Source organism: Trichosurus vulpecula, chromosome 9 (genome assembly GCF_011100635.1).
Source record: "Trichosurus vulpecula isolate mTriVul1 chromosome 9, mTriVul1.pri, whole genome shotgun sequence".
NCBI lineage: Eukaryota > Metazoa > Chordata > Mammalia > Diprotodontia > Phalangeridae > Trichosurus > Trichosurus vulpecula.
In genome coordinates this window covers 71,317,864-71,460,176 of record NC_050581.1, presented here as the reverse complement: position 1 = coordinate 71,460,176, position 142,313 = coordinate 71,317,864, and the positions used below count along the sequence as shown (strand labels likewise).

The 142,313-nt window shown below is 42.9% G+C and overlaps 2 protein-coding genes across 2 annotated transcripts; one reads left to right on the top strand and one right to left on the bottom strand.

Annotated features, from left to right (window-relative positions):
• Positions 1 to 19,625: 19,625 nt before the first annotated feature.
• Positions 19,626 to 20,330, bottom strand: LOC118831814 (60S ribosomal protein L29-like). Its single transcript, XM_036739261.1, has one exon. The coding sequence runs from the start codon at positions 20,328 to 20,330 to the stop codon at positions 19,626 to 19,628; it is 705 nt and encodes a 234-aa protein (XP_036595156.1).
• Positions 20,331 to 98,468: 78,138 nt separating this feature from the next.
• On the top strand, positions 98,469 to 131,989 carry LOC118832148 (mesothelin-like). Its single transcript, XM_036739568.1, is given in 22 exon segments — positions 98,469 to 98,505; positions 99,081 to 99,202; positions 99,859 to 100,065; positions 102,895 to 103,065; positions 104,004 to 104,138; positions 106,483 to 106,532; positions 107,787 to 107,907; positions 108,834 to 108,902; positions 108,904 to 108,920; positions 109,926 to 109,956; positions 109,958 to 110,056; positions 110,201 to 110,382; positions 110,846 to 110,941; positions 114,867 to 114,979; positions 116,973 to 117,163; positions 118,091 to 118,243; positions 120,777 to 120,803; positions 120,805 to 120,911; positions 123,568 to 123,704; positions 128,228 to 128,322; positions 128,734 to 128,923; positions 131,985 to 131,989. Coding segments are annotated over 22 exon segments (2,355 nt in total).
• The last annotated feature ends 10,324 nt before the right edge of the window (positions 131,990 to 142,313 follow it).

Here is a 142,313-nt window from a genome sequence, read left to right as displayed (position 1 = left end):
TATGTAGAGTCGTATGAGGACATGAATTTCCATGAACAAAAATGAACACACATATACCTTTTTGGGAGCACTCTCCCCTTAACACATATGTGAGCTTCCCTGAAATTCAATTTGTTCCACCTGTTCCTCTCCTCTCAGACCTATGTGATCCTGGCTTAGTCATTTCCTCTCTGTAGACCTCAGTTTCCCAATTTGACCACTATCAACTTGGCATATTCAGAGCACGGTCCCCTTCTTCTCCCCTTCCTCCCCCTCCCAATTTGTTTTTCTTGGGTTTATGTCTAAAGATTATTTTTATCTATATTTAATCTTGTAATAATTTAACATTTTGTTGCTGTTTTGTCATTTTCACTTGTGTCTGACTCCTTGTGACCCCATCTCAGGTTTTCTTGGCAAAAATCCTGGGGTGTTTTGCCATTTCCTTCTCCAGCTCATTTTATAGATGAGAAAACTGAGGCAAATAGGGTTAAATGACTTGCCCAGGGTCACACAGCTTAGTAAGTGTCTGGGGCCATATTTAAATTTGGGAAGATGAGTCTTCCTGACTCCAGGCTCCGCTGTCTATCCAATGCTCCACCTTGTCTTTATTCTCAGAGATTTTCAATCCCTTTCCTAACTTTTCATGAACTGAAAGAATCCATCATCTGCATATAGAAAGAGAAAATGAAATGAACTATATTGGTTTTAAAATTCCTGAGTTGTGGAATACTATTGTGCTATAAGAAATGATGAACAGGAGAACTTCAGAAAAACCTGGAAAGATTTATATGGACGGATGCTGAGTGAAGTGAGCAGAACCAGGAGAACACTGTACATAGTAACAGCCACAGTGGGCTATGACTGACTTTGATAGACTTAGCTCTTCTCAGCAATGCAAGGGCCTACTGTTGTAGGTCCAAAAGACTCATGATGGAAAATGCCATCTACATCCAGAGAAAGAAATATGGAGTCTGAATGCAAAGTGAAGCAGACTATTTTCTTTTTTTTGTTTGTTTTGGTTTTGGTTTTTTCTTTCTCATAGTTCCTCCCGTTCATTCTAATTCTTCTATACAACATGACTAATGTGAAAATATGTTTAATAGGAATGTATGTGTATATCAGATTGCATGCCATCTTGGGGAGGGGAGAGGGGAAGGAAGGGGAGAAAATTTAAAACTTACGAAAGTCAGTGTTGAAAACTAAAAATAAATAAATTAACTTAAAAATAAAAAGAAAAGAAAAATAAAATTTCTGAGGTGTGGCAACTTACTGTTTCCAGTAAGATCTAAAATGTCAACTTCTCCCATCCAGGCTTGCTGTTAATATGCTATCAATGCCTGCCCTCATGGGCATTTAGGTCTGTATTGTAAAGGATGGAGGCATTCCATTTGGACTCATCACATTAACCCCCCACTCTGTGTGCTCCTATACCACCCTTTGCTCTTTGCATTCATAGGGTCTTCAGAGCTTCTAACCAGCAGCAAGATAAAGCATTCCTGGCTGCTTCGCAAACTGGTCTCCAGAGGGCCCAAGGTCTGGGCCCATCTCCTTTCCAAAACCTCTAGATTGATACTCATGTGTCCTCTTCTGACATCTTTTCAAACTCGCCTGTCATAGTGGGACATTAGAACAATCTGTGGCAGTTGTTTTTAATATAAATGCTCCAGGCAACCATTTCCACACTTTTCATTTTCTTCTGTCACCTAAGGGTGGTCCAAGGAAAATGCCAAGGGAGGAAAAAGCCCTGGCCAAGGGGAGGTGTCCCTAAACTGGCACAGCCTGAAGTTGGCACTATCTCTCTTACCTCCTTCCCTCTCCCTGCTTCCTCTCATCTATAGCAGATCAGATATCTCCAAGGGGCCCTGACAGTGTCTATCCCATCCTGCCTACTGGACTCCTGGATGAAGGCATGTGGGGAAAATATACAGACCATTGAGTATTTTTCAGGGGAAGATACGGGTAGATTTGGACTCCACTTCCTCCATTCCAGGGAAATAGACTCACTGAGGAATAACCCATCAACATGGATGTGCCAAGCTTAGAGGAAAAGGGGATGGCAGCATGGAAAAAATTACCCAATAAGGAGTCAGGTGACCAGGGTTCTCAGAGCAGGATTCTGCTCTTGCACAGATGTTCTGTGTGACTTTAGGCAACTCTCTCTGCCCTTTCTGGAATGCAGTTTCCTCATCTTTATAAGGAAGAAATTGGACTAGAGGATCGATAAAGTGCCTTCCCACTCTGACATGATATGGTTACTCACAGATTTTTGTTGAGGTCTATGATGTGTTATTATTGGCCATCGACTAAAAGTTCAGGACCATGTTTTTATATCGTTGAAGGAAATGTTAAATTTCAGTGAGAGGTTAGTGAAAATTAAAATGTCATTCCCCCCCCCCCCATTCAAGTTCATAGACCCCCTGAAATCTAAAGTCTGCGGACCCTAGATTTAAAAAATCCTGTTATGGAAGACTGTTCAATATAAAACTGTTTATCATAAAAGAAGCCTTTGCCAGATGGGTTTCTCTGGGTGAGGAGGGTGGGGTTGAAGAGAGGGAGCTCTGGTTTTGTGAAATACGTGGAGGGATATGCTGGAGAGGCCATTATTCGATTTTTAGTGTGAGCATTTACACTTTGGGAATCAGCAAATCTACAAATTTACTGTTTTGTTGATTGTCTAGGTTTAAGAAAGTACAAAAAATGTCAATAATTCAGATTAAACTCAAGAGAGTGCTGTGAGTACTTTTTTTTTCATGGAAAGCTGGTTATTAAACATTTACCAGTGCACCCCTGGATAGAAGGGACTATGCTTTATTTATTACAACAAGCTGACTTCTTCGATCATAGCATCATAGATTTAGAAAGAGTTACCAGTCAGTCAGGCATGGTTGAGTGTTCAGTTCTGTACTGGGTAGGTGGCATTTGGGATACTCCTTAGTGACTGCAGAGGGCAGCAGACCCACGAGGGATGGATAGCAGTAGCCTGGGAAGCTTGAGGTTCCATAAGGGAAAATCATCATATGTCAGAAGTAAAAGGGATCTCAGAAATCATCTAGTTCAGCTCCAGAGTAAACTAAGCAAAGCAGTGTCTTTCCAAAGTTCTTGGAGAGAATTGTGTTAGTAGCCAAGCCAGGCCTGGTTCTCAGGAGCCCTGACACCCCCTCCAGGAGTCTTTCTAAGAGGATTAGAAGCATGTCTGCATCTACACAATCTGACAGATGAGAATTTTTTAAAAAGCTAGAATGCACGAGTTGGTAGAGATGTAGGGGCCAAGGCAAGTCCACGGGATGTAGGAGCATGAAGTTAGATCGAAGGAGGGGCATTCTGAATGGAACGTCTGATGCCAATCTCTTAAGCAGGGTTACGTCTTATTTTCTTATGCATCTTTATAGTATAGCTTTGTTGTTGGGTCCTTCAGTCATGTCCAATTCTTCATGACCCCATGGACCATATAGTCCATGAGGTTTTCTTGGCAAAAACACTGGAGTGGCTTGTCATTTACTTTTCCAGTAGATTAAGGCAAACGGGTTAAGTGACTTGCTTAGGGTCACACCACTAGTAAGTGTCTGAGGCCAGATTTGAACTCAGGTCTTCCCTACTCCAATCCTAGAATTCTATCCACTGAGCCACCCAGCTGCCTCCTAGAGCAACATAGTGTAAATGGTTGAAGGGAGAAATCCCCAGGACTTTATTTTCCATGATTTTCTTGGGGCACAGAGAATATCCATCAAGATTGTTTCTCAGGAGTCTACAGGTCTGGAGGTAGAGCGGTTGAGTCTCAAAAGAAGGACTCTGATGGATGACGAGTCTTCTGAGAGTTGGGAATTTTTGAAAGTGGAGTGACTGGTTTAAATGAGATGGCAGAGATAGAGGAGAGAAGGCAGGTTGTAGTCAGAGGGAGAAGAAAAAAGAAGAGCCAAGTGGAATGACACTGCCCTGGTATCCTTGAAACCAGGATTACTGGCAGAATCAGGGATGTGCTGGAGCCAGCTGGGACTGGCTCAGATAAAAGCCAATTGTTAAAAATGTTCAGTTTGAACATCTATACCTCAGAAATCTGCAAATGCTACAAATCAGGGCTTGATTTATTGTTATGTTATTGTTTATGTATTATTATTTATTGTTAATTATCTAGATTTAAGAAAGTGATGGGAAAAAATTTAAGTGTGCTGTGAGTACTTTTTTTCCCTTCAGAGAGCTGGTTGTTAAACATTTACCTACAGAATCCTAATGAATCTAAACCAGTAGAAAGCAAATACCTCTTCCAAGAGGCTTCAGCAGTTTCTGTACTGAAACCCCAGTTTTTTTCCACATCAGACATGTGAGTTTTGGAGGCAGTTATTTCCCTCCCCCCCCCCACATGAGGGATTAGGAGAGATTAAGGAAAGCTTAGAGTATAATCTCTTGGGAGCCTTTAAAGGATCACACCTAATTTTTTTTAAAATTTATTTATTTAACATATTTAGTTTTCAGCATTGATTTTCACAAGAGTTTGGATTACAAATTTTCTCCCCATTTCTACCCTCCCCCCCCCACTCCAAGAGGCGTATGTTCTGGTTGCCCTGTTCCCCAGTCGGCCCTCCCCTCTGTCACCCCACTCCCCTCCCATCCCCTTTTCCTTTCCTTTCTTGTAGGGCAAGATAAATTTCTACACCCCATTGCCTGTGTATCTTATTTTACACCTAATTTTTTTAAAATTGCATTTGGTGACTTATTTTTTGGAGCATAGACATTTCCTCATCTTTGTTTTAAGAGAGGTATAATAAAGAAAAACAGGTAAGCAGAACGCCCGGCTAACAAAAGGACCATCTCCAATGGTACATGGACATGTTTCTCTACATTTCTGATAGTCATCATGTCTTAGAAAGAAACAGTATAATGCTACGTTTATTTATCACAATTGGTTTAGCCCAGGGGTGGGGAACCTACCATTACCTTACTGATTTATAGTTTTCTGCACCACAAAAAGTGCTGCTAGGAATATTTGGGAATAGGTAGAACTTTTTTGTCTTTGGGTTGTATTATGCCCAATAGTGGTTTAGTGACTTTTCTTGGTAGTATTCATCTGCATAATGAGAGTTGAGAAGGATTCTACCTGTTGATTTTCCCTTATTATAAAACCTTGCTATTCTGTCTCAAGTATTTTTTTAATTTGATTTGGAGTTCTTTCCTAGGTAAAGTATTCATTGGAATGTGAGGACTCAAGCCACATATTTGCACAATCATAATACCCAAAACACCCCACATGGAATCCCTATCTCTCAGAAGACTCCTCATCAATCAGAGTCTTCCTGTTGAGACCCAACCACTCCACCTCCAGACCTGCAGACTCCTGAGAAACATAGTCCTGGAAATTTTTCACAGTATTTCAGAGTGAGATGGGGTTACCTGTAATATTTTTAGTAATAAAGACAATAATAACAGCAATTCACATTTCCATTGTGACTTTAAGGTTTAAAAAAGACATTCCCCACAACAACCCTGTGAGGGAAGCAGTACAAGTATTCCCATTTTACAGACGGAGAAGCTGAGTCTCCAAAAGGTTAAAATGAGCTGCTTGGTCATATAGCTTATAAGTGTAGGAGCTCAGATTCAAACTCAGTTTTCTTAAATCTAAATCCAACATCCTTTCCAGCATATCACACCGCTTCTCCCAAAAGGAACACCCAACGCAATACTGGCCATATAGCGTGATCAATACATAGTTATTGAGTATCTGCTGCATTTTCTCTTCCTCCTTCACTTTCCTTAGACTCTACCTCCCTTCTCCTTTCTTTCCTAAGTTTTTTTCTCCTTCTCTTTTCTAGTTTCCTCCTTAGACCTCCTTTCCCCTTCAGCTCCTTGAAGGACTTTTTTTTTTTGCCTTTGTCTCCCTAGCACCTCACATATTGTAGGAGCTAAATGAATCTTTATTGAATTCCAATTAATTTAATCTGTACAATGAAGGTGTTGGTCCTTTATCTAAGATCCCTTTCTGGCTCTGACATTCTTTGTTCTAAGCTCCAAGACAGAGTTCCAGATTTTTCTCCCTCCCTCTCTTCCCTCCCACCTCCCCAAGGCAGTGTGCAATCTGATATAGGCCATATGTGTATAATCATGTTAAACATATTTCCACATTAGGCATGTTGTGAAAGAAGGATCAGAACAAAAGAGAAAAACCACAAGAAAGAAAAAAACAAAAAACCAAAAAAAGTGAAAATAGTATGCTTCGGTCCGCATTCAGACTCCCTAGTTCTTTCTCTGGATGTAGGTAGCATTTTCCATCCTGTTTCCTTTCTGCCACTTCACCCACCTCCCCTTCACCAAACAGAGCTCAGTTGAGGGGACCCTCGGGGGTATGGAATATACTGACCCCTGAACAGACCAGAATGAAAGAGGGTTCCCTTACTAGGGCCTATTCCCAGGGGTGAGAGAACCAAGCCAGATCTTCCAGGCAGAACACAGATTGAGAACAGATTCTAAGTAGGGGCAGGGTCAAAGGCTTTCCAAGCACATGGGTGTCTAGTTCTGTAGATTTCCTGTCTTGGTGCTAACTCCCCATTCGTATTGCTGAGATTTCCAGGGATGGTGTATTTGACCTGACTTCTCCCTGCTCCTTGCTGAGACCAGAGAACCGGAGGGGCCCATGAACAAGAGCAGAGGGTCATCAGGTGCTACTTACTGTCATGGGGAAGGAGAGGTGGGGAGAGTAGAAGGAGAAACCTATTAGCTTGATTCACTCCGCACCTCCTTTCCCACCTCCTCTGCCAGCTTCTCCACTCTTTTTTACTTCTGTTGAGGCATTGCGCTTCTTACATTTTTGAGCCCTTGAACTTTTACACATTGAGCATGTGTTTTACACAGAGCGGCTGTCACCCTGCCCTAATGACAAGTCTGTTCTTTTTTTTAATAGTCAAAATTTTGATCTGCCTTTCCTGGTGCATCTGCCAGTCTTTTTACCTTCCACTACCTTTGCTTGCCATGTTCTCTCCCACCCCCCTTCTCTGCTCCCTGTCTTCGGTGCCTCCAGGATTGTCCCTGGATCCTCCAGGACAGATTTTACAACTGGCCACACTCAAGGATCTCACTATCTCCTCTGCTTTCCTGTTATCTAATGGAAGTTATTGTCATTTAGTTGTTTCAGTCAAGTCCGACTCTTTGTGACCCCATTTGGTGTTCTCTTGGAAAAGATACTGGAGTGGTTTGCCATTTTCTTCTGCAGCTCATTTTACAGATGAGGAAACTGAGGCAAGTGACTTATCCAGCGCCACACAGCTAGTAAGTGTCTGAGGCCAGATTTGAACTGGGGTCTTCCTGAGTCCAGCACCAGCACTCTCTCTACTTTGCTACCTATCTGCCCAATTTAATGGAAGGCCTGGAATACAAATCAGGCAAGCTCCCTTATCAGAATGTCTTCCTCATAAGACCACGGCTCTGGGGGTTCTGAGGGCAAGAAATAGGCCCTATTTAGTCCTTTTTTAATAGGGTGATGATGAAGATGGACTAGTGGCCTAAAATCAAAACAATAAGACAGTTGATCAGTCAATAAGCATTTATCAAGAACCTACTTTGTAGCCGGCACTGTGCTAAGTGTTAGGGGAAGAAAGAAAGAAAGACAGAAAGAAAGGAAGGAAGAAAGAAAGAAAGAGGAAGAGAGAAAGAAAGAGAAAGAGAAAGAAAAAAGAAGAAAGGAAAGAGAGAAAGAAGGAAAGAAAGAAGGAGAGAGAGAAAGAGAGAGGAAGGAAGGGAGGAAGGAAGGAAGGAAGGAAGGGAAAGCAGTCTCTCAGGGGGCAAACATTCTAATGAGAGATAATATGTAAATAATTAGGTGTAGAAAATATACAAGCGAAGAGGAAAGGCGTAGACATGGGGTGGTGGGGCAGACAGGGAAAGGCTTCTTGCAGCAGGTGGTGTTTGAGTAGAGTCTTAAAGGAAGCCTGGGAAACCAAAAGGCAGAGGTGAGGAAGGAAAACTTTCTAGTCATATGGGACAGCCACGACAAATATATGGAGCTAAGCAATAGAGTGTTGTATTCAATGAACAAACAGGCCATTATAGTTGGATTATAGGAAAGGAAATAGCATAAGAAGGAAGAGGCCAGATTTGAAAGACTTGGGTGTTTTGTTTTCAAAATAAGTTTTTACTGATGTCAGCTGTTTTTTCCATCATCATAGTTTTCCCCAATACCCTTCTTCCCCTCCCTCCCAGAAAGTCATGCCATATAACAAATAGTGTCTTTATCAAAGAGTTTTAATTGCCAAATAGAGGAGGACTTTAATATTGGATCCTGGAGGTAATTAGGAGCCCTTGGAGCTCAGTGAGCAGTGGGGTGATGTGGTCAGACCTCCAGTTTAGAAAAATCAACTTGGCACCTGAGTGGAGAAAGAGACAAGGCAGGAAGACCAGTTTGAACACTGTGGCAATAGTTCAGAAAAGGGGCAATGAGGGCCTGAACCAGGACTGTGTATCCATAAAGAGAAGATACATGTGTGAGATGTTCTGAAGCCAAAAAGGACAAGATCTGGAAATAAATTGGATATGTAGTGGAGAATGAGGAGTTGAGGATGAGACTGAGGCGTGAATCTGAGTGATTGCTGTTCATCCTTCGCTCTGGAAGAGGACCAATGACATACCAAGGGTGATGTCTTCACTTTTGAATGAATTGGATTTAAATGAAGCAGAGCTTTGAAAAGCCCGAATGACTGGAAGGATGGGGGCGTTCTTCATAGGAAGAGGAAATTTCAGAATCAGAGTGTCTTTGTGGAAAGGGAACGAGCTTTGTTTTGAACATATTGAACTTGAAAAGCCTACAAGACACCCAGTTTGCCATGTCCAAGAGGTAATTGGAGATGCATGACTGAGAGAGGGAGGCTGGTTATAGAGATCTGAAAATCATCTCCATAAGGATGATAATCAAACCCTCGGGAGCTGATGAGATCACCAAGTAAGATAGTGTAGAGTCCAGGGGTGGGGAACCTGAAGCCTTGAGGCCACATATAGCCTTCTAGGACCCGGGGGATGGCCTTTCGACTGAATCCAAGTTTTACAGAATAAATTCTTTTATGAAGGAGATTTGTCCCGTGAAGTTTGGATTCAGTCAAAAGGCCACACTTGAGGACCTAGAGGACCACATGTGGACTCAAGGCTGTAGGTTCCCCCCTAAACCAAAAAGAGAAGGGAGCCCTAGACAGAACCTTATAACACACCTGCAATTAGTGGGAATGCCATGGCTGGACAGATAAGAGGAGCTCCACAAGAGAACAAAACCCCAGAGAGATCCTATGTATTTTTGGCATTGCCCCAAACACAGGGTCTTCCTGCATCACTACGATATCTAGTTTTTTAACTAAGGAGGCATTTCTCCTTAGTGCCTACCCACGTCCAGATAGCGTGAACTGTTTTATTAACTTTGATTACCAAGTGATGCTTCATTATATTAAAAAAAGAAGGTGGATCAAGTTTTAAAGGAGACAAAGTACATTCTCATATCATCTCATAGATTAAACGAGATAATATTTGTAAAGCACTTAGCACAGTGCCTGGTGTTTCATAGGTGCTCTATAAATGTTTATTCCTTCCCCCCCCCCCAACCCTCCCTTACAAACTATTAGATTTTGGCCTAAAGCAATAAACATCCTCCTTCTTCTTTAAAAAAAATTTTTTTTTGGCCTAGACCTGTGATTTCATTAGGGAACTCCCAGTAAAAAAATTTCTTCTGTCAATGCATATAGGCAAAAATAGTTGAAGGTCTCAAGGGAGTCCTTCCTACATGATATTCATTCTAAAAATCATTGCATGGTTTATGGAGTTGCTAGACTCTTTCATGGAAAATATTCTGAGAGTAGCAGTAAGGGTACTTTGCAAACTCAACTAGGACAAGGAAGCAGCTGAAGGTATTGGAACAGAAGGGGTTACTTGCTGCTCCTTTGACAGAATTACTTAATTGCAGAGAGGAGAGTGTGGGAGCCCATGCAGTCACTGAGTGGTTCCAAGTAGCTGAAGACTGGTCATGGGATTACAAGAAACATCTTTCTGTTGAACCAACCAATTCCTTCTTCAGAACTAACAAATGACTTCTAATCTTGAACGTGATATTAGTGACCAGGATGATCCTAGCTATTGTTCCACCCTGGTGGTTCTAGCCTAGGTGCCTTGGGTATAGACCCCATAATGAAACAACGAATGTGTGGCAACCACCACCCTGGCACTGAATACTCAATGTCCAGATCTTGGATGTGCCCATGAGGTTATTGATGGATAAGGAGTTGCCTTCAGGTAACAGGAATCAGTCAGCCTGGTTCAATCCTGGCTTGTAAATTGTGCTTTAGTTGCGTTGACTGAATAAACCTACATTGTGGTTGGCTCCTTGAGCTGGTGAGAGGGCTTGAAGAGAGGGTTAGGGTCTCAGAAGGGGCCTGATAGACAGAGGGACAAATTGAATTGACTCTGGAAATAACTGAAGAGAACTTTTTGTGTTCTAGTTCTTCTTATTTGAATTAGTAACAAGGCAAAGAAATTTGGGAAGTGACTCAAGAAATGAAGAATGTACAAGAAAAGATCACTAAGATTGAAGCTATCAAACTCTAGCTTTTTATTAAATTTTTTTAAATGTCTGAATTTGCTTACTTTGAAAGTAGCTATTTTTTAAGTAACTGAGTTTTTAAAGTCTCTTGTAGTGGTAAGTTGTAATGAGTACTGCTATAGCAATTTCTAATATTAAAGGATCAAGATATGGTACAGAACACTAATTCATAATCATTCTGTATTTAACATCATCCTTGATAAAGCATTTTAAGTTTCTCTTACTTTATTAAGAAAATAAAATTTTATTTGAAAGACTCTTGTGCATTTGTTTTTTTTTCTATCTCTCCCCACTCACAAGGAAGGAAGGAAGGAAGGAAGGAAGGAAGGAAGGAAGGAAGGAAGGAAGAAAGGAAGGCTTCTCTACTAGATTGACATCAGCCCCCAGCTTCCTCTACCTATTCAATAATGGGGGTGATACTTCTGTAAAAACAAGCCAGAAATACAAAATCCAGAATCTATGAGTTTATACCAGGATCTGTGCAAACTCTAAGGTTTTATCGGAAATGTTCTAGCTGCCCTTGCTCCAAGCACTTCGGCTAATTAGAGTCAGTACCCTGCCCAGTTCTGTTTCCCTTCCTGAGGCAACAGCAGCTTCTTCTTCAGCTGCATAGGAAAAATTTTTTATGGAGGTGGGAGAGAGGGGGAGATGGGGAAAGTTCTTTTTTAATGTGGCTTGTTTGTACAATTGGAGAAATGTATTAATCGAATTGCACTAATTGCCTTAAGCCGCAGATGCTACCAGTCTCTTCAGTGAGACTCACAGTCAATCAAAAAAGATTGGGTTAACAATGAACACAGGAAAAACCAAATGGATGAAGAATGCTTATTTCCTAGATTGTGACATGCAATTGGATGTATAACCTATTAGTTCATTTATATTGGACAGGCACTGCTGATGGACGATGAACCAGGCCCCAAATTGAATAGAAACAAATCGATTGATCAATCAACAAGGATATATTAAGCCCCTACTATGTACCAGGCAAGGTGGCCTGGCATGGTGGAAAGAGACTATCTTGAAATTGGGAAAGACTGGATGCAAGTTCCAATTCTGACATATATGAGCTAGATGACATGGGACAATGAGAGAGCACTGGATCTGAAATCAGGAAGACTTGGGTTCAAATTCTGCCTCAGGCACTTACTGGTATTGTAACCCTCAGCAAGTCACTTAACCCACTTAGGTCTCATTTTTTCACATCTGGAAAATGGGGATAATAATAGCACCTATCTCCCAGGCTTGTTGAGAGGATAAAATGAGCTGACATTTATAAAGCACTTTGCAAATCTTTTTTTTCAATTTTTTATACTTTATTTTAATTTACTTTTAGTTTTCAACATTCATTTATACAAGATTTTGAGTTACAAATTTTCTCCCCATCTCTACCCTCCATCCCCACCCCAAGATGGTATGTATTCTGATTGCCCCTTTCCCCAGTCTGCCCTCCCTTCTATCACCCCACTCCTCCCCCACATCCCCATTCCCCTTACTTTCTTGTAGGGCAAGATAGATTTCTGTACCCCATTGCTTGTATATCTTATTTCCCAGTTGCATGTAAAAACAATTTTTTAAACATTTGTTATATATATATATATATATAAATACAGATAGATGGTAGATGGATGGATAGATAAATGGATAGAGAGGTGGAAAATGATGTTTGAAGGTGGGACTAACAACTAGAAAATTAATAAAGGCCTCTTGAAGAAAGTGACTTTTGAGCTGACCCTTGAAGGGACCCAAGGTTGCAGGAGGTATAGGCAGGCTAGCTTTTGGAAAATTGTGTAATACTTTCAGTGATCTCAAGCTGTTTCAGAGTGCCAAAACTCATCTTTTCAACATCAGAAATCTTCTGGTGATTCTGGATGATTGTGAATCATAGAAACATAATAATCTCTAGAGAACCAGATTTGTGAGTGATGCAAAGGGCAATGGAGAAAGCTATGGAAGACTTAAACAGACAAAGGAGAACAAGGATATTTATTCAAAAGGTATAGAAGAAGTTATCTGGGGAAATGTTCAAAAAAAAGAGGTGAGCAGGCCCAGGAGCAATCACGAGAAGTGACAGATGGATTTCTTTACTGGTTCCCAGGGAGATGTTAAAAGATTTAGAGGAAAAGTTCTGCAATTTTGGCTAATCCTCTGTGGGAAATTTACAGAAGGACATGAATGAAAAGGCTGATAAGGTGTGGATGGGGTACAATCTGCACCCAGTGAGGCACATGAGTGAAATTATAGATCATATAAGGTGACATATTCAATGCAGGCATTAGTGTTTGGGCTTTGGATTTAAAAGCCAGGGTTCCAAGATGCAGGATATAAAATAAACCCACATAAATCATCAGTATTCCTGTATATTACTACCAAAACATGGCAAGAAGAGAAAAATAAAGTTATTCCATTTAAAATAATTGCAGACAATATAAAACACTCAGGGGTCTGTCTGCTAAGACAAACTCAGCTACTAGATGAACACAATTACGAAACACTTTTCACAAAAATAAAGATAGATTTAAACAACTGGAAAATATTAATTGTTCATGAACAGGGCAAGTCAATATAACAAAAATGACAATTATACCTTAATTAATTGACTTATTCAGTCCCATACCAATCAAATTACTAAAGAAATATTTTATAGAGCTAGATAAAATAATAGCAAAATTCATCTGGAAGAACAAAAGGTCAGGAATATCAAGGGAATCAGTGAAAAAAATATGAAGGAAGATGGCCTAGCAGTACCAAATTACAAACAATATTATGAAGTGGTAATCATCAAAATGACTTGGGACTGGCCAAGAAATAGAGTGGGTGGATCAATAGAATAGATTAGGTACACAGTATATAGTGGGAAATTGCCATTGTAATCTAGTGTTTGGTAAACCCAAAGATCCTAGCTTTGAGGGCAAGAACTCAACATTTGACAAAAATTATTGGGAAAACTGGAAGGCAATTTGGCAAAAACTAGTCATAGACTGACATCTCACAGTATGCCAAGATAAGGTCAAAATGGGTTCATGATTTATAGGTAAATGGTAATATCATAAGCAAATCAGGGGAGCAAGGAAAATTTTACCTGTCAGATATATGGATAATAGGGGGCAGCTAGGTGGCACAGTGAGTAGAGCACCTGCCCTGGAGTGAGGAGGACCTGAGTTCAAATCTGGCCTCAGACACGTGACACATGTACTAGCTGTGTGACCTTGGGCAAGTCACTTAAGCCCAATTGCCCTGTCAAAAAACAAACAAAAAAACCAAACAGATATATAGATAACAGAATAGTTTATGACCAAAGCAATAAAGAGGATCGTGGAAAATAAAATGGATAATTTTAATTAAATTAATGAGATTAAAAAGGTTTTGCATAAACAAAACCAAAACTGCCAAAATTAGAAGAAAAGCAGGAAACTAGGGAAAAAATTTTACAGCAAGTTTCTCTAATAAAAGCCTCATTTCTCAAATATATAGGGAATCGAGTTAAATTTATAAAAATAAGAGCCATTCTCCAATTGACAAATGGCCAAAGGACATGAACAGGCAGTTTTCCAAAAAAAAAAGATATCAAAACTATCTATAGTCACATGAAAAATACCTTAAATTATGATTGATTAGAGAAATGCAAATCAAAACAACTCTGAGATTGGCTAACATGACAAAACAGGAAAATGATAAATGCTGGAGAGGATGTGGGAAAATTGGAACATTGTTACATTGTTGGTAGAATTGCGAACTGATCCAGCCATTCTGGAGAGCAATTTGGAACTATGACCAAAGGGCTATAGAAATGCATACCCTTTGACCCACTTTTAGGGCTATATCCCAAAGAGATCACACAAGTGGGAAGTGCACCAGTATGTACAAAAAATATTTATAGCAGCTCTTTTTGTAGTGGCAAAGAATTGGAAATCAAGGGGATGCCCATCAATCGGGGAATGGCTAAATGAAATGTGGTATATGAATGTAGTGGAATACTATTGTGCTATAAAAAGTGAGGAGCAGATGGACTTCATTATAAATCTGGAATGACCTATATGAACTGATGCTGAGTGAGGGGAGCAGAACCAGTAGATAATTATACACGATTACAGACACATGGTATCTGTAAGGACTAACTTTGATAGACTTGACTCCTCTCATCAATGCAAGGTTCAAAGACAGCTCCAAAAGACTCATGATGGAAAAAGCTATGCTCATCCAGAGAAAGAATTATGGAGTCTGAATGTAGATTGAGGCAAACTATTCGCTCTCTTTTTTTGTTTTTTCTTTTACTTCTTTTTGGTTTCATTTCTCCTTTTTCATGATTCATTCCATTGGTTATAATTCTCCTTTAAATAAGTTCAATGTGAAGGTATATGTAGAACCTACATTGGATTACATGCCATCTTGGGGGGTAGGGAGGAGGAGAGGGAGGGAGAGGAAATTTGGAACCCCAAAACTTGTGGAACTGAGTGTTGTAAACTAAAAATTAAAAATAAATTTATAAAAAAATACTCTGAGGTACTATGTCATACCTATCAGACTGGCTAACATGACAGAAAAGGAAAATGACAAATAGTGGAGAGGATTTGGAAAAAGAGGGACACTAAAGCTTTGTTGGTTAAATTGTGAACTGATCCAACCATTCTGGAGAAAAATTTGAAACTATACACAAAGGGCTATAAAACTGTACATACCCTTTCACCCAGCCATACCACTACTAAATCTATATCAAAAAGAGATCAAAGAAAAGGGAAAAGGACCTGTATGTATAAAAATATTTATAGCAGCTCTTTTTGTGGTAGCAAAGAATTGGGGGGATGAACATTAATTAGGGAATGGTTGAATAAGTTGTGGTTTATGATTGTGATGGAGTACTACTGTGCTGTAAGAAATGATAAGCAGGATGGTTTCAGAAAAACCTGGGACGACATATATAAATTGATACAGAGTGAAGTGAGCAGAACCAAGAGATACACAGTAACAGCAATATTGTAATGATGATCAGTTGAAAGACTTGACTGCTCTGATCAATACAATGATCCAAGATAATTCCAAAAGAATCATGATGAAAAATGCTATTTAGTCCCAGAGAGAGAACTGATGGACTCTGCATACAAATTGTAGTGTAATAGTTTCCACTTTAATTTTTTTTTGCTTTTTTTTTCAATATAGCTAATATAAAAATATATTTTGCATGGTTTCACATGTATTGTTTTTTCTTGCCTTCTCAATGGATAGGGAAGAGACTGATGGGAGGAAGAGAATTTGTAACTCAAAAGTTTTTAAATGACTATTAAAATTAAATAATGATTTTTTTAAAAAAAAAAGCCAGGGTACCCTAATATACCAGGTTGACTTAGCTTCAGGGAACCAAATACATTCATCTTTCCGCATGTGGTCTTAGTACAGGCCACTGACCAATCTTCTAGAATTCTGTTTTAGATCATCAAAGGGCTGAAGACTCCAGGAAACAGAAACCATTGGCTTTTCTTCTATGAAAATAACCCCAGATTAGCAGAGAATGCATGCATGCATTGGGAGTTGTGTTTCCAGCAGTGAAGGTGAGCAGCACTGAGTCATCCACACTTCCTTGTCCAGTTCAATTGGGGAATGACTGAATAAATTGTGGTATAAATATATTTGCACATGTTTTGTTTTTCTTGCTTTCTCAATGGGTGGGGATGGAGTGGGGGAAGAAGAGACCCTGGAACTAAAAATACAACAAAATTGAACTAGAACTAAAAATACAATAAAATTGAATTGAAAATATAAAATTTTTAAAACAGTTTAAAAATAATTTGTAGTATGTTCATGTGAAATATACTATATAATAATACTATTGTTTCATAAGAATGACAAAGGGGAATGTTTCAGAGAAACCTGTGAAGAAAGACTAGTATGAACTAATAAAAAGTGAAGCCAGCAGAACCAGGAGAACAATTTATACAAAGATGCCAACTTTGTCACTCATCTGGCTTGCAGCCCTGTTTCATTATACATCATCTAAGCTTTGTACCTCTTTTAACATACCTACGACACTCAGTTCACATTCTACCTCCTCCAGGAGTTCTTTCCTGATCCCCGCAGCTGCTAGTGCTGTATCTTTTAAAGCTACTTTCTATATACTCTGTATTTATCTTGCATACTCTGGTTTATAAATGCTGCCTTCCCCATTAGAATGTAAGCTACTGAAGGACAGAAGTGATTTTTGCTTTTTCTTTTCATCTCCAGTGCTTAGCCCAGGGTCTGGCACACAGAAAGTGCTTAATAAATGTGTGCTGATTGATTTTTCTTAGTTCATTGGTTTTCTTACTTTCAATTTTATTACTCTCTCCTTTTATTTTCAGGATTTTCAATTTGGTGTTTAATTGGGGATTTTTAATTTTTCTTTTTATAGTTTTTTTATGTTGCATGCCCAATTTGTCGATCTTCTCTTTCCCCATTTTATTGATGTAAGTGTTTAGAGATATAAAATTTCCCCTAAGTACTGCTTTGGCTATGTCACGTAAATTTTGGTATGTTGTCTCATTGTTGTCATTCTCTTTTAATGAAATTATTGTTTCTATGATTTATTCTTTTACTCACTCATTCTTTAGGACTGATTATTTAGTTTCCAATTAATTTTTATTCTCTTTCCACAATCCTTTATTGAATCTAATTTTTATTGAATTATGATCTGAAAAGGAGGCATTTAATATTCCTGCTTTTCTGCATTGGGTTGTGAGAGTTTTATGCCCTAATACACAGTCAATTTTTGTGTAGGTGCCATGTACCACTGAAAAAAAGAGGCATATTCTTTCTATTCCTCTTCAATTTTCTCCAGAGTTCTATCATATCCGCCTTTTCTAAAATTCTGTTCTTAGCTTCTTTCTTGTTTTATTTTGTTTTGTTTTTTGGTTATGTTTATCTAGTTCTGAGAGGGGAAAATTGAGTTCCCCCACTAGGATAGTTTTACTGTCTATTTCCTCTGTAACTCATTTAAATTTTCCTTTAAGAATTTTGATGCTATACTATTTAGTGCATGTATATTTGGCATTGATATTATTTTATTGTCTATGGTATCTTTTAGCAAAATGTTGTTTCCTTGCTTATCTCTTTTAATTAGATCTATTTTTTATTTTGCTTTGTCTGAGATCATGATTGTTACCCCTGCTTTTTTTTACTTCAGCAGAAGCATAATAGATTATTCTCTGGCCCTTTACCTTTACTCTGTGTGTGTCTCTCTGCTTCAGATGTGTTTCTTGTAAACAACATATTGTAGGATTACGGTTTTTGATGCACTATGCTTCCATTTTATGGGTGAATTCATCCCATTCACATTAACAGTTATGATTATTAATTGTATTTCCTTCCATTCTATTTTCCCCATTTATCCTTCTCTCTGTCTCTCCTTTCACCATGTCCCACTTCACAAGTGTTTTACTTCTGACCACTGCCTCCCCCAGTATACTCTCCCTTCTATTATTCCCCCTCTCTTCCTACTTCCGTATAGGGTAAGATAGATTTCTATATCCAACTGAGTATGTATGTCCTCTTCGAGCCAGTTCTAATGAGAGTAAATTTCAAGGGTTGCCCACCACCCCCATTCATCTTCTCCTCCACTGTAAAAGCTCTTTTGCCTTCTTTTATGTGAGGTAATTTACCCCATTCTACCTCTCCCTTCCCCCAGTACATCCCTCTTTCTCATCCCTCAATTTTTCTTTTTTGGATATCATGATATTATAGTCAACTCACACCTGTGCCCTCTGTCTATATATACTCTTTCTAACTATCCTAATAATGATAAAGTATCATTTTTACATTCCTACATGGGAATTCATGTTCTATCCTGACTGTGGCTCCATGATGTCTGAATTGTTTCTTTCTGGATGCTTGCAATATTTTCTCCTTGACCTGGGAGCTCTGGATTTTGGCTGTAATTTTCCTGGGAGTTTTCATTTTAGGATCTCTCTCAGGAGGTGATGAGTGGATTCTTTCAAATTCTATTTTGCCCTCTGATTCTAGGATATCAGGGAAATTTTCCTTGATAATTTCTTGAAAGATGAAGTCTAGGCTATTTTTTTCTTTTTTTCTTTTCTTTTTTAATTAAGATTTTTTGTTTTTTAGTTTACAACACTCAGTTCCGCATGATTTTGAGTTCCAGATTTTCTTTCCTCCCCCTTCCCCCTCCCTCTCCAAGATGGCATGGAATCCAATATATCTTTACATATAACTTCACATTAAATGTATTTACACAATAGTCAAGTTGTAATGAAGAATTATGAATCATGGGAAAGAAACAAAACCAAAAAAAAAAAAAGAGAGAGGAAAGGGGAGCAAATAGTTTGTCTCAATCAGCATTGAGACTCCATAATTCTTTCTCCGGATATAGATAGCTCTCTCCATCATGAGTCCTTTGGAATTGAACCATGTATTGCTGAGAAGAGCAAAGTTTATCAAGGTTAGTATCACAGAATCCATGTATCTGTGGTTGTGTATAATGTTCTCCTAGTTCTGCTCCACTCACAGCATTATATCATGTAGATTTTTCCAGGTTATTATGAAGTCCGTATCTTCCCCATTTCTTACAGCACAATAGTGTTCCATTACATTTATATACCACAACTTGTTCAGCCATTCCCCAATTGATGGACATGCCCTTGATTTCCAATTATTTGCTACTACAAAAAGAGCCGCTATAAATATTTTTGTACGTATGGGTCCCTTTCCCACTTGTGTGATCTCTTTGGTATACAGCCCTAGAAGTGGTATTGCTGGGTCAAAGGGTATGAACATTTTATAGCCCTTTGGGAATAGTTCCAAATTGTTTTCCAGAATAGCTGGATCAGTTCACAACTCCACCAGCAATGTAACAATGTTCCAATTTTCCCACATCCTCTCCAGCATTTATCATTTTCCTGTTTTGTCATTTTAGCCAATCTGACAGGAGACATGTGGTATCTAAGAGTTGTTTTGATTTGCATTTCTCTAATCAGTAGTGATTTAGAGCATTTTTTTTCTTATGATTCACCATTTCCTTTATTTGTACAAAATAGTGAATAATCATACCCTGGCTAGGAAAAATCGGTGGTTTGGGGTTTAAATAAGTCCTTCTGTCCTGAAGCATCTACTTTGAAGGCTTGGGACTAGCAGCTTTAGCCCCAGCATCTTTGGGTTTGGACTCGGTGGCCTTGGGATCAGTAGGCTTAGCAGCCTTGGAATCACTGGGCTTTGGGGCCTTAGAATCAGACTTGGCTACCTTGGGACCGGACTTGGAGGCCTTAGCATCAGATTTGGTGGCCTCAGCATCAGATTTGGTGGCCTCGGGGCCAGATTTGGTAGCCTTAGGATCAGACTTACTGACCTTGGTGGCAGACTTGGTGGCCTTGGGGTCAGTGGACTTGGCGGCCTTGGGGTAAGTGGGCCTGGCACCCTTGGGTTCAGTGGTTCTGGCAATCTTAGAGTCAGGCTTTGTGATCCTGGAGCCTGGACGTTTGATGCCGACCCTAGGACCCGGACGCTTGCTGGCCATCTCGTGGCCAGCACGCAGGGCACTGGCTTTGGGGATCTTGGGCCTGAGGAGCTTGGCCTTGGAGGCCTTGGTGCTCAGGGCCTTGATGGCCTCTGCTCTGGCCTTGATGGCTTTGGTGTTGTTGGCCTGCATCTTCTTCAGCCCCTTCTTGTTGTGTTTCTTGGCAAAGCGCATGTTTCTCAGAAACTTGGGGTCAACCCCTTTCAGAGACTCGTATCTCTGTGACCTAGGCTTCTTGATGCCATTTCTGTGCCATTTACTTGATTGGTTGCGAGTGGTATGGTTCTTAGACTTAGCCATTTCTACACCGCAGCCTGCGCTAACAGGCGCTCCACCGACCGGAAGAGGCCAAAGCGAGAGAGAGAGAAAGAAGGCAGCATTTTTTCATATACCTATAGATACCTTTAATTTCTTCCTCTGAAAATGTATGCTATTTTTTTTTTGATCATGGCCTTCAGGTAGTCCAATAATTCTTCAATTATCCCCCCTCAATCTATTTTCCACATCAGCATTCCATTCCATATCCAATGAGATAGTTCATGTTTTCTTCTATTCTTTTACTCTTTTTATTTTGTTTTGTTGTTTCTTGATGTCTTACGGAGTCATTAGCTTCTACTTGCCCAAGTTTATTATAGCTGTGTGACCCTGGGCAAGTCATTTAACCCTGTTTGCCTCAGTTCCTCATCTGTAAAATAAGCTGGAGAAAGAAATTGCAAACCACTCTGGTATCTCTGCCAAGAAAACCCCAGATGGAATCATGAAGAATTGGACATGACTAAACAACAATAATTCCTTATTTGAAAGAAACAGGAAAGGGAAAAAGGATTGTGTGCAGTTAGTCAATGAACATTTATTAAGTGCCTACTGTATACTAGGCACTGTTCAAAGTACTTGGGATAGAAAGAAAGATAAAAGACAGCCCCATCTTTTAAGGAGCTCACAATCTAATGGAGGCAATTATATGCAAATAACTATGTACAAATAAGCTATATATAGGATAATTTGGACATAATCAACAGAGAGAAGGCACTGAAATTAAGAGATTGAGAAAGACTTCCTATAGAAGGTGGCATTTTAGCTGGGACTTGAAAGATGTCAGGGAAGCCAGGAGGCGGAGATGAGGAAGGAGAGCATTCCAGGCATGGGGGAAATATAATGAAAATACCAAAATATATTCTGGTAGGGAGATAGAGTGTCTTGTCTGAGAAACATCAAGGAGGACAGTGCCATTGGATGACAAAATATATGGTAGGGCATGAGATGTGAAGAAACTGGGAAAGTAGGGGAGGTGGGGTAAGGGAAGTTATAAAGGGCTTTGAATGCCAGAGGGTTTTATAGTTGATCCTGGAGGTGATAGGGAATATATTGAATAGGGTAGTTAATACGGTCATGATAGCATTGCATATTGAGAAGATCTACTCATGTCAGTCAATCTAGGAACTAGACAGAGGAAGTATGATGGAGAATATTTGAGTAAAGGTCATTGGAGACAAAAAACAGAAGGAATATTATCATCAGAATATACAACAGATCATCTGAATGCAAAGACAAAATAGGTGAAAATGTTGGGAAATGAATCACAAGCCTGGCACAGAATCATGAGAAAGTAGTGATGGGGGCTACAATGATCTCAACATCTCCTTGAACTTTCTATGCCAAAAACAGAATAGTTGATATTTTTGTTTATTTTTTTCGCTTACCTCCTTGAAACATTTGTCCTTCAAAAGGTGAGGAGCCAACAAGAGGAAATTATATTCTGTATCTGATTCTCACCAACAGGAAGGAACTGGCTTCTGAGGTGGAAGGAATGGAAGTCTTGGAGGGAAGTGATCATTCTATCTTGTAATTTGTGATAGAGAAGGAGGTAAATCTGGGAATTGTCTGATGTGCCCCCTAGATTTGGGGAGAACATATTTCAAAAGGTTCAGAGAAAGAATAAGTAGGAGCCCATGGAACAAAATTCCATAAGGGATGTATGCCCAAAACAGATCTGAAGATACAAAGGGAAATAATTCTAATAAGGAAGAAAAAGTGGAATAATCTAAAGAGCCTGATGTGGATTCACCAAGAACTTCCCAATTAACTTAAATGTGAAAAAGATGTGTAGAAGATGGAAGCAAGGTCAGGTAGGAGGATGAATACAAAAGTGTGTCAAAGTTCCATAAGAAATATCAGAAGAACATGAAGGATGAAGAGGAGGAGGGTGTGGAAAGAGGAGAAGAAGAAGGAAGAAGAGAAGGAGGAGGAGGAGAAGAAGAAGAAGAAGAAGAAGAAGAAGAAGAAGAAGAAGAAGAAGAAGAAGGAGGAGGAGGAGGAGGAGGAGGAGGAGGAGGAGGAGGAGGAGGAGGAGGAGGAGGAGGAGGAGGAGGAGGAGAAGGAGGAGGAGGAGGAGGAGGAGGAGGAGGAGGAGGAGGAGGAGAAGAAGAAGAAGAAGAAGAAGAAGAAGAAGAAGAAGAAGAAGAAGAAGAAGAAGAAGAAGAAGGAGGAGGAGGAGGAGGAGGAGGAGGAGGAGGAGGAGGAGGAGGAGGAGGAGGAGGAGGGAGGAGGAGGAGGAGGAGGAGGGAGAGGAGGAGAAGAAGAAGAAGAAGAAGAAGAAGAAGAAGAAGAAGAGAAGAAGAAGAAGAAGAAGAAGAAGAGAAGAAGGAGGAGGAGAAGGAGGAGGAGGAGGAGGGAGGAGGAGGAGGAGGAGGAGGAGGAGGAGGAGGAGGAGAAGAGAAGAAGAAGAAGAAGAAGAAGAAGAAGAAGAAGAAGAAGAAGAAGAAGAAGAAGAAGAAGAAGAAGAAGAAGAAGAAGAAGAAAGAGGAGAAGGAGAAGAAGAAGGAGGAGGAGGAGAACTAGCATTTTAAATTCATTTTATCCTCACAACAACCCTGAGAAGGAAAGCTAAGGACAGTAAGAATTGCTTTTTCTTAAATTACATTGGGACCAAAAAGGAGGTCTAATTCTCTTCTAATCCTAATCCTTCTCTAATGAAGGTATAGGACCGATGTTTGGAGTATATGGATTACAATAACTGAGGACTGAGTGAAGGAAGAGCTGTTCAGGTCTTACAATGCATTTGTTTCCCTACCAAAGATAATTATTTGGGAACTGGAAAAGACAGAACAAATAATGACCAAATGAGAGTCAATACCTAACATAAATAAGTACCTAGATGCTCTATTGATGAATTCAAGTCACCTGGCCCAGAGAAACAACATGCTAAGAGAAGGACTGGTTGTGATTGTAGAACCACTCCTGTGATTTCTGAAAGATTGTGGAGAAAGACAAGGGTACTATAGGATTAGATTTGGACAAATAACTCTGAAAGGAAGATACTGGAGCCTGTAAATTATAGGCTACTGAGTTTGACTTTGATTCCTGGCAAAATTCTAAATAGTATTATTAATGAATACCTCGAAAAGGAAGCATGGCATCCATCAAAGTTAAGTCGTGCTGGACAAACATTATTTCTTTTTTTTTGTCAAGGTTACTAAACTGGTAGATCAGGAAAATGATAGTTAGCCTAGATTTAATAAAGCATTTGAAAATGTCTCATGCTATTTCGTGGAAATGATGAAGAGAAATGGGCTATATATTTCTACAATTAGACAAATTGCTACTTTTTGCTTCACTTTCAGAATTACAACATGGAATCCTTGGGCACTCCAATTTATAATTAGCAGTTATAGAATGCTTTAAGGTTTGCCATAGAGGAGTGGGAAACCTGCAGCCTAGCGGTCATATGTGACCCTCTAGGTCCTTAAGTGTGGCCCTTTGACCAAATCCAAACTTCACAGAACAAATCCCCTTAATAAAAGGATTTGTTCTGTAAAACTTGGGCACAGCTAAGGACGTAGAAGGCCACCTGTGGCCTCAAGGCTGCGGGGTCCCCACCCCTGGCAAGAGCATTACAAATGTTGTCTCATTTGACTCTCCCAACAGCTCTGAGAGGTGGTATTATTATCATCTCCATTTATAGATGAGGAAAGGGAGGCAGACAGAGTTAAGTGACTTTTCTGGGATCACACAACTAGTAAGTGTCTGAGGCCAGTTTTGAATTCAGGTCCTCCTGGCTCCAGGTCCAGAGCTTTATCCACTGCTGGGGGAGGGGGGAAGTGTTGGTTCAGTCTATGGTTAAATGTGCAGCCTTAAAGAGCAGTCATTAACGATTCATGTAAACGTTAAAGGAAGTCTCCAATGCACTTTCCCAGGCATTTTATACTAGGATGACTTGGATAAAGGCATAAATAGCATGCTTAGCAAATTTGTTGCCTACACCCAACTGGGAGGTATAGCTAACAAACTAGATGACAAAATCAGGATTCAGAAAGATCTTAGTAGGGCAGAACTGTGGACTGGATCTAAAAAGATGAAATCTCATAGGAATAAATGTAACGTCTTATGCTTGGGTTCAAAAAGCCAACTTCACTAATACAAGATTCACCAGCATGGGTATGGCTAGACTGTAGCTTATCTGAAAAGATTAGATGGTTTTAGGGGACTACAAACTCAATCAGTATGTCAACAAGGCAACATCGTAGCCAAGAAAGCTAAGAAGCATATCTTTCAGGAAGAGGGCAGCTAGGTGGCACAGTGGATAGAACACTGGGCTTGGAATTAGGAAGACTCATCTTCATGAATTCAAATCCAGCCTCAGATGCTCAAGCTCTGTGATCCCTGGCAAATCATTTTTTTGCTGCGGTTTGTTGTGTGTAAAATGAGCTGGAGAAGGAAATGGCAAATCACTCCAGTATCTTTGCCAAGAAAACCCCAAATGGGGTCACTGAAGAGTCAGACACGACTGAAAAACAACTAAATTGATCATGAGTTCTGATGTACATCATCCAGATCATGCCACATCTGGACTACTACAATCAATTCTGTGAGCCACATTTTTGGAAGGATACTGATAAGCCAGAGAGTATTCAAAGGAGCGAAACCAAAGTGGTGAAGGTTCTCTAGACAAAGCCACCTCCATAGTCTCTGAGAAGTGAGACCATGCCATATGAGGATCATTGAAAGGAAATAGGGATTCCCAACAATTAGTCAGTCAACAAACATTTATTAAGCAACTACTATGTGCCAACCACTGTGCTAAATTCTGGGGATACAAAGAAAGACAAGAGACATCCCTGCCCTCAAGAAGATCACAATTTAATTAGGGAGACGCCAAGCAAACAAGTCTGTACAAATAAGCTACATATAGAATAAATAGGAAATAATTAACAGAGGGAAGGCACTGGAATTAAGAGGGAACTTAGTGACTTAGAAAAGCATAGAACACCCTCTCTGTTCCGGGTAGCTGGAGGACAACAGAAAGGAGACAGAGTTTGGGACCTGGGTGTTTCCAAAGATTGTCCATCACACCTTCCTTCTCAGCCTCCCTACCCAGCCCTGTAGTCAAGAATTCAAACCATCCAGAGGTGTTTGACAAGGGATTGTGCCGAACCCAAAGTCCTGACCCTAGTCCTGAGGTATTGAAGAATGATTGAAAATGAAGTCAGACCAGATTTCCTGCCAACCCCAGGGCGGGGCAGAGGTGAAAAGGGGGCAGAATTTGGGTCTCAGACTCAAATGAATATTCAGGTACTCTTCATTATCCCATGCTAATGGTGGGGGTGGGGGAGGTTAAGGAGGGAAGAGATGACATGAATGACCCAAAAAGACTAGATAATGGGTAATATAAAATTATTTCTATTTGAAAGGCATACTACAAGTATCCCATCTTGATTAGACTTGGATTAGTTACTCTCCTTAAAAGGATTAATTTATCTTGCCCAAGGAGGTGGGTGGGAAAGGAGTCAAATGAAGGCCACCACCAAGGAATTTTTGAGAGACATCTCCAACATCCTGGTAACACACTGTTGCTAATGTTCCCAGCCACCCTATCCTGACTTTGTCACAATGATGATCTCCAAGCACTTATTAGCCATCAGGATGGGTGGGAGAGAAGAAGTTGTTTGTTTGAGGATATAGTTCCCATTGTACAGATAGCAAAACTAAGAGATAGGGAAGTGGCCAGCTGGAGGTGTCTCTTCCCCACTACCTGTGTTTTCTTTGAGGATCATCTTGTCACTCCCTCTGTAGGTGTGCGTGCCTGTTCTGTGGCTTACTCTGTCACAGTCAGTGGGTATCAGTTGCAGCCTAATCCATTTCTTGCCAGGAAAAAAAACTGGGTATTCAGCATTTCTGAAAGACATTGAAACAAGTATCATTCCAATTACCTATGGCCTTTATGATCCATCTCCTGTCTCTATGATTTTTCACAAGGCTGTCCCCCATACCTGGAAAAATCTCTCTCCTCACCTCCTTAGCTTCCTTCAAGGCTTAGTTCAGGTGCTACCTCCTCCATGAAGTCTTTCCTGATTTCCCTAGTTGTGTTTTCTTTCTCTCAAATTATTTTGGGTTTACTTACCTCTTCATGTGTTGGTTTCCCAGTAGAATGAAAGCTTCTTGAGGATAGGGACCCTTTTCTCCTCTTTCGCCTTTGTATCCCCAATGCCAAGCACTTTGCTGCAGAGTTGTCATAGTTGTTGTTTGGTTGTTTGGTTGTTTTCAGTCATGTCCAACTCTTCATGACTCCATTTGGGGTTTTCTTGGCAAGAGTAGGTGCTATGTAAAAGCTTTATTTTATTGAAATGGAATTAACTTGCCCAAGGTCACATAGTGAATTAGAGGCAGAACCTAGGTTTTCCTACTCCCAGATCAGTGGTCTTTCTACCTTGCAACACTGTTACACAAGGCTTTGTGGCAGTCCTTTGGGAAGAGGGGAAGAGAGGCCTAGGAGCTGTAGGGTGACCAGAAACCTCCCAGAGAGGAGGACAGTCCCCTTTCTCTTGCTACAAGAAGATAGTTCTCTGTACCTTGGAGAATGGGGACACCTTTATGGAACCCAAGCTCACTTCAGGAAAGGGGATCCCAGCTCTGGAGTCCCTGGTTGGCTTCAGAGCCTGATCCAGTTCTAAAGGCATCCCTACCTCCTAAGGACAAAAGGTTAGCCAGCCCACCTTGGGTCTGAGACAAATGAGAGGTGGGCCCACTTAGTGCAACCCAAAGTGAAGGGAAAGGGTTGAAGATGATATAGCCCCTTCTCTTTTATCCACAGTAATGCTTCCTCTGTGTAATATTTCCTGAGCTCCCCAGTTGATAGTGTTTAATCTCTCCTCAATTGTCTTGGGTCATCATAGTCCTCTGAGGTGCCCAATACTCTGTCCCAAGATGCCAGAGAGGGCCCTGAAGATCGAGGGCTCTGAACCTCAAAGATCTGGGGCAGGGCTACTAACCCCAGGCAGCAGATGTCAGCACAAAAACCTAGGGAACCAAGGTTTAGCCTCAGTGTCATAGGCAAGTGAGGGAACACAGTGGATGGTGTTGAGCTTGGCCTCAAGAAGAGTTGGGTTCAAATCCTTTCTCAAGTTAGTAGGTAGGGATGGGGTGGAAAGAGGAAAATCTGTTCTTTGGATAAGGAACAGCAAAGATGTCAGGCTACAGGAGGACAGGGTGAGAGCAGGGAACAATTCAAAGCCCAGTTTGGCTAGATCATAAAGTAAGAGGGATGAGGTTGGAAAGGTGTGTTGGTACCATGCTGTCATGACTACGAGGCCTAAGCAGGGAGATTTCAGACTAGGTTGCTCTGCACCTTGTGGTCATAGTCCAATTTTCACAATTGGAAGCCCCAAAGAACCATTACTTCTCTCTGGCTTTGAACACCACACTAAGGGGTTTGTTTTTCAATCCTAGGCAGCATGGTACTACTTATGTAGAACTTCTTGAAGGGTTTTGAGCATGGGAATGATGTCATCAGACCTGTGCATTAGAAATGTTACTTTGACAGTCTGTGAAGGAAAGTTTAGAGCAGGGAGAGACTAGAAGCAGGGAGATAAGGTAGGAGGCTATTGAAATAGAAAGAATGAAGACCAGAATTAGGTGATTTCAGGGAAAGTAGAAAGGTGGGGATGAATGGGAAAGTTTTAGATTTAGAATTAATCAAGGAAGGGCCTGGTAATGAATTAGATAAGGAGTGGGAAGATGGAGAGCAAAGGCAATGTGAAGGAGAGGGAGGAGCTGAGGTCTCTGTATTTTCAAGCTTGGGGGACCATAATGGTAATATAAATTTGAAGATCTTTCCCACCCATTAATAGGCCCATGTGACCTGCTTATGTCATACTCACAATTATCATCAATGTTGTGTTTATTGCCTTGCTAATACAGGGACTAAGAGAATTGCCAGCAATAGAAAAAAGGAAGCCCCCATCAGGTGTAGTAGGGTGGAAGCTCTGGGACCCAGGGCTCCAAACCTCAGTTATTCCTGCCCCTCTACAAATCACAAGGAAATTCACACCAGGAAAGGGCAAGGCTTTGACTACTGTCCCAGTACCCTCATAGCAGCACCCTTCCCCAGTTAGCTGTGAATTTCCTCATAGCAGGCAGGGGCTGTCACCTTTAATTCCCTAAGGACATGTGACATGGGCATGTGTGAGCTGATTCCAACATCTATAACAGAATAGCTAGTGAGAAAAATGCAAAATGGTCCCCTTTCCTCAGGCCAGGCAACCATAGGCCAGGGCCTCTTAACCTGAGGTCTGCTTCGTGGATAGATTTCAGATGGGCCTTGAAAGAAACAGTTATAGCTTCAGCCTCCTTCTATTCCTTTCTTTCCCACAGTGCATCTGAGTACATGGAAGGACTCAGGTTAGCCTTGCCAAGTGACGAATTGACCCTTTGGGCAAGTCATTCATCCTCCATTATAGATAGAGATAAGGGGAAGATCACTAAGTGACACACATCAGATAGGAGACATCACCAGGTTTAGGGTCACTGTCAATTTCAGCATGCTTACCCCTGCTTCACCCAGTAGGGGCTATAATAAACATCTTTAAAAATGGATTGAATTTTCAGCTTATGAAATGATTTCACTCCTGAGCCTCACAACAGCTTATGAGGAAGACAGGGCAAGGATTATTATCTCCACTTTACAGACCAGGAAACTGAGGCCCAGAGAGAGAAAAAAGGGATTTGTTCACAATTGCAGGATTGCTAAGTGGCAGTGCCAGGAACAGAACTTAGGTCTTCCGGCTCTTTGAAGTGAATGAGAAGAGCTCCGGACTGGCACCCAGGAGAACTTGGGGTTGAGTGTTGTCTTGCTCATGGGATCTTGGACAACTACAATTTTTTCCAGGGGGCATAGGGTCTGGACCTATGATATCATCAGCATAGGGAGCTCCAGGAAAAGAAACTCCCTTTATCCATGCAGTTCACCCAACCATTGCACCATTTATAATCTTGGCAAAGTTGCCTGGGGATGCTGATAGGTGTGTTGGTAACCAAAAATGGGCTCCTTAGCACTTAGTCAACAAGTGCCCTTGACTAGTTTGGCTTTTTCCCCCGAACTGAATGCTGTTTGTATGTTGGATTGGAGTAAGTTTGTAGGCCCCTTCACCTTGCTTCCCTTGCTTAAGCTGATCTAAAGAACCTGTGCTTTCCCCGGTGTACCTTACACCCCCGCAGAAGCCGGATGGTTAAAAAACAGCTTCCATTGGAGCCAGAGGCTGCCATAGCTACAGCCACACCTGAAGCTGAAGCAGGAGCTGCCGGTAGCAGAGCTGACCTACGGGAGGAAGCTGAACAAGGACTTGAGGCCAGTGGGTAATCTTTTTACCATAGAGGGGAAGCATGTATATGATTTTGCTGTACACCATCATGTTTCTCTGTGGCCTCCTGGTTACTCTTGCGAGGCGTACTTATTGGGCCTGGAAGCTTTTGATCAATATGTCAAAATGGGGATGCTGGTTCATGGATTGGTTACTGTGGAGCCTAAATATATGCTTTGATTCTTCTGCCTCCTACTTTGAGAGTTTCTTATATCCAGCGGTTCTGAACCTTTCAGACATATATATGATCCTCTTTGAAATTATAAACTCTGCCCTCCTACTACAATAGGTCAAATCAACAGCAAGCATTTGGAATTGGAATTGGAAATGTAAATAGAAGTAAAAAGGTAGTCCTAAACCCTCAAAGAACTTATACTCCAATGAAGGAAGGCAACACTTAAAAAGAAGCTGAGGGAGAAGGAGGTACAATAGAAGGAGTGTGGTAAAGAAAAAAAGTCTGGAGGAGTCAGGAGCAGGTCCAGAGAGATATGGAAGAGTAAATGTGGCTGGCCTGGACCCTTCCTGAAAACGGGGGTTCCAGGAGAAACTGACCAATCAGAGGAACGACAGTCATTGAGGAATCTTCCAGGGTGAAAAGGCTGCTGGGGTATGGTAAAGAAAGGAGGTTAAGTGACTTGCCCAAAGTATGTGTCAAAGGTGAGACTTGAACCTAGGTCTCCTCGTGTCTGAGGTCAGCTCAGAAATAGCTATGCCATACTGTCTCTGTCTGAAAAATAAGGTCCATAACGCTTTCATCCATGTATCAAAAAAAGCCATCAAACCTGAAATCTGAACCTCTCCCATGCCACATTTCCAAGTTTTGAAATTCTACTCATTTTTAAGACTCAGCTTAAATGCTCCCTCCCCTCATAGGACTCTTTTGGACTTTATACATTCTGTCTCGTATTTTGGTTATATTTAATTTAGTAATGGGGATAATCTTGGGTGCCCCCGATCTTCTGGATCACATGGTAATTGTCTGAGGCCACATTTGAACTCAGGTCCTCCTGACTGTAGGTCCAGTGCTCTATCCACTGAGACATTCAGCTGCAAACTCAGTGTCAATATGGTGCTAGGACTATGAGAGAACTAAAGATGACACACTGTCTTCCTGTCTAGCCCTTTTTGGTGGGTCAGTGGGTTCTGGAAAAGCACACAAAGACTTGTACTTTACCATAATATAGTAATTTCATATTGGTTCCTAAGGACTTATGCTTTGCAAATATGAGGGCCACCCCAGGAAGCATGCATAACGGCCATGCTCTGGACCTTTGATAAAGGACATGTAGAGGTTTCCCATTGGTCCTTTGGTCCTAGGACAGGTATAGACATAATGATCCAGGGAATGTGAGACTACTCTCTTTGAGGAACAGGCTCTCCCAAAACTGAACCCAGTGTGCTTGAATCCAGAGCTGGTGGGGAGGGGGAAGGATACGATATACTTGCCTGGCTGTCCATGACAGATATGCACCTTGATTGTTTTGGGTTAGGGCAAGTTCTTTTAAGCTAGAGAAAGAGGAAGTCACCAGAAAAAGAATCCATCTTCAAGCCATGTAGAAGAAGTAGGCTAGGGGTTAGAGAGATACACCCTGCTCTAGGCGCCCTCTCCTCCAGCCCCCTGGCCTCCTTGACAAAATCTCTTAAATAGGGCTTAGATATGGCTCACGTCTAGGGTCTGCTCAAAAGGAATGAACATCAGATGTCCCTTTTAGAAAAGTCACTCAATATACGAAGTAATAGATATCAGATATAGGACAGCTATATATTTCTCCACCACAAATTAAAAGTGGAAAACACAAAAGACTCATAGATACACATTGACTAATATTTTAAACAGGAAATAATAATCCATCACAAAGGGTTAACAGGAACCCTTAAACAGGTACAGAAAGTACATAAGGCTTTCAAAGGATTCATAAAAACCATACTTAAACACTACAGAAACATATGTTGCTCATTATGTCTGTTATAATGACCCATGAGGTAAAGACTCTCAGGGAATCTGTGGGACTGCTAAATAGATTTCATCTCTACTTTAACCTGTACTGTCCAAGTATCAATTCCAGGTCCAGGTTTTTGGCCAGCTAGGTCATGGCTTAAGTTTTTGGATTCTAGAATGGTCCCATCCACGGTCATCTCCTCCTCTAAGTAGTGTTGCAGTTGAAAGAAACATCTTCCAAACTTTTCTTAGCTCCTAAACTTCTGAGCTCAGCTCTAGTCAACATGGCTAGAAAGATCCATCGAAGAATCACTGTTCAGCCACTTGTGCTCAGAAAAGGGAACAAAGTGCTCTAAGAAAATTGGAGGAGGGAAAGACTGCTAATAATTGGGAGGATCACAGGAGGCCTTTAATAAATGTGTGTTGAATTGAACCTACTGAAAGGGCTTCAGTCCAATGCAATGCAATAAACATTTATTAAATGCCTACTGTATGCTAACCCTGGGGATACAAAGACAAAACCATTCCTGCCCTCAAGGAGCTTATATTCTCCTAGGGGAAAACAACATATAAGCAAATAAGTCGATGTAAAATATATAGAAAATAAATACAAAGCAGAGAATATAAAATAATTGAGGGGAGAGGGTACAATCAACTAAAGGAACCTGAAAAGAGGTAGCACTTGAGCTAAGTCTTGAAGAGAGCTAGGAACTCAATTCAGTTCAGTTTAATAAATATTTAGCAAACATCTACTATGTCCCTGGCACTGTGCTAAGGCCTGGGGACACAAAAAGAAGCAAAAGGCAGCCCCTGCCCTCAAGAAGCTTACAATATAATCTAATTCTGAGAGATGGCAATGGGGAGGGAGAGTATTCCAGGAATGGAGAAAACCCTCTGCAGAGGCAAAGAGATGGAATGTTGGGTACACGGAATAGCAAGTACACAAGTTTGACTGGAATCTATAATGTATGAGGAGAAATAATGTGAAATCAGTCTAGACAGATAAGACAGGGTAGAGCCAGATCTTGAAGGATTTTTAAGGCCAAACCAAGAGTTTGTGATGTCGTCTGGAGGTAAATAGGGAGTTCTGAAACTTCTTCAACAAGGGAGTTGACATGGTCAGGCCTATGCTTTAAGAATATCAATTTGGAAACCATGTGGGGAATAACGTATTGGAGTAATATTGAAGAAGAACTTAACTCTACAAATAAGAAGACAAGATTGTTGACTGGGCCCTCAGCCGCTGTGATGCCCATGACAAATTGTAGTCATCAGTTCAAAGTCACTTTTGTTACCCCAGGCAATGGTGAGGGTATATACCTTGGGGGAATCATGGAATCATGGAACCTTAGAATGTCAGACTTTGACAAGGATTTAGGGGTCATCTGGTTTATCCTCTACCTGAAGCAAGGCCATCTCTCAGGAGGGAAGCCCCCTGGAGGTCACAAAAGCCTATAGAACCAGTGGCATGGCTGAGTGTCTCTGGATAGGAAAAGAGATGACACTATCAGCCCCAGAAAGCATAGTGTGCCCAAGCCCTGGGCATGGCTGCCTGGCCTGGTTCTTCCCCAGTTTCTTTCCTCTTGAAAAGAACCCTCCCAGGCAAGTGATGCCAAGAGAGACTAGGAGAACCAGTTCCCCCTGGAGGAAAAAGTGTTGCTGACCTCTCTCTGAGCCCAAGGTCAAGTTTGGTTCTCATCACACTTCTAGGAAGGGGCCCTTCAGCCAGGTATACTTCTCCCCCCCCCCCCCCCCCCCCCCCCCCCCCGCCCTCCCCCACTTCCATCCCCAAGTTTACCATGTGACCAAAGACATTCCTCTCTTAGTTTTTTGTTTGTTTGTTTGTTTGTTTGTTTGTTTTTTTGCTGCTACAATCCAATGGTGTTAATGAAAACTTTTTTATCTTATGGGGGTATTAAGATAACAACCTGGGTTATATCCTGGAGGTTGACAATGAGACACTGACTCTAAGACATTACCGATCCAGTTCCCACACCCACCCCCAGGCTCCCAATACACACACACACACACACACACACACACACACACACACATACACACACACACCCTAGGAAGCTAGAGAAAGTACTTGATCCTGGGGGTAGGGAAGGTGATGTTATCAAGGGGACTTGGGATTTAACTCAGATTTTGCCTCTAGCTAGCCATGTGACCTTGAATAAATCACTTCTCTATATCTCAGTTTCCCCATCTGATCCTCCCTGAGCCTAAATGGAGAACTCCAGACCCACACCACTGCAGACACTGACAGTCACTCTTCTCTTCTCAAGGGCCAGCAGGGTGACAAATCACAAAAGCCCAGGCCCAGGGATGGGAATAGACAACTAGGGCCCAGCTGGGCTGACTCTCTCAAGGCCCATCCAGGAGAAATAAACCCAGGATGCGTCCAGAATATTTCTAGTGTGGCCTGGAATTCTAAAATTAGTGCTTCACTCATAGACTGTTCAATTCAGCATTTCTGGGAGTCTTTCTCCAAGACTGTGATGTTAATGGCAGTTCAGACTTTCCGGTCCTGGGTCAAAAGGCAGATACCTCACTCCAGAAGAGGAAATGGCTAAGTTATCACCAGCCACTTACACTCCAGAAGAGGAAATGGCTAAGTTATCACCAGCCACTTACACCTTCTCAGCCCAGATTAGTTGACAGTAAGGTAAGATGGTAGCTATCAAGGGCCCAAGATGCATGGGAGAGGGAGGGGAGAGGTGGGAAACTTCCCTTCCATCGTTTCTGTGGAGGCTGAGGGTATACCTGAAGGTCAAAGTTGGGGCCTCTTTATTCCCACTGAATACTCTGTCATCCCTCTTTCTTTCTCCAGAATCATCTTCTCTGCTCTGTCTCTAACATCTGACTCTTCTCCCCTACCTGAGCCTTAGGCCTACCATCCCCCAAACCATCTACCTCCCAAGGAATGTGCAAGTAGAAGAAACCACCAACCCTTTCTATAAACAAACAGGAAGTGATTCTGCCCCAGTAGAGTCCCATACGGATGGGATGACCCCTTCTGATTTTTGTTCTGCTGCAAGGTGGGGCACCAGGTCAAGGCTGGGCAGGGGGAGGAGCTGCTCATACATGACCACATTCCTCCTTCCTGGGCATAAAAGGTGCTGCGACTTTGGCCAAGGACCTACCCGGCTTACAAGGAACCCAGGAGGAGGTGTCCAGACCTGCCTTCAGCTCCAACAGCCAGACAGGTTGGTGGTGTGGTATTGTCCGCAGAGGGAGGTAGCTTTCTTGGGTGAATGATGGTACTTGGAAGAATGATGGGGGAAATCTTTTTCCAGACTTATGGATGTTCTAGTTACCCATCAAACAGGTTTTAACTTATCCTTTGTGTATTTGGTCTTTCTCTGGGCACTGTAGGAAAGACAAGAGGGTACCCTCAGGGATCTCTTGTGGCATGAAGAAAATCAACTAGAGTTCAGTTCCAGGCTAAGCTGTATGATACTAGTAGGGTGTCAGGTCCTGGAAATACTCTGAATACAGCCTTGGAGGATGAGAAACTCTCATACAGCCTTCCATGAACTACTATATCTCTGTGTTAAGCAAGTCACTTAATCTCTCTGGGCCTCTGTTTCACTCATCTGAAAAATAAGGCTGGACTCAATGACCTCTACATCCCTTTCCACTTATACTTCTATGATTCTGGGATTTAAACAGAAGGTGGATGGAAGGCATTCCAGGAAAAAGTACGTAGAAAGTCAGAGTTGATGAGGAAGGGTGTATATCCAATGTCACAAATTGGGAAGGAGAGAGAATTGGAAACTCCTGAGACCCTGGAGGTTAGTTCTAGGGAGCAAGGCTGGGTGATCTGAGCCAACTCCTCATGGGTTAGGTCCTCATCTTTCTTTAGGCTCATAGGCCAGCCTGTGAGAGGCAGCACTGGGAAGTCTGTCCCTGGCAATCCCCTAACCCCACTTCCTCATTCAGGACCCCCTTGTCCCTAAGGATTCTGTTTTTAATTGGCTATCACTTAATCCATGCTAAGAAAGTTTCCTCCTCCTCCCAGGAGGACTTGAATTCATAAGAGATTCTGAAAAGACTGAATAGTCTTTATGTTTCAAAGAAAAGTCTCCTCTAATGGTGGAATTTTAGACACTGTGGTAGGTGACTAGGAGAGCAATACCTCTCACATCACATCTTATGGGCACAATTCTCTGGCTCAGGTACCACTCATCAAAGCTCTGGACTAGAGTTAAGGGCTATAGAGGTGTCACTAGATGGGCTACTTCCTTTTGCTAGATGGTATTTGGCTAGGGGATAAGGCAGTTAGCCCAGGAGGAGTGTGCCAGGGGCCTGGCCAAAGGGAAGGGGGAATGAATAAAGGAAACGTAGAGAGGCAGTGTTTTGTAGTGGAAACAGTTCTAGCTGGGACATCAGAAGAACTGTGGTCTGCCCCTGACTTGCTGTGTGACCTTCCTCTCTCTGGGCTTGTCTTTTTACAAACTGAGGGGTCTGGTCTAACTGATCCCTAAAACCCTTTCACTTGTAATATTCTATATAAAAGACAATCATTTGAAGGGATGGTGATCGTGGAGGGGACTAGTCTCCTGTATCTTCTCTGTCACCCCCTGAGACTGACAACATCTGGAGGCTCCTCTTCCTTTGTTGACTCAGTTCTATCTTCTGACCTTCTAAATGGGACTGTTGCCCCAAGTTCTAGATGCCTTGAGTTTCTCTTCTTTTTATATGCTCTCCTTTGGTGATCTCATCCATAGTCATTGAGTGTCCAAGTCGAATGATTTGACTTCCTCAGAATTACATCTATTCTCCTTTTCTCCTCCCACACAGGAATTGTGGGTGCAAGGCTAATAGGCTTGAGAGAATAACCAAGGGACACATCACCAAGAGATGATATTTGAGTCCCCTTCTTGGAAGAGGTTTACCAAAAAAAGGGAGAAAGGGCTCTGCTGGGGAGGGCCGCAGGCAGAGGAATGGACCAAATCAGTAATGAGACTCTCAAAGCACTAGGGACACAATATTGGGGCCACATTTTCTATTTCTCTGTAGGAGTAGCATGGTTTATAACATCAGGATACCATCCTTATAAATTTGGGGTCATTCTACAAATTATCTCCTGGTTTTTGCATTATCTGTTGTTCTGAATTACCTACTATGGAGAGTTGCTCAGTCTCTGCAGAATGCCCCCTCTAAAAGACTTAACTCTGGGCTATTATATCTGAGGAATTGGACATACTCCCTCCAGAAGAAATAGGGGGGAATGGAATAAGCATTTACATGTCTCCTACTGTATACCAGGTGCTGTGCTAAGTGATTTGATCCTCATAACAACCCTGCAAGATAGGTATTGTTATTGTCCCCCCACCCCCTTTACAGTTGAGAAATCCAAGGCAAACGGAGGTTAAGTGACCACCCAGGCTCATCTAAGATCACCTAAGTGCCTGAGGCCAGACTTGAACTTGAGTCTTCCTGACTTCAAACTCAGTGCTCTATCCATTGCATCATCTGGCTGCCTGAAAAAAAGCTCACAGATCAAGATACCCCCAAGGTTCTCCATAATCTCTTGATGAAAACTTCACCGTAACCAGGGCCATAGAGGTCTGAAAAATGGAAAACCACGGATGATCCAAAGGAAACCTGTTGAGTCAGGACCCTCCCTAACCCAACAGGCTTTCACCTGTGAGGCCAGCAAAACTAGGAGTTTCCTTTTCTCTTCTGCTCCCACCCCACAGAAAGGAAAGCTGGTCATGACTAAGAAGAAAAATCCCAAAGGGTCTGGATAATTCACAAAACCATCTCCAGCTGGCAGGGACCATGTGCTGGACTGTGGATAGAAATGAGTTTCTCCTAATATTCTTCCAGGTGCTGAGGCCCAGATACCATGTGGGAGATGAAGGGGTCCTTGTTGGCCTTGGTTTCTATGACCACGTGGCTCCTTGGGGGTGAGTCCTGAAGACATTGGAGGGTGGGAAGTGAATATGGGACAGCTGGGAGAATATGTGGATGTAGAGAGGGTAAAATCCCCCATTTCTGATCCCATCCTTCCTCTGTTCTCCTTGATTCCTCCGTAGGTCCCCCAGGAGCAGAGGCCCTGAATTCGGTAGGTTTGTTTATTCCTTCATCCCTTGCATTATCCCAGATGTTTGAATAGATGTGAGCCAGGTGGGGCTGACAATATCAGAATAGAGCCTGGGAAACAGGGCTGCTGGTTAATATCACTAGGAATAGGGCTGGAGCCAGCAAGGCAGAGAGCTGCCTCTGATACCTGACCAGGTAAATACCCTTGTGCCTTCTTTATGATAGAAAGAACCCTGAAGCAGGGAATCGTGGAACCTGGTTTTCTGAGCCTGGTCCCACCCCTGGCTAAGGGCTGGTCTTGTGCATCCCAGAACTGATCACTTAATGTTAGAGATAAAGAAATCATTGACTGACTCTCCTTCGCAAGTCTTAATAATGGAGAATCGATGATATTCCAGATGAAAGAAGATTTAGGCATTCATCCATTCAATCAATCATCACGTTTTTATTGAGCAACCATAGACTTTTATACTGGATCCTTTCTAAAAATGGGGATGGCTTGTCAGGGGTCTCAAGTAGCTTTCTTTCCATGGCTTACTGCTCTCTCTAAATCATGTGAAAGTTAAGCCTGAGGGACAATGTTGCCTCCTCACTCCTTTTCTAACACCCATTTTTCTCTCTCCTTTCTCCCCCAGTGCCCCGCTCACCCCATATGTAAGTCAACCTTGTATTGAGTGGGAGGACTCATGGGGTTGTGAATCCCTTCCTTCCCCCAGTCCCCAGGGACCAAGCCTCCAAGAACCTGGGCTAGAAGCTGCTGGGAAGGGGGTGGGAAGGAATGGGGTCAGAGGGGTTTGAAGACAAGGGAAAATGAACACCAAGTGGGGTGGGGACCAGTAAATATGCCTTGGGAATATACTTTCTCCTGCACTACTGCTTCCCCAATCTTCAACCACTCCTATCCAATCCTATACCAATCCCAGCCTCCCAGGCTCCTTCACTGATGCTTTAAGGTCTGTTTCTCCTGCAGCTCCAACCTACTGTGCACCAGTGAACAGGTAAGAGATAGAACCCTTGAGGGTTCAGGGGAGGGCAAAAATTATCTCTCTGGGAAAGAGAAACCCTTATAGCCCAAGGCTATGCCCATACTCCACTGCCCAAAGGTTGGGATGTCCTTTTTGCCTTGGGAGCCTCTGGGAACAGGATGCTCCAGGAGACAGGTACAGAGCACAGGGAACACACAGGCAGAGACTGCCCTCTCTCAATCTCCTGTGATAATGGTGCCTGTTTCCTTGCAGTGCTAATGTGACTGTGCCCTCTGACCAAGCAGCCCTGTGTACAGCCTTTACATTGCCCCAGTACGCCTGTGCGAAGGTACAGGGACCCTAGACTGTAATGACAGGTTGGGGGAGGTGTAAATTTCCATCTTAAACTTCCTATTTTCATTCACTCACTCATTCCTTTGCTTATTCATTCATCCATTCATTCAATAAACACTCCCTGATGCCTATTGTGTGGGAAAGTCTATACTCATCTATTCTATAGAGGAAATAGATGAATAAGTCAGGGCCCTTGTCCTAAGTGAACTTACTATCTACCATATGAATAAAATATGCACCCAAATAACTAGAGTACAAGAGAGGATGTGAGAAATTCAAGAAGGAGGAACCTAACAGGAAACATTTCATGGAGGAAGGGGCACCTGGGGGGAGACTTGGAAGCTAGATAGGATTTCCATAGGCAAAGGAAGGAGGAGGGAGGAGAAAATAGTTAACCATCCTAAGTTCGTCATTCAATAGCATGGGCAAAGATTCCAGGGTGGGAAAGATCTCTGGGTATGGTTAGGAAACAATCCCCAGCTGTGGGTGCCTACTAACCCTGTAATAATGTCCATTCTCACCAGAGCACCAATCTGACCTCGAGCCAGCTTGCTGCAATCCTGAGCTGCCACATCACGGGGCCAGCTATGGCCCTGGACCAGAATGCCTTCCTGCTACTCTTCCACCAGGTCAGCGTGGAGACCCTCCGCCTTGCCCTGAATCACATCAGCGTGCAGGTAATGGCCCCTCCCCCTCAGTCCTGAGCACAGCAACCTCTTGAGACCTTGTAACTTCAGTTCCTCTTGCCAGGGTCTCCAAGGATAGGGGGCAAAGGATCCCCCCATCTCATCTATCCCATCTATATTTTCCTTGAGCATTCCCTACTCAAGTTCTTTGGTTTATACAGATTGACAGTGCCCAGATTCCTATAGACACAAAGCAGCTCATCCTGACAGCAGCATGGGATGTGGCCAAGGCTGACTCTCAGGCAATGAATGCAGGCTTCTTGGCTTTCTGGTTTGGGGAGACGCTCCATGCCTACCTCCCAACCATAGACCTTGGCATCCTGGAGTGCCTGAGCCAGCTGCCCATACAGTGTGATGGACTGGCTGCCATGTAAGTGTTAGCCCTCCCAACCTGGTCCCCCCCCACCTCATCCCAGTCCAGAGATTCCCAGTCTTATTCCTTTCCCCCCCAACCCAAGCCAATCTCTACCCCAGACCCCTGTTCCATCCCAGGTTCAACAAGCACCTTCTCACCCTTATCTCTTTCTGCTTTCCTGATACGTTCAGGTCAGACTAAGCCATTTGCTGTGCCTTGTACTCATCCTGCCCCTCCCTTCTCTGTGCTTTCACCCCTGCCCCCCAATCTCGAATGTATCCTCCCCCATCTCTGCCTCTTAATAGCTCACATTTATACAGCCCTTTAAGGTTGGCAAATCACTTTGCCCACAACAGCCTTGTGAAGCAGCCACTGCGAGCATCAATAGTCCTCATTTACAGATGAGAAGGTGGGAGCTTGGAGAGATTAAAAGATTTGCTCATGGCCAGGTGCCTAGCTTGTAAATGCCACAACTGACATCCAAACCCTAATCTCCAGACTCCACTATTAGTGCTCATTTCACATGCTACCTGTTTTTAAAAAATTTTTAATTAATTAATTTTCAATATTCTTTTTTTTAAATGTTGAGTTCCAAATTCTATCCCTCCCTCCAACCCCTCCCCCATCCATTGAGAAGGCAAGACAAAGGATATCCATTATTATAACATGAAGTCATGTACAACATATTTCCACATTAGCCATGTTGCAAATAATAAAGCAAGAAAAATAAAGAAAATGGAGGGAAATGTGCTTCAATCTCATGCTGCCTGCTGAAATCCTTCTCTTCCTTGAAGTTCTCACTTGGCTTCCATGAAGCCTTCCCTGATAGTCCCTCACCCCTTGCCCACCATCCAGGAGCGTAAAATCCGATTTCTCACAGTGTATTGTCTGGGCCTCTCCCACACATTTGTCACCTGTATCCTGTACTAAGGTATTAAATTTCTCTGAGTTTCAGTTTCCTCATCTCTAAAGGGAGGATAACAATAACTCATGTCACCAACTCCAATAGAGAAAGAACTTTGTAAATCCTAAAGCACTTTATATGTTGATTAAAACTATAGTTATCGGGGCAGCTGCTGGGTGGTGCAGTGAGTAGAGCACCAGCCCTGGAGTCAGGAGGACCTGAGTTCAAATCCGGCCTCAGACACTTGACACACTTACTAGCTGTGTGACCTTGGGCAAGTCACTTAACCCCAATTGCCTTGCCTTCTCCCCTCCAAATGTCTTATCATCCCCACTAGACTATAAACTCCTCAGGAAGAGTTGAAACTTGGGTCTTAGTTTTATCCTCTATAAAATGAGTGTAATAATCCAAGAATCATAAACTTTCCAAATTGGGAAAAATTTTGGCAAGAGTCCAATCTGACCCCCCCTCATTCTGATGCTACTGAGGCCCTTTTCTGTACACAGAGTCCAGGCCTTGGACAGTGTGTACCCCAGTATGGACAGCAGCAGACAGTGGGCAGTTGCCAGTTGGATCAAACGCTTCCTGACCACTTTTGGTAAGTGATGCAGTCCCCCAAAGAGCCCCATTCTACCAGGCTGAAGAATCAGAACCTGAAATGCACATCTCTTGTGCCTTTTCTCAGAATGCCCCAAGAGCTCCTCCCAGGAGTGGGTCATTGTCAACTGGAGAAGCTTCAGGAACCATGTTTCCTATGCCGAGCTGGTGGGCACCTGGCGAGCCTTTGATGGGGTGAGTCTGCCCTCAGTGTAGGGCTAACATGATTTGGCTTCAGGAAGGAGAGGTTAGAGGGAGGGGGCCTGGATATCCTCACACCTGACATACCTCTGTGCTCTATGTCCCCCACCCCAGGCAGATGCTCTGAGTGCCTTGACTGGTCCACAGCTGGCAGAGTTCACTACCAGCCAGGATGCCTTGGCCAATGCCACGCTCGCTCCTCATCTTCTCCAGCTTCTGAACCACAGTGACATCCGCTTCACAGAGGCCTTCCTGGAAGCCCTTCCTGGTCCCCTCCAAAATGCTTCAGAGTCCAAAGCCTTGCTGGAGACCCTGCTGCATAAGCTGGCCCACAACCTCCTTGATCTCTGCTCACCCACCCTGAAGCGCTGGTTCCAAGAGCTACTGACTGGTCTTCTGCCTGCTTTTGATGTGGAATTGCTCAAGTTGCTGCCCACCCAGGTGGGCTGCACAGATTTCCAGGCCATGTGAGTTCCTCTCCACCCTCACCTCCTTACCACCACCAGTGGCAATACTTTCCTTTTCCTGTGGGGAGTGGGAGGGAGAACTTATTACTGCTAGGGAAACTGAGGCTCAGAAGGACTTAGTCACTCATCAGCAGTCTCAATGAATCAGTGGCACTGGTCTAGTCAAGCCATCCAACCTTTCCTGGGATCCCCTGCATGCCTGGGGCACAGATAAGACATGGCCACTATGTTCCCAGTCTGGGGAGACAGAGGAAGAGCAGAGCTGGACCTTACCCTCAGGTTGCTTGTAGTATTGGGGTGAGGGGGAGACAGAGATAGAACAGACCTGAGTGCTTCCCTCAGAGAACTCACAGTCTGGAAAGACAGAAGAGAAGTAGACCTGGGCCTTGCCTGGGAAAACCCAAGGGAGAACAGACCTGAGCCCTGACTTTGGGGAGCTCTTAGCCTGGAACGTTAAAGAGAAGAGACAGACCTGAGCCTTGCCTTCCTCTCCTCTGCCTTTGGGCCTTCTGAGAGTCCTACCCTGCCATGTTCTCTGTGCCAAAAGCCAATCTCTCACCTCAGGTACAAGGGCCTTGACCTTGTGCATGCTGTACTGGCCCCACCTACCCAGGAGGCAGTGTTTCAGGCCAGGAAGAACTATCTGAAACAACAAGCTTCCAAAGAAGGTGATGGGGGGGCTGGGCACCAAGGGATTCTCTCTGTTGGGTGTAGGGGTGGTGAGTTAGGGTGCTCTCTTTCTGACAATGTCACCACTGATATTTTCACTAGTTCTTCTCCCTTTGGTTTCTACCCATCTAGTTCTTCTCCCTATTTCTGTTTTTTGTCCTTTGAATCTCTCTCTCTCTCCTCTATCTCCCCTTCTCTCTCTCTCTCTCTCTCTCTCTCTCTCTCTCTCTCTCTCTCTCTCTCTCTCACTGAGACCTCCCTAAGTATCTTTTCTATTGGTTCTCATCCTCTAATTGTCTTGCCTCTGACTCTCCTTTTTAAATCTCTTACTGCTAAATCTCCCCTCAAATCCTTCTCTTCTCATTCCTTCCCTTATTCCTCTCCCTTCTAAATCTCCTCTTAACTCTCCCATATATGCCAGTGACTTCTCTCTACATTCCTTCTACCCACAGGGTCTGCATGTACATTCTCTGCTGCCAATAGTCGCATCTGGCTCCAAGACAACTTTGGCCTCTCCAGTGTGTTTGCCAACTACAGTGACTTCCTACAGCTGAACCCAGGCTTCAAAGGGGTGAGCAAAGAGAATGGTCCAGATTGGGGGCTATAATATACTTCCACACACACACACCTATGATGAAGATGGCAAGCTAGGACGTAAATAGACAAAGGGACTCAGTCTGCTTGTGTTCACTCCTTATGTACCATGGTTTATCAAGGATTATTGCCATCACTTAAATAAACCATTAATTAATTAGAGGATAGAGGTGCTGAAATGAGTACAATCTTCCAATTGGATGAGCCTCTGGTCTGAAGTTGGAGTCATGCCTCCTACTATCAGAGTGGAAGCTCTCTGAAGAGCTTCTTCTTCCCATCCACCAAATACAGACCCTGTAGACACTGCCTCACTGTGACTAACTGAGCTTTCAACTGCCCTTTCCCTGCCTCTAGTTTGAGGTGACAGACCTGCTCACAGCCACCCAACTCGGGGAACTACTGATCTCCTCCAACATCCTCATGGACACCACCAAGGCGGATGCAGAATCAAATGCCCTCAAAGTGGTTGAAACCTTCCAGCAGAGGAATATTTCAGAGTTGCAAATCTTCCTTCGGGCTGTGACCTCTTTGGCTACTCAGGTGAACCCCTGAAGCTTGTCTAAGTAGTTGTTGCTAGGGGCAGGAAGACAGTCAGACCTTAATACTTTTGTCTCTATGATCTTGGAATCCAAGATTGTTCTTTTTTTGTTTTTTTAAAAAAAATTATTGATAATTTTGTTGTTAAGCACTTTCACTTCCAAATATATCACCCTCTCTCTGTTCTGGGAGTCATCCTTTGTAACAAAACAAAATAAAAAAAAAACTAAGAAGAAAGAAGAAAGGATAAAACAGTTCAGCAGAACTAACCAACACATCAATCAAGGCTGACAATGGGTCCAGATCCATAGTTCCCTCACCTCTAAAAAGTTAAGAAGGAGCTTCATTTTCTCATCTCTTCTTCAGGGTCAAGCTTGGTCATTATAATTCCACAATAATCAGTTTCTTTCTTTCTTTTTTTTTGTTCTTTCATTTACATTGTTGTAGTCATGTTTCTTCATCTTCTTCTTCTACTTTGCATCAGTTCATTTAAGTTTTCTCAGGTTTCTCTATATTCTTCACATTCATTGTTTCTTATAGCACCATAAAGTAGTATTACCACATTATGTATCCTGAGTTTAGCCAGTCCCTGTCAATGGGCATCTACTTCACAGATAGATCTACTTAGGATAATTCATAGGATCTTAGATTTAGAGTTGGTAGGGTCTTTGGGGGTCATCTGGCTAATCCCCTTATTTAAAAAATGAAAGAACTGAGGCTTAGGAAAGTTAAGTAACTTGCCCAAGTTCCCACACATCGAAGGTGGGATTTGAACCTCTGTCATCTGACTTGGGAGTCATACAAGCGTATATGAAGTTTACCTTTATATCCCGTCTTCAAAATAGGCTTTATGAGATAATCATGTTCTATGACAATGTGATTAACATTCCCATCTTATGACTAATTTTTAATATAACTATTATTGTCATTAATAGCAACCCATACTTGTAGTTTATAAAGTACTTTCTTCATAAAAGCTCTATTAGGTAGGTAGTACAAGCAGACAGATGGAGAAACCAAGTCTCAGAGAGAGGATATGACTGGTACGCAATAACCCAGCTACTAAATGATATAGCCGGACTTGAATCTATGTTGTCTGACTCCAAGTCCTATGTGTCCTTTCTATTCCACCACACTGCTATTCCAACAAAATTTCAGGGTGTATGTTTAAGTGAACGAGAGAAGACAATGCACTTAAGCATCATGTTTTCTCAAATCCTTTTTGATTTTTCTTTCTCCTTTAAAAAATGTTATTAATGCATTTCATTTTACATCACAGATCCATTTATGTCACTAAGTATATCCATTCTCTCTTTCCCACACTCTGGAAAGCTTTCCTTTGTAACAAAGGTTAAGGAAACAGAATGGAAAAACAAGACAGTTCAGCAAAAACCAACCAACATATCAACTAAATCCGATAGTATCTACAACATTCCATGCCCATAGTCCCCAACCTCTACTACACAGAGAAGAAATATGTTTTCTCAACTCTTCTCTGTGGCCAAGTGTGGTCACTATACCTAGCTAGAATTGAGTTTCGTTTCCCTGTTCGTCTTTAATTGCATTGTCGTAGTCACAGCATATTTAATTTTTGCTGGTTCTTCTTACTTCACTCTGTAACAGTTCATATGAGTCTTACCATGCTTCTCTGTATTCTCTATATACATTATGTCTTACAGTACACTAATATTCCATTACATTCATGTATCATAATTTGTTTAAGCAGTCAATAGGCAACTATTTTGTTTCTAGTTTTTTTTCTTTTGCTATTGCAAAAAGTGCCACCATGACTATTTTGGCACATATGGGGTCTATTTTTCCTGTTTTTGACTTCCATATGCTTGACAGTAGGATCTTTGGGTCAAAATAAATTAATATTTTAATCACTATTTTATGATAATTCTAAATTGCTTTCCCAAATGGCTGGACTAATTCACAGCTCTACTAACATTACATCAATGTACCGGTCTTTCCACAGTTCCTCCAACACAATTTCCCCCTTTCGTCAACTTTGTCAGTTTGTTGGGTATCAAGTAAAACCTCAGTGCTTTAATTTGCATTTCTTTTATTAGTGACTTGGAGAAAGCTTTCAAACGGTTGTTAATAGTTTGCCATCCTTCTTCTTAAAACTTGATTCATATCCTTTGATCACTTATCCATGTTTTCCTTCCTTTTTTTATAGAGAAACATCGCATCCATCACCAATGCTAGGGTCAGCAGAGCAATCCTCACAGGCATCTTCCAGGTCCTGAGGACAGAATTACCCTCCATGAGCCCAGCCAATATTGAAGATTGGTTTAGTGGACATTTGACCTTGTACCTAGCATACATTACTTCCAGAGAATTGACCATCCTTTCCCCTGTTGCCAGCTGTCAACAGCTGCAGGCCATGTGAGTGATCTTCCCTCTTTCTCTCTTCTGTATCCTCTGTGCTTGAGGACCCCCAGGGCCAGGGCTTGATACTAAATACTGAGAGAGATTGGAGTTTCACATCTGTAACATATCAGAAGGAACAGAGAGGGGAACTAGCCATTCTCCCCCAAATTCTAGATATTATTCAACCACTATGCATTTATTACATACCAAACAAAAATGAATTAGAGTTTGGCCTTGAGGAGAGGGCCCCTGGGAGATGGATACAAGGGGAGTTTCCATTTATACACACAGGCCCATATAGATACATACATTTTACACGAGACACATGAATAAATCTCATATACACAGCATATACCTACTTCTCTGTATGCACTGACTCGCCTCCGCCTTTGTCTTCCTCCCATAGTGTCAAAGGCATAGATCTAGCCTTTGACCAGATGGGCACAGATACCAGAAGTGATGTGGCCCGATGGGTGGTAGGAGTCATCCCGAGCCTTGGTGAGTGTCTTTCCCACCCAATGGGCACTTCGCTGAGTACTATTTCTTCCCAGGCCAGAGTATTTTAGTAAGTCTTTGGTCAGGCACTGATTTGGATACCACAGATGGGCGTTGAACAAGGAACTGCTCTTCCTCTGGGCACAAGCTATGTGGAGATGGGACCTCAGGAGAGAGATCCATGTATTAATCAGAGGCTCAGTTCCTGAAGTCCAACAAGATTATCCCTTTTCCCCCTGCCAGCTTTCAGGCTTCCCTGAATGTGCAGGTTCTATGGCCTTGCATAGATCACTCCTTTCCTCTAGTCCCTGATTGCCTAACCTGTGATGTGTGTATGTGTATTTGTGTGTCGTGTGTGGTGGTTGTTGTTTTGGAGAGGAAAACAAAATGATTTTTGAGTTCCTTCTTAGCACTAAAATTCTTTAAATCCTTAGCTCTTGTCCCTGCCATGGGCATTGCCTATTGCCTCAGCCCTCAAAGCAAATGTTGAACCAATAGTGGGGAAACTAACTCAATATACTATTGCTCAGTCCGTCAGTCCTACCTGAGCCTGCCAAGTGCATATCTGCTGTGGAACAGTCTGCCATGAAGGGAAAGGCAGACTTATTTTTGCCTACATGTTGCTAACATCTCATCTGACCAGGCAAGTGAGGGAAATTAAATGCTGGAGGAAGTAACATTGGTTTGCCATGGAATAGAGAGAAGAGATGGGGGACTATGGGCAGAATATGAAATCTTCTGTTTGGCAGACAGAGGCTATGTGAAGACTTGAAGGTGATAGAGTTGGAACTGCTTGCCAGAGAGGGCAAAGGACTGTTCCTGACACCAAAGGAAAAGGATAATTGGGAGGTTCTTTTGGCTTTGGGAAAGAAGCATAGCACCACACAGCATTTCTTTGCCCTGGAGCTTCTAACTCTTTTCCCTGAGATCTTCTCGTGGACCATTGGTCCTTCTCATTGGTTCTAGGATGCAGCATCTCAGGAGATGGACTGGACAACACCTTCTGGAGGTTCAAGACTGTTGTAAACATCACTGACCTTGTAGCTATTGATCAGAACTTTGATGTGGTAAGGATGGACCCCTAGACTTGTAGGGGGCCAGGCCAATTCCTCAAAATCAGATCTAAGGAAGAAATCTCCTCCCCTAGCCCACCTAACACATATTACCAATATTAAAATTTAATAAAAGTTCTTCAGCCCCAAATATTTCTCCCCCATACCTATATGCCTATAATATGCCATTGCTCATCCCTTTGGAGGAAGCACTGATTTCTTTAGAGACTTCCCTTTTTAAATGCAAACACTCCTTGGTGTTATATATGTAGCATATAGGTACCCAGATTTAAGTGTCATTTACTATGATATGGGCAGGTTGTTTCCCTTGACTGGACTGTGTTTCCCTATCTGTAACAATGAACCAAGATGTTTTTTAAGGTCTCTTCTAGCTCTGATGTTCTGTGACCAGTAATTCTAAGAGTCCATTAATCCCTCACCACAAATGTGAGGCAAAAGAGTCTGGGCCAGCATTGAGGTACAGGCTAGAAACACCAAAGACCCGGCCTCTGACCCCAGGCCTGGCCATGACCCTTCTCTTTCCTACCCACCTGGTCAATTTCAGATACAGCGAGTGGAAGAGCTGATGCCATTTCAGCTGGGCCAGCTGTGGACTATCCCTGGGTCTGTCTCTGTGACCATTACTCAGAAGGTGTTTGACCGTCTGGCAGCTATTCCTGGAGCCCAGATCTTGGCTGACTTCTGGGATGAGCTCAGCAGCCCCCAGGCAAAGGTGGAGAAAGGGACCAAGGATGGGGAAAGGGACCAGTACACAACTCCAACCCCAGCGTTAGTGCCTCATTCAGAGGTTAATCTCATGCAGGGACCTCTGCTTCCAAGGGTCAGGAAGGCCCTGGGGAGCTAGTCCCCAAGGGCTGGAGTGGGGAGATCCACTAATCATCCTCACAGGGGGCTGTCACACAGAAAACACCTCTCTTTTGAATAAAGGTGGCAATATAATTTTATCTACTAAGTTTATATGGTAGATCCTATCCATTTTGTTGAACAGGAATGTGCAATGTAGGAGAAAGACCACTGAACTGGGAGGTCATTTCTGTGCTTAGGGAAAAAGCACGAGTTTGGGTTGTGGCTTTGCCATGAAGTAGTTGTATGAACTTGGGTGAGACTGATGGGCCTTGACTTCCTTCTCTATAAACTGAGGCAGTTGGACTAGAAGGTCAAGGTTACTTCCGGCTCAGACAATGTTCTGTGATCCTATGAAATCTCTCCAGGGTCCCCATAACTATGTACTCTGAACCCACATTGCCAAAATGCCCTACTAATGGCAGCCCAGAGAAGTTAAGTTATTTCACAGTATGACACAATACCTCCACAGCCCAGGCTTGAGACCTTGCCTTCTGGGGCTGGTTGGGAATGAAGCTTCTAGTCCAAAGGAACTTTCTGAAGGGGAACCGCCCTCTGATTTCCCCTTAGCCCTGGAATGTCTCTGTGGATGTGAAACATACTATGCTGGTCCGGACCCTGGAGCAGCTGGGATCCCGGCTGTCCACCCTGGCTGAATCCGAGGTTCGCCAATGGCTTGAGAAACGCCTGGCATCTGTCTTGGACACCATCGATGCATCTGTGCTCCGTCACATCCCTGTCACCTTGCCTTGTGGTTCCTACAGAGCTCTGTGAGTTGGGACCAACTTGGGATAGGGTTGGCTGGAGAAAGGGGAGAAGTCCATGAAGGAGGAGTCAATGAGTCTCTGAAGCTGCGGTTGATATTGAGAACCAAAGGCAACACATTCCCAATTACTGGGGGCAACTAAAGGTCAGAGATAACTGGTGGCTCATTGGGTAGAGTGCTGGGCCTGGATTCAGGAAAAATCTAGCCTCAGACACTCACTAGCTGTATGACCCTGGGCAAATCACTTAACTCTGTCTGCCTCAGTTTCCTCAACTGTAAAATTGGGATAATAGTAGCACTTACCTGACAATATTGCATTTTCAAAAAGCACTTCTCACAGTGCCTGGCACATAGTAGTAAATGCTTATTCCCTTCCCCTTCATCTTCTTCCGACCCTTATTTGCTATGTGACCATGGGCAAGTGACTTAACCTCTAAGTCTCCCAGACTATTTGTTGCTGATGGGTTGCAATATGCTTCTGTGAAGAGAATTTTTACAACAGGACTTCCCTTTGCTGATGAAATCTCATAGGTTGGGATGAAAAAGTGAAGGACAAGATGAACCTGGATAATAAAAAAAATCACCAATAATCCTTCCTCCCCAAGGTTGTCTCCACTTACAGCTAAGGTTGAGTATCCCTGTAGAGGTGAACTAGTTTGGGGTCTGAGTTTCACCTCAATGAGGTGAGTGAAGGGAGAAGCTCTGATGCCACAAAAAGGGGAATTAAAGTGTCCTAGATAACCTCTGTGCCAGCCCTTAAACAAGTGAAGATCAGAAGTATTTTTATCATTGAGATCCTCCCCACTGGGAAGAACACATGGAAGAGGACATAGAGTGCTGGACTTGACATTAGGATAGACCTGAGTTCAAATCCTGCTTCAGACACTTAGCAGCCATATGACCCTGGGCAAATCGCTTCACCTCTCTGTGCCTCAGTTTCCTTATTTGTAAAATGAGAAGGTGGGACTCAGTGGCTTCTAAGGTCCCTCCCAGCTGTAAATCTATGATCTAGAGTCCTGGAGTCTTTTCAGGGACTTAGATGTTATTTGCTCATTCTTTCTCTCCTTTTCAAATTACTCTTGAAGGCTACCATATGGCCCCTGGTGGAAGAACAGGGTAGGAGGAAAATTGGGCTGAAAGATTTTTTTTAGCCAGCATAGAAGGTTTCCTTAGGCTTTGGTCTAGCTTTTAGAAAGAAGCCAGACATTATCTCCAAATCCAGAGACAATTAAGCACTATAAAATATGCATTTCTATTAAAGTTTGCAAAATATTTTTTTCACAACAACCCAAAGGTGGGTCATGCAGATATTATTATCCGTGTTTTATAGAGGAGGGAACAGGCTTAAAGAAGATTTGCTCATGGTCACACAGTAATTAAGTGCCAAAAATAGGATTCACACTCAGGTTTCCTGGCTCTTTACACTAATCCACATTGCTTCTAGGGAACCATTTGCACAGATTAGGCTAGGGAGCCCACCCAGCCCCAGTTTCAGGAAAGCCCTGCCCCAGGGACAGAGGCCTGAAAGAGATGACCCCACAGGGTCATGGCTTAGCTAACAATAACCTGACCCTTCACCTCTTCCCAGGGTCACAGCCGTCAGCACCAAGTATGATGACCTGGCCCAGTCTCAGAAGATGGATGTGTTTAATTTTCTCACATCATTTTTAACACAGAAGTCGCCGAAAACAGGTAACACCCTTCTCCTCACCCTAACTTCCTCTAGAATCCTTCTCTCCATCCTCCTCCCCTCCATCAGGGGATAGGCCAATGGAGATATACATCTTGTGGACCAGACTCAGCACCTCAGCCCTGAGGGGGCACAGACTGAAGGGGAATAGTAAGGCCAAGGCAAGGAATTGGATTCAACCCGAGGAGGCTTCTTAGTAGAGGTAAAGCAGATGTGTGTGAGTGCCCAATGAATATGGATTAATAGAGAGGACCGGGGAGGATCTTCCTGGAGGGAAAGAGGAGGGCCAAAAGGAAAGGCCATTTTCTCTGGGTCTGAGAAAGCATGGTGTATGTGGTAGAGCAGAAATGTCAGTCACACCGCCCAGAGTGCTGCCCCAACCAGACTAAAATGTAATTGGGAAATATTTAACAAAATTAGTAAAAATACAATAAAACAACGACAGCATTACATTTTAAGGCTAAGATAATATGCATTCCACGGTGTTCCTTATGGAGAAATGAGCAGCCCATTTCTTTTCGGGTTTGATGCCACTGTTGTAGAGCAGGATATTTAGAGACGGAGGCCTGGGTTTAAGCCCTGGGCCTGGCTGGGCAAATCTGTTTCCTCTTCTGTAAAATGAAGATTGTAAACCAGATGATCTCAAAGGTCCCTTTCAGTTTCAACAGTTTATGATTTAATACAGTGGGTGAGGGAGGTGAGATGCTGAGGCCTTGGTGGGAGGTGGGGCAGCGACTCCTCCCTGCGTATCCGCTGCACGTGTTAGGAACATAGCTTATAATAGCTAACATTTATAATTGCTACCACGTATGCCTCAAGGTTTTAGAGCATTTCCTATATATCACCTCATTTCATCTTCACAATAACGCTGAGGGGGAGGCACTGTTATTATTCCCCATTTTACAGAGGGAGAAATGAAGGCCAAGAGAGGTTAAGTAGCTTGTCCACGATCATACAGCCAGTCCATGTCTGAGGGAAGATTTGAACTCAGGCCTTCCTGACTCCAAATCTAGCACTCCCTCCACTATGTCACAAGCTTCCTTGTAACACCAATACCTCTCAGTTCATAAACACGATTCTGAGAGATGGTGATTCTGAAGTTCCATGATTAATCCCTATTTAGATGACATTCCTGCTGTCACCACTTAACCATACCCTTTCCCTTATTCTCCGTTTGGTTCCAAGACACTGTTTGACCCTTCCACAGAGACCAGAGTGAGTGTTCAGTCCCTCAGATGGGAGCTGTCACAGCTCAAGTTCTATAGGGGGAAGAGGACTAGTTCTCAGCTGGCCCTTTGAGGCCTTCCTGATGGGCTTCCGGATGCAACCCCTGAAGTCTTCCTGATGGCTTCCCTATCTGACCCCTGAGGCCTTCCTAATTGGCTTCCTAATCTAATCCCCTGGGCCTAAGGCCTGGCTCACCAGCAGCAGTTTCCAAAAGATTCCACCTCCTTAGAGAAACCTAAGGAGACTTTCTCTTTGGCCCCAGGACTCTCCCCTTTCACTACTTTTTAAGCTTTCCAGATTACTAAAACTCTAGACTTTTGTAGTCCTTGAACTTGTTGGGCCCCCAGGGGTACAGAGATTTACCAGACCTAGCTACTAATTGCCTTGCCCTTTTTATCTGCCACCACAACTGCCTACCCAAGACTGGTATCTGTTCTTTCTTTCCCACCTGATCCCTGTTTGTTATGCCCTCCAGACCCTAAAAGTGACTTTTCTAGATTTACTTAAGAAAAAATGTACTAAAAGAGAATATGTAAATATAAAAGAGACTATACAAATGTACTAAAAGAGAATTATATAACTATATAAATGTCAAGCTACGGTAATTAGCATATCAAAGAAAGTTAGCATATAAAACTACCCAGTTCTATATTGAGTATATACAGGTTACTCTTAACTAGCTCCAGTTCCCTGAGGCTCGTGATTCTCTCAAAGTTCAGCTCCTAACCTCCACCACCCCACAACTCCCAGTTTAGGGAGTGACTTACCTTTGCCAATTGAATCAAACTCGTTTGTCTGTTCTATAATCCTAGGTTCATGATCAACCAATCAGGATCCTGGGTACTGGTGCCCATTTGGTGTTCTATTTTAATTTATAATAACTTAGCTAACTAAGGGTAGGAGATTAATAGTAGCATGTAATAGTTTTTTTTTTTAATTATCCCCTTACTTCAAAAATCTTATACAATTGATGGACAGGCAAAGGTGTGCTGGAGCCAGCTCCATCCAGCCAGAAAGCTGATTGTTAGATTTTCAGTATGAGCATTTATACCTCAGAAACCAGCAAATGCTACAAGTCAGGGCTCAATGTTCTACTGATTGTCTAAACTTAGGAAAATGATGGAGAAACCTTAGTAATGCTGTTTAAGCTTAAAAGTGTGTCATATGTCATAAATACATTTTTTCCAGAGAGCAAATTGTTAAAAATTTATCATCACATGCCTGCTTCAAGTTACCCCCAAAGTTCACAAAAGATAACCCTTTCCTTATAGACTCCACTCTGACCCAGAACTTGCCCAGACCTTATTTCTTGGGGGCTTGTCATGTTGGGTATCTTTACTATAGGTCCTGCTTGTGATCGACAGACCAATACCAGGAACTGGCTCACCAAGTATTTGGGAAGGTTTTCCCAGGAGGCCACATACCTCCAGTTGGTCAGCTACCACCAAAGGTTTGACGTGGTGAGTCTTGTTGTCAGGGAGTGGTCCCATGGTGGAGCTTCCAGAACAGACTAGTAACTGGGGGGTTGAACCTATTCTTTAAGAAGTGGTAGGTATGAGTTTGGGGGCTCCAGAGTGGGAAGAGGGCTGGGGAGGTCCGGAGGAAAGAGGAAAAATAGCCCTGCCCTTAAGGGTTTCAGAGAAAAGTGAATTTCCTGATCTGAGGAGGAGATACAGCCATACTAAGATAGGAGTTGCCATTCTAATGTAAAAGACATGACCCCATCCTCAGGGAACCCTGAGTTGGACACAGGCAGACTTTTGAGAACAGAAGGGGATTAGCAGTACCAAAGTGAGCACGTTGCTCGGATCTCAGAAGGAATTTCAACCAGCCCTTACGCCCCCAGGGAGCTGTGCTGAATATACTAACCAACAACCAGCTGGGGGATGCTCTGGCCTGTTCAGACCTACTGACCACAACCAAGCTGGACCCTCGCTTCATACGGTTCTTCCAGCAAAGCTCTGCAGAGGCCATACACCAGATTCTGACCACATTCACCAGGACTGCCCAATCGGTAGGCTCCAGGGCCAGTCTACCATGCAGGAGAAGGACTGTTCTAAGGTTTCTTCTTTAAAGTCTTTACTTGGATCCATGGCCAGGTCCCACATGAGAGAATGGGTGCCAAAGGGGGGGAGGTATCACCTTCTGAAGACAATTTGGCAGATTTTTTTTCAATGAAATGATTGGTTTACCTGATTTTTTTCCCTCTCCTTCCTCTTTTTCTTAAAAAAATTCTTTATTATAAGGGATGGCTCTCTCAGGAGGTAAGAGGAAGGGATTTAGGGGTAAATCTAGGTGATGTGAAAACAAAAGATATCAATAAAAATCTATTTCTTTTTTTTAAAGATAATCATTTTCCTGCCTCTTAGTAGGGACATTTAAGCCCTCCTGGACAGATGAGTCAATGACTAATTTATTCTTTCATTTTTTTTTATTTGTTCTTTTAAACCCACCTTGATCATCTGTCTCAGTAACAGCCTTCCCCACCCTCATGTCTTTCCTTGGTCCAAATTTTACATCTTTCTCATTTAAGGGCTCCTCTCGGTGCAAAATCAAAGTTCTGCCTCAAGCAGAGCCTGCAAGGTGGCTCCTGACAAGTTTCTTGACCCTCACATCAGTCGAGAGGGAGACCTTCACCGCTGCAGACTGGAATACCACCTTCCAGGAAGAGCTGCTCTTCTTTCTGCCCATGTTCAATGAGTCTACATTGGCTTTGGTTGTCCCTCGGGATGTCCCCTCCCTGGTCACTATGTAAGTCCTGTACTCTGCCTGTGGTTAGTCTTCAGGGAGTATTTATGTCTGTCTGACTGATTGACACCTCCGGCTAGATTGGCCTTCCTTATCCTCAGATTGATGGATGGTACATGGAGACCCTGGCCACCCTCTTTAGCTCCAAAAAATATTGTGCTGAGGAGGTGGAACAGTATTTAGATGGCAGAGGCAGACACTGTTGACCAAAAGATTGGTCCTATCTCTGAATGTCACCATGTCATCATGGCAGCCATGATGCTCTCTCATGGTGCCTGGAGATGACAAGATGACAGATGATGGAATGTAGATAGAATATAAGCTTCTTGAGGGCAAGGATGGTTTCATTTTGGCCTTGTATCCTCAGAACCTGAGAGGCAACATGGTAGGTAATAAAATGATATTGGAGCCAGGTAGGAACCTGGGTTCAAACCCCAACCCTTAACACATGTTGACTGTGTGACCCTGAGCAAATCAACTAACCTCTCAGTGCCCTAGAAACTCTCTAAAACTATAAATTGTAGAACAGTTGCCTGTCTACATAGGAAGAAAAAGCATCCTCACCAGGTATTCCCTATATAAGTAAGATCACAGGTTTAGACTAAGAACTCCTTGAGAAAAGGGACTGGTTTTTTGCCTTTTTTGTACCCCCAGCATTTGGTACAGTCCCTGGCACATAGCAAGAGTATTGTCCAGGACTTGCTTCTTACTCACATCCACCAGGGAGAGCACACCAAGCTACAGAGGGTGCCTAGGCTCAGGGGGGCTGTCCTTTCCTACCTGTTGGAGGCCTAAACTCTCTCATCAAACCCAAAGTTACCATTCTTCTTCCCTGTTTCCCAGTGTTTCAAGCTTGGACACGGTTCACAGCCTCATCCCTGCAGCCTCCCGGAGAGCAGTTGCCCTATGGATCCTGCAGCATCTCAGGACCCTGAATGGTAGGTGATTCCTTGATGACTTCAGGGTTCAGACCACTCTGTTTGATGTGGTTGGGGGATGTACTTGGCCTGACATCTAGATTTAGCTGGATGTCTCACAAAGGCAAGGAGGCCTGGATCTCTTTGGGTCTACCCTCCTTTCCACCAAGCTAAGGGAGATGACCGCCTCCTTCTTTCAGCTATCCCTGTGGAGCCGTTGATTGAGTGGATAAAGAGCGCATGGGGCTCCTTCTTCTCAGAGGTGACGCTGGAGGAAGTGAAGTCTCTCAGTGGAAATTTCAATCCGGTATGTGCGTCTTACTGCCATGTTACAGTGGAGGCCAGGCTGGACACCCCAGTGATTCAGTTCTGGGGTTGTAGGGCCCCAGACCATGAGTTCAGTCGTTAATAGGCTGAGCCCTTAACCCTGGACCCAGGCTGGGCCTCAATCCCAGACCTAACATATACCCAGCCCCAGCCACCGCTATAAGGTCCCTAATCTACGCATCCTTCTTCACAGGCTGATGTTCTCAGCTACTTGGATGTCCGACAGCGGGTGGAGTTTATGGTTAGTCCAGATGTGCTCTCCAATGTCACTGCAGTGAGGACTGTTCTGGAGAGCCTCATGTCCAGCCAGGCTAGGATCCCATTGACCATGATGGGCCAGTTCTTGGCAGAGTTCAACCTGGCTCTCTCCAAGGTGAGCAATTCCACTCTAAAGCCAGTGAATACTAGGGAATAGTTAGTTTCCTGTCTTGGCCTCTAGGCCCTTGCTTGGTCCAAATGAGATGCTTCAGACTCTTGGAATCTATAAATGTGTAGGCTTCAGGACCTATAGATCTCATGGGATGGGACTCCCTGGCAGAGGTAGAATAGTGGAGACAGTATTAGATCCAGAGACCTGGGTTGTAATCTTGGGCTTTGTCATTCATAGGGTTGTGTGAACTAGAAAAATCACTTCCTTTTTCTGGGTTTTGGTTTCCTCATCTTTCAAATAAGGGCTTTGGCCTAGATAATCTTTAATGCCTCTTCTCAAACCTAGCACCCTATGGCAAATGGGCCCTGCCTTGGGACTCTTCCCTAGGGGACAAAGGAACAACAAGGTCTTAAGCCTCTTAGCTTGGTCTTCTTGTGGGTAGGCCCAACAGGCTCAGAGCCAGGGTACTTAATGTGTCATTGAAAATAACAATAAGCCCTTCCGTGTGTTTACAGAGCCCTTTGGGGTATCAGCAAGTGATGTAGGCAGTCTAAGATGGGAGCCTGCAGGCCTGGGTTGGGGTCAGCTCTTCTTATGTGACACTTTAGGCCCCTACCCTGGCCTCATTTTTCTTCTCAGTAAAATGAGGGGGGTGGACTAAATGATCCTTACAATTTCTTCTGGTTCTCCCTGTTTAGTGTTGGAGAGATTTGGGACAGGGGTGGTAAAAGGGAATCCAAGGCATTGGGTAGCAATGGGGGCAGGGGTACATACAAGGGAAGCACACCTGGAGGGATCGCTGAGGAGGGGGGAGTTAGGGAAGGGGGCATGAGAAGGCAGTGCATCCCACAGACCACAGGCTGATACTTCCTACTTCTTCCCCTTAGGCCAAGAGCCCTGCCCTTCCAGCCCATGTGAGACAAAGCATCCTGGATGTACTGCTCCCTAGCCTTGCCTTGCACTTCACTGCCTTCTCTGAGAAGGACTATGAGCTCTGGTTCCACAAGAACCTGCATCTCCTGCTTCCTGGCATTAATGCCCAGGGCCTCAGTCTCCTCCCACTGGACCTCAGCTACTCTTCTTACAGAGCCATGTGAGTCCCTGTGGGGCCTGGGTGCACAAATCCCCAGCTAGGCACAAACTTACATGAACAATGAGGAAACGGAAGAGGTGGTGAATGCATCAGCTCTACCCCCACCAAGCACCAGGCAACAAGACCTGCCAATCACTAAGGCCCCTGTGTAACCAACCCTGTGCTAGGTTAGATGGAGAGAGGGTAGGCAAGGAGTGGTAAACAGAAGGGAAGAGGAGACTAGCGAAGTGTTGCACACAGTAGGTGCTGAACAAAGGAGTGAATGAGGGAGTAAGGGAAGGGAATCAGCACGCTGGGCCTAGTGTCAGGAAGACCTGAATTCAAATCTGACCTCAAACATTTACTAACTGTGTGATTCTGGGCAACACACTTAACCTCTGTTTGCCTCAGTTTCCTCATCTGTAAATCTGGTACATAGTAAGCACTATATAAATGTCAGCTATCATTATTATTACTTACTACATGCCAGGCACTGTGCTAAGTGCTTTATGAATATTATCTCATTTGAGTCTCACAACAACCCTGGGAGGTAGGTGTTATTATAATCCCCACTTTACAGTGGAGGAAACTGTGGAAGAGAGAAGTTTAAATGACTTGCTCAGGGTCACACAGCTAGTAAGTTCCTGGGATTGGATTGGAACTCCAGGCCCAGCATGTCCTGCCTTCCCTTTAGGAGCTCCCAGCCTGGCTGAATCTCAGTCAGATTATACAAATACCTATTAAGTGGCTACTACATTTAAGAGACAGTAGTGGACACTCTAAGGAATACAAAAACAGACAAGAAGCATATAATCCCACAGGTGAGCTTAGAGGGAGGTTTGCCTCTTTTCTGGTACCCTGGGTCAGGCTCTCCCACCTGGATACCATCCTGTTCTCTGATTGGTTCTAACTTGCCTCAAACTCGCTGCCAACATCTGGTCACTATGGCAACTCCATCACTCAATCCTCTCTCACTTCTCCCATCTAGAGAACCATATTAAACTACTCCTCTCCCTCTCTACTCCCTTTCTCCTCCCTCATCACAGTGTTCATGCATTCAGTGATGTCTTCTCTCAGTGTTCCCATCAGACGTCCCAGAATATCTACGGCTTCATCCAAAATGTCCTGAGTCACCAGTTTAGAGTCTCAGGTACCCAATCTAATCCCTGCTTTGCCTGTTGCCCCAATGTTGGGGGTGAATGGGGGTGGGAATCGCATCACATGCTACACAGCAGCATGTCCAGGGCAGGTCCTAAGAACCTTGCCCGATAATAGGGGGAGAGGAGTTGGTGGTGGGGAAGGGGTCATAGAATCATAAAATATCAGAGTTGAAAGGATAATTTCCCACTTCGTGGAAGGAGAAACTGAAGCCCAGAGAGAAGAAAGGTCTTGCCTGGTATCACAAAGCAAAGAAAACAGTGCCAGATTGGATTAGATTAGAGCCTCCTGCACAGGAGTCAGCATCCTTTAAGAAGTGGACTGACTCCTTCCTTCTGGCATACTAGGAACCACAGGAGAAGAAGGGCAAGGAGAAGATGGAGGCTGTGTGGTCTCTGGCAAATACAAACCCAAGCACCAATGTCCTAATCTCAGCTCTGCCACTGATTAGGTGTACTTTCTTAGGTGAGGTGCCTGAGGGAGTGCAGTCGAGGGGAGGAGTGGTAAAATACAGAAGGAGCAGTGAATTTGGAACCTGAAAACCTAGGATCTATCGCCTGTAAGCATCGTGACCGTGGGCTAATTGCTTAACCTCTCTTTGCCTCAGTGTCTCAATCTGTAAAATGGGGATGATAATATCTATACTATTTATCTCATAGGGCTATTGTGAGGATCAACAGAAACAATGAGTATTAAGCACTTTTTTTAAACGTTAAGTTTCTATATAGACATCAGCAATTTTTATTATGAAATTTTTTAGAGATTTAGACATACTGGGTAGAGAGGAAGACCTGAGCTTAAGGACTCCCTCTGACACGGAGGAGCTATGTGACCCTGGGCAATTCTCAGAGAGAATACAGTCTTGGTGGTGCAGGGACTGAGGCTAGTGGATCACTTGAGTTCAGGAATTCTGAGCTGCGGTCAGGTTAAAGCCAATCAGGTGCTTGCGCTAAGTCTGATACTGATATGCAAGGTGGGGGGCTACCAGGCTGTCTTAAGGAAGAGTGAACCCACCCAAGTTAAAAACAGAGCAAGTTAAAGTTTCCTTGCTGATTGGCAGCAAGGTGAGCCCTGTGAGTGGCCATAATACTTCCAGTCTGGGTGAGCTCAGAAGACAGGAAAAAGAAAGAAAGAAAGAAAGAAAGAAAGAAAGAAAGAAAGAAAGAAAGAAAGAAAGAAAGAAAGAAAGAAAGAAAGAAAGAAAGAAAGAGGGAGGAAGGAAGGAAAAAAGAGAGGGAGGGAGGAAGGAAAGGAGGAAAGAAGGAAAGAAAGAAAGAAAGAAAGGAAGGAAGGAAGGAAGGAAGGAAGGAAGGAAGGAAGGAAGGAAGGAAAGAAGAAAGAAAAGACCCTAAGTTACAGATGTGTTGCTAGCTTACACAGTTCCCGCACTGGGAGTCCCCTCTCCTGATAAAATTGTAGGTTCTGACCAAAAACAAAGGTCACTTTTATAGGTTATTGTGATGAAAACAGAATATAAATTGGAAAGGGCTATAGAAATGTGGGCAATCATTATTAATAACTCTTACTGACTTTAGAATAATTGACGGTCATGGTAAAGTATTCCCTTAAAATCATTGGTCTTAGAAGCCTGGATAATGTATAGCTAGGAATATAACCACTGGATAATAGGGAAGTGATGGTACCTTGGTATTAACAGAACCTTCCCTGATCCTGACCATTCTCCTTTCCTCTTATTTCCTGGTGGGGCAGGTTCTGTGTTCCCTGAAGCCTATAACAACAGCCAGAGTTATCTTCAGCTCTTTGGCCAATTTTTAAGCTTTGCCAACTACACTGAACTCCTCACTTTCTACCCGGCATTTAATGGGGTAAGTATGGACCACGTAGTCCTCAAGGCACAGGGGCCCATGGGGCTCAGAGCAGTCTAGATGCCCTGGACTGGACCCTCCAAGCAGCCTTTGCTAGTCATAGACTTCTCTCCCTATCTCCCACCCCATCCCTTGACCTTTGAGAAGACAGTAGTTTCTAGATGCCTTCATTTAGGCCCCAGCAAACTCTACAGTCACATATACTGAGAGAAGACTGACTTGAATCTGGGTTTTGACACTAACTCCCCTTGGCAAGTTTCTTAGTCAATCAATTCACTTTTACTTCCAATTAATTCCAATTTTATTAAGTGCCTATTCTGTGCTGAGCACTGGTGACATAAGTACAAACATTGGAATAATCCCTGCTCTCAGGGATCTTACATTTTACCAGAGGAGACAAGGACTAAATATAAAAAGAATACAAGGTAGTTAGATACAAGTAGTTAAATGCAAAGTTAGCTACAAGCTTGAGAGGCAGGGTGGAAGCAGTTAAAAGAATTGGGGAAAGTCTTCATAGAAAAGGTAAACACCTTTTATATGGCTATTTTACATGTACTTGTTGTCTCCAACATTAGAATTTAAGCTAATTGAGTAGGGATTATTTTGGTTTGAGGTTTTTTTATACTTGTATCCGGTGATGTGCTCGAACCAGCTGGGGAGAGCCGATTATTAAATTTTCAGTGTGAACATTGACACCTTGGAAATAGGCAATCACTACAAATTGGGGTTTGATTTATCATTTTGTTGATTATCTAGACCAGGGGTGGGGAACCTGTGGCCTTCTAGGTCCTTGGGTGAGGCCTTTTGTCTGAGTCCAAGTTTTACAGAACAAATCTTTGTATTAAGTGGATTTGTTCTGCGAAGTTTAGACTCTAGACTTAAGAAACTGAGGTCATCTTCATAGAGATAATAATTAAACCCATGGGACATGATGAGATCACTAAGAGAGAGGATGTAGAAAGAGAAGAGTAGGGGACCTAAAACAGAGTCTTGGGGAACACCCTCACTTGGGAGTTATGACTTGGATAATGAACCAGCAAAGGAGACCAAGAAGGGCCTTTTTACCAGTGCCCTGGGGTACTTAACCACCTTAGGAGACCACTTTCTACTTGGGGACACAACATGTACACAAATAAGTAAATATAAGATATTTTGATGAGGGGCAGAGCCTAAACAACTGGACCAGTAGAAAAGACTCAATGAAAGAGATAGCCCTTAAGCTGAGACCTGAAAGAAGACCAAGATTCTGGACTGAAGTGTAGGACTATTGAGTGGGTGATAGATGATTTGAAAGGAGTAAAGAGAACTGGAGTGGGGCATTGGGGAGTCAGGGGAGGCCTCCTAGAGAAGGTGAACATAGTGCTAAGGCTTGAAAGACAGGACAGGCTTGGATAGAGGGAAAACAATGGCGGGAGAGCATTCCAGTCAGAGGAAAACTGTGTGAGCAAAGAGGTGACAGACTCTAGGTGCAGTTTAATACATGGCAAATGAAGGAATTTGTTTTGTTTGTCTATGCATATTTTTATAAGAGTTTTATTTTTCTTTTTTCTTTCCCCAAATGGGAAGAAGAGGAAGGAAATGGCAGAGAAAATGAGCTTTTCTCTTTAAAAATAATAAATTGTAAAAAGAAAAATAAAGGCACAAATGAATCTAGTTTGTGTAGGAGACAGTAAAAAAAACTGACCGGGGAGATAGTTTCTCTGTACCTGTTTCCTCATTTGTCAAATGGGAATGTCAAATGGGGAATAAAAAAGGCAGCACCTTGATTGGGGAGGTGTGACTTCCAGTGGGTACATGAAGATGTCAATCTGCCTTCTCTCCTCATCATTCATCCTAGTATGAAGTTTTGGAGAGGCTCTCAGCCCAGCAGCTTGGGGAGATGATGCTAGTAGTAGGTGCAATAAGAAGTGAGCGTTCAGCCATCAGAATTCTGGTAGAGATGGAGCGGCGACCCTTCAGGGACATGGCTGAATTCCTGGCCAGATTCAATGCTGTGGCCCAGCTGGTAAGTGCTCCATCCCTCAGAAGGTAGGTCCTTCTCCCCTGGCTCTGTCTCCCAAAACTGGCTTTGCTTTATTGTTAGCAACATCTACCCACTGCCTCATTGGCTGCCCTTTCCCCCTACAGTCTTCCTCTTGCCCTTTAAAGTATGCCTCTCCCAGGCCCACTAGAAGCTTTTGCTTCCCCCTCCAGTAGGATAAATGAATACTAGCTGATGTGCTAACAGCAGAGGGCCAACTCCTAAGAAATGTCATCACTTGAATAGGGGCCTTCGGGAAACAGCAACCCTGCCTTTGCTTTCTGATCCCTTTCAAAAATTGTCAGTTCTCACACCTAGATAGTACTTTGGCCTTTCCATGGTGTGTCCTTTCTTTTTTTTAAAAGATCGGGTCCCAGGCTGTGCCTCTAGGAATGCCTTTCTTATCTTTTTTTTCCCATAGGCCAAAATATTCCCCTAATCATTATACAAAGTCTTGTACATGACACTGTCAATGACAGACACTTAGACAGGTCAGGCACTCAGCAAACTTTTTAATTGACTGACCAATCTCACCCTCTATATGTCACTCCTAAATACAACCTGGTTTTCTATTGATTTGGACTTTTCAAACTATTCTCGACTCACTAGTATGAAATTCCTGGTTTTATGTAGTGTTTTCACCAGGAAAGCCCTTAGAGGGCATCTAGTTTCATTTACATATAAGGAAATTCAGGCCTAGTGGGGCATTGTTTAAGGTCTCAAGCCTACCAAATGCTGTGCCTGCGTGGCTTTTGTCTACTAGCCTGTGTGAAATAAAGATGCAGTGGAGAAGGTACTAGTTTGGGAGTCCAGAGACCTAGGTCCTAGCCCCAGCTTTGGTCATTGGCCAGCTGTGTGACTTTGAGCAGGTCACTCATCTCCGTTCTTCAGTTTCCCTCTCCATAAAATGGGCTGCCCTCTGCTTTGATCCTACAGAGGGGCATCACCATCCTGCCCGATGCCCGTGTCCGGGCCCTTGCCCTAGAGTCCATCTTCCAGCTGCTCCCATTCCGTACCCTCACAGCCCAGGACTACGACCTCTGGTTTGGCCGCCTGATGCCCCTCTTCCTGCCCAGCCTCAATAGCAGGCTCCTGCTGCTGATTCCCCGGGACATCGACTGCCAAGCCCAGCAGAACTTGTGAGCTCCCAGCCCCAGGGTTCCTCTGGGGTCATACATGGATGCTGCTTACCTCTGGCCTCTTAGCCCAGATCCCTTTAGCATATCATATCAATCCACAAAGGCTCCAGTCCAGGACCTGAGAGCTCAGGACTTGGGATCAATATGGTATCCTGGAATTATTCTATTTAAGGTTCTTTACCTCTTCACTTTCTCCTCCCTAGTTCTACCTGCCTCCCTGCCTGTCTCAATCCCATCAATCGTGGGAAGGCAGTATAGCACAGTAGAAAAAACACGGGGCTTGGGATCAGGAGACCTGGATTCAAATTCTGGCTTTGACGCTTATTAGCTGTGTGTTTTCAAGAGACATATAATTTCTCTGAGCCTCAGTTTTCTACATCTGTGAGATGAAAGCAGTAATATTTGAACTATCTATTGGACGGGGCTGTTGTGAGCAAAGTATTCCATAAACCATAAAACTGTTGTATAAATGTTTATTGCTGCTGTTCTTATCCCTACGATGCAGGGTGGCTGCCCTAGATGGCGTGTTTGACCATTTGACAGAAGAGCAAAGGAGACTAGTCCATGGCTGGATCCGAAGCTACCTTGAGGCCCATCTCCAGACACAAGGTCCTCTGTCCTTAGAGCCCACAGAGCCTACCCAGTGCCCTGAGATGAATAAACTGGGGTTTTAGAGAGACAGATGGAATTAGAAGTTAGGGATCAGATGGATGGCAGGCATGGAGTTGAGTCAGGACCGTGTCTGGAATCAGAGACAGATCTGAGTCTGTGACCAGGGTAAGAGAATCAAGCCAGTACTAAGGTTGGAGACACAGCCTGTGGCCACAGGTCAGCCTGGAGTCACTGATCATTCTTTGGGAGGTGCTGACTGCTCAGTTTTTAGCCAGTTGGGGTGGGTGGCATTTATGAACTGACCCACAGGCTCCTCCCTTATAGGCATAACCTGCTCTGCCGATGCTACCAGCAGCCTCTGGATCACCCACAATTACAGGCGTTTCCAGGCTTTTGCCACCGTGGAAGAATTCTCAACCCTCAACCTGAATTTTGACGGGGTAGGTACCATGGCCCCAACCTCCTTACCTTCCCCCTGCAATTGCACCCTCTGATGTGTACACTGGGCAGGAAAGAAGTACAAAAGCTGGGGGCAGTGCCAGCCACACACACACTCAATCATTCCATCCAAAGTATCAGCTCCAAATACCAAAGAGGGAGAGAGGGAAAGAGTGCATTACCTCCTAATTATTCACGCCAATGGGGGAGACGAGATACACGATAGATAACCTAAAAGATTAGGCAAATCAAAATACCAGAGAATGTCCAAACTGCAGAGGGCATATAGCAGAGAGGAAAGAATACCCAACTAGCACCCAGGACACCTGGGCTCAAATCCCATTGGCCTTGTCTACCTGAAGAAGTCACTTTATACTTCTGAGTTTCACTTTTCCTGACACACTCCCAGGACATGGTAAACCTTTAAGCACTAGAGATGTCAGTTGTTTGTCCAAATAATCATTCATATGGTAGGAGGAAAAACAAAACAAAACAGAACAAGAAAAAAGAGCAAACAGTACGCTTCAATCTGGACTCAGATGCCATATTTCTTTCTCTGGATGTGGAATAAGAAAGAAATATGGAGTCTGAATCCAGATCAAAGCACACTATTTGCTCTCTTTTTTTTTTTGGTTTTGTTTTGTTTTGTTTTTTCTTTTTCATGGTTCCTCCCATTCATTCTAATTCCTACATACCACATGACTAATGTGAAAATATGCTTAATTCGAATGTGTATGTAGAGCCTGTATTGGATTGCATGCTGTCTTGGGGAGGGGAGAGGGGAAGGAGGCAGAGAAAATTTGAAACTTATGGAAACGAATGTTGAAAATTAAAACTAAAACTAAATATATATATGTTCAAAAGAACAAACAAAACAAAATGGCAGGATGACCAGTAATCTGAACATCATTTCAGCCGGGTGCTGGAAAGCATCACAGGATGTATTGCCATGGGTTATACTTCCTAAGCTGTTATCCTAATGAATTTGCCTTACTCATGTTGATGAAGAGGTTTCCTAGTCACATATCTGACCACACTGTGTTTTCTACTGGTAGTTTTCAGCCCTGACAGAGCTATCTGCAAGCCAGCTGGCCCAGGTCATTTGGCAGACAGAAATGATAGCTGATGAAGCTACCATCCTGAAAGTCATGGGCCAAATAAATACAACTTCGGACCTGGCACAATTTTTTAACAGCCTCAATGCCCTGTCCCAGGTGAGTATTGGCTCTCAGGCCTCAGTGCCAGGCAGGGTTAGGGAGGAAGCTTCATAGGTTATCCCTGTAAGGGATGAATTTTCCCAAGGGTCTTTGGGATCATTTGCATGTAATTTGCATAGCTACTCTAGGAAATCATTCTAAGAATTATAAAGTCTGGTTTGGTTGTTGGGGTAGTGGTTACTATTGTGAGAATAAGAAAGCAAAAATAATTGGAGGCCTCACAGATGCAGTTAGGGAGTCAAGCCTGGGCAAACCCAGGGCCCGTGAAGCCCTGGTCCTAAGCCTTGGCAAGAAAGCTCTGAACAAGCCATTCTGGGTCTTACAGGCGCAGCTCCAAGGCAGCATCCACACAGGCCTCCTGCTCAGCCTGGCCTTCCAGCACCTATCTCTCCACTTTCCCAAGTTCCAGAGCACAGACTTTGCCTACTGGTTCCAGAGTGGCCTCCAGAATGTACTGCAGGCGGTGAATGAGACCTTTGTTGCCCAGATCCCCCTGACCATCTCATGTGATGCTTACCAGAACATGTAGGTCCTGGAGCTAGCTGGGAGCATCTGCTTGCCTCTATTCCCTGTCCCTGTACCCAGGAGACAAGACCCTTGGCAGAACACTCAGGGGCCTCCTCTTCCTAGGAAAGGAAGCATTATGATGCATCATAGGAGCATAGATTTAGGGCTAGAAGAAACCTAGTGCAATCCCTTCATTTTATAGATAATAAATAAGAAAAGATAGGTAAGAAAACTGATATAAGATGACTGAATCTCAGAGAGGTTAATTTTTTTTCCTACATACTAGTAGGTATCTGAAGTGAGATTCAAATCCAAGACTTCTTGCCTCCAAGCCCAGACCTACCCACTTCCCCATGGCTTTCTTCTATGATCCTTCTAGATCAGGGGTGGGGAACCTGTGGCCTCAAGGTCACATGTGGCCCTCTAGGTCCTCAAGTATGACCCTTTGACTGAATCCAAGCTTCACAGAACAAAGCCTCTTAATAAAAAGATTTGTTCTGTAAAACTTGGACTCAGTCAAATAGACTTGAGGACCTAGAAGGTCACATGTGGCCTTGAGGCCACAGGTGCCCCAATCCTGTTCTAGACTCACATCTAGTTACCTCCCCCCCCACCTGGAAAGGAACTCACAACCAGAACCTGATTTCAGAATGGAGAACTACAGAATAGATACAGATGTAGGAAACCTGTGCCCTCGAGGCCACATGTGACTCTCTAGGTCCTCCAGTATGGCCCTTTGACTGGATCCAAAGGGCCACACGCAGGTTGCCCACCCCTAGAATAGAAGTTTAGTGTCCAGAGCAAGGAAAGTGACTTATTCAATTCATTCAATCAGCATTCATTAAACACCTACCATGCAGAAGGCACAGAGCTACATGCTGGGGATGAAAAGACCAAAACAAAAAAAAAAAATCCTCACCCTCAAGGACTTAACATACTATAGTCCAGAATTAGAGACCACAAGAGGTGGAGGAGACTTTAAATATCTAGAATCATGGTTTTAGAACTGAAAGAGACCTCAGGAATGATCTAGTCCAACCCCACTTAAAGATGAAGAAGCCAAGGCAACAAGTGAAGAAGTGACTTCACCAAGGCCAGGTTTCCTAGCTGTCAAGGGAGTGAGATTTCCACTGCACCACATGGCCCTCTGTCTGACCAGGTCACATCAGGATGTCACATTTTAGGAAGGACCTAGACAAACTGAAGGGTGATCAGATCAGTATGGAGACTAGAATACATGCCATATGAAGAGTGGTTGAAAGAATCAAAGAGGATTAGGCTGGAAAATCCAAGACTTTGAAGGATACCTGATTACCTTCTCCAAATATTTTGGAAGATGGTTTAGGAATGTTCTAGCAAACCTCAGAAGGCAGAAAGAACGAGGAATGATGGGTAGGAGTCACAAAGAGATGCATTTACCTAAGGGAAAACTTTCTGACCATTGGAGAAATCCAAGAGTGGAATGGACTTTACTTCAGAAATGGGGTGCAGGCTCTGTGGCTGGAGATCTTCAGACACAGCTCACTCACTGGCCAGAGACACAGCCCAGGGGGCTTCCCCATCGGGTGAAAGATTGGCATAATTGACTTCTGAACTAGATCCCTTTCAGTTCTGAGATTCTCTAAGGAAACTCACATGGGTGACTGGAGGAGACAGAACTCAGGGACCTGCGTACCGGCTTTGTTACTCGATTACCCAGGTCTGTGCCTACTATCTGTAACCTGTTAGATGGTCTCTTGACACCCAGAGAGAAAGGGATTTTTTTTCCTCTCCTGGGCCTCATTTACTGAAAGGGAGGGACAGAGGCCCCAAGGAACGGGCCAACCTCAAACAAAAACAGGACAGAAATATCCCTTTAAATGTTTTCCAAGAGCCTCATTAGCTACTGCAACTCTTGTTTGTTCCATACATCAGAAAGGTTTTTATTTTTTTTCAAAAACAAAATTGCCACAAGTTGGTTTCAGCTCAGACCAGAAGAATGAATCCCCCTCATCACATTCATTCATTCAACATACGGTTTTAAGCACCTACAGTGTGCAGAGAATTGTGTCAAGCACTAGGGAGGAAACAGAAGTATATAATCCTACCTCTATAACTTACTAGCTGTGTGTCATTGGCCAAGTCTGTGAAAAGTGTGAAAAGAAGTAATTTGAACTAGATGACCTCTCGGGTCCTTTCTAACTCTAAACCTATCATCCTATGATCCTAAGAACTGGTTCCTGCCCTCAAAGAGTTTGCAGTCTAGTGTGGGTATAAGCACTATACACACAGAGCCCTAATACAAAGCAGCGTGATGAGTGCCCGGCTCAGGCTCAGGCTCAGGCTCAGGCTCAGACAATGGGAGAAGGGAAGGAGCTCCAGCTGAGGGAGATAGCTATTGAATAATGTCTCTACAAGGATTGATTTTTTTTCCTAGTTAAGTAAGGTGGGGGGTGGGATTTCTTGTTCCTTCTCTAATCTTTAGAGGACAAAACCATTATGGACAAAAGCCTTAGCTGGTTTTCAGGGGGGGACAAAGGCTCGAGGGTCCTGGACATAGCTGTGGGTGTGGCACACCAAGGCAGGTTAGCACAGTGCCTGGCACATAGTAGGCATTTAATAAATGCTTATTCATTTTTTTGGACACCTGAGGCAAGTCACTCCAACACTCCGGGCTTCAATTGCTCCATCCGTCCCCTGTACGTATCTATGGCTCATCACTTCGCCCTCCATTTCTATGATTGTCCATTTCTGCGTTCTCCTCCCTCACAGAATGAAAGGATTCAATAGTGTGTACCAGCTCATCCCTGCCCCCAATGCCCCCAGTGTATATGGATTGTGCAAAGCCTTCCTCACAGCCAGAGCTCAGTCAGGTATGTGACTATGACCGTAACGCCCATGCCAGTATCTTCACAATAATAGCTATGAATAAGGGTTCCATCCTTCATGGACTTTGTCCCTTGCAGCGGGTATGAGCTGCGCTGCGTCATTCATACTCTCTCTAGGTCCTGCTCTGTAACCAAGGATATGTATTCAAGAGATGGATGCTGGAATTGGGAGGGTGAGGGCGTTCTCAAATCCAGAACTGGGCTGAGCCTGGACAGGGGTAGGGAACCTGTGGTTTCAAGGCCACATGTGGCCTTCTAGTGTCCTTGGGTGCCAAATTTTACAGAACAAATTGTTTCATTAAAGGGATTTGTTTTGTGAAGTTTGGATTCAGTTAAAAGGCTGCACTTGAGGACCTAGAGAACCATGTGTGGCCTCGAGGCCAGAGGTTCCCCACCCCCGGTGTTGGAGTTCTAGCTATAATCAGGGTTAGGGATCAGTCTAGGGCCAAGGTTAGGGGTCAGTCTGAGACTAGGATGGGAGTCAATCTGAAGCTAGGATAGGAGTCAATTTAGCACTAGGTTTAAGGGTCAGGCTGAAGTCAGAGGTAAGGAGTCACCCTGGGACTAAGATTAAGGATCTAGTGATGACAGCTTGTGGATGGTGAATAAAAGTTTTTATTTGACTCAGAAGCAGCTAGTACAATTCTCTGGTCCACATTTGTACTAGCTCACTAGCGGCCGGAGAAATGAAATACACAAATCCCAGGCTTCCCATTCGGGTCACAGCATTCCAGAATCTTAAGTCTTAGCAGTCCTTCCCCAGAAGACTAGGTTTCCAACCCCCGCCCCTGAAGGGAGGTACTCATGAGCAGTGAGGTAGCCAGAGGATGGACAGGGTATACCCAAGGGGAAGAGAATCCCAGGAACCCAGAATGATTACAGCCAGGTCAAAGCCCCTACCCCAGACCTGTACCTTTTAAGGAACTCCCTGTGGGCGTGACATACCCAGTTCTGAGGTGTGGCTGGACACATACCTGGGGAACTTCAGTATCTTCGCTGACTACCAGGACCTGCTGTACTGGAATGGGAAACTCCAAGGGGTGAGTGGTCCTTGCTCGGGTGGGTTGGGCATGAAACCAGTGAGAAGATAGGCTCTCTCTCCCATTCTTCTCAGGGTCCCCAGAAACTATTCCATTGTCTTCTTTCAGATGCTTAAGGTCATATTAAATCTCTCCTCCTTTCCACATGTCTCTACCTCTGGGGTTTTGCCTGAATTATCTGGTTATGCCAGGGTGGGGGTGCTAGGACCACTGGGGCTACTGCTATCATTATTATTGTTCCAAAGGGAGCAGAATGGCATAGAAATTTTTTTTTCAAAAATAAACCAAAAAAAGTTCTTGTTCAACTCTAGAATATAACCACAAGAACTTCAACAAGTTACTCTCTCTGATCCTCAGTTTCCTTATCTGTAAAATGAGGGGGTTGGATGAGATGACTTCTAAGGTCCTTTCCATTATGATCATAAGCCTTTTCACTGGGTTTCTCCTTCTGGTTATCTCTTTTATCAATTAACATTAGAATCTTCATTCTCTGCACTCACATTGTCTTAAGGCCCAAGCAGATATTAGGAAAAGGGGTGGCCTGGGATAAACCATTTATTTCCAATATTCTCCCTAAGAGTAATGCAAAGTTTAGCATAGAGTGGAGGAGTTGACATGGGCTGCAGAACCATCGGGGAGTAAACATTGGCTGCAGATTCCTCAGAGTCCCCTCAGTTCTCAGGCTCAGGATCTTACCTACATAGAGCCTCTGGCTCACTTTGTCCCTTCTTCTGTAGCTCTCTCTGCTGGACAAAATGACTCCCATCCAGTTGGCCTCATTTGCCATACAGTCTGGCACCATCAGCCTTGAAAAAGACATGGATCTGGTCCTTGCCAGGCTCCAGAGCATGCCTGCAGAAGCTGTGGACCAATTCCTGAGCCAGCTCACCGTGGAACTCCAGCTTGTAAGACCTCCACCTGACCCTGAGGTTGAAAGTGACTGGAGTGGGGTGGTTGGTGGCATGGAAAATCCAGGGGTCCCCTGCAGGTTTGGCCTCTTTCCCTTTTCCAGGAATTCCAGTGGCCCAATCCTTCACCTCACCCACTGCTTTGGGCCACTTCTACAGTATGCACCCAAGTATATCTTCCCAGGGCCATATCCATGATTCCAAAATTGCCTTTCTCTCCCCCCAACCCCTATCCAAACTCATATTCCTGAGTGAGGATATCACTGGGAAAATTGACTTGATAAGCTAATTCTTTTTGATATATCAGTGACTGAAAAGATTAGGAAAAGCAGCCCCACCCCCCAGAGGGCTTTGATTCTCAGACCGAGGAAGCCTCTCTTCTCCCATTCCAATCCTCTACCTCCCATTCTCTTCTCACTGTTCCATCAGTCAGCTGGGGCCATCCAAAATGTAGTGGTCAGGAGGAAGATGCTCAAGCAACTGGTGGGCCAGATTCAAGGGGGATTCGTAAGCTGGAGGCCAGAGGACTGGACCCTTTTCCTTTCGACCAGGCTCATGCCTCTCCTTCCCAGCCTGGGTGCTGAGGATGCCCAGCTCCTTTTGTCCTACGTCTCTGGATGTGACAACTTCCAAGCTTTGTGAGTGGTTGTCAAAGGAATCCTAGGCCAAAGCACGCCAGTGGGGAAGGACTTTGGAGGGGGGAAAGATCAGTGATAAAAGTTGACCTTTTCCCCTGATGATAGACCAGTTTGGCCAGCATTTTTTAAATGTCCTCAATGTGCAAGGTTCTATACTAGGCATTGGCATGAGAAAGATTAAAAATAGCAGAGTTTCTGCTCTCAAGACGCTTATGATCTACTACCAATCAACAAGTATTTATTAAGTGCCTACTCTACGCCAGGCATTGTTTATTGCTTAGCATAATACCTGGCACACAGTGGGTGTTTAATAAATGATTGATTGATGGATTGTTCATACAGATACAAAGAATGAAACAATCACTTCTTTCAAGGATCATGTATTCTTATGGAGGAAACATTCGTACAAATAAGCATATTTTGTGGTTCAATCATTTCAGTCCTGTCCAACTCTTTGCAATACCATTTGGGGTTTTCTTGGCAAAGATAATAAAGTGGTTTGCCATTTCCTTCTCCAGCTCATTTTACAGATGAGGAAACTGAGGCAAACAGGGTTAAGTGACTTGCCCAGGGCCACATAGCTACTAAGTGTCTGAGGCCAAATTTAAACTCATGAAGATGAGTCCTCATGACTCTAGGCCTGGCACTCCATCCGCTACACTATGTAGCTGCCCAAATGAGCATATACAGAAGGAATAAAAAAAAGAATAAATACAAATGATACATAATAATTAAATACAGGGTAGTTTGGGAGGGAGGGATCAGGAAAGGCTTCATGTTGAAAGTGGTGCTTGAGCAGAATCTTGAAGGAAACAGGGGTCGGGGGAGGGGAGATGTGATTCTATAATGCAGAAGTAAGGAGGGAGTGCATTCCAGGCAGAAGACATGGCCAGTGCAAATGCATGGAGGTGGGAGATAAATATAAACAGAGTAAAGTGTGATAGGAGCAAAGGAGAGATCTAAAGTACTCTAGGAAAAATCCGAGGAAATAGAGATTACTTTCAACTTGGTAGGAGTGAGGGGAAAGCTCAAGATTCTTAGAGGAACTAATTCTTGAAGAGAAGGATTTCAATGGGTAAGACATTTGGAGGCAGGACATTTCAGGCGTTGGAGCTCAAGAAACTTAAACAGTTTAGAGCTGGAAAGGACCATAGGAAATCATGGGGTCCAACCCTCTTCTTTACTAATGAGAATGAAACCCGTATTATAAGATTCTGTGACATGGCCAAGGTCACACAGATAGAAATAGAAAGTTTTCTTTTTGCTAGAGCTGCTCAAAGGAGTCCTGGTAGTATAAAGAGTCAATCCTTATTAGAAGCCAAGAGTCCTGGCTCCTTCAGTAACTCACTGTGTGACCTTGGGCAAATCACTTCCTTCTCTGGGCTTGAGTGTTCTCATCTTTAATTGAGGGGGTTGGACCAAGTAATTCCTGAGACCTCTTCTAGCTCGCAGATGCTATGATTCTGAGATTCTGCTGAACATGGGAACGGCCAGATGAGCAGGGGTTCTGTGCGACAGCGAGCCTGCCCTGATGCCACCTGGTGCTCTTTCCTCAGAGTGGCATCTTTTGGTGCTGCCTACTCCTCCATAGCACCTGAGAACAGACGAGGTGTGGCCCAGTCCTTGGTGGCTTTTCTTGGAATCCAGGCAAACACTACAGGTAATCCTCGGGACCCAAAAGAGAAGGGGAACAATGGAAGGGAAGTTTTACCCAAAGCTTCCTATGGCAGCCCTGGATAGGAAGGCACCCTGGACTTAATGAAATTGCTTGGAGTTTTGAGTCTGCTTCAGAAAAATCCCCTATCCCCACAGGTTCGGCCTGTGATGGAAGCATGGAAGCCACCATGAGTAGTCAGGCTTGGCTATGGAAGAATTTGGGGCCATTTGTACCTGATGCTGATTATGGAGATTTCATGAAACTGAAGGATGACTTCAATGGTGTGAGTCCCAATACCCCATCACCTGCCGAGAAATAGTCAACCTGCAACAAATAATCAACCTTTCACCAAGGGTTTTCTGAGCTGCCAGTGTGGGCCCATGGGGTAGTCAGGAGAAGGAGGAAATCCAGGCTTTGGGTTCAGTCATTTAACGAGTAACCCAACCTCTTTGAGACTCAGTTTCCTCATTTTTTAAAATGAGGGGATGGGATTGAGTGGCCTGCAAGGCTCTAAGACATGATCCTGTGAATAGTGTAAGCAGATTGCCCCTGGTCTGTGCTGAGTCTTTCCCCTAGCAAGGCCACTATAGCCTGACAGTCAGCTTACTGGAAAGGTAAAGTACTTCAAACTTCCTTTTCATATGCATTCTATCAGCCAGTGAGAGGAGCCAGACTTGTTGGTTTTTTTCCCTTCTGGCTCCTCCCTTCCCAGATTATAACATGCCTTTAGAGGTACCTCTGTCTGCATTAAGTGATTCCCTGGATTCTGGTATCATTTCTGTCTCTCCCTCACTGTGGGATCTTAAGCAGATCATGTGATCTCCTTGAGACTCCATCTACCCTTTTGTCAATGGGGACAGCATTTCTCATCCTATCTTCATCCAAGGGATGGTTTAGGGCTAAGAGAGATGATTTATATAAAAGGGGGAAAGTGGGGGAAATCCAAGGTACAGTGACTGTATCTCTTTGCCAGTTTGACGTTCAGGAAAACCTCACGTCAACACAGCTAGCCCATGTGTTCTTCACTCCTGGAGTCCTAGAAGACTTTGGCCTTGTGAGCACCCTCCTAGAGACACTAGGAAGCAGAACTATGTCCAGCATGATTGCTTTTGTCACAGAATTTGTCTCCGTGGCCCAACAGGTAACCAAAGACTAAGTGCCCTAGGACAGGGGCAACTAGATGCTAAATACCCATGGCAAGCAGATTGGGGGAGCTACCCCTGGGGTCCTGGAGGCTTCTGGGTAGATGTTGGGGTATTTCCAGAGAATTCAAGGAATCAGAAGCAAGAAAGGCACCCCATGCCCCCAAATAGAGGTGCCCATTGTTATCACACTTTCTACACAGTCTTGGTTACTGCCCTCAAGCAGGGCTCTCAAATAGTTAATCAAAAAGCATTTATTAAACACCTACTGTGTTGCAGGCCCTGTGCTGGACACTGGGAATACAAAGATAAAAATGAAAATGTCTCTGTACGCAAAAAGCCTTTATATTGTTCAAATTTACCCAATCTTCCTGGTACCCCCTTATCCTGGGGCCAAAATTCAAATGAAATAAAAACAGCATTTAACTGAGTACCTGAGCTGGTGCTGGACACAGCTGGGAGGGGCAAGAGAAGGATGAGAAATGGACTCTGATGTCAGAGAACTTGTATCTGGGAGGGAGGAAAGGACAGAGAGAGACACACACACACACACACACACACACACACAGAGACAGAGACAGAGACAGAGGCAGAGAGAGAGAGAGAGAGAGAGAGAGAGAGAGAGAAAAGAAGAAGAAGAAGAAGAAGAAGAAGAAGAAGAAGAAGAAGAAGAAGAAGAAGAAAAGAAGAAGAAGAAGAAGAAGAAGAAGAACAACAACAACAACAACAACAACAACAACAACAACAGGAGGAAGAGACAAAAGAGGAAGAGAAGGGAGAATGAGGCCCCTGCCCTTAGGTTTGGGAGGACAAGACTTGTACATAGAAGGAAGGTATCTAGGTGACCCAATGCATAGAGGATTGGACTGGAAGTCAGGAGGAGCTGAGTTTGAATCCTACCTCAGACACTTACTAGCTATGTGGGCTTGGGCAAGTTGCTTAACCTCTCTCAGCCTCAGTTTCCTCATTTGTAAAATAAGGATAATAATAACACCTACCTCTCAGGGATGTTGTGAGGATCAAATGAGATACCATGTGTAAAGTGATTCGCAAAGCCTGAAATGCCACATAAATGCTAGTTGTTATTAATAATAGTACTTGTATTTGTGGAGAAATGATACAGGATAGAATCACTCATTGAATCGAATATAACCAAGTCTCAAAATTATGGTATGGGAAGGTGACCCCACAAATGCCCTATGACACACCCCTACTGGGCCCAGGATCCTGGACGGGTAGGAATCTGGAAAGCCCAGGTCTGTGATGTCCTGCTGTCCCAGGCTCCCTTTGGTTTTACAGCAAGGAATCTCAGCCCTGACCAATGTGCCTGTCCGTGACGCCATGTTTGCTGTCATCTTCCACAAAGTGCGTCACCTCTTCACTCGCCTCAGCCCGCAGGAGTACAAGGACTGGTTCAGACACAAACTCAGCCCCTGGCTCCCTAGCATCACTGCTGAAGCCCTCACTGGCCTCCCCAAGAACATGCCCTGTGGCATTTTCCAAATTGTGTAAGTGACCACAGCCTCTAAGACTTCTCCTTTCGAGCGCTGGAGCCAGTGGACACCAGAGCTCTCTTTACTGGAACTTAGCCTCAACCTATCAGTTCCCAGGGTTCCCAAAAAGTATGAGGTTTGCCCCTTCCAAAAAAAATTTATATGCATATATATATATATACAGACATGTATATATATGTATATATACATATATGTGTGTATATCCCCTTTATCTTCTCTCCATATTTAATCATATTGTTAGGATGTATATGAAGCCATGTACCTGTGACCTGGGAGGACAGCATAGTTTTGAAAGGCACCAGATAGGGCCCTGGACCTGGAGTGGGGAAGACATGGGTTATAATCCTGCGTCAGGTATTTGCTAGCTGTATGACCTTGAGCCAGTGGGCCACAGTCTCCTTATCCATAAAACGAAGGAGTTGTACTGTCTAAGTCTATCATTCTATAATGGAAGAGAGAAAAGGTTAGCCTGATATCCGTGGGGCCCAGCCTGAAGCAAGGGACAACTTTCTCCTGGCTGACCGACCCGTTTCCTGAGACCAAGAGAGAGAAGGGAACCCCCAGAGGCTCAAACCACACTCTCCTCCACAGTCACTTCTCCCATAGATCAAGGCCCCTAATGCTAGCAGTTACTGCCTCTCCAAATCCACATGATTTTTGGGTCTATGCCATTCACCTTCTATAAAGTTTAATTCATCAGGAAAGAAGAGGGCAAAAGTTGTCTTTGGGCTTCATCCAGCCCAAAGGAGCTATGGTCATGTCTTCACTTGGAGAAAGGGACCGTAAGAGATTCCCCAGGCACCATGCCTGGCAATCCTCGGTTTTTGGAGAAATTTTTATGGTCCTGGCACCTACTATGCTAAGCAGGAAGACGAGGGTATGGGTCAGTGGATGATAGGCAGGAACAAGCAGGATATGTGGACAGATAGTAGCTAAGGCAGAGTTGAAATCAAGGCTTTCTGACTCCAAATTGGGGCAGAAGAAGAGTCAGGGGTCCTAAGAAGGCAGAGCCCTGAATCTTCCCTTCTGCCAACAGCATGGGCAGCCTAGAACAAAGCTTCTCCCAGATGGCTCCCACCACCCGACAGAATGTGTTCAACTTTGCCCAAAGCTACCTGGTCTCTCGCTCAGTGCAGACAGGTAAGACACGTTGGCATTCTTGATGTTCAAAGACACTTTCGAGGACTCCGCCTGATACCCTTCTGTCTATTCAGAAGCAAGAGAAGTTAAATGACCCATGGCCCACATTAGTTCGTTGGTCCCATAGAGAACTCAGGGCCAGAATTGAGAGAGGGGTTAGCAGACACCTGGCCATTCCCACACCTGGGGAGCGAAGTCTTTCCCGGTCTGAGCTGAGCCCCTACTTTAAGGAGCCCCTGGCCTGAAGGGAGAGAGACACGTACAAGCAGCCCTGCCTTTGGAAAGCCCATACCCGAGCTGCTAGCACACATCCTACCCTCTCTTTTCCAGGTGCACCCTGCTCTGAAAATACCCAGGGCAGCCTTGGATGGTTGCAGGCAAACCTGGGCTCCTTCAGCTCCCTGGCTTCCTACAATGACCTTGTCAAACTGTACCAAGATTTCAACGCTGTAAGTAGTACTGAGACTCTCAGAAGTGACCCCTTTAGCAGACCATGTGAGTCAGTCTCCTGCCTCCTGGTTGCATCATGACCATATTTTAGAAGCTGTCCAGGAAGATATTCCTCGACCTCCCTTACCAGCATGTACCACTCTGACCCCTGGAAAATCCTAATATATCTAACTCAATCCTTACTTCAGTTTGCGCCACAAAAATGAGGCTGGCTGGGCCCGGAGGAATCTGGGACAACTTGCAAAGACTCGCAACCATTAAGTCATCAGATTGTCTAACAGTATCTCTTACTGGTCCCCTTTGCCACTTTGGTCACTCTGATGGCCTCTCCCTAGACATTCCCTGTGTCCCTCTATAGCTGGCTAAAAATGAGTCAGTCACTGAGTAAGCATTTATTAAGCACCTACTGTATGCCAGACCACGCTAACTACTGGGAATACAAAGAAAGGCAAAAATATCCCCTCCCCTCAAGGACTTTACATTCTAATGGGAGAGACAATATGCAAAAAAATGAACATACAAGATATATATATATATATATATATATATACCATAAGGGAAAGGTGATCTAAGCGGGAAGAGGTCAAAAAAGACTTGTTGCAAAAGATGAGACATCTCTTCCCTTTCTGTGGTGCTCAAAAGAGGCTAATTATTATTATTATTATTATTATAATAACTACCATTTACATGGCTCTTTAAGATTTACGAAGAGGGGCAGCGAGGTGGCACAGTAGACAGAGCACTGGCCCTGGAGTCAGGAAGACCTGAGTTCAAATTTGGCCTCAGACACTTATTAGCTGAGTGACCCTGAGCAAGTCACTTAACCCTGATTGCACACACACAAAAAAAATTACAAAGAGTTTTGCATGTTTTCTCTCCCCATCAGATTTCCCCAGTGGAACGCCCCGTCTCCTTTACCCCTACTCTCTCTTAACCTCATCTTCCATGCCTCTCCCCCAGATGGACACACTGAGCACCCTCAGCCCTGAACAGGTGGCAGGGTTCTTTGTGACAAGTGACATCCTGAGAGACAGCATCCGAGCGGGCAAGGTCATGGCATCCCTGAACACTGCTGACATTGGGCCATTCTTGGATGCCTTCAATAAGGAGGCCCGGGAGGTAAGAGAGCCCTGAGTACTGACCCACAAGACCAGGGGAATGTATCTAGAAAGGTTGTGAGCCCTTGCTTCCTTTGCCTGGTCCTCCTTACATCCAGTGACATGGGTCAGTCAGGGAAGAGACAGCTCACTCACTGAACCCCTGATCTTAGCCCCAGGACAGTGCCCCAATTATAGACCAGGCTTGTTTCACCCTGAGCCTTGGGTACTAGCTCCAGGCCACTCCTTTAAACCCAGAGGCCGGACTAACCCTAATATCACTTGTGTTTTTGGACTCTCCTAACCACAGCATCACCTCACCCAGCTTCCAAATGCTGAAGTAGGACGCACCATCCTGGGGCAAATCCTTTGCCACCTGAGCCCATCGATGCTGATGTTTGGCCCAGAGGAATACACTGCCTGGTTTGGGGATAGGCTGGCCCTCTTCCTGACAGGCCTGGATGCTCAGAACTTTGGCTCTTTACCCGTGGACATGTCATGTGACTCCCTAGCTGCCCTGTAAGCCTGGATGAACTTGGAGGCCAGGATGAGGGCTGGAAAATAACCTTGGACCAGGACATTGTTTAGCTAGCCAAGCACAGCTAATTCCATAGCTCTTACTAAGTACCTACTGTGTGTCCAGGCCTATATGAGTCACTTTTGGGGGGAGACAAAGCATGAGACTCATTATTTGAGGAGACAATGTATAGATAAGTGATGTCACCAGGCCTTATATACCGAGGACCAAACGAGGGACAACAGGGATGAATGAGGTCAGAGTTGGGGGAATCACTGCATCCTGGGGGAGAAAGGACTTGAAGAATCTTTAAAGCTAAGTATTAGGATTTGAAAGAGAAAGGACACCAGCCTGGCCAGACCATAGAACACAATGGAGCAGGAATAGTAAGAGATAGAAAGCTAAATTGGGGGTCAGATTTTAGAGGGCCTTGAATGCCAGATTAAGGAGTTTGGATTCTGTCACAGACTCTTAGATCTACACAGGAAAGGGGCCTCAGATGTCAGCTAGTCCAAACCTCCTCATTTTATAGATGTGGAAACTGAGGCCCAGGGAAGTTAAGTTATTTGTCTGAGATCACACATACAGAGACCTCAGGGGACAGTTCAACAGGCATAGCAAAATCAGTGAGGCATCTTAGTCCCAGCCTAAGGGATAGCCAATAAAATTGCCTCTCTGTCTCCTAATGAATTAACCCTGTCCTTTCCAGGGTCCAAGTCCTGGACACCCACAAGGTTAATGGAACATATGAACATCCAGCAGATATTTATGCTTTTGTGCAGCGAGTACTGATGACCCAGCAACAAAACACAGGTGCCCAGAAGGGGGGTCTGCTAAGGCAAAGCAGCCATCATGCCCTGAGATTCCCTGCCCCAAGCCCAACTTATTCTGTGGGGTTTCTAATATGTGGTCACCAGAACTGTGACTCTAATCTGATCTAAGCAGGAATGGATTTATAGTTTACCAAATCTTCGTCTTTGAGCTAACTCAAACCCTCAACACCGGCCATGAGGGTAAGCTTACTCTTCCCTGCCATCAACAGCAGTAAGCAGTGGGCATGGTGTTTGGGGATGGAGTCTGCTTTGAAGAATAAGGTGGAGGATAGAATGCAACAGTTTCTGCTATGATTTAAAAAAAACAGCTCCTGGTATCTACAGAATGTAAATGGGAGACATGCCCTGCTACTAGAGATCTAGATAGCTCCTTTCCTCTCTAGATCTAGGCTCTCCTTACAGAATCCAAGAGCTAGGTCACAGGCTTCATCATTCATCCATCCATCATCCTGACCCACACCTCAGTGCCGCTAATCTCAATATTGCCACCACCTTCTGTCCTGGGATAGATCGGTCTCCAGGAACCTTCCCAACATTCCCTCTTTCTCCAGGCTCTGCTTGCACCCAGGATGCTATGACTGACCAGCTGTGGTTGCGCAAATACTTTGGCCTCTTCAGCTCCTATGCCTCTTACAAAGATCTTATTACACTGAAGGGTGATTTCCAGGGGGTGAGTATCATTCTGACACCCTTAGAATTCAGGGACCCAAGGGTGAACAGTTCAGCCAATCAGCCAATCCTGAAGTAGAATGTAATAACATAGGAAAAGCAGTGTAAACATGGGTTTTCACAGGGACTCCTGGCAGAATGCTAGAGTCTATCATTAAAGGGGTGACTTTATGAAGATTTGAAAAAAGAATTCATGATCACTATGAACCAGGTTCGTGCAGAATAAGTCAGATCAAATTATCCCCAATTTCTTTTTTTGACAAGTTACTAGATTTTAGCAGATGAGGGCAGCGAGGAGGCACAGTGGAGAGAGCACTGGGCTTGGAACTGAGAAGACTCATCTTCGTGAGTTCGAGTCCAGCCTCAGACACTTACTAGCTGTGTGTCCCTGGGCAAGTCATTTAACCTCAGTTTCCTCATCTGTAAAATGAGCTAGAGAAGGAAATGGCAAACTACTCTAGTATCCCTGCCAAAAAAAACCCAAATGGGGTCACAAAGAGTGGGAGACAACTGAGATGACTGAGCAACAACAAAGACTAACAGATTAGGGGAATGTCATAGACTTGGTTTACCTGCATTTCAGCAAGGTGTTTTGATAGTCTTTTCAAGATGGAAATAGTATAGTTTAGTAGGTTCAGAAGTGACTGGACCCAATGGCAACTTGGATATACATCAAGCGGAGTGATTAATTGTGATTCATTTTTAGAAGTTGAACAGATCGGGGCCGATAACTTGGGGGAAAAAAAGCAGAGAAGGCACACATATCCGTTTTGTGAATTTTGTGAAACTAGGAGGAATAGTTAATATGTCAGATGATAGGATTAGTAAAATAAAGCATGACAGAGACCTATTGATAGGATGGTTGAAAAGGACCCTGCCCATATGCTGGGCAAACATAAGTTTCATACGTACATACAATTCATACATACAGCCACACACATACTTTTGGGACACATAGGAATGTATGCACTACTAACACCACACACGCCCAACCACTTATACAGACATACTCACAGATCTGTATATATTGGATGCGTGTATACATATACATATCCACACTCTTGCAATCACACACTCACGAGCACACACACACACACACACACACACACACACACACACACTCATTCTCAAGAGAGGCTGCTCTTCTCATCTGTCCTAACAAATGACTGACTTCCAGCTGGATTCCCTGGACCTCGTCTCAGACAGCGTCCTAGCCCAAATCATCCACAGCGGTACCATCTATAGTCCATCTGGAGCTGGTTCTGTCCTGGAGGCCATCAGGACCCGGAAGGACCCACTGAGCCACCTCTCCTCCTACCTGGAAGACTTTAACACCTTCATTTGCAAGGTAAGCCTGGATTACCCTCCACTGGGACCTTCCTTCCAGGAGACAAGTAAAACTCCCACCTCTCTCTTTCCTGCCCTTCTGATTTCCTCTTCTTCTGCTCCCTTCTATTTTCTCCTATTACCCCTCTCTTGCCCCTTTGGGCTTACTTACCAAGTGCTCACCTTCTTCATGCCAGCAGTCAATCAATCAATTAACATGTATTAAGTGCCTACTATGTGCCAGGACCTGTGTTAAGCACTGGGGATACCAAAAAAAAGGCAAAAGGCAGTCTGTACTCCAGAAGCTCACATTCTAATGGTGGAAGCAAATTAAAGAAGAAAAAAAGCTGAAAAAGGAGAGGGGAAAAGATAACCCACACAGGGGTACGATGAAGTCCTAATGGATGCAATGAGGTGGGAAATGAAGACAAGGTTGGCAAGAGCAGCCACCTTAAATGGAGGATCTGGGAGGAGCTCTCCTCCTTCCCTCTCTAATCAGAGGGAGGGAGGGGCCCCAAGGATAGGGAGCACTCACAAGTTGATAGGATCTTGCAGAAAGATGAGATTTGGGGAACAGGGGCCTTCACACAATGAACAAACTCAAATCTAAGCCCTCAGCCTCTAACAGCCATTACCAAGTCATTAATAGCAGAAAATCTGTATTGGTGTTCTGCGTTAGATCAGGGCCCACAAAGACAGGGAGGGGCCTAGGTTCTTGGCACCTGTCCTGTCCTATTCACTCTTCATTCTGTCTTCTTCCTCCACCACCACTCCCATTTGCTTTCTACACCAGGGGCCATCAACCTGTTTTTATGTCCTGGAAACCTTTGGGAGTCTGGTGAAGCCTATGGACCCCTTCTCAGAATAAAGTTTTTAAATGCATAAAACAAAATACTTAGGCTTGCAAAGGAAGCCAATTCTAATGAAATGAAGTTATCAACATATTTTTAAAATCCAAGTTCAGGCACCTCAGGTGAAAAATCCTTGGTCTATACCACATCTAACAGGATGAAGTGAGAAAGGAAACCATATTCTGTTCTAATTAGTCCTTCTCAGTCCCTGCAGCCAGCCAGAGGTCTACCACACCTGCTCCCCTATGATTGGCCTAATTTGGTTCCCCCTTTCCCTTCTTGCTCTTGTCTGCAGCATATCCCAGATCATGAAATGGATTTCCTAGGGTTTAATTAAAAGGGAAAAGAGAAGATACTAATGCAGAAATAAGACTCCAGGGTAAGGCAATTAGAAGTGTATATAAAAGAAAAACACACCATCCTAATCAGAATGGTATCCAAACTTTCTAAGCTATTCTACCCCTTTACATTTTCCTGGCCTTGCTTGGTCCTTAATTCTTGCTAGAATTGGAGTGTCTAGTTCCTCTGGACATCCAAAATGAATAGTGACTTTCATTCTCAGAAGCCAAGACTTGGTTTGGGATTCATCCACAAGTCCTCTGGTCGAGGTTCCATGGGGGAGAGAGTGCTGGGCTTGGAATCAGGAAAACCTAAGTTCAAATCGCCCTTCTGATTAGCTGCTATGTGACCACTGTCGATTTATTTAAACATTCTGAGCCTCAATTTCTCTCCTATTAAATGGGAAGAATAATGCCCCTAGCACCTCTGCCAAAGGCGGTACAAGTCTATACAGGCTTAGTGCACTAAGCCTTTTAGGACACCCTGCGTGAAGTATTTTTGCAAACGTTAAAGGGAGATATTATTACTACTACTCCTAGCCCAGAGAGGGGAGGTTACTTGCTTAAGTCACACAGCAAATCAGTTGCAGAGTCCGGATTCTTTTCTTTCTGTGCAATTCCCCAGATGTATGAATGACTTGGGACTTCAAAGGTAGGGAAGATTTGAATTAGCAGAGAGGAAGGGAAGTGGAGAAAATAGCTTGAGCTGAGGTCCAGAGACAAGAAGGAACTCAGCATGTTTCAGGGAACAGTGAAGAGAATGGTCCAGAAGGATCAATGCTGAGGCTGTATTGCCTCTGCTCCTTGTGGAAACAGAGGATGCAGGTTGAAGTTCAGAGGAAAAGATGGCTGCAAAGGTAAGTGGAGGCCAGAACATATCCAAGTAACCAGAATATATCACAGGTCTTAGCCATTCTGCAATATATGTCCTTGTTGTCTGGGTAAGTGTACCCATTCATACAAGACCAGTTAACAAATGTCCCCCAAACAACAGCTGTACCATCGTCTGACCCAGGTTAAATAAGTATAGGCTTACTATGTACTGTTTGTTTTTTTTCTCCTCTCATGTCTGGATGCAATCCCAGAGCCCTGACTTGTTAACCAACTCCAAAGTACGGGAAGTCATGATGTTCAAGGCAGCAGACATGATCTTCCCAGAAGTCCCCATCATGTCCTCTGAAGAAGCCAACATGTGGTTTGCTCGCCTGAAGGTCCTGCTCCCTGGGGTGAATGTCACCAGCCTAGAAATGCTGCCGCTCTCCATGACATGTTCACATTACCAGGCCTTGTAAGTACTGTACTGGCCCTGAGAGCTGGGGATGCTTATTGTTGCTATGGAGATCCATAGAATCTGAACTGGAAGGTTCTTAGAGGTAATGGCATCTAACTTCCCTCCTGGTAGAAAAAAATCTCATTCTTCCATTTTTCTTAGCTTTTTCATTCTGGTGCCTGCTGGGTAGAGATAAGCTAGGAGCATCTTATGAGAGGAAGACCTTGGTAAGGTGCTTAGACCTGACCACCAATCTGGCGGTTTGTTTTCTAGCATAAAAGCCCTTGGGGGAGTATTCCAGGATTTGTCACCTCAGCAGAAACAAGCTGTGTATGGATTTCAGAAGAAGTACTTGACTGCACAATTTGCTGAGATGGGTAGGACTTAAAACCTCTAACCAGTGACTCAATGGCATATGCCCACAACGATGATGATAGTACTAACAAACAATATTTTTTAAACAGAGTTTTAGTTTAAAAAGCTACATTCTCCAGAGTGCTTTTAAGTTTACAGTTTATAAAGTACTTCTTTCTTTCTTCCTTCCCTCTCCTCTTTCTCTTTCCCCTCTCTCTTTCCACCATCTTTCTTCTCTCCTTCTCTCTCTCTCCTCTTTCCCCTCTCTTTTTCTCTTCCCCTCCCTCTCCCTCACCCCTCCCTTCTCTTCTCTTTCCCTTTTCTCTTCTCTCTTTTTATCTCCCCCCCCTGTTTTTCCTTTCTTTGTAAGACTGGCCCTCCCTGTCTAAGCCAACCTCATAGGTCCAGTCTCACTACTGATTGTCATGGGAGCTTTAACCTCGCTTTCTGACCTGGGCCAATTCACCTCTCCCTACTCAACATCGGTGGTCACCACCAAACTTAGTGAGGACACTCTATCAGCATAGCCTGCTGCAGCTCCAAGAGACCTACCAGCTTCAGTCTCCCTGGTAGCTGAGATTAAAGGGGGGACTTCAGCACACTCATCACTTTACACTTTTTCAAAGCATTTTCCCCCATACCACCTCATTGGACCTCATGGCATCCATTTTCCAGATGATGCTGGTGATGTGACATCCCAGGTTACGCAGAGAATTAGTGAAAAGGCTGAAACCAGAACCCAGGTTCTTCTCCAAAAAGGGATACCAGCCAGCATTTCAGCAGGGCACACACACACACACACACACACACACACACACACACACACACGCACACACACACTGTTTCTACTGGAATCTCTCTAACTGCCCATCTTTGGTCCCACAGGCTCATCATGTAACAGACAAGGGTCTGACACCAGGGACTGGTTGCAGATGAACCTAGGCCCATTCTGCTCACAGGCCCTTCTCAGTGACCTGCAGGCACTTTATCCAGACTTCGATGGAGTAAGTTTTTCTAGTCGGTGCCTTACCGAAGGCACCAGTCTCAGCATTTAGCGTCAAGAGCATCTGCTCCTAGCAGAGCCCGGAGAGTCCCACCTCTCTCCCCTTCCTGGTTGGGACAGTATTACTCTTCCTCTGGCCTCAGCATGGATCTCTCCAAACAGACCAGTCTTGAGGGCAAGAATCAGGCTGGACTGAGGTAGCAAAGGGAATAGGGGTTACCCATATGAAACAAGAGTTATTTCTTTGCTTTGAGCTATCCAAGAAATTCTTCTTTGTCTCATCTCTAGGATGGTTTCTTGATTATGTGCTTATCAGTCTCTGCTTCTATATGTCCCCAGTACTCTGAGCCCAGGACAGACCTCGGGTCATGGTCTGATGGAGATGATCTCTCCGCTGACCACCTCTAAGGCCTGAGGCATGTGCCCAAGCTATAGAGCCTTTCCGGGAATGTTTTCCATCATTCCAGAATTAAATTCATCGTTTAATTTTCATAGACTAAGTGAGATTTTAAGAATCACTTTCAGGCAGCATGGACCTCATGTAAAAGGAAGGTGTTAGACTAGAGACACATTAAGGTACCTTCCACTTCTGACATTTATCTGATTTTTCGTCTTCCACTCACTCATCTTTCAAACCTACCAGTGGCATCTCCCGCAGTTTTAGTGAAATCAGTAGCAATGAATTTGGTTATTCCAACATTCTGGTGAGACCAAACCACTTCAGTTGAAATGTTGTTCAATTTGACAAGTCCCTATAAAACCCTGCTGTTTATTCAGCCTTGTTATGGGTACTTTCAGGGAAAGAGAAGAAAAAGTAGTCTTGGCCTTGAGTAACAAGGATTCTCATTGGGGAAGAGACTGAGACAAATCACTTCTGGGAACTGATTTCATTAGTAGTTCAAATCTATTTTTCCCTAACATTCCATGACTAAGGATAATTTTGAAGTTGAGATCAATGATGGTAAAGAAGGAGGCTGGGGCCCCTCAGACAGGGCAATATAGAATGTTCCATAGGGACCCTCTTTCATTAGGTGCCTAAACTCCTGTGTGGCAACAGCAAGAATTCCAGAGGGGAGAATTAAGATCGGCAGGCAGGAATGATAAGGAGATGGCTTTTGGTCCAATATGAAAAAGACCTCCATAATTTAGGGAAACCTCAGAAAATAGGGAACTGGATGCCTTCCATCAGAAGCTGGCTGGCTTACTTTTGGAGGAGGCTATAGAGAAAATTCCTGTTCAGCTATGAATTGGGCCAATGATGACCTCTAAGGTCCTTTCCACCTTGGAGATTCTAAGATTCTATATCTATAGATGAGTGTGTATCACACATCTGGCCAACTCTGTGGCCTCTCAGATGTTCCCTGTACCACACAGAGCTGCCCTCTACTATGTAACTGTTTCTTTACTTGCCAATAAAGCTACTTCCACAATCTGACTGGCCAAGTTCATAATGGTGTTTATTTAAGGGGTTGGTTTTTTTTAGTTTTACTTAAATAAATACCAATATTAGTAGCCACCTAGGGCCCCTTCTCAATGTTTTCAGTCAATTTCCTCTAAGAGTCGAACCCCAGCCTCAATCATCCTACATCTGTCCCCTCAGGAGCCTTCCTGAGTCAAGTACAAATTTAGTCCTATCCTAGCACCTTTTAAGCTCTCCTAGAACATGCTGCCCTCCCCAGTCTGTACCCAGGAGCATTCAAATCATCGCCACCAGCTTAACTAGACCACATGCTACTGGTTGAACTAAAATAACTTAAGAGGTATCAAAGAGTTGATCAAAGAAAGGAAAGTTGAATGGACTGGGAGGCACCAGGAGTCACTTGGGTGGTGGGGACAAGCTTTACAAAGCTTTACTAAGTCAGACTGTACTTCTGGAGTATTGTGAGCACCACATTAGAGGAGGGGCATTATTAACAAGCTCGATTTTCCAGAAAAAGGTGATCAAGATGGTGAAGGGAATCAAAACTAGGCCACACAGGGATCAAAGAAATAAACTAGAGAGATTTAGTATGGAGAAAGGAAGATTCTTGGGGAAGGGGGAGCCAGTCTTCAGGTAGCTATATGTAAAGATAGTTATATGGAAGAAAGATTAGACTTATTCTGCTCCATAGATAGTGTCCTGCCCATAGGCATTTGGTAAATGTTGGTGGCAGCTAGGTGGCACAGTGGATAGGCACTGGGCTTGCAATCAGGAAGACTCATCTTATACACACTCAGACATTCTCCCTAGCTATGTGACCCTGGGCAATCCTGTTTGCCTCAGTTCCTCATCTGCAAAATGAACTAGAGAAGGAAATGGCAAACCACTCCAGTGCCTTTGCCAAGAAAACCCCAAAATGGGGTCACAAAGAGTCAAACACGACTGAAATGACTAACCAACAACAAATGTTGGCGGAGTTTTATTGAATTAGGGCCTATGGAGAGAAATTAAAGAGGCAGTTTTCCACTCAATTGAAATAATATTAATAATAATAATAGCTAAAACTTATACGGTGTTTAAAGGTTTACAAAGCACAAACATATATTGATCTCATTTGAGCCTCACAATACCCCAGTGAGATAGATGCTATTATTATCCCCATGATACAGATGAAGAAACTGAGGCTGAGCGAGGTTAAGTGAGAAGAATTTCCTGACAGAGCTGTCCAAAAGTAAAACAGCATGACTCATGAGGTACTGAGTTTTCCACCACCACAGGAAGTGTTCAGCAGAGGACAGATGACTATCTATCAGAGACACATTGTAGAGGGACTTCCTACATGGGATAGAGGGTTAGAGGAAAGAAAGAGGGTTGGATTGGATGAACTCTATCGTCTCAGAGATTCTATGATCTGTCACTAAAATCAGGACTTTTCAGCATGGAAGTGCAAAAGATCTCTCAGAATCTCACAAGGGAGTTAGAGGGAAGCCTGAGACAAGTCCTCTCTCTATCCACTACACCAACCTGCCTCCCTGGTTTAATATTGTCACTTGCATAATCATGGTTCTTGTTCACCAAACCCCAGACGCTAGAACCAGGGCCTCTCTTGAAGTTGGAAGGAGACAATTTCAGGTGAACCATAGGTTGGCCATGTTCCTTCACACAGAGGGAGTAAACACTGTGAGCTCCTTCCCCCGGTAGATGGCAGAGGTTGGAGATATCAACAGGACCCAAAAGCATCTTAGGATCGTAGATCTGAAAGGGACCTCAGAGGGATTCTGATCCAACTCCCTCACTTTACAGATCAGGAAACTGAGCCCCAAAGAGTTGAAGTAACTAACCCAAGATCACACAGAAGTAGGACTGGAACCTAAATCCTTTTGCTTCAGAGCCAATGTTCTTTCCCCTTTACCACGAAATCCCTCTACAATGCATCCATAGCTGCCGACTGATTGAGAAATGCTTTGGGGTGTTTAAGATGCAGCCCTAACCTGTAAGGATAAATACCAAGAGAATAACCGTGTTCTCCTACAACCTGTCCTCATCAGGGCCCCTCATCAGAGTTAGAACCCAGGGCCAGAAATGCTGTCAAAATACCCTAGGAGGACACAGGTGATTGCTGCAGGATGCAGTGCCAAGATGGAAATTCAACAAATTCAAATCCAACACTTACTAAGCACCTACTATGGTACTGGTCCCTGGGCTAGGTGCTGGGGAAACAAAACTGTAATAAAGATGTTCCTTGCGTTCAAGGGACTTATAGTCTAACAGAAAATGTGACAATTTTATAGATGATCTGTTTCTTCAAGACATAGAGAGTAGTCTTCCTTGAATTTGTGGTTTGGATTTGATTTCATTGGCATTGGAAACTTCCTATGCTAATGCTGACCAGCAGCTATTATTCAATTTATAGTCTTAGAGAGTCACCTAAGATACTAAGAGGTTAAATAACTTGCCAGAGGTGGGACTAGAACCCAGGTCTTTCCAACTCTGAGGCAAGCCCTCTATCCACTACACCATACTGCTTCCCTGATGTAATAGTGTCATCTTTATAACCATCGGTAAGAGTGAATGAAGGAAAAGGGAACTATAGGGTAGAACATCCTGGGGAACCTAGTTGCTTATGCTCTTACTTCCATCAATCAGTGAACAGCATCCCATGATTTTGCAAGGATGCATCAACATTCCCAGGCAACATATCCTGGGCAACAAACATTGCCCTTGGTCACCCTGACCTTGCCCATTCTGAGCCCAGAGTAAAACGCTGAAAAGACCACTTGAATTAGAGTCAGAGGGTGTGATTTCAAATCTTAGCTCTGTGTCCTTGCTTATGATACTTAATTTCTCTGGGGCTCAATTTCTTCATCTATAAAAGAAGGAAGTTGAATTAGCTGAACTCTGAAATCCTTTCTAATTCTAAATCTATGGAATTATGAAGATCATAAAGAAAGGGAAAAGTAATGAGAACTTATATCTAACTAGCTAAGCCTGGATATCCACATAACCAACAGAACCAATTTCAAGGTCTAAGAAGCTCAGAAAATACCATAGGAAGACCTCCCAGATGAGTCGCCAAATTGATTCAATTTTACTTTTTTCAACAAAAATCTATTTTCTCTCCTCTCCATTGCAGGGAGTGGAGCGGGGTGGGGTGGGGGAAAGAGAACCCTTATCACAAATTAGCCAATTCAGGTCAGCAAACCCTATAAGCCACCTATGTTTCAGAGCAAAGTAAAATGCAAAGTTTAGATAAAGCAAGGTCCCTGCCCTCAAGGAGCTTCCAGTCTACTGAGAGCATAGCAATCTCTAATGCACAATACTATGTAAGTATATTATACAGAAAGATACAAACCAAAGTGCTAACAATAAGGGGTCTTTTCACATCTATTAGAGTGAGTACAATTCTGGCTGTTCTACCATGAGTAAATCACACTGCTGTTACTCTCTGGATCCTTTCTGGCAAAGATGTGCTAGTAAATATTTAACAACCAACTTTCTTGGGAGAAGATGCATGCATAACATGCTCTTAAGGTTAATCTTCATTATTAATGTTGTCTCCACCAGTTTTTAAAGTCTAGATGATCAAGCCCTGATTTGTAGCATTTTCTAGTTTCCAAGGTGTAAATCTTACACAGAAAACTTGAAAATTGGCACATCTGGGCCAGAGAAAACAGGTGAGCTTCGTGACTTGCCTGTAATTCGATCAAGGTCATGGGGCCAAGATAGGACATTGGAGCAGCCTCTCCCCAGGGCCCTCCCTACCTCTGGCTAATCCCTACGGTATGCCAGGCATGTAGCAAGATAAAACCTGTAGAGCAACCCAGGGAGGAGACCAGTGTATGTTACCCAAACTCTGGGGTTGGCAGGACAGCCTTTGGCCATCCATCAAACAGAGTTCTAGGTAGGCTCCTTCTCTCTCAGGCAGCAGCATTCCTAACTCTCCCTTCTGAAGCAATAGAAAGTTCTAGGCTGGCAGTCAGGGGACCCAGCCAAGTTCTAAAACTATAAAACCACAGTAGGGAAACTGAGGCCCAACAAGGGAAAGAGATTTGTCTATGGTCAGACCAGAGATTAGGGACAGATCAGGACTAGTCCCCAGACTCCCTGATTCCAAAACCATGAACTGTTAATGATGTGGATCCAGCCTTAAAACAAGAGGCTGTAAAAGTTACCAAGACTTTCCCGCTTTCCGCTGTGTGCTTAGCCCTATGCTTAACCAAAAGGGAAGACAAGAGGTGTCAGAAGAAACATGGTGCTTAATTTCTCCTATCTAGGGTTAAACAGCATGAATCTATTCCTTCTTTCTTGTGACACTCTTTTAAATATTTGAAAATTAAGAGTTACCTATACAAAATAGAGAATTGAGACAAAATAGCAAGGCTAGAATAAAGTGCTACATTGCATGTTTTCAGCGAAGGGCTCCCATGTTATAGGAGATCAAAGCAGAGAGAGCAATACCAGGCAGGGAAGGATGTCTGAAAGAGTGAGCCTGGAAGCATGGGAGAATTTAGATGGGATGGGGGGGGGGGGATAAGTTTCTTCTTCTCCCAATCTGCATATCTCTAGTTTTCTGCTCTCCTCCTTGGATCTGCCCCCTTAGGTTCAAGGCCTGGATGTCAAGACCCCCAAACAGATGGCACATCTGATTGTGACCTCAAATTTGCACAGCTTGGAGAGCTCCCACAACATCTTGGAGGCGCTAAGCAGAGATCTGTGCATGGATGTCTCTACATTTATGATCCAGTTTAATGAGTATGCCCACCAGGTGAGTGTCCAAAAGATTCTTGGTCTTTGCTTCCAAACTCGTCCATGGGCAGAGAGGGAGCATCTTCACCCTTTAAGGCTCTGGCAACCACAACGATGTTGATGTTATCCTTAACTCCTAGTATAAACTGGCTGCTTGCTCTGTCCTTCAATGCCCCAGCCCAGCTGGAGGAGTATCTGCACTAGCTACAATCTCAGCATCTAGGGATCCCTGATCTCTATACCTTTCTTCATGACAAGGGCAGTTTTCTTGAGGGCATCAGCACCCGTTTTATCAGATAGTGGGGCTTCCATGGGCATCAACTGTTTACATGTCAGTTTGCATTTCTGTAGTGCTTTACTATTTACAAATAACTTTCCATTGCTATGGTATAGTGTAGGATAATGGTTTTGAAGCTGGGCTCATATTCTAGCACTTTTACCTTCACCTTGGGAAAATCCTGCTCCCTCTTAGGGCCTCGGTTTACTCATCTATAAAAACAAAGAGATTGAACTATATGATGTGGGTTCAAATCCCACCTCTAAAGCTTACTAGCCATGAGACATTAGGCAAGTCACATTCTTTGCGTCTTAGTTTCCTCATCTGTAAAATTAGGGGTTTGGACTAGATGGCCTCTGAAATCTTTTCCAGATATAAATCTATATTCTCCTGTGATTGGTAAGGAACTGCCTCCTCCTCAGATTTCCATAGCACTATAAAGTTTATAAAGCACAACGCTGAGAGATGTATAATACAACTATTGCCCCATTATATAGATAAGAAAACTGAGGCCCGCAGTCACACCACTAGGAAGTAGTAAAACTGAGATTCAAATCCAGACCCCAAAGGCTTTTTCCAAATATATTGAATAAATTCCAATTCCAGCCTTGGACACATTATGTTACCAGCCCCCTCATTGGTCTAAGGTTTTCTTCTAGTATATCCTTCCCCCCAACATCATCATGCTCCTCTTAATCTACCTGTTCTATGGAGTTTTCCTAGCATCCCCTATCTACTGACTCCCTTTCTTGGAAGGAAAAGATTTTTCAATGATAAAAATTGTATATTGTTGTTGTTCAGAACTATGAGTTCATTTGGTGTGGTGAGCTTCCAGTGTGGAAATCCCTTCTACTGATAGAAATTGGCAACTTGTTTATAGATTAAAGCAGGCATTCTTAACCTGGGGTCCATGAAGTTAGATGGGGAAAAAATAACATCTTTATTTTCACCAATATCTAATGAAAATTTAACATTTCCTTCAATTATTTAAAAATGTTATTCTGAGTAGAGTTCTATAAGTTTTATCAGACTTAAAAAGGGGTCCATGAGACAAAAAGGATTAAGAACTCTCAACTCAGAGTCATATGGGCTTAGGGCAATGAGAGGGTAAGGGTTGTTTCTCACGATAATCATTCGCATTTATATAGTGCTTTAAGGTTTGCAAAACGTTTTCCTCACAATAGCCCTATAAGGTATGTGGTTGTAACAACAATGTGGCTAGCGGCTGCTGAAGGGACGTAAGACCAACAACAGGAGCACACAGGAGGGCTGCTAGCACAGATTCTTTGATCTGCTTTTACAAAGGAAAGCAACTTCAAGGGGTCAAAAATCCCACTCTAATCAAACACACATACATCATTCACTTAGTTCAGGGGTAAACTTCAGCACCCTGAACTTCAGAGCAAATACAAGCAGACATTACAAATGGAGAAAATATAAAGAGCAAATAACATAAATCAACAGACAGGCTTCTAGCTGTCTGACCAAAGCTATACATACACAGTTACCAGAGAGAGAAGCACCAACATCTGGGTTTTCAAAGCCAAGGGGGGGCTCCTTAAAAGCTACCCAGAATCTCATCTGGTCAAATCACATGACACTCTTCCAGTGAGTGATCCCCAAACAAAATGCTAACCTCAGAATATACATACACTTCTTCAGGGTCAGAGTGCTTTACGCCTCTTAAGGGTTTCACACCTCTCGCGACCTAACTAGCAAAAAAACTGGGCCTTCCTAAGAACAAAGTCAAGACTCAATCAAAGGCACTTGATTGCCCCAGTGCTTAGAAGCACTCCAAATCAAAAGACAACAAAAAGTCCCACTCTGCTTGCCCTTACAGTAGTACAACTAATATTCCCATTTTACAGGTAAGAAAACAGAGGTCAGAGAGGTTAAATGACTTGCCCATGATTATGCAAGTAGGAAGTATTTGAAGTGGGACTGAATCTAGGTTTCTTGACTATCCACTATTATGCCACTACCTCTCATAGTTGCATATTACTTTAAGGTTTATGAAGCACTCTATAGCTATTACTTCACTTGATCCTGGCAATAATCTAAGGTGATTACTTAGGTCCAATCTTAGGTAATACAATCTCATTATCCCCATTTTGTGGTCATTTGGTCATTTCAGTCATGTCCAATTCTTTGCGACCCCATTTGGAATTTTCTTGGCAAAGATACTAGAGTGGTTTGCCATTTTCTTCTCCAGCTCATTTTACAGATGAAGAAACTGAGACAAATCAGGTTAAAGTGACTTGCCTAGAGTCACATAGCTAGTAAGCATCCGAGGCTAGATGCAATCAAAGTCAAGGTCCCACCAAGTTCCTACCTAGAGCATACTGGGAAAAGGTAGGGAATGGTGATTATCACCCTAAGGGCCCTTCTGTAATAAGAAATATTTTTTTGAAATTATTAAATTAAATTCCTATTATGTAGTACTAAGTGGCTCAGTGGATAGAGCACTGGGCTTGGAATCAGGAAGACTCATCTTTATGAGTTCAAATCTGGCCTCAGACACTTACTAGCTGTGTGACCCTGGGCAAGTCACTTAACCCTGTCTACCTCTGTCACTCATCTGTAAAAATGAGCTGGAGAAGGAAATGGCAAAGCACTCCAGTATCTTTGCTAAGAAAACCCTAAATGCGGTCATGAAGAGTCATACACAACTGAAAATGACTGACCAATAGCAATTATGCAGTATATAGTAGGTGCTGCAGGAGATGGAAAGTTTAAAAGTAGTGTAGGAGAGTACTGGACCTGGAATAAGGATGACTTGAGTTCAAATCCAGCCTCAGACATTTACCAGCTGTCTGACTGTGGGCAAGGCTCTTCACCTCTGCCTGCCTCAGTTTCCTGAGTGTAGTATGTGTAGTATGGTTCCTAACTCCCAGGTTTGTTGTGAGGATTAAAATGAGATCATCGTTGTAAAACACCTAGTAAGGCCTAAAGCGCTATAGAAATGCTAGCTGTTTCTCAAGGAGAAACAGAATGACATAACAGATAGAGAACCAGCTTTGAAGTCAGGAAGGCCTGGGTTCAAATCCTGCCTCTGGCATTTACGGGCTGTGTAACTCTGGGCAAGTCATAGCCCTTTGGCGTTGTAAATCAACAACTAAGACTAAGACTCTAGGTTGTAGAAAAGGTTGCATCAATAGGAAGTTTCCTCCTCAGGAAACCCCATATATCAATGAAATCACAGATCTAGTCCCTATCCCTGCCCTCGTGGAGCTTGTAATTAATAAGCAGACCATGACTGAAACAGACCCAACCCTGTCTGAGGAAGACCTTCAAGGATGCGCTTTGTTCTACTGAGTGAAAAGTTTATTTTTAAAAACCATTAAACAATAGATACAACCTTAGAAAGAAAGATAAAGGGATGAAAAAATGGAAAGGATAGAAGGAAGGAAGGAAGGAAGGGAGGGAGGAAGGAAGGAAAGAAGAAGGAAGGAAGGAAGGAAGGAAGGAAGGAAGGGAGGGAGGAAGGAAGGAAAGAAGAAAGGAAGGAAGGAAGGAAGGAAGGAAGGAAGGAAGGAAGGAAGGAAGGAAGGAAGGAAGGGAGGAAGAAAGAAACCCAGCCTACCTGCTCCAGCAGAGTTCCAAGCAGCATTGTGCTAAAGAGCTGCATTCAATCTGTTCCATGGAAGCATCCTTGTTGATTCTAAAGACTAGACCACTGACCAAAAGGCAGGCTGGGGACACCAAAGAAACTCCACTAACTTTCTCCATTAGCTTGGTACCACTCAGATCTCAGTTTGGGGCCACCACCCTGAGCCCCTCCCCACCCCCCTCCACCTCATCTTGTTCTGCAGGCTCACCTGAATGCCCTGCCCAATGCTACAGTCGGGGCCGCCATCCTGAAGGCTGTTCTTGACAGGCTGAGCCCCAGCTCCCACCTCTTCCCTGCCTCCGTGTGGGCAGAGTGGTTCCAGCATCAGCTGCCCCTGCTCCTCCCATTTGTGACAACAGCTACGCTTGCCAGACTCAGCACCAATGTCTCCTGTGACTCCTACCAAGCTGTGTGAGTGCCAAGACACTCCTCTGCTGCCCAGCAGATTCTTGGGTCCCCAGAGGGGCTCAGGGGAATACAGGTGTTTTCCAGGATGTCTAAAGGCATCTGCTCATGAGGACCGCACATTGGTCCCATGTTCCTATTGTGCTTTAGAATTTATAAAATGCATTCTCTCTGAGACCTTAAGAGGGAGGGGTAGCAGAAGTACTAAGAGCCCCATTTTATAGGTAAATAAATCAAGGCTTGGAGAGGTCATGTGACTTGCCCCAAGAGCAGAGATTATCTCATTTTTTTTTTTTTGTTTTTGAATACCCAGTGCCTACATAGTGCCTGGTACATAGCAAGTGCTTCACAAAGGCTTCTTGATTGATTGATTGCCCATGGGCATGTGACTAATAAGTGTCAGAGCCAGGACCAACTCTAAGTCTAATATTTGTATACAATTGCACAAAATGTCCGAGGGCTGATGAGGGCTTTCTTTAATTTCAGAAGGAAAAAATCGGGAGGGGATGGTGAGAGGAACTAGCAGGCATTTACTATGTTCAAACATATCTTGTTGCACACAGTAGACTTAGAGAGCATCTTCTGGTCCAGTCTTCCATTACTTCCTTGTCCCTGGATGCTGCTCATAGGCCTACTCAAATGGGCATTCCCATACACTTGGCTTGGGCAGCACTGACCTTCTGTCCCTGGACACTGCCTACCGGCCTATCCAAATGGGTATTTCCTCCTCACCTTTCCTTGAGAAAGCTGCCTGCTCTGAGCATACAGCTCCTAGAAACCCACTGGGACCTCTAGGTAGGGACAAGGCCAAGTCAAGCAGCTTCCCAGAATCTTGGGATACAAGGGCAGAGAGAAACACCACCAGCCTATACCCTGGGCTAATAGCAAGGCTTCTTCAGCTTCCCAAGAGGCAGCTCAATATATCAGAAAGAGCCTGGGAGTGGAAGATGACCTGGTGGGCTGCTCCTGCAAATGAGATATGAAGTGGTAAGCTTCAGGTCTGTCTGCAAAACAAAAGCATTGGACTGCTAGGGGAACCCTCTAGTGCTATCCTAGCCTAACACTCTACTTTCTAGGTTCTTTCCCACCATTCCTGTGCTATGTTTCCATGACTTTAGAATTCTGCATGGTATGGAGACCAGACATACGATTTCAATGGGATGAGGAAATTCCCTCCCCCCATGCAGATGAGAGTTTTAGAAAGTTTCCTGGGTTGTCTGAGAAGGAAGTGATTGCTCCCCTCTCTAAACCCTGTTCTCTTTCCACCTGCTACGATGCGTCTCTGTCTGCATGGTCCTGACAAAATTCAGTGACGTGGCAACATTTTCTTGAGTACCCAGACCAGCTGGAAGCTGAGAGATGTGTAGTTTCACTGAGACCGTGAAAAGACAGAAGGGAGAAGCTGATCCCAAGATTTGGAGAACACTTTGAAGACCCCACTCAGCTTCCACCACTTAGGGAGTTTCCATTATGTGTAAAGCCCTGGCCAAAGACACCCTTTTGTGTTTGTTTTTTCTCCAGAGTGAAAGGATTCGATGCAGTTTATGAATCTCTCTCAGCCACTGCAAGAAGCGACATCTACAATGAATACATGAGGAAATACTTATTACAACAAACTGGCTCAATAGGTGTGTCAAATATCCCATTCCTGGGAGCCTTGGGCTGTTTTCTGAGCTTGGGGGGTGGGGAGGGGGGGAAGGTGAGAAGGGCTTGTGGTTGGGGGAGGAGGAGGGGTACACTTCTTACTGCAGGACCACACACACACACACACACACACACACACACGTACATATACACATGACAAAGCCAGATGAAAACAGAAAAATCAGAGATAAAACGAATGAAAAATAATTTGTTGAACTCTAAATGCCCAAGTTCTATGCTTAGCAAAAGGGATACAAACAGAAAAGCAAGGCAGCCCCTGCCCTCAGGGAGCTTAGTAGGAGACAACATATACAGGGTAGTGGTGGGCCAGAAAGGACTTTGTGGTTTGGGAAGAAACGGGGCTAGTGAATGACAGGACAGGGCCGCTGATTAACAGTCTTTCGAGGTCAAGGCCTTGAAGCAATGTGGGAGTGTGTCAGGAAGTGGAAAGAGTATATGGGCAGTTTACAGGGAAGGCTATTTTTAATAGACTTTGAATGTATTCTCCTGAGCCACTTGTGAGGTTAACAGCCTTTGATTCTGAATTTCTTTGATTCAGGAAGATCAGCCTGCCCAGGGAACACAATGAGGTCAGCTGACTGGCTGGCCAAGAATTTGGGCAAGTTTTCATCTGATGCACCGCTCAGTGATCTGGACAAGTTCTACCCTAATATGACTGCAGTAAGTGTCTAAGGCTCAGTGCCCCAATGACAGGGCATGCACAGCCCTGGGGGAGGCTGTCGAGAGGAGCATATTCCCCTGCCCAATGAATATGCCAAAATCTTTTTGAAGCCCAATGTTTGGGACTAGCCCCAGTTCCCTTTGATCTTCTAGCAAAGTTTTAGCTTGCAGGCAGCTTCCTACTACTTATGGAAATGGGATAGGACTGAAATTTAGCGAATTGAAAGATTAAGCAACAAGTGCCTACCATGTTCCAGGCAGTATGCTAGGTATGACAGATACAGAGACATAAATGAAACTGTCTCTGTCCTTTGAGGGGCTTAGACTAATCACGCTCAGTCACTTCTACCTTGATAGGGGAAGAGAAGGGGGGATATAAGCATCAGTTCTCAGGGCTAATACATCTCAGGCTTGGGTGAGCAAGGGAGGAAAAGGCAAGAGGCTATAAATACAACTTTATGTATTAATATCCCCAGGATATGAGGGAAATGAGGGTCCCACCATAGAATTCTCCACAAATCCTAGTCTTTCAAGAAAAACTTCTACTGTTCAGACCTGGGTCTAAAACAGTGCTGAGGAGAGAGCTTCATGAAAGAAACATGGAGAGATTGGATCTTCCAAGAACATTCACTTCCCTCTGCCTCTCTTTTCCTCAGGAGATTGAAGCCTTCACAGACTTCATTTCAGAGGAAAACTTTCAGACACTAGGAGCCTTGGCTGTTGGGTTAACACCATCCATGATCCTGGGTAAGGCTGATGGACAGATGCTGAACAGGACGCTCCCAGTTCTGTCCACCATCAGGGGCTGGAGCCCTGCCCAGGCTTCTATCATTATGAAGAAACTTCTTCAAAATGGACTTCAGGTGAATAGAAATTTAAAAATTACACCATCTTAAGAAATGCTTTGAAAACACAGAGGTCACACAACTGGATAACTTAAATCCACAGAATAATAGAGCTGGAAGGAACCTTAGAGAGCATATAGTTCAAATCCCTCATCCCATTTTAAAGAGAAGAAAACGGGCTTTTCCAAGGTCACATACCGAGTTAGTGATTAGCCCAGGCCTTCTCATTCCCAGCCATGAGTTTTTTCCACCATTCTACCAACTCATCACTGATCCTTGGCCACTCAGACTTGCTGCCTCCACAGCCTTCATACCACAGATCCCAGCCTTTTAGGGAAAGTCACTCCTTTTCAGATTGAGGGTTGGAGACTCCAAGGCGAGGAGCCAAACAAAGCCACATGGCCACCTCATTTTCTATCCTGCCCCTTGCCTATGCTTGCATGTGTCTGGTATCACCCACGTAATTCCAAAGGAAAGAATCAAAGACAACCAAAGAAGAATCTGTGAACCTGGCTGTTTAGGTGAATGATGGAGAGTTCATGGAAGTTTGGGGAATGGACATGTTTAAGGAAGATTTGATTGAGAAATGAACCACAGCAGTTATATATAATATGATAGTAGTCATCTGAATTTCATTTAATTCAGTCTAGTGTTGAGTTGGACACCTGGTTTGTCCCTTGAATGAACTCTCTTGGGATTCCTGATATAGTATATGGACCACAGATCACAAATATTGTTTTGGAGTCTCAGAAGTTCCATTTTTTCATAAATGGCCTCCTCAAATTGGAGTCAAAGGACATGAGCCCAAACCCAGCTCTTCAGCTTCCTCATCTGTAAAGTGAGGGGTTGGGTCAAGTGACCTCTAAGCTCCCTTTCAGCTCTAAACTTGTGATCATGTATATTAGAGAACATGAGCAGAATCAATAAAATATAGTGCCCCCAAATAAGAATTATAATAGCAATACGACTACCAATAACAGCTTTTACACAGCACCCACTATGCCCCAGGCACTGTGCTAAGGGCTTTACAATTATTATCTTATTCGATCCTCACAACAGCCCTGGAAGGTAGATACTATTATTATCCCCATTCTACAGGTGAGGAAACTGAGGCAAACAGAGGAGAAGTGACTTGCTCAGGGTTGCACAGCTAGGAAATGTCTGAGGCTGGATTTAAACTCAGGTTCTCCTGACTCCAGGCCCAGTGCTCTAACCTGTGAACCACCTAGCCACCTCAGTAACATTTTTATTTCCTCCTGATACTCTTTAATCTCTAGTGTTAAACCCAGTGACCTATATGATTCCTCCTTTCTTTTAAGACTTTTTATTCAATAAACATTTATTAAGCACCTGCTATGTACCAGCCACTGTGTTAGGCACTGGAATACAAAGACAAAAACAAAGTAGTCCCTGCCCTCAAAGAGCTTGCATTCTATTGAATTATAATTTGTTTATTTTGGTGTTTTTACTCAGCAAACTCTTTATTTTTACCAACCATGAACTGGTAACTCCTACTTCAATCTATGTCTGAATGATACAAACTCCAAATTAGGGTCCAAGCTACTGAAGTTTTGCCATAATAGAAATAATCAATTCATTTGCCTAATCTTTTTTATGTCATGGACCCCGTTGTCCATTGGTGGTCTGGAGTCTATGGACTCTGTCTTAGAATAATATTTAGAGCAAGGTCAAGCCAAGATTGTGGAGTAGGGAAAGTGCTACAGCCAAGCTCTCCCAACATTGCCCTCCAAACAATTTTAAAATATCACCTCAGATCAAATTCTGGAGGGGCAAAGCCAACAAAAGGTTGGGGTAAGACATTTTTCCAACCCAAGGCAACATAGGAGGTCAGAAGGGGAGGCCTGTGACACTGGGGTGGGGGCTAGTCTGGTGGTAGCAACACTAGCTGTGAGCCTTGGCAACAGCTTTGGGCAACAGGTCAGAAAGAGATTATAGGAGACCTCTGTGCTGCTATAGGAGTCCTTGTGGCTGCAGGGGACCAGGGGCTCTTCCTGGTTAAGACCAGAGCACAGACCAGGAGAACAGTGACCATACCTCTCCATGGGTCATACCACCTTGGAAGCGCCAAAAACTTGTAGATCCCCAGGACTAGCTGTGAAAACAATAGCACAAAAAAGCCTAAAGCTAGGGACAAGGGCTCCTCACCCTCAGGTGAACAGAACCCAAATTTAATATAAAGTTCAAAGTCAATAAATAGGCTAGAAAAATGTGCAAACAACAAAAATGAACTTGACCACAAAAAAGTTACTACAGTGGCAGGGAAGACTAAGACATAAACTCAGAAGAAGACCACAAGGTGGAAAAGCCTCAAAGGAAAAATGCTAATTGGATACAAACCCAATAAGAATTTCTAGAGGAGTCAAAGAAAGAGATAAGAGTGATAGAGGACAAGTTGGAAAAAGAAATGAGAGTGATGCAAGAAAATTATGAAAAGAAAATAAGCAACTTGGTAAATGAGGCACACGAAAAAAAATACTGAAGAAAATATCACCTTAAATATTCACTAAAGAAAAGAACTCCTTAAAATGCAGAATTGGCCAAGGGGAAAAAGAAAATAATTCCTTAAAAATAAAAATTGGGCAAGTTGAAGCTAATGACTCCATAAGGCATAAAGAAACAATAAAACAAAGTCATAAGAGAATAATATTTTTAAGGCACAAAATAAAATATATAGGATATATAGGATATTGATATAGCTATCAATTTTTTTTGAATTCATGAACCTCAGGTTAAGAACCCCTGTTCTTTAGGGGTATTAATCCATAAAGTGTTAAGGGTATTAATCCATAATGTGGCATCTATATTCTCCTGACTTTCTGTTTATAGCTCACACAAGCTAGAGATGTACTAGCCTTGGGAACCCTTGTATCTGGACTCCCCTCAAGTGAAGTGAGCCAGCTAAATGATGATGCCATCCTTCAGCTTGCAGCAGATGAGAATTTCATCAATATTCTTCAAGGGGCCACAGAGTCCCTACAACATGCATTTGTACATAGGGTGAGTATGGGCTCCCTCAGTCACAACTGGCCATCAGCACATGTGTCCCAGGCTCTACCTGAGCACATGTTGATGCTTACCCCTGTTCTTTCCCTGATACCATCAGTCCCAGCCCCAGACATAAAGACCTGAATGGAGGGGGTTTCCTGGCAGCCCAAACAATAGACGTGAGCTTTGGCTTTATTAATAAATGTCTGGCGTCCATAGTGAGGGAGGTGATGCTTCTGCTATACTTGACCAGAGGATCTCTGGAGCACTGTGCCCAGCTCTGGATACTGTATTTTAGAGGAGACATTGACCTGAAACTATGCAAAACAAGAAGGAACCAAGAAAGTTTAGGCTAGGTAAGGGAAGACTTGGAGGAAGGAATGATTTCTGTCTCTTGATGGCTGAAGGGATGTCACAGGAAAGAGAGTCTAGACTTGCTCTCTGTGTTTCCACACACCAGGATTAATGTGCAGACATCAGAAGGCAGATTTTGGTTTATCTCTCCTCAAACTGTAGCACAGGGTTGGCATAACACTAGACTCTTAGTAGCAGATACTGACTGACTGACTAGAAGCTCAACATTTCCACTTAGTTTTATAGGGGGAAGGGAGCAGGAAGCTGGAGGGAGGCAAGATATGGAGCCACTGGATCAGACTCAGCTCTGGAAACTCACACTGGATAGGAATCTCAGCCTCTTAATGCGGCCACCATGTTGTTACCATATTACAGGACACAGTAAGCTCCTTGAAGAGAGGAATAGTTTCCCTTTTGGTTTTGCATCCCCATTGCCAACCATGTGGTAGGCATTTAATAGATGCTTTCTGATTGATTGACGGTTATGTGGCCCCAGGGAATTCCAGATGGGGAAATGTGCATAGGCTGCAGAAGCCAACTGTTCTTCCAGGAAATGGATGGATTTTCCTGAGAGATTGTGGGGTTTTATATTTCAGATCTTACAAAAAAATGAAGGAAACGTTTTTCCTAGAGTTCCAGCTGGTCTGGCCTCCCAGATCCCCCTGTTTCAGCTGCTTTCTTCCCGGATGGACATTGATGAGATCAACAAAATGCTGTGGACACCGGCCCAGGTAGTTTCCATCAATGTGACTATTCCAGAAGAGGTAATATAGTATGGGGGTGGGAGGGAAGCAAGCATTGATCTTGGGTACAAAAGATCTGAGTTAGAATTCCAATTCTGCCATTAACCGGCTACATGGTTAAATCACCCTGCCTCACTTTCCTCATTGGTAAAGGGGGCATAATGACACTCTCCCTGCTTCCTAGGGGGATGTTGTGAGAAAAGCATACTGCTGTAAATCTTAAAGCGTTATGTAAGTACAGATTACTATTATTATTATTATTGTGAGATTACATACATAAAGGGTGTTATAACTGTGACATGTAGAAACATCAACTATGATACATTTAGCCACTGCTCCGTTTCTACAGGACAGGTTGTCATGAGGGAGGAGACCAGGGAGATTTTCTGAAAAACAAGGGAAATAATAACAGATTTTGTAAAAACACTTCAAGGTTTGCAAAGGATTTTCCATATATTTTTTCACTGGATTCTCGATGATGCCCTGGGAGGGAATTTGAAAGACTCAAAGGCTAAAACTTTTTCAGTGGGCCAGTACATTGTAACCAACGATCCATTCACATGCCAGCTCCTACTGGAACCCCTTCCTCGTCCCCCTGGTTGTTAGTGCTTAGTGTTGTCTTACCCCTCTTCAAATAATTCTGTGTATATGTGTGCATACACACATGTTTATATATATGTTTGCAGGGGCAGACATACATATATATGTCCAGTCAGTGGTTGCATTATTTAAATTCTCACTGCATATTTCCATTAGGCTAACACCAAAGACCGTATTTTACATAATTATAACTTCAAATAGTGTAAAATTCAACTATTAAGTGACCACTTCAGGGGAATTCATTATTCACACTAATTGAGACCTGCCTGTGTTGTATCTCTACTAGAATGTAAACTCCCTGAGGGCTGAAACTTTTCCATTTTGTCTTTGTAGATCCAGTTCCTGGCATAGCATATAGTAGGTGCTTAATAAAAGCTTATTGGGTTAAACTGGTGAAATAGGAAAGAATGGTAGATCTGGAGTAAGAGTACATGGATTTAAATCACAGGCTGTGCTTCTTACTCCCCGTGTGACCTTGGGCATATAACTTAATGACTCTGGACCTCCGTATCCTCATCTGTAAAATGAGGAGGGTGGGCCAGATGATCTTGAAGTTCCCTTCCAGATCAAAATCCCTCTCCCTTTCATTTACTTTAATACAGGGTGTCCCCAAAGTGATAGTGTCATTTTAAGCTTTAGTAACTACTAAAAGTAGCTACTACTGGTTGTTGGTTTGGTTTTTTTGGAGGGGGGGTAGGCAGGGCAATTGGGGTTAGTGACTTGCCCAAGGTCACACAGCTAGCAGGTGTGTCAAGTATCTGAGGCCGAATTTGAACTCAGGTCCTCCTGACTCCAGGGCTGGTGCTGTACTCACTGTTCCACCGAGCTGCCCTCACTACTACTAGTTTTAGGCAAACTACACCAAGACTTTTGGATACCCCATACTTCAAGGATCTGTTTGCATAAGTATAATTCTCATTGCATGAGGATAATAGTTCCATACAGCATGGATAGAGTGCTAGGCCTAGAGTCAGGAAGACTCACCTTCCTGAGTTCAAATCCAGCCTCAGATGCTTACTAGCTATGTGACCCTGGGCACTTAACTCTGTTTACCTCAGTTTCCTCATCTGTAAAATGAGCTGGCGAAGGAAATGGCAAACCACTCCAGTATCTTTGCCAAGAAAACCCCAAATGGGGTCACAAAAAGTCAGATATGACTGAAAAACTGCTGAATAACCACAACCACCACCAACAAAACAAATCACCGTAACACCCCCCCATCTTAGTGGATGATCTTCAGAAGTTGGGGTGCCCCAAAACACTTACCACTTAGTGGCTAATCCTCAGATGAGGTGCCTCTTAACACTTACTTAGGCCCATTCTTGGATGACAGACAAACAATCTGTTTCTGAGCTTATACTCAAAGACTTTCCAGCTTGGCAGGAATCTACCCCGGCTTGTGCTATTGAGCGATAGACTTCAAGTGCCCAAAGTCACCTTCATGCTTGGATGAGTCATTGGAGCAGGCTCTCACGGGTAATGGTAATCACACCACGTATTTCTCTAGCAGCATTTTAGAGCTAGCTAAGTGCTTTCTCACAGTGACCCTAAAGCATTTTTAGTGTGAAGATTATTATCCCCATTTTACAGATGAGATAATTGGTGCTCAGAGAGAATAAGTGACTTGGCCACTTGAGCTCAAACTTAGGTCTTCTGACTCCAGACCGTGATGCCTCTTCTCATGAGCATGAGTTCACACTGACTCACAGCTTGTCCTCTTTCTTTCCTATAGGCCCAAGTGCTTTTCCAGGCTGTGCTCAAGTCTCCTCTAAAGTATTCACAGTAAGTTGACTAGTTCCCAGGTCCCACATTGGGGGCCTGTCTCTGAACCCTTACTTACATGCTCTCCTTTTAACCAGTTACCTAGAGTGACTGGCACTGAGCCCTATCCCTGCACTGGCAAGGAGAAGTTTGTTATGCCCACATTCATCGGGCCCTTTAAGATCCATTTCAAAGACCATTTCCTCCATTATGTCTTATCCAATTATCACCAGCCAGAAATATTCTCTTCCTTATGTATTTCCTAGTACTTTGGACTTCTCCCCTGCACTTATAAACTAATTTGCATTATATTTATATGTCTTATCTTCCCTACCAAACTACAGGCCCCTGAGTTCAAATCCAACCTCAGTAACTTACTAACAATATGTCCTTGGGTAAGTCAGTTAATCTCTGTTTGCCCCAGTTTCCTCAACTGTCAAATGGAGATAATCATAGCCTCTACCTCCTAGGATTGCTGTAAAGATCAAAGGAGGTGATATTTGTAAAGGGCTTGGCACATAATAGGTGCTTAATAAAATGCTTGTTTCCTTCTTTCCTTCCTTCCTTGAAGACTAGACAAATTCTTGTTTAACTTTGTATCTCCCAGTGCCTAACTCAGAGATCTGCACAAAGTAGATGCTTGACAAATACATGTTGAGTGGATGAAAGACTGTCTGAGACTCCAGGTAGCAGCTAGAGATCAGTGTGCCCCAGCTTTGCTGAAGTCCAAAAACTCCTGTCTCCTGTGGCTATCCTTGGTGCTGAAGGCCAGAAGCTAGGGAATTCCTAGGAGGTTTGAGTTAAGGTTTGTGGAGTAGAGGAAGGAACTGCTATGATCACTGATAAGAGGACCAGAGTCACCATGAAAAACCTTTGAAACTGGGACCAAAGAGAAGTGAAAACAATAATAACATACATTTCTTATTTCTTACAAAGCACTTTCCATATGAATGTCCTTTGAAAGAAACAGGGCAAGGATTATTACCCTCCTCCCATTTTACAGATGAAGTTACTAGGGCTCAGAGAGATGAAATGATTGACCAGAGTCACACAGACTGACTAGTAAGTGTCAGAGCTAGAACCGAAACCTGGGTCTCCTGACTCCAAGGCCAGGGCTCTTTCCTATATTGGCACGCTGCCTTCCTTGGGAGTTTTCCCAAGCATTACCCTCTCATTCAAAAGATACTCCACAACTTACTGATCCATGACCCCCAAGTAGAAGGGTAGAGAATTCTGGGTCCTATGCAAATGGTATAATTTTTGTTTTGTATCTAGGCTGTCCTCAAGTCTGCTACAGGGCTTCAGCTGCGGAGCAGCCAACTTCCTGAAGCAGAGTCAATTTGCTGAGCTTATCAGGGTCTTGGCCAGTAAACATATCAAAATAGACAAAAGCCAGGTGAGCATATCTCCTGTATCCCTCCCCCCAGCCCCAGTATGTACACACACACACACACACACACACACACACACACACACACACACACACCCTTCCTACCCAGCTTTAGCATCTAATCACCTGGAACCCAGCTCCGTGATAGCTAGTGTAGTGTGATGAAACCATGGATGGAATCCAGATGGATGTATCTCTCTTTAATCATTTATGAATGCCAGTCTCCACCCCCTCTCATAACAGCTTTTTGCAAATATTCTGAAAGTCATTCTACCCAAGACCAGTACAGCTTAAAATCAGGGCTCAAGTTAGACTGAGAAGCTGGAAGGAGTGGGCTTTGTCTTCCATGCATCAGGTGAGGGAGGAGGGAATAAAAGCTCTCTAAGGTCCTTTCCTGTTTTAATAGCACACAATTCTCTGATTCTGTGGTTCTCATATCAATGACTACAGATGTTATAAAGTAGTTTGTCCTCTTGCCATTTCTCATGTGACCAAATAAGAAAATCATTGCAAAGAGGTTTAATTTGGGAAATGACTCAAACTTTGCTCTCAGCTGTGGGGAAAAAAACCTTCCATAAAAAGGCAAAAAAATAAAAAAAAAAAACAAATACAGTGTAACTAAAGCTTAGATAGAGATAAAGAATGTACCTCCCTCACTTCTTTGCAGAGGTGGAGGACTATGCATATGGAACACTGAATATACCCTCAACCTTAACTGTTGTTTGTGAGTTTTCTTGAACTGGTTTTCTTTTCTCTTTTTCTATTCTTTGTTATAAGGGATGGCTCTCTGGGTGTGGAAGGGAAGAATATATTGAGAAATGAAAGACATACACACACACAACCAAATGATACCAACATAATTTTTTTAAAAAAGTCTTCATTTCACTAGGATTATTTGCATACAACATCGAATTCTCCAATTTCCTTTATAGCTCAGCTGTACGGCCAAAAGACTGATGGGGTTCATCACACCATCAGATTTTGAGGAATATCCTGCTGATAGTCCTGCTTTATTTGGGGTGAGAGTAGTCTCCCACATAAATAAATTAAAATAGAGAGAGTGTCAAACCTTGCTCTTCTGTCCATGCTATTACCCCACTGGGGTAGCTAGGGCAACTGAACTCTTGGGCTGCCTGAGAAGTAATTGGAATGGGACAAATGAGGCTCTACCCCAGGGTGCCAATACCTTGTAGTTCTCTACCAGCCCAGGCCAGCACTAAAGTACAACTGCCTTCCATAATTCTACCTCCAAGATCTCTTTTCTCAGGGACCTATGGCAAATAGACTACACCTCCAGGGCCCCTTCACCCATAGTCAGGCTATCTTCTGCCCCACTGTTATCACTTACCACTCCCTGCCACCCATCCACTTGTCAGATGGCCTTACACTGTTCTCACTCTGCCCTACTCCAAAGGAATTTGTCCCAGATGTAAGAATTCCTAGTTTATGGCTCTGGAGACTGACAAGCAGGCAATAGCCCTGAGAAGTCCATTGGCTGTAGTTACCTGCAGAACAATAGATGAAATTGGAAAGAATCAGGACACCAGGCCTGGTGCTTTTAGGCTTTCCAATAATGCTGTAGTTTCAGTTATTTGTCATGAAAGGAAATCCAAAGAGAGGAGAGACTTCTACATGGTAAAGAAGTATGGTCTGGGGTTTGTTGCTCCTAACTGGCTTTCCCTGGGTGTCTCTCTGTCCCCTGCTGTATTCGGTATTCTCTTAGAGAAGTCTCATGTGCCAGCTCGTCTTATTCGCAGCCAGAAATCTTGGTACAGAGACCACCGAAAGGCCTGGACAACGATGACTCTATGTCCACTAGGTTAATTATAACTGTGACCTCTACAATACCTTCTGAGTCTTTCCCTACTCTCTTGGGCCTTCCTATATTAGAAGTCTTTAGATCCTGGCAGTTAGAGGCTATGGGATCCCTGATACATACCAACATTTGGTCCCATGTACCATCTACCTTGAGACCTATATTTCAATTCTTGGTTAAAAGCCTCACTATTTACTATGATTTCCAGGATGGAAAAAGACTTTGGTCCAGACAACTGCTGAAAAATATTTTAGGCAAATTGGACAGGTTCATTTTGACATCTTGAAAAAGGAGGCTTCAAAATGGGAAACCCTCTTGGACCAGGCTGAGCACTGCCTGGTAAGTGACTTTTTGTCTCTATCTAGAAATTTATAGAACCTGAGGTTCTGAAAAAAGACTTTGAGAAAAATGACCTACAACCCCCCAACTGCATTTTTATCCATTCTGTGTTTCTGTTTGTTTCCTTTCCCCATTCTCTTCCAGGGAATTACAAGTAACTCTCTTTCCAAGAAAAACCTACAAATTTTGGGTAACTTGTCCTGTGCCCTGAATGACTCACAAATTATAAAATCTGACCCTTACATCCTCCAAGTACTCCAGCAGTGTTCATCATTCCCTGCATCTCAAATCACAGCCATTCAGCATAAGCTGGAAGACATCTTTGGGTATGTATGTACTTGGAAGAATTTGATTCTATGCCAATATCAGTAGCAGCAATGGCCATGCACATCTGCTGACTGGCAGCACGGATATACCCCTTGAGCAATCTGAAGCACTGATTTTTGACCCTCAGAAAACACTAGACTTAGTCCTTCTTCAGGAGTCTTTTCACCATTCCAATCCATCCACAAAGGTGTACATTTAAGAGACTAGATGGGTCTCATAACCACAACCTATTCACAGAATGTGCAATGCATTTCAAAACACAGAACACGGTATGTCAGAAGGACCTTAGAACATGAGGAGTCTTAGAAGTCATTGGCTAAAATCCTCACCACCATTATTCAGACAAGAAAATTGAGGTAGCTTGAGGTCACACAGGGAGTTAATAGAAAATCTAAGACCAACATGAGAACTCATTCAGCTAACTGCTGTGATTTTATGTTCCTATGTCTCTTTCCCCCATAGATCTCCATCAACATGGACAGCCAGCACCCTGCAGGGGATGGGCCATCTTGCCAGCATCTTAGATAGCAACGTCCTTCAGAGAATCCCTGAGGTATCTTGCAAGAGTCTTCGGGGAATGGTTCTATTGTGGGCTTTGTACCAAGGAGGGCTGGAGGAAAGATATCAAGGTATGGGATTTCTGGCCAGCGGAAGCCTCCAAGGACACTTCTTGCTCCCAAATCTGCCCCTTGATCCACCCTTTAAACTCTTTCGTGGACTTCTTGTGTGTTTCCTTTTGGTTCCCACCTGGATATCTCTCCCCACCCTTAGGCCTCCTACAGAACAAGACAACTTGTCTCCCTATCTCCTCTTTCATCCGTAGCAAACACTCAACCCTGTAGAGGTTGACAGCAGGGAATGCAGAGAGGTTGGACTGAGGCAGGAATAGCACACATGGAAAAACTGGAGGAGGTCTGAACAGGAGAGGAAGTGAGATACCATGGAAAGTATGCTGACTTAGAATCAGAGCACCTGGGTTTGAATCCCTGTCACTAAGTGGCCACTAAGACACTGGGCAAATTACAACCTCTCTGGACCTCAATTTTATTATATATTTATATATATATATATATATATATATATATACACATATATATGTGTGTATATATATATGTATATGTATATATATATAATGTGGTATTGCTCTTATGTGTAATATATGTGATATATATGTAATATATTACATATTTTATTATATATAAAATGAGAGAATTGGACTAAATGGCCCCAAGGTCTCTTTCCAGTTCTGAATCTCTATCACCTCTGATCTTACAATGAAAGTTATCTTTGGTACTTATTGACTCATCAGTGGGACTGACTTGATCTTTCTTGGCTCCTAACTCATTTCTTTGTTTTTGCCTTAAGAATCAGTCATAGTCAGTCCCTCTATCCACCTTTTCTTCCTGGATCCCCATAGGTCACCTCCCCCCAACCCTACCCCACATCTCTCCTGCCATAAAACCTGTGAGGGAAAGATAATCAATAAGCATGTATTAAGCACCTACTGTGTGCCAGGCACTATGCTAAGTGCTAAGGATACAAAGACAAATGAAAAATCTCTACTCTCAGGGAGTTTACCTTAAAAGTTAACATAGGATGTTAATGGTTGATCTGCTGGTATCCAATTCCGTTCATTCAATGAATACTTATTAAGCATCTACTGTATGCCCGGGCCCTGCTCTGAACCCTGTAGAAGAGGAAGGAGAGGAAGAAGGTTCAGTGCCTGCCCTCAGGGAACTCATAATCTAGTAGGAGAGAGTAAGACAAAGACACAGATAGCTACAATGCAGAAGGGGAATGAGGGCATTAAGAGAGATGTAGATAAAATGCCTTGGCAATTCTAAGGAGGAAGAATTCACTTCTAGCTGGGGCAAAAGGCAGGAAAGACTTCACAGAGCAGGTGGAATGTGGACTTGGAGGATGGATTAGATTTGGAAAGGTGAAGAAGGGTCTTATAGGAAAAGGAACCAGCTAAAGCAAGGGAATTTTAGGTAAGGAGCCCAACTTGCTGGAGCATTGAGAATATGAGTGGGACTAGCAAAAGATAAGCCTAGAAAGACAGGTTGGTGCCAGCTCATGGAAAGCCTAGAATGTCAAACTAAGGACATTATTAGACTTTATCAATATTGACATCTCAAAGGATATTCTAGACTATATCTACCTTGACAAAAAAATTCAGAGCTGAAAGGGATCTTTAAAAATCATCTAGTCTCATTCCATTTTACATGTGGGGAAACTGAGGCCCAGAGAGGAAAAATAATTAGGCCAAGGTCATATAGCAATTATGTAGCAGAGCTTAGACTTGAACCCAAATCTCCAGACGCCAAATCCACCACTCTTTCCACTAAATTAAATTCCCCCTAGGAAATCATCTCACTGTGGGAAAATTAGAACACTAATGCACTGTTGGTAGAATTGTGAACTGATCCAACCATGCTGGAGAGCAATTTGGAACTATGCCCAAAGGGCTATAAAACTGTGCATACCCTTTGACCCAGCAATACCACTACTAAAGTCTTTATCCCAAAGAGATCATAAGAAGGGGGAAAGGACCCATATGTACAAAAATATTTATTTGTGGTGGCAAGGAATTGGAAATTGAGGGGATGTCCATCAACTGGGGAATGGCTGAACAAGTTGTGGTATAGGAATGTTATAGAATACTATTGTGCTATAAGAAATGATGAGCAGGCAGATTTCTGAAAAACCTGGAAGGACTTATATGAACTGATGCTGAGTGAAGTGAGAACCAGGAGAACATTGTACACAGTAGCAGCAACATTGTACAATGACCAACTTTGATAGACTTAGCTCTTCTCAGCAATGCAATGATCTAGTACAATTCCAAGGCACTGATGATGAAAAATGCTTTCCACATCCAGAGAAAGAACTATGGAGTCTGAAAGCAGATCGAAGCGTACTCTTTTCTCCCTTTTCTTTCTTCCTCGTGGCTTTTCCCTTTGTTCTGATTCTTCTTTCACAACATGAGTAGTGTGGAAATGTGTTTAATATAATAGTACATGGACAGCTGTATCAGATCACATGCTATCTTGGGGAGGGGGGAAGAGAGGGAGGGAGGAAAAAAATTAGGAATTCAAAATCTTATAAAAGTCAATGTGGATATCATCTCAGGTCATTTCCAGACAGAGGTAAATACCCAGAAGGCTGCCTCAGCATTTCCCTTCTCTCTAGGAACAAATAGAAGCCTGGTTGGAGGCAGGATCCAGGGGCAATCATCTACAAAAGGCAATTGCCTTGATCGGGAAAAAACTTCATCTTCACAGAAACACAGAATTTCTTTTTTACTTGTGGACTGCCTCCATTTCCCTGTCAATAGACAGATTACATAGAAGAATGAGATGGGCACTGGAAAGCCCTACTTCCAAGTTCCACCAATGGCCAGCTACTGATTCCTGAAATCCCACCATTAACGAGCATATTCTTAGAGACTTTTCAAATTCTTGTCAATATGCAAATAGCTGTCTGAGGGAGGGGAGAGGTGGGAATCACATATCCAGTCCTTATCAGTCAGAATACTTTACAGTAAATGGTATAGTGGAAACAATGATAAACTCAGAGTCGGGAGAGCCCAAGGTTCAAACTCCACATCTAGTATATGCCATTTATGTTATCCTGGGCAAGTCATTTCACCTCTCTGAACCTCAGTTTCCTCATCTGTAAAAATGGAAATAATATCAGATAAGACAACATGCAAATCCCACATAAAACACAATACTACATGAAGGTCAATCATTATGAATCTTAACATTTGTTGCTTAGTTTGTAGGTCTATGACAGATCACGTCAAGCAGGTTTGACTTGGGAGAAGAGTCAGAGAAAGGTCAATGAAGCTGGAAAGGGAGATGTGAAGGAAATAGACAATCCTACCCCCCCACTTCCACACAGGCAGACAGGCTTCTTCTGTATCACTTCATGGGGCTAATTAGTACCTCTAATTTCCCTAATCAGGGCATAATGTCAGGTGACTTGCATTTCAATCTGGCTCTTTCTCTTACTTTGGGCCAAGTCACTTCCCTCTGGTCCTCAGCTTTCCCATCTGTAAAATGGTGAAAATAACCCCTGTGCCTATCTGTTTCATGGGACTATTGTAAAGCTCAGGTGATTAGTAAAATGCCTACTATTTAAAGTCAAGTATTCTTGCCCCAAGGGCTACTAGGGTGGCACAGTGGATTGAGTGTCAGACCTGAAATCAGGAAGACTCATCTTTCTGAGTTCAAATCCACTCTCAAACACTTACTAGCTGTGTGACCTTGGGCAAGTCACTTAACCCTCTTTGCTTCAGTTTCCTCATCTGTAAAATAAGCTGGAGAAGGAAATGGTCAACCACTCTAGTATCTCTGCCAAGAAAACTCCAAATGGAGTCATGGAGAGTTGGACACAGCTGAAAAACAACTGAAAAAAAAATTCCTGCCCCAAATACCCATCTCTCCCTAACACCATCCCCTTGTCTCACTAGACCTCGAAAGACACAATTTTTTCCAAATTTCTTGAGTTGGCTGAAGATCCACAGCAAGGAACAATTCATGTACAGTTTGAAACAACTCAGAGGACCCCAGAGGAACAAACGAGACATAGGTAGGTAGTCTACGTGCTGAAATTCTGAGCTCCCTGTCTCTCTTTCTATTTATTCTACTCGAAAGTTGTTGCTTCCTGAAGCGTCACATAATCAGACACAGCCCATCAAAACCAAAGAAGTTTTCAGAGATACGCTAGCCTAACCATCCCCACTTTGCAGATGAGGAAAACTTCATCCCAAAGAAAAGGGGCTTCCCCAAGGTCACCCTGCAAGCTATCAGCACAATCCCAAAGAGAATCTAGATGTCCTAGTTCTAGCGCTTTCTCCACTGTATCAAAAATGGTATAATGCAAAGCACCTGAAATTCGATGTCAGGGGACCCAGATTCATATCTCAGCTCTACTACATATGATCTGTGTGACCTTGGCCATGTCACTATACTGCAGTTTCCACATCTACAAAATGAAGGAATTGAACCAGATGATCTCTAGGGTTCCTCCCAGTTCTAAATCTTTGACTATGACCATGAACCTCCCTCACTTAAGACATAGGAAAACTTCCTTTGCAGTTTTTTCAGGAAAGTCTTCCAGAATTCCCTCTTATTACCTAAAACTGAATGAGATCTCTCTTTCAACATGTCTCAGAAGTATTTTGCATTTTTTTCTTCATCTGTCTGTTCCAAATTATCTTTTTAAAATGTTGACCAATTTTGACCAGGACTAAAGGTTACAGGAATAATAATAATAGTAAAACAGCTTATATTTATGTAGTACTTTGCGACTTATGCTATGAAGTAGATTGTGTGTGTATCATTAGGCTTAGGAGTCAGGAAAGGCTCTGACATGGACTGTGTAACCATGGGCAGGTCATGTAATGCTCTCCGGACCTCAGTTTCTGCATCTTCAAAATGGGGCTGTAATGCTTCCCTCCCAGAGTTATCATGAAGCTCAAATGAGATAATGTATATAAAGTGTTTTGTAAACTTTAAAGTGCTGTGTAAATGTCAGTGATTATTATTATCACCCTTCACGGCCCAGCTCAGTTGCTACCCCTTTCAGGGAACTTTCCATTATATACTTAGGCAGGCAATGATCTTCTGATCTACTGGAACACCTTGTTCTATTCCTATCTTATATCCTCTTTTATTCTGTTCCTCTCCCTTCCGGCTACTACCCCCATTAGACTATAAGCTCCCTGAGGGGAGGGACCATGTCATTCATTTTTGTCTCTCCCACAATCCCAAGCTCAGGGCCTTCCACATAACTGTTTCTCAGTAAATGTTTGAATGGAGGAGGAAGGATTGTGTTGATTAAATTGAATAGATATGTATTAAGTATCTACTGTTGTAGTGGTGATGTGATCTGGGAGTTTTGTGGACTGCAAGGTCAATATAAGTTAACAGTGTAATAGAACTGCTGAAAAAAAATCCTAATGTTCTATTAGTAAAGGCATACAGTCTAGAACAAGGGAAGTGTTCCTACTATTGTGCTTTTCCCTGGTCAGACCATATCTGCACATTTTTAAAAAGCACATTGCCAAGAAGGAAGAGTGTCCAGAGGAAGAAGACCAAGAGGATTCCATTTGAATGATTAGCCATGAACCTGAAGGGCATTTCAGCTGGAGTTGGGTAGAGGGCAGGATGGTGATCAAGTTATGTTTCATTGAGTGGCATGAAGTTCGTGGCGCCTGACCTGGACTTATCCAAAAATAAAAAAGGGAAATCTCAAGGATAAAGAAGAATTCCTGGTATAGAAAAGGATGTGAGCAAAAGTATGGGGATAGGAGAAAAGTAGAAAGAGCAGAGTATGTGAAAGGGAGTAGAGTGAGATAAGGCTGGAGCCAGATTGTGGAAGGTGTTGAATGCCAGGACTCCTAAATTCACACGTCTTCCAGGACATTTCATGTGAAGGGTGCAATGAGTGGTCTCTTTCTTCAGGAAGCCCAGCACAAGGGCTTGAGACTTAGACAGGGTTATTGGGTAGAAAGGGAAAGGAAGGCTTTGCATTTCTGGAAAGTCAACCCATGGCTATTTTTGCTCTTGTGCTTCAGCAGATTGTCCTGGAGTGCCACTAACAGCAGATATAGTAAGGAAGGAGAGAGACATGATAGCTGCCAGATACACTTCGAATAGTGATCTGGAAGCCTGCTTGCCGGACGGTGTCCTAAAAAACCACTTGGAGCTCTTTGGGAGCATGGAGTTTGAGGATCCCCTGCTCCAGGTTCTGAAAATGAAACTGGATAAGGTAGAGTTGAATTGGTGAGGAAAGAGGGAGAGGGGAAGCCATGGGAGGGACATAACTAGGCCTTCAACCTATGAGATCAGCAAGCCTAACTGCCTAAGCAAGGCATGCAGGTGAGAGTGGAAGGTCACCCTGTATGTTTAGTCCTAGTAAGACAATTCACAAATCCAAAAATCCATGTCGAGCCCATTCATTTTCCAATATGGACAGGAGGTGATGTGCCACAGTGAATGGAGGCTCAGATTCTAGTCCCAAATCTCCCAAGTTACTACGTGACTTGGGCCAATCCTTTCTCTCTCTGTACCTGAGATTCCTCTTGTACGACTACATTTATTACAATTAAACAACTAATGGAATACTACTATACCAAAAGAAATGACAGGTATGAAGAATATCAAAAATATGGGAAAAACCAGAAATGTTACAGGACAAAGAAAGCAGTATCAGAACAACTATATATACATATATATGTATATGTATATGTATATGTATATGTATATGTATGTAATAAAAATAACAAAATTGAAAAATACAGAACAGAAAGAGTACATGGGAGGAAGAAAAACAATAGAACTATTTTGATGACATTAATATATGCATTTTTAAAACGAATTGTAAAATAATTTACAGTTTGTGGATGTATATATAATCATTTTTAAATTGTGTTTTGTTGATGGTTACTGAATCTAGACATTTTTTATTTGAGGACAATCAGGGTTAGGTGACTTGCCCAGGGTCACACAGGCTCGGAAGTGTCTAAGGTCAGATTTGAACTCAGGTCCTCCTTGACTCCAGGGCCAGTACTCTATCTACTGCCCCACCTAACCGCCCTGAGTTTCAGACATTTTTTAAAATGAAGACATTAAACTAGAACATCCCTGAGGCCATGTTTAGTGCTGACACACTGTGACATATGATGTCTTGAAACAGATGTTTGGAGTGCTTCCCGAAGACTACCTCCCACTCCTGGGCCACATAGTCAAAGCATACCAGCCAGCAGAGATGGCCAGGTGGAACATCACTGCCAGCGATACTTTAGTAGCCCTCCTGAGAGGAACTTCTTGGCTAAATCACGATGACAAGGTAAGAAGAGAGAGCCAGCATGTATTGTGAGGAGAGCTAGCCTTAGACACAGTGAAGTCCTGAGTTCAAGTCCTACTTCTGGCACATACTGGAATGACCCTACAGGCAAACTGTTTCTGCAGCCTCGAGGCCACCTGTGGCCCTCTAGGTCCTCAAGTGCAGCCCTTTGGGGCTGGTTTAGTCAATCAGAGCCCCCAGAAAATTCCCTAAAACTGTAAGTTACAGAGCAAGTGCTAACTTGTATTCATAGAGGAAGTTCTCTATACCATTGAAATCACAGGTACAGAACAAAAAGAAAATGTAGAGGGAAAAACAGAAAAATTCCTCTCCTGGCTGGTCTACTGAAAATCAGCTTACAAGTTATTATTGTCTGACTCTCTGTGACCCTATTTGGGGATTTCTTGGCAAAGATACATTTCCTTCTCCAGCTTATTTTACAGCTGAGGAAACTGAGGCAAACAGAGTTAAGTGACTCGGCCAGGGTCACACAGCTAGTAAGTGTCTGAGGCCAGATTTTTTCTGGGCAAGATGGGTCTTTGCTGACTCCTGGTCCATCACTCTGTGCACTGTGGCGCCACCTAGCGGCCCCTAATAATAATACTAGTGGTAGCTAACATTTTTATGATACTTTAAGGTTTCTGAAGCACTTTACAAATATCATCTTATTCGATCCTCATAGCATCCCTGGGGAATAGATGCTATTATTATCTCAATTTTACAGATGAAGAAATTGAGGCAGAGGTTAGGTGACTTGCCCAGGATCACACAGCTAGTAAATGAACTCAGGTCTTCCTGACTTAGTTCGCTATCCACTGAGTCACCTAGCCACCTCTAAAGCACATACATAGTACTATGTGACATCTCAAAAGGGAAAAAGTATCATCAACTAAGAGGACCAGAGCAGCTTCCTTAAGGGGATATGGAGGATGGATCGGATCGGGGAGAGAGAGGAAGTAAGATCTGCTAGAAGATTGTCACAGTAGCCTGGTGGGGTGGTAACGGGAGTCTACACTAGGCTGTGGCAGTGGTCCGGGTGCCTTGCTCTACACAACATTCCTGATAAATTACCTCTGAATGGGATTTTTCTAACTCAAATCACATTGAAAAAGCTAGTTGCTTTAAGGAACCCAGCAGGATGGAGGCATACTCTTGTAGTAGGGGAAAAAATAATTTTTAAATAGAAATAGTAACTCCCTCATCTGTCTCTTTTATAAGTTTGGGATTTTGTTAATCAGGTTTCCCCCAAGGGCACAGGGAGCTTTAGTTGACTGCATAGCAAGGAGTCTGGCACTGTGGTCCTTCCCCACATCAGTTAGGCTCATAGAGGTTTTCCTCTCCGAGGCCATGAGCTTCTAGATATTCAACCTTCCTATTCATTGTTTCAGGTTTTAGTGTTGCTAGCAGACCATGAAGCAGAAACCTTGGGTCAGATCAGAGCAGTAGGTTCTTTAGATGGGACTGTGAGGGAGAGATGATCTCATGGAACAGGGGACTAAAGAAAAAGGCAGGAGAGACATCTAGAGGCCACATCACCAACTGTCTCTGAAAGTTAGTCCAAACGCTGCAGGGCTACCCATTGGCCAGACTCCCACAAACATGAGCTTGTCCCTAGAATGGGTTAGAATCCTAGTACTTAACAGTCACCTAACGCTTTGCAGTTTGCAAAATATTTTACTGGTTTTAAGGCGCTTTATTATTCACAAAGACCTTTACAGTTTCCAAAGCACTTTACAATTCATAAAACTTCTTATTTACAAAGTACTAGTACTATTCATTATAAAGTACTACTATTACTACAAAGTGTGAAGATATCATTTATTTTCAAGGGTTTTTAGTTTACAAAGTCCTCTACTACTTGAAAAATGCTTTATGATTTACACAGCCTTTACAATTTACAAATGTATTCACCTTTTTTTGGCTCATCTGAGTCTCACAACAGCCTGGGTTGTTGCCTCCATTTTTCAGAGGAGTAAACTGAGGCCCAGGAAGGGGAACTGACTTGCCAGTGGGCACACAGATAGTCAAAGGCAATGCTAAGACCAGAATCCAGAGTCCCCAGTCACCAAGCCAAGACCCTTTCCACTATATTCCATTCACCAAAGAGAGAAGACTGAAGATATGGGAAGAATTCCTTCCTCACCCTTCCTCTCTTCCTTTTCTCCCTTCAGCATTTACAGAGCACTTACTACGTGTCTAGGCCTGTGCTATGTTAGGATACGAAAGAAGTCAGAGTCTTTCTTATCATCTGAATGTAGGGAGGAGACATTTCCAGGAAGCAGCTAGGAAACAGTCATGGGACGTTGAACTACTCAACTACACAGCCTTTCCTTCTTCCTACAAATACCATTCATTTTCAGCTCCAAAACAGCTGCTTCACCCGCCAACAATAGTTCTGAGACCCTGCAGGGAAAGGAGAGGGGAGGAGACATTGGACGTTGGACAGGGAAAGGACAACTGACACCTACGGAATGTTAAACAGTGTGTGTGTGTGTCTGTGTGTGCTGTGTGTGTCTGTGTGTGTGTGTGTTCATAGGTCAATGCAATGGTCAACCAGTACCTGAAAGGGAAGCCATACCCAGCTAGGAGGCACCATCCTCGATGCACTGGACCCTCACATCTGCGCTTTGGAAGACCATCTGCTGCAGCATCTCAGCACTGAGGACATCTGGTATAACTCAAGTCAGTTTCTCTCTCTTGTAACAATAATCTAGGCTCACCTTGATGTAGCACTTTAAAATTTGCAAAGTAGTTTGTATATAAAAACCATAATAATAATAATAGCTGGTGCCAGGCACTGTGCTAAATACTTCCCAATGATTATCTCATTCGATGCTCACATCAACCCTGGGAGGGAGGGGCCGTTATTATCTTCATTTTACATAGGAGGAAACAGAAGCAAACAGTCTAGGTGACTTGCCCAGCTCCCCACAGCTAGGAAGTGTCTGAGGCTGGCTGTGAACTCAGGTCTTCCTGACCGCAGGAATGAAATACGTGCTATTATTATCCACATTTTATAGATGAGAGAACTGAGGTTCATGGAAATTAAGTGACCTGGGGCAGCTAGGTGGCACAGTGTATAGAACGGTGGCCCTGGAGTCAGGAGGACCTGAGTTCAAATCTAGCCTCAGATGCTTACTAGCCATGCGACCCTGGGCAAGTCACTTAACTCTGCCTCCAAAAAAAAACCCAACAACAACCAAAATTAAGTGACCTGCCCAGGGTCATTCGGCTAGGGCCATTGCACATGAAGTGGGATTTAAACGCAGTCTTCTCATCCCTTAGTCCGACACTATTCCATGCTTCTTCTGAGAATGTCGGATGGGAGGCTAAACTGAATTAGTGCTCAGGGCGTTCACGTAAGCCCAAAGACACTAAAAGTAGAAGACAAAAGAGTCTAGCAGATGTCTAGAGAGAGGATGTGAGCTACCAACAATCTGTGTCTTGGTTCCCAAGTCTTTCTCCCCTAGGCTCTATGAATTCAGATCCTCCCCTCCTTTTCACATGGATTTGAAATACTGAGAGCTGCCTCTTCCTAAGCAAAGTAATAGGATTATGTCCCTAAGCCTTTCCCCCCCCCCCCCCCCCCCCCCCCGAGCCCCATAGGAAGAATCAGGAGATGTGTGTTCTTATCCCAGATGGTTCCACTAAGAACAGTATGACCTCTGGCAAGTTACTTACCCCTCCCTGGGACAACTTGGTTTCTTCATCTGTTAAAAAAAAAACCCTAAAACTAATTAATTTATGAGGTTCCTTGCAGTTCAAACAATCTATGTCCTATGTCCTAAACCGCCTGTGTCCTTAAGTCCTAAGCTCAAACATTCCAAGGGTCCTTCCAGTTCTGGGAGAATCTGAAGAGCTCCCCTTGAGGAGTGACTGGGATATGGGAAGATTAGAAGAAAAACCGTAAGACTACCCTAATTTAACAAGTTTCCTCTGTAGCTCTCTCTGTGCAGTAGGATTTGGGTTGTGTCTAGTTCAGCCCCCGAGACCCAAGCAAGAGCTAATAGTTCTTGGCCTTATACAAACCAAGGGACCACAAGATGCCCAATGCCCTTTCCACTGTCCCACATTGCCACTCACACCATGACACCCTCTCAGCCTGAAATGATGCAAACAGAAATAGCCACTCACTGTGCCTGATTCAAAACATAAAATAGAATGAGAATAAGTCATTTTGATTATTAGAAATGCCCAAATTAACTATAAAGGATATATGAAGAAAGACGCTGTCTACATCCAGAGAAAAAACTGATATAAAATAATTATATATATATATATATATATATATATATATATATACATTGTCTCTAATGGTAGCCATCTCTAGGGCAGAGGGGGAGGAAGAAAAAAAGAAATTTACATGATAATTTTATTATATATTTAAAAGGAATAGCAAGTTGAACACAATAGATGTATGGCTTCATGTACAATCATCTTTTTTATTATACTATGTTAATTAATTGATTGATTTTTAACACTGAATGTGAAAATGTCTGGGGCCCAGTTCTAGGATGACTACTTTTGTGGTTGGGTTGAGTGCAGCTAGGGAGAGGATAGAATGTTATTAGGATATAAAAGATAAAAAAAAAAATTGGGATATTTCAGTCTGGAAATATGGAAGGGAGGATATGGTTAAAATCTGACACTGGAAGGGACCTTAAATATCTTCTAATCCAAGCCCCTCATTTTACTAAGGAGGAAAATAAAACCCAGAAAAGGGGAAGGACCTCTCCCAAGGTGCCACAGTAGCAATACTAGAACCCAGTTCTCCTACCCAGGCCAGTGCCTGTTCCCTATGTCATAGCTGATTTACACTGGACAAGGATTCATTCAATGCTCTATAGAATGAAGCACTTAACACAGTGCCTGGCACATAGTAGGTGCTTAATACATGTTTAATGACTGACCTTAGAACAGGTTACTGGTACTCAGCACTTCAATGATCTGCGATTTCATTGGTGTGGTATTTGGGTACTACTTCTTTCACTTACATGGCTCACAATTCCTCTGTCATTTTGCAGATGGTCTTCATGAGTTATTGTGGCCAAGAGAACTCCTCAGCCTATACAAGTCTGAGGATGAGGCTTTCCAACCATAACTAAGCTGATTCTCAGAAAATAGAAATGTAGTCCATCAATGGACTCATACTCAAAGTCTTTCTAAATGAGTGGCACCTGCCAGAGACTGTACTCCATTTATCATAGCCCTCAAGAACCTCAAGATCTTCATGCATGAGGAGGAGTACAGGTGTAGGTAGAATTCTGATAGATGTCTAGTTTTTCACATTCTAAGTTAAGATGGTTCCAAATCTTTCAATGGCACAGGGAGCTGAGAACATCCTTGGATATTTCTCAATGTTCTCAAAGAAAGAAGAGTCTCATCTACCACCAGGTGAAAGCCACAGTCCAGGAGCACCAGAATACACAGAATGCCTATTATCAGATGCTAAAGTCCTTGCTTGGTGAGTTCAGATGTTGAAAAGCACACAAAGGTGATCTTGATCTTCCAGTTCACAGATCCTAGCTTTATAAAAACAGATAAGAAAACAAATCACGAAATGTACCTCCCTCCTCTTTGCAAAGAGGTGGGGGACTACAAGGGAAGAATAGTGTATACATTGCCAGATATAATCCCTGCTTGGGGTATTTTTGCTAAACTATTTTTCTTTGTTACAAAAAAGAATAGGGGAGGCATGGGAGTAGAGTGCAGCAGGGGGCAGGCATGGCAGATTTGCAAAAGCAAAAAGTATCAATAATTTTTTAAAAACCTCGGGCCACAATAAAGTTTTCCTAGGCTGCCCACACCTATTCAGCAATATCAGGGCTTTAATTAAAATTAAAAATTAAATTTAGAAGGGACTTAAAGATCATTTAGTCTATGGGGATTGTTTTTTGGACCAAACCTGTAATTTCAATGTGACTACTGGTCAGGAAAGCCCCTCCATCCATACAGATCTTCACCTGCTCTGAAACTATAATTTTACAGAATTGCATGAGATATTGAGAGATTTAAAACTCATTTAGTATTATATCCTTATATGAAAAATGTAAACTGAGGCATGAAGAGGGGGAGAGATTTGCCCATAGGAACCTGAGTTAGTGGCAGAGGAAAGAACTGAAGACCTGGCTTTGAGAGATGCAACATATTATAACTGTACTGCCTTGAGCAAGTCACTTCACTTGTGTGAGCCCAATTTCCCTAATTTTCCAAATAGGTGACATATAAAGTATAAATGTAAGCTGCTGCAATTAGAACCCAGGTCTCTTGACTCCCAATCCTATGTTCTTTCTAGTACAAGACCATAATGTCTCTTATTCCTAGTTCTTCCTATGTTAGTAGCCAGATGATTCCAACATTGGTTCTTTTGGTGATGATAAGGAAGGAAGCCCCAAAAGAGCCTCTGCTGATTTTTTTCTGGAAAGCAAAGAGAAACAAGAGGATCACACACCTTGACAGAAAGAGAATGAGACAGAGAGAGAAAAATAGAGACAGAGAAGGAGGGAGAGAGAGAGAGAAGGAGAAGAGGAGAGAAAGAGACAGAATAGACAGAGGGAGAAGGAGGGAGAGATAGAGATACAGAGACAGAAGAGACAGAGAGAAGGAGGGAGAAAGAGACAGAAGGAGAGAGGAGAGGGGGAGAGAGAGAAGGAGGGAGAGGGAGAGAGAGAGACAGAAGAGACAGAGAGGAGGGAGAAAGAAAACAGAGAGGGGAAAGACAGAAAGACAGAAGAGACAAAGATAAAGAGAGAAGGAGGGGAGAGAGAAGGAAGGAGAGAGAAGGAGAGGGGGGGGAAAGAAAGAGACAGAAGAGATAGAGAGAGAAGAACAGAGAAAGAGACAGAAGGAGAGAGAGGGGAAAAAGAGAAAGAGATAGAATAGACAAAGTAGAGAAGGAGAGGGACAGAGAAGGAAGGAGAGGGAGGAAAGAGACAGAAGAGACAGAGAGAGAAGGAGGGAGAAAGAGACAAAAGGAGAGAGAAGGAGAGGGGGAGAGAGAAAGAGACAGAAGAGACAAAGAGAGAGGAGGGGGAGAGAGAAGAAAGGAGAGAGAAAAAGGGAGAAAGAATGGGGAGCCAGGAGAGACAGAGACAGAGAAACAGATACAGAGAGCTCTCTGCACAAGAGAGAAGCATTGACAGACTCCAGAGGGAGCCCTCAGTCATTTCTATGAGTGGGACACCTAACTGTTCAACATAATAATAGGAGGTCTCTGGGGCCATGTCTAGTGGCATTATGGGAGGTGGCAAAGGGGCAGGGAGCAGATGTGGGGTCCAGTCCCTGCAGAGTCATGGGCAAGGCGTGCTCCTGGTCCAAGCTTCAACTTCTCCACCTATAAAATGAGGAATTTAAATTAAATTATCACCCAGGTCCTTTCCAGTTCTAACGGTCTATGAGGGAAGGAGGAAGCAGTGCTCGTCAAAGGATGAATCCTTCCCTATAAATATTGCCCTCTCTCCCCCGTGTCCCTGTGATCTGTGAAGTCCCGAGGCTCAGACCAGGGAATTACAGCAGCTGCAGGTGGCGCCAATGCGCTGTTCAATGGGACATTGCAATTTATCAGGGAGCTGGATTATAAACCATCAAGGCTAGAAATTTTACTGGGCCAATAGAAGTGTTTTTCCTGAATTTGTTGTTCTACTTTACAAGAACTGTGATTTCACTGGTGTGGGGGAATGCCTTGTGAAGAAAATCCATCTACTGATGCAGGTCGGTACCTGCTGGGTGATTTATAGTCTAAGGGAGCTGTCTGGGGCATTGAGAAGTTAATTAATAATAATAATGATAAATAGCCAGCATTTATGTAGCACTTTAATGTTTGCAAAACACTTTACAGACTCACTTAATATTACTAACTCATTTGGTCCTCACAACAACCCTGGGAGGCAGGTACTATTATTATTATTATTATTACAGATGAGGAAACTGAGGCAGGCATCTAGATGGCACAGTGGATAGAGCTCAGGGCCTGAAGTCAGGGAGGCTCATCTTCCTGAGTTCAAATCCACCCTCAGACACTTAGTAGCCGTGTGACACTGGACAAGTCACTTCACCCTGTTTGTTTCAGTTTCCTCGTCTGTAAAATGAACTGGAGAAGGACATGGCAAACACTCCAGTATCTTTGCCAAGAGAACCCCAGATGGGGTCACAGAGTCAGACACAACCAAAAGACAACAAAAACTGAGGCAGACAAGCTTAAGTGACTTGCCCAAGGTCACATAGCTTGTAACTTCTAGGGCTGGATTTGAACCCATGTCTTTCTGACTCCAGACCCAGCACTCTATCCACCCACCATCTAGCCGCCTGTAAGGTTAAGTGAACTTCCCAAGGTCAATATGTACTAGAGGTAAGATTTGAACCCGGCTCTTCTGGACTTCAAGGCCAACTCTCTACCCATTATTCTATATTGCTTCTCTTTAATCTGCTTTAGTGCAGATAAAAAAGCTAGATAAACTTTTCCTAAAATAGATTATTTAGTTCAACCCCCTCATCTTACTCTTAAAGAGGCAACTTGTGCCCAGAGAAGAGAAGTCAAGAACGGTGCCAGCCCTTCCTGTGGCCTTCTGAATTGAAGTCCAAAGCTTAGTTTACTATGCTGGGCCTCTCAGGAAACTTTTGAACCCCTCCCCCACCCCACCCAGCTTACTTTAACACTTCCTCAAACTATAGTGTCCTAAAAATGATCTATTTCCTAACAATGCCTTGGTTAATAATAATGTACAAAGACGATCATTTTGGACCATGGTAGTTAGGGTCCATGGTGGACTCCAGGCCTGGAGTTAGGAAAACCTGAGTTCACATCTGGCTTCAGAGACTTGGTAGCTGTGTGACCCTGGACAAATCACTTATCTTTTGCCTGCCTCAGTTTCCCCATCTGTTAAGAGGGGATAATAATAGCACCTACATCCCAGAGTCATGAGGACCAAACAAGATGATATTTGTAATACATTTAGCACGATGCCTAGCAAGGCATTTGAATGGCTGTTCAATGAAAATGTTACAATGAAAACACACGATGTGGAATCAGAGGACCTGGGATTCAAATCCCAACTTGGCTATTTATAACCTGTATGATAGATCACTCTCCTCTCTAGGCATAGGTTTCCTCATCTGTGAAATGAAGGGAAAGAATCAGATGACCTCTGAGGTCCCAGTTTTCCATCCATGATCCTTTAGGGGAAGTGAATGGTACTATACTGCATGGTTTCCAACATCTTCTCAGATCTCACTGCGAGGTCCCAAGCATCAGTTAATCAACATTAAATGCCTACTCTGGTCCCAGTGCTATGCTAAAACTGTTAAGGTATCCAGAAACCTTGGCCACTACTGTGCCACTAGTAGAATGGTATAGATCACAACCCCTCTCTGACTGAGTAAACAGGTCTTAGCAAGCTGTCATAGGGACAGTGTTTAAGTACCTTGCCCATGGTCACACAGCTAGGCGATGAAGACAAAATATGTGGTATAGCTCTGTACGACTAGTGTCAGGAGCACTAAAGCTCAGAATGAATTCAGGCTGGTGAGGAAAGATAAGGACATCAAAAAAAAGGCATGGGGGAGGTTGGGGTTTGTTTTAGCTACATTGAGGAAAAGAGAAGGGCCAAAGAAGCCATAAAACCATGGCCTAGGTAAATTAGTATAACAATAATAGACTCCAGAAAGAAGATAGAACTACTCAATTCTTATGTGGCTTGCTTCCTCTCAAAGAGAACGATCTTTGGACTGAAAAGGGCAGAAAACGGCTAATAGGCTAAAACTCAACAGAAATAGGAAAAGGGATATTCTTGCTTAGGTATAGGTGGGACTAGATGGCTTGTGGTCCCTTTTAATTGGGAGAGAGCCCCATCTTAGATGCGTGTATATACTGGGGAGGGGGAGGTGTGCAAAGGACCCAGAAAACCAGGCAAATAGGGTTGGACTAAACTCAGTTCCAGCCAGTTGGCTAATGGCTTAAGTTGGGAATTCTCCTCTGCTTCCTCCTGGCAGGAGAAGCCCCAGCTGAAGATCTCATCCAATATGCAGCTGACTCCCCAGTGATGGATATGGACACCTTTACTGCCCTCAATCCTGAGGAGGTTAAGGTGGGAAACACCGTGGTCAGAACTTCTCACTGGAACTGCCAGCTGTTATGTTATCCCATACTAACCATTCATGGGCTCACAGCTTGAACAAGCAATTGCCTCTTAAAAATTCATACCCCAAGTCCCCAGGATGAATTGATGTACCCAAGGTACAATTCTGGCTCAAAGTCCAGTGACCTTTCCACTAAACCATACTGCTTCCCTCTGTGCTTCACAGTATGACAGTAAGAGTAGTTAACTGATAATGGTCAAACGTAGGACCATAGTTTTCTTAACACTGCATCTTAATCCACTGAGCTAACTAACCTAGACTTTTGGTACTATCTTGTCAATCTGTGTCTCCTAGGATGTGCATTGTAGGACCCAAGGCAACAGTCTCAGGTGTTCTCTCTTTTCATTTTGAATCCATAGAAATTAAGTCCTCAAAATCTGAAAGACTTACTTGACATAAATCTCTCTGAGCTAAACACCATCATTGAGCATCCTATAGTACAAGCTTGGGTGAAGGCTCATACCCAGTCAGAAGTGAATGCCATCGGGCTCAAGGTTATGGCTGGAAATCCAGACCCACCACCTGATGGCTCCTTTGTTTCAACATCAGGTAAGTGGAACATTGCCCTAATGACCAAAACTGTACAGATGGTATTTAGCCTTCCAAAAATAACACAACCTCAGCAAATCAGACTAATAAGAAGAAAGGTCTGTACAAATGAGTAATATGAAGCCTTCCCCAAATCCCAGAGTTAGTACTTCTCCCCTCCAAATGACCTTGTAATTCTTCTGTATATATTTTGTGTATGTATACATATATTTAATGTGTACTTTTTGTCTCTGATGATCTAATGTAAGCCCCTTGGGGACAGGGACCGTAGTGCCCAGAATAGTGTCTGACATACAGTAGCTACTAGCTGCTTAGTAAAGGTTTGTAAATTGATCAATTAGCAAGCCTGAAATATAGTCAGACCATACCTAACATCATTAATGGATACCAACGGCAGGAGCCTTAGAGAACTCTGAGAAGTTCACTTAGTACTCAGGATCACACAGCCAGTATGTGGCAGAGTTGGTACTTAACCCAGGTTTTCTGACTGCAAGGGTAGCTCTGTACCTACTAATCTCACGTGAGACATGTTATAAAGTAAAAGATGTTATCTATACATCAGCAACTATTATTTCAAAGATAAGTGAGATATGAAACTTGTCCTCGGGTAACACCAAATCTAATGGGAATAAGGGAGAAAGTTGGGACAGGACAAGATTCTATTCAAAAAGTATTTATCAAACATCAATTACATGTAGTAGAGAGTGCTGGATCTGGAGTCAGAAAGTCTGCACTCAAATCCAGGCTATGCCACTTATTATCTGCAAGACCTTGGCTTAGCCGCTTCCCCTCTCAGTGAATCAGTTTCTTGATCTGTAAAATGAAGTCTCATTGTATTCTCTTGAAGGTTCTTTCCATCTAAAAATCTATGACATATGGGGCACTGTGCTACATGCTGAAGAATCAAAGATAAAAATAAATCAGTCCTTCTTTCAAAGAAATTTTCACTCTCCTGGAAGGATATAACCCATACATAGATAAGCAATTGCAAAATTGGGAGTGTTATTATTGTTGTTTGTAAAGTATATTACAGGTAAGTGCAAAGTCATTTGGTGAATTTCAGAAAGGAATAATATGGACAATGATAGCTAACATTTATATAGGGCTTTAAGGTTTGTAATAGTTTACATAATTTATTTCATTTGATCGTCAGAACAACCCCACAAGATACATGCCATTATTACACCAACTTTATAGATGAGGAAACTGATACTCAGAAACTTTCAGTGACTTGCCCAGGGTCACACAGAGGGCATCTGGAGTAGTTTTTGAACCTAGGTCTTTCTAATTCCAAGTCTAGCACTCTATTCACTACGGCACAATTTTATTTCAACATAACTATGTGTGTGTGTGTGTGTGTATACATACACACACATGCACACATATATATGCATGTGTATATATGTGTGTGTATACACGCATACATACACACATATATAATATATGTGTGCATACTCAATATATATTGTATAAATATGCCTATATATATTTATTCCAATATAATTACATATGTTTATACATATACACTTCTCATATATATACTCCTATATACATATGAATACACACACTCCTATAAAATATTTATTTCCTAATATATACATATATATTTGCTCCAACATAACTATACGTCTATATATGTATGTTTATATATATATATGCTCCTATGTATATTTATTCTAACATAGCTATATATGTGTTTATATATACTCCTATATATGTAAACATGTATACATACACCTAGATATGTATGTGTTTACTCATACATATATTTACTCCAACATAACTATATATGACTATATGTGTGTATTTCTATATACTCCTACATATTATATATACATTCCCATATATACTCATATATACATATATTTACTCTAACATGACTATATATAGCTATATTTATTCCCATATATACTACTATATGTATTTACTCATATATATTTACTCCAACATAACTGTATATAAAATCATCAATAGCTGTAATATAAAATGATTACTACTTTAAAAGGGTACAAAGTGTGTACAAAGGTCAGAGATGAGACATCAGAGAGCTCTAGGGAAAAAGGTTGTCAGGCTGAAAACTTTACTCAAATCCTTTGACCGTTTATCAATTGGGGAATGACTTGTATTCTTATAAAATTGACTCAGTTCTCTGTGTTTTTGAGTAAAAAGACTTTTGTCAGAGAAACTTGCTCTAAATATTTTTCCCAGTTTTCTGCTTTTCTTCTGATCTTGGCTACATTGGTTTTGTTTGTGCAAACCCATTTTAATTTAATGTCATTTCCCCCAGTTTAGCCTTCTCTCTCTCTCTCCTTTCATTCTGTCCCTCAAGTGTTTTGCTTTTGACCACTACCTCCCCCAATCCTCCTTCCCTTCTATCAGCCTGCCCCTTCCACTTATCCCCCTCCCTTCCTTCTTACCTATAGGGTAGGATAGATTTCTGTACCCAAATGAGTGTGTATATTTGTCCCTCTTTGAGCCAATTCAGATGAAAGTAAGTGTGAAGCATTGCCTGCTTGTCACTCCCAACCCACCCCTCCCTAACTCCCGGCCTGTTTTCACCTCCGTTGTAAAAGCTCTTTCATGCCTTTTTTGTGTGAGATAATTTACCCTATTCTACCTCCCCCTTCCCCCTTCTCCCACTGCATGCCTTAATTTTATTTTCTGGATAATATTCTATCATAATCAACTCACGCCTGTGCCCTCTATGTATACTTCTAACTGCCCTAATAATGATAAAATTCTTAGGAATTAAAAGTATCCTCTTCCTGTGTAGGAACATAAATAGTTTAATCTTATTAAATCCCTTATTATTTCTCTTTCCTGTTTACCTTTTTATGCTTCTCTTGAATCTTGTATTTGAAAACAAAATTTTCCATTAAGCTCTAGACTTTTCACGAGGAATGCTTCAAAAAGTTTTTCAGCATTTTATGTTATTGTTCTAGGATATCAGGGCAGGTTTTCCTCAATAATTTCTTGAAATATGATATCTAGACTCTTTTTAATCATTGCTTTTAGGTAGTCTAATAATTTCTAAGTTATCTCTCCTCAATCTGTTTCCCAGGTTGATTGTTTTTGCAATGAAATATTTCATGTTTTCTTCTGTTTTTCATTCTTTTGATTTTATTTATTGTTTCTTGATGTCTCCTAGAGTCATTATGTTCCATTTGTCCAGTTCTAATTTTTAAGCAACATTGAGCTGTTGTATCTCTTTTTCCATTTGTTCAGTTCTTTTCAGTTGGTTTTTGTGCCACTTTTACCATTTAACCTATTTTGTTTTTTAAGGTGCTACTCTTTTGTCATGATTTTCTTGCATCACTCTCATTTCTTTTCCCACTTTTTCTGCTACATCTTCTATCTGATTTTTAAAATTCTTTTTGAGTTCTTCCAGGGTCTGAGACCAATTCGCATCTTTCTTTGAAGCTTTGCATGTAGCTTCTTTGATTTTGTTGTCTTCTGAGTTTATGTTTTGATCTTCTTGTCACCATATTAACTTTCTATTATAGAGTTCCCTTTTTGTTGTTTGCTCATTTTCCCTGCCTATTTCTGGACTTTTAACTTTTGTTCAAGTTGGGCTCTGCTCTCAGGTGGAGGGGTTGCTATATCAAGCTTTGGGTTTTTTATGCTACTGTTTTCAGAGCTAGTTCTGTGGGTATTTAAGTTTTTAGTTCTTCCAAGGTGGCATGATCTAAGGAGAGGTGTGGTCACTGCTTTCCTGGCCTGTGCTCTGGTCTCTGAGAGACCACAAGCCCTTTTCTCTGCCCTGGCTCTATAACCAGGGTCCCTTCTGCTAGTGCTCCTCCTTGTTCTGGAACTGCGACCATGAACTGCTAATGGACAATGTAACAGAGTCCTGCTCCCAGTGCCAGTAAAAAATCCTCTGTAGTTTCCTTCTGACCAGTTGTCCTACCACCTTACTGTCAGTGAGCTAATAAGATCTCTTGAAAGTGGCTGCCATTGCTTTACTTGCCCCCAAAGCATGCTGCTGGCTTGGTTGGGCACAGCCTACATTGGCAAGGTTTGTGCTAGACATCACTCCACTCTCACCCCAGTTTTGTTTGCAAAGCAATTGAAAGTATTAATGAGCTTCAAGCATATTGAAAGCTTTTCTGCTTTTATGCAATTAGGTCACCAGACTGATATGTTGGATTCAATACTTTTTTAATTTTTGGAAAATACTGAACTGACATTTGCATTCAGGTATCAAAGCAAATTGTAGAGGTCCTATGCTTATGAATATATACTACATCAAGAATGCTGTTAGTAGCCATAACTATTAGATAGGGAAAGGAATGAGACCTGAGCCTGTGACTTCTAGGGAACTCCCAGATGAGATAACTTTTTCTACTGCTGGCACCTTTTCTGAAATATATTGTCTTGGTTGCTTAGAATACCAAAAGGTTAAGTGATTCATTCATGGTAAGACACTAATCTTGGTTTCCTAGTCTTAATGTTTTTTTGATCCTAGCTCTTTTTTTATCATACCATGCTACCTTGAGAACTAGTAGAACTCGAAAGAGGTCAGAATAGTAGTGGTCCAGTTTGGGTACATGTAATGTGAAGTTAAAGTGTAGAGGGCTTTATCTTATAGGTAATCGGGTATTACTGAAGGATTTTAAATAGAGGAATGACATTAAAATGGTATTTTGGGAAGATTATTTTTGAAGCAATGTGTAGAATGGAATAAAGGAAGAAGAGAAAGGCTGACAGAATCGTAAAGAGCCTTGAGTCTTCTGTCATGTTAGTGGATTAGTTTAAATCACCAAAGATGTTTAGCCTGTAGAAGAAGACATTCAGGGGGAACATTATCATTGCCTTCAAGTACTGGAAGGAAAGAATACTTGTTTGCCTCCAGAGGGTAAAACCAAAAGCAATGGATGGGAGATGCCAAAAGGACAATTTAGGTTTGATATAAGTTGGGGTGGAGTGTAATTAAAAGTCTAAAAATGGGCTGCCTTTGGAGTTGATGGACTCCCCCTCCTTGGAGGTCTTTAAGCAGAGGCTAGATGACCACTTAGGTAACTCTTAGTGTATGTAGGATGGTTCTTAGCATTTAAATTGTTGTCTTCTGCATATTGTTTTCTGGGTTTTATTTCACTCTGAATCAGTTCATGTAGAGATTTTCATGTTTCTCTGTATTCATCATGTTTATCATTTTTATAGCACAGTGACATTCCATTACATTCATTTAACATAATTTGCTTTGTCATTCCTAAATTAATGGGCATCTTTTTGTTTCTAGCCCTTTGCTATCAACAAAAAGTGCTGCTATAAATGTTTTAGTATATGGGGAAAATTTTCTTCTCAGTGGCTTTCTTGGAAGATGAGCCTGGTAATAAAATCTCAGTCAAAGGGTATGCATGTTTTGGATTCTTCTTTTGCATAATTCCAAATTGCTTTTCAAAATGTTTCCACCGATTGACATCTCTATCAGCAGTGTATCAGTATGCCTGTCTTCCTAGGTAACACTGACCCCTCCCATCTTTTGTCATCTTTGCCAATTTGCAGGGTATGAGGAGAATCCTTGCTGGTGTTTTGGTTTGCATTTCTTTTGTTATTATTTATTTGAGGCACTCATTCATGTGGTTCTTAATATTTTTCAGTTTTTTCCTTTTGAGAACTGTTACTGTCCTTTGGCCACCTTTCTATTGAGGAATGGCTTTTAGTCTTTTATATAGCTATATCTAAGAGACATAGATAGATCTGTTAATTGTTTATATAATATCTTGGATCCCACAGAAATTACCAGAAAAATTTGATACAAAGTTTTGCACCCCCCCGCCATTCTACTCTTACCTTTCTTATCCTCAGTGCATTAATTTCATCCACATAGGAGCTTTTCAGTTTCATATGATCAAAGTTATCTATATTTTACATAATTACCTGTCTCTTGTTTGGTTAAGAATATATCTTCTACCGATAGCTATGAGTGGTCTGTGATCTGCTTCTCTTCTAATTTTTTAATAGAACAATCTTTGATATGAAGGTCATGTATCCATTTAGAATTTATCGTGGCAGTCTTAAGATATTTTAATGTTTCCACCTAGGTTTTTTTGTAGTAAAACCCAATTTTTGCTCAACTTTATGACATAATCCACTTGAGTCTTCAAATTAATATGGCCTGAAATGTTAAAACATCATATGGACAAGGACTAAATAAATTTAAATAGTAAAAGGACTCAACTTTTTTGCTAAAGTTTTTCACCTAAAACACACATAGTGTTCTTGATTTCTTGCAAAACTGCATGATGTACTGAAGAGGTTGGAAACTTCAATCTTAGCTTCTATTTTCTCATACCAGTTTATGCATTCTATCTTGAATTAAGGAAAACAACACATATGGTTTTAACATGAGGTTATCACTTAAAATAAGTAATTCAGTTTTCTTAATTCTTTCAAGGCTAAGTTTCATTGTTTAATGTTCCCAGGTTACCATTAACATCTTTGAATGTGGAGGAGATTGTGCTGTTTTAAAAACGTCTTTAAAAGACAAATGAAAAATACTATACTCCCTGAATGAATTTTAAAAGTACAGCACATTGACATTATTATACTTTTTTGCCAAGGTACAGCCAGTGCTTCTGAAAACTTTTAAGTAAAATTCTATTTTTTCTTGACTACTAGAGTAGAATTATGAATTTCCCTTCTCTATAACCAAATAAAAACATACTTTATATTTTCCTTGGTGTAATTATACCCTTTACTGACATAGATCATAACTTCTGCAAGACTTACTTGTAAGAATTGGAATAGCTAAAAACATCAGCACACAGTCAACCTGATGAGCCATGCTAAATTTAAAGAAACTGACTGGTACTTGTGTTGGTAAGCAAAATGGGCTCTTAGCACTCAGTTCAACTAAGTGCCCTTGGAAAGCTTGGCCTTTGTTTCCTTGATTAGATTTGGGTGTCCTTGGTGCTTCCTTGCCTCAGGGGAGGGCTTAGTTTAGACATGAGTTTCAGTGATAGGTTTTGGACATCAGCTGCTCTTAGACCATGTGGGTTTAAGTCACCTCTTTGTGGCAATTTTAGGTCACCTGGGTGAGTCGCATGTGGGACTCACCCCTGACCCTGAAAAAGATATAAAACCAGGGGTTGGCTTTCTCTTCTCTGGAGCTCTTTCCCATAGCAGTGGTGGCACGAGTGACTCTGGGCCAGTCCCGGACTGAACCTAGATGTTGGTAACTATGAATTATATTGGGTCTGTCTGTTTGTAATTTGTTTAGGGGCTCCCACTTGTGCTGGTGTGCTGATGCAGAGACTCCAGACAACTGTAGCTCAGGGCCTTCCAGCTTGTAACCCGGATGCTGGGACTTTGTTAAACTCTGGTAACTATGTATTGGGGTTTGAATCAGACAAGGTCTGTCTGTTGATGTTTGTAATTTGTTTGTATTTGTTCTGAAGTTCAGGTCTTTTTCCCCCTGAACTAAGTGAATGATATTTGTGTGCTGAATTAAAGTAACCTTGTCAACTCCTTTAACCTTGCTTTCCTTATTAAAGCAGATCAAAAGAACCTGTGCTTTTGCAGCGTGCTGGCAGCTTTCTGGGTGCTGGCTGTTGGTGGATCTTACACCCCCACAGCAGCTGCTAGCCAGATTGTTGAAACAGTACTTAAAACATTAAACATACAGTTTGTCATTAATACCATGCTTGAAATTTTTTTACAAGGTGATAGGACCTTTCAGAAATTCGATGCCAATATACACAGCCTTTGTGTACTCCAGGTTAGCTCTGCATCATGTTACCGTACCGTAGAAGGATTTTTGTGGAGAAAAGATGTTCTTAAATTGTAGTATTTCCTAACTACTAAATGTATGGTCAGTTCAGCATTGGTTATATAAAAAACAAAGCACATGTCAGTGGGCCTTATGTCCGAATAGCGCAGGATAGCAGAGGAAAGTTAACAATTGAAAAATAATTAGGTTTCATTGCTTTGTACATTCTTGCCTTCAGTTTATGTAATTTTCTGTAAATATGTTCCTACCTAAATATTTCAAGAAAGAATAATTTTATCTCTGCTACTGACTGTGTTGCTCAGGGCAGTCCTTCTCTGGGTCTTAGTGTCCGCATCTTAAAAAAGAGCGTGTTAGGAAGGTGACAGAGTAGAAGCAGGGACCTGATTGAGCTCAGACTCCTTGAAATACCTGTAAAAATGACTTGAACAAATTCCAGAGCAGCAGAAGCCACAAAATGACAGAGTGAAGTAGATTTCCAGCCCAAGACCATCTGAAAGGCCAACAGGAAGGATCTATCACAACCTGCGCAAGCACCCACGGGACTGCAGCAGGCCTCAGGGCACTGAAATCACTGGTAGCTGTGGCAGTTTCCAGACTTCAACCCACCAACGCCAAAGACAGTTTAAAAGGTGGGAAAGCTCTCTCACCTGTGTGAGGAGAGCATGGTCCAGCCCCAGGCTGGCAGCAGTCACTGCCACAGATGCTTTTGGAACTCTGGGCCTACAGACAGAGGGAGAACCAAACTGCTAATCTGTGTCTCAGTCCTAAGTGGCAGTCCTGGGGTAAGGAGGAGTGCTGGTGTGGCAGAGCTGGTGGCAGCTGTGGAGAGGGAACCCTTCTTGCAGTTCCAGGGCAGAAAAGAGTGCTTGTGGTTGCTCATGGATCAGAGCATAGGCCAAGAGAGGTATAAAACCCTCTCTTTTGATCATACCACTTTGGAGGAACTGAGAATTTACAGATCCCTAGAAATATCTCTGGAAACAGCTGCACAAAACCCCTGAAACTTGAGGCAGTAAACCATCCACTTAACAAAGAGCTCAAAAGTCGAATAATTGGCTGGAAAAATGAGCAAACAGGAAAAAGAGTAAGGCTATAGAAGGTTATTTTCTTGGTGAAAAGATTTTTTCTTACACACTTACTGACAAGTAAGATCAAGACATGCAGCCAGAGGAAGACGACAAGGTCAAGGCTCCTATATCCAAAGCCTCCAAGAAAAATATGAAATGGTCTCAGGCCATGCTCAGAAAGGATTTTTCAAAGTAAGAGAAGTGAAGGAAAAATTGGGAAGAGAAATCAGAGTGATGCAAGAAAATCATGAAAAAACAAGTCGCTAAACGAGACCCCCCTCTCTCAAAAATGCTGAAGAAAATAACACTTTTAAAAACAGACTAACCCAAATAGCAAAAGAGGTCCAAAAAGCCAATGAGGAAAGGAATGCCTTGAAAAGCAGAATTGACCAAATGGAAAAGAAGGTCCAAAAGCTCACTGATAAAAAGAATGCCTTAAAAAACTAGAATGGAGCAAATGGAAGAAAATGACTTTATGAGAAATCAAGAAATTATAAAACAAAACCAAAAGCATGAAAAAATAGAAGACAATGTGAAATGTCTCATTGAAGGAACCTCTGACCTGGAAAATAGATCCCAGAGAGATAATATAAAACTTATTGGACTACCTGAACACAATGATCAAAAAAAGCCTAGCTATCATTTTTCAAGAGATTATCAAGGAAAACTTCCCTGATATTCTAGAACCAGAGGGTAAAATAGAAATGGAAAGAATCCACCGATCACCTCCTGAAAGAGATCCCAACAGGAAAATTCCTAGGAATATTGTAGCCAAATTCCAGAGTTCCCAGGTCAAGGAGAAAATACTACAAACATCCAGAAAGAAACAATTTAAGTATTGTAGAAACACAATCAGGATAAAAGATTTAGCAGCTTCTACACTAAGGGATCAGAAGGATTGAAATATGATATTCCATAGGTCGAAGGAGATGGGATTAAAACCAAGAATCACCTACCTATAAAAACTGAGTATAATATTTCAGGGGAAAAAATGGAATTTCAATGAAGTAGAGGACGTCTTCCAAGCATTCTTGTTGAAAAGACCAGAGCTGAATAGAAAATTTGATTTTCAGTGATAAGAATCAAGAGAAATGTGAAAAGGTAAACAGGAAAGAGAAGCAATAAGGTACTTATTAAAGTTGAACTGTTTACATTTCTACATGGAAAGACGATAATTGTATGTATATATGTGTATGTATATATATGTGTGTGTATACATGTGTGTACATATATGTATATGTATGTGTGTGTATATATGTAGACAAAGGGCACAGGCTGAGTTGAATATGAAGGGATGATACCTACAACATAAAATTAAAAGTTGAGAAGAATGTTCTGGGAGAAAGAGAAAGGGAGAGGTAGAATGTAGTACACCATCTCACATAAGAGAGGCAAGAAAGAGCTTTTACAATGGACGGGAAGAGTGGGGAGGTAAAAAGGAATAAGTGAGCCTTACTCTCATCGGATTTGGCTTAAGGAGGCAATAAGATACACACTCAATTGGGTATGGAAATCTATCTTACCCTACAGGAAAGCAGGGGGAAGGGGATAAGAGAGGGGAGATAGTAGAAGGGATGGCAGATTGGGGGAAGGGACAATCAGAAGCAAATATTTTTGTGGAGGGACAGGTCAAAGGAGAGAATAGAATAATTGGAGGGCGGGACAAGATAGAGGGTAATCTCATTAGTCTTTCACAACAACTGTTATGGAAGTGTTTGCATGACTACAGATGTATAACCTATTTGAATTGCTTGCTTTCTCAATGAAGGTGGGTGGGGAGAGAGGAAGGGAGAGAATGTGGAACTCAAGGCTTTAAAAATGGATGTTAAAATTGTTTTTACATGCACATGGGAAATAAGATATACAGGCAATGGGGTGTAGAAATATATCTTGCCCTACAAGAAAATAGAAGGGAAGGGGATAAGAAAAGGGGGTGGGAGGTTATAGAAGGGAGGGCAGATTAGAGGAAGGGGTAATCAAAATGCACACTGTCCTGGCATGGGGGGAGGGGAGAGATGGGGAGAAAATTTGGAATTCAAAATCTTGTGGAAGTGAATGTTGAAAACTGAAACTAAATAAATTTTTATTAAAAAAAGCATGTCAGACAAGATAATTTCTAAGGTTGCCGTTCCTTCAGGCTTGCCATCTTGTGTAACTCCTGCTCATGTTTTTCTCCAAGTTCTTTGCTAGGGTTCTTCCTTGCTTGCTGTCGACATCACAAGGATATCAATAGGATACATGGGTTCTTCATCAGTTATCCCCTGTTCTTGCCCACATGACCAGTCCCATCTGTTTTGATCCATACCCTATATAGGGGAGACAACATGTAGATAAGTATATACATGACATACAGAAGCATGTATATGGGAGGTAATCTGAGAGAGGAAAGCACTAGCAGTTGGGGGTAGGGGAAGGAAACAGAAAAGGCTTCAAGCTGAGTCTTGAAAGCCAGCGGCACTGATAGGTGGAGGTGAAGGGACTGAGCATTCCAGGTATGGGAGATGGCCAAAGCAAAGACAGACCCAGGAAATGGCATGTCCTGTTGAGGAACTGAGTAGACAAGTGTAGATAGATTGTGAAGTATACGGAAGGGAGTATAGAGTAAGACAACTGGGAAATTAGTAAGTGACCAGGTAATGAGTGTTAAATCACAGAGGAGTTTATAATTGATATAATTGGGAGCCAGTAGAGCTCATGGTAGAGCAGGGAGTGTGTAGATCTATGCTTTAACAAAAAATCACCTTGGCAGCAGATTGGATAATGAATTGGGAGTGGGAAGAGAAGGTAGTGAGACCAATGAGAAAGCTAATGCAGTAGCCCAGAAAAGAAGTGATGAGGGCCTGAGCCAAAGTTGTGGTTGTATGGATGAAGAGAGGGAGATCTATATCTATAGAATATATATGCTATATATTACATATGTAACATATATTACAGGTATATAATATATGTATATACAAACGTTTGTATATGTATATATATACACATGCATATATACATGTGTATATTTGCATGTGTGTACATATGAAGGTACAAATTTGGGAATGGATTATTTACATATTAATAGAGGATAAGAAACAAGTGTCTTCTTAGAACCCTAATATCTTTAAAGTTCATAGAAAAAGGTAAAAAAAAATGACTGAAGGCTAAGGAGAAGACAGAAATAGAGAAAGGGGACCTTACTGGGGAAGAAAGGAGGAGAAAGAGGAGAGAAATCAATATGACAACATAGGTCCATAAGATGAAGAGAATATAATTATGGAAGAAGGGGTAGGGGGAGCTAGGATCCCATGAACTTCACTTTTATCTGAAGCAGATAAAGGAAGATTGAACACAATTACATGCATCCACATCTCAGTATAGAAAGATATTAGAGCTCTCAGTATAGAAATTCATTAGATTCAAAAGGGAAATAGGATATGAGAGGGGCAAGTTGGGAGAGAAAGGGTTCTATGAGGAATTACAGAACAGGCAAAGGAATAGTAAATCAAAACCAACACAAATGTTAGAGGTGAAGCAGGGATTAAAAGAAAATGAATAAAATCTTGAGAGCAGTGGTGGGGAAGAGGGAAGAGAACAGCAGGAACAGAGAGGGAATGGGTTATTTCCTTAGTGTATCACAAGGGTCAGGCAAATTCCCTTTCTTTTTCCTGTCTTTTTATTTGCAAAATGAGGAGTAAGAGCAAAGAGAAAAAAGTATAAGAGGGCAGTATGGGGGGAAATAAACAGTAAATAGTCATGAATGTAAATGAGATGTATTCACCCATAAAATAGGAGAGGATAGCAGAATGACTTAGAAAACAGAATCCAACTATATACTATTTATAAAAAACTGACTTGAAACAGATTCCCATAGAGTTAAAATAAAGGGCTAGAGAAAAATCTGATGTTTCAGCTAGTCTTAAAAAAGCAGGTATTGTAATCATGATTTTAATTAAGGCTACAGCATACATAAATATGATAAAAAGATAGGGATAGAAATTATACTTAAAGGTACCATAAAAAGGAATCAATATAAATTCTTAATATATGCATACCTACTATCAATACTTAAAAGTTAAATTGGAAAGAAAAATCATTGATAAAACTATACTAGAGGGGCATCTTAATGTACCTCTTTCAGACCTAACCAAAACTAACCAAAAGTTAAGGAAGAAATTAAAGTCCTAAATTGAACTTTAGAAAAAAAAGATGATGGATTCCTTGTAAATACTAAATGGAAATACACTCTCAGTTGTACATGGCACTTTTAAAAAAATTGCAATGTATTAGGTCACAAAGCTTCTCAGAAAATATAGAAAAGCAGAAATATCAAATACACCTTTTACTGATAATGGTGTTGTAAAGAGCAACACCATCCTCCCAGTCCCTCAGGCTCACAGCCTAGGAATCATCCTGTATTCCTCACTATCTCTCACCACCCCCCCACCCCACACACCCATATCAATCTCTTTCTGAGGCTTGTCACTTTCACCTTTGCAATGTCTCCCAAATAGACCCTCTTCTCTCCTCTGACATTGCCACCATTCAAGTGCAGGCTCTCATCACCTCATGCCTGGACTATTGTAATAGCCCCCAGTGGGGCTGCCAGCAA

Excerpts from the sequence above, each read along its gene's own strand:
- LOC118831814 (XM_036739261.1), bottom strand. The coding sequence starts at position 20,330 with ATGGCTAAGTCTAAGAACCATACCACTCGCAACCAATCAAGTAAATGG.